Source organism: Ranitomeya imitator, chromosome 1 (assembly GCF_032444005.1).
Source record: "Ranitomeya imitator isolate aRanImi1 chromosome 1, aRanImi1.pri, whole genome shotgun sequence".
NCBI lineage: Eukaryota > Metazoa > Chordata > Amphibia > Anura > Dendrobatidae > Ranitomeya > Ranitomeya imitator.
Window position 1 is genome coordinate 726,196,375 of NC_091282.1, and position 144,179 is coordinate 726,340,553.

Consider the following 144,179-nt stretch of genomic DNA (forward strand, 5'->3'; position numbering starts at 1 on the left):
AATTACCTGCAGTTGCCACTAGAGGGAGCACACTGCATACAGATTTCATTAGCTCCCATTGCATGCTATACTACGACATGCAGTGAGCTCCAGCAGGGGGCGACATGCAACCTGGAGGGTGCACTCCCCCTACACAGATCATATGAAATGGAGCAGTATGTACTTTTAAACCTTAAAGTATTTTTTTTTTAAATGTCCTATAATAAGTGATGTCTGCTCAAAGTCACCCCAGCCATCACCTTCAAGATGACAATTTGTCCATAGAATCTAATGTTAAACATAATATATTTAATATGACAAATGGAAAACCAAAACAATGTACATTTGGTAAAAGTGCAGTAACAAAATAACTTACATGACTGTCAGAGAATGATTAGCTAACATTTTGGAACAATGCATGAAGAAAAAAAGAGGAAAAAAATACTTGAAATAATAATTGTCTATGGTAGGAGAAATCCTGTCTAAGCATAGGGGGCTGCTTCCACATTATTCACTGCAGTAATAAAGTCTCGACTCATACCGTTTCCAGCCCACACGTGGTCCGTGGCTCCCACCTGCCCATGCTGATATTAGATGGGAGCACTCAAGCTGATAGAAGAAGCTGTGAGACCCCCGACACGGGTCCTATAGTCAGATCACCCTGACGTCCGCTGAGGAAGTTGTCGCAGGTAGTGCTTCCGCTTCTACAAACTCTGCCCCGTCACACAAACTTCTTCCGTGTTGCTGTGAACCGTTCCATGTACTTGGGGGAGAAAACATTTTTTTTTTTAGAAAATCACAAGTTATCCCCATACAATTAGAGCCTGGATGCATGACAAACGGTTATTATTTGTCTCTGAAACTCTGGCATCCTATGCGGCCCCCTGCATCGCCCCAGATGATTGACAGATGTCTGCCCCATTGTATACATATAGGAGAGACCTGTCAATCAACTAGCCGGCACTAGACTTAATCAAATCTATTTCTATGATCCCCAGATGTATCTTCAAACAATATTTTATCTTAAATGCAGGAGCAATTGAGCAGCCAGACTTGGAGTTACGCTGCCCTCCGTTTTGAAAGTGAGAAAAAGCAGCCATACTTGTAACACCATGTCCTGACAAGCAAGATGCAGCAGGTCCCCCAAAATAAAGGTGGGGGGGGGGGGCGTAGCACAGGTGCAAAATACTGAAAATGACTCACTAGCCCACCAAACATCCATGGGGCGGCTGCTAACACAAACGCCTCCCAGCCATCCCTCAGCCCCTCTGGGCGCCGCCTCCACCTCCTTCATTAACGGCCCAGGCGTCTGTGCTGTAAGTTCCCATCATGTGATGGGAGTCGAAGGGCAGCGCAAACTGGGCATGCCCGAAAAAAAAAAAACAGCGCAGGCGTTGGGGACGTTAATGAAGTAAGTGGAGGCAGCGCCTGGCGCACGGAGGCCCTGAATGATGGCTGGGAGGCGTTTGTGTCAGGGGGGAAAGACCTGCCCCCGTGGCGATTTCGAGGGACAAATTTCAAAAGCGATTATTGCAGCAGTGCCAGGAACAAGAACTAAAAAAGAGCTACCATGTCAGAATGCATTACTGCAGCACAAGATGGCTCGAACGCCTGAGGTTCCCTTTAACATCTGTCATTGTTTATTGGGGACACTGCAAGCATATAGGGGCAGAAAGGGGAACATGATAATTATATTCAAGCCAGAATAGGAAGACATTATAATACTAAAAGGGACCAGCAATAATGAAGCAATCCAAAAAAAGTATCGTGGAAAAGAATGTGGGACATGATCATTATATTGGGGCCAAAACTACATTAAAAGTATACATGGACCGAAATGGGAGACATTAGAAGTATAAGGGGGCCAGAATTCTGATGTACGTATCTGTGCAACATGCTGATGGGAGCAGGGGGCCCATAGTTACACTCCTGGAGATAACAAACACAGCTCTGGCAACTGACAGCAGTAATTAGGAGAACTGCTCTGGAAACTGCTGATGTTGGGGGTCAAGGGCTGGTGCAGAGCTAATAGCAGATCAGAAGCTGAGAGGGAAGTGCGCAGATAACTGCTGTATGGAAATCTACATCAAGGTCACTGACCTTATCGTAACCATCCAAGTCTCGGAGATTTTTTATTTCAAATAGGTTCCCATCTACAGCCAATAGGGAGATCTGCGAGTCGCTGAGGATGCTCTGGGGCAACATGCTAAGCTCCAGACAGTTCTCTTCAAGTCGAAGAACCTTAAGACGTGGGCACCGAGAGACCTGCACAGAGATCTGTGAGATCTGAGATGAAAAAAAAACCTCAGTTTACTGCAGTGAATAAACATTGTATAATTGCAAATACAAAGCTCTCCTGACAAAGCATTTGTGAAACGCACGTTGGGCGAGCATGCACTTCTCTATATCTGTATTCATTATCTGTGACTTATGTGTGAAATATATTCATTAATAATACTGAATAGACACTTATTTGTACTATTTATAATTTTGTATATACAGTTGTGCGGAAAAGTTTACATACCCCGGCAGAATTTTTGCTTTCTTGGCCTTTTTTCTGAGAATATGAATGATAACACCAAAACTTTTTCTCCACTCATTATTAGTGGTTGGGTGAAGCCATTTATTGTCAAACTACTACCGTTTTCTCTTTTTAAATCATAATGACAACACAAAACATCCAAATGACCCTGATCAAAAGTTCACATACCCTGGTGATTTTGGCTTGATAACATGCACAGAAGTTGACACAAATGGGTTTGAATGGATACTAAAGGTAACATCCTCACCTGCGACCTGTTTGCTTGTAATCAGTGTGTGTGCATAAAAGCTGAGTGAGTTTCTGGGATCCAGACGGACTCTTGCATCTTTCATCCAGCCACTGACGTTTCTGGATTGTGAGTCATGGGGAAAGTAAAGAATTTTCAACGGATCTACGGGAGAAGGTAGTTGAACCGTATAAAACAGGAAAGGGATACAAAAAGATATCCAAGGAATTGATAATGCCAGTTGGCAGCGTTCAAACTGTGATTAACAAATGGAAAATTAGGCTCTGTAAAAACAAAACCACGGTCAGGTAGACCAACAAAAATGTCCACAACTGCCAGGAAAATTGTTCGGGATACAAAGAAAAATCCACAAATACCATCAGCTGAAATACAGGACTATCTGAAAACTAGATGTGTGGCTGTTTCAAGATGCACAATAAGGAGGCACTTGAAGAAAAATGGGCTGCATGGGTAAGTCAACACAAAAAAGTCATTACTGCACAATTGCCACCAAGTATGTTGCCTACAATATGCAAAACAGCACAGAGACAAGCCTCAAAACTTCTATAACAAGGTAATTTAGATTGAGGAGCCAGAACCATAAACATTTGTAAAGAGGTCAACAAGGCCTGATGAAAGGAACACCATTCCTACTGTAAAGCACGGACGTGGTTCGCTGATGTTTTGGGGATGTGTGAGCTACAAAGGCACATTGTCAGTAAATACTGGAGGTAAGTTTGCACCCATCAGCCAGGAAGCTGCGCATGAGACATGCTTGGATGTTCCAACATGACAACGATCCAAAACACAAGGCAAAGTCGACCTGTCACTGGCTACAGCAGAACAAAGTGAAGGTTCTGGAGTGGCCATCTCAGTCTCCTGACCTCAGTATCATTTTTGAGCCACTCTGGGGAGATCTCAAGCGTTCAGTTCATGCTAGACAGCCCAGGAATTTACAGGTGGGCAGCTTTACCATCTGAGAAAATAGCCTCATCCAAAATTACCACAAAAGACTTCAAGCTGTAATTGACGTTAGAGGGGGCAATACACGATTTTATGAAATGGGGTATCTGCACTTTAGATCAGAGTCATTTGGGTTGTCATTACGATTTAAATAGGGAAAACACAGTAGTTTAACAATAAATGGCTTCACCCAACCACTAACCATGAGTGGAGAAAAAGTTTTGGTGTTATCATTCATATTCTCTGAAAAAGGCCAAGAAAGCAAAAATTCTGCTGGGGTATGTAAACTTTTGAGCACAACTGTACATACCTCATGTGTATTTTTACTACTATTTTTGTATAAGATATATTTGATGAGCCATGATTTTTTTAACTACTGGGATCCTCATGTTCACTCACCCACCAGTTTTATTCTTCTGTCTGTACTGTTAGAACTTTCTAGTACTTACCATATTAAGGCCATGTTCACACGATCCTTTTTTTCATGCGGAATTGCCGCGATTTTCCCGCTGCGAGTCCGCAGCTGTTTTCCATGCAGGGTACATTACATTGTACCCTATGGAAAACAGGAACTGCTGTGCCCACAATGCGGCAAATAAAAAAAAAAACCGCGCTGAATAGCTGCGGGAAAAAAGAAGTACCATGTCACTTCTTTTTTCGGAGCCGCAGCGGTTCTGCACCCATTGACCTCCATTGTGAGGTCAAACCCGCAGTAAAACCCGCAGATGAAAAAAATATCTGCGGGTTTTACTGCGGTTTGTGGTGCCGAACCGCTGTAGCAGGAAGTGCGGGGAAGCGGGCGGAAGTGCGTGGGCGGAGTGTGGCTGCCCCCCCCCGTGCTCCGATCCCGCCCCCCCGTGCTCCGATGCACCCCCCCCCCCCGTGCCCTAATCTCCCCCCCTTATACTTACCCGGCGTCCCGGTGTCCGTCCGGCCGTCTTCTCCCTGGGCGCAGCCATCTTGCAAAATGGCGGGCGCATGCGCAGTGCGCCCGCCAAATCTGCCAGCCGGCAGATTCGTTCCGAAGTGCATTTTGATCACTGAGATATAACCTATCTCAGTGATCAAAATAAAAAAAAAATAGTAAATGACACCTGTGTCACCCCCATAGGTAGGGACAATAAAAAAAAAATTAAGAATTTTTTTTTTTTTCCACTACTAAGGTTAGAATAGGGTTAGGGGTAGGGTTAGGGTTAGGGTTAGGGGTAGGGTATTTTCAGCCATTTTAACTGCATAGAAAACTGCATAAAAAAAAAGGATAAAAAAAAAGGATCAAAAAACACATCAAAAAAGGACCTGCGTTTTCTGCCAAGAGCTGCAGTTTTTTTAAAAAACAGTCCTGAAAAAAAAAAAGGATGGAAATCAGGAACGTGTGAACATACCCTAATTGTTTTGTCCTGGCACAACATATTTTTCTCTTCGGTTCTTTCTACAAAGCTCAGAAGGAAGCAAATCCGTCGACCTTCAATAATCCTGTTTTACATTAAAGTGCAGCAGAGGCTACAGCTAATAATGGGAGGAATACCAGGGGCACTACTGCATGAAGAATGCTACACTACATGTACAGATATGCCCACCCACACGCTTCTGGGAATTTTATGGCTGTCAATTTCTCATAATGCAAATTTAAAAAGCAGTTAATTATATTTTTTTATTTTTAAATAATTTTGTGAAACATTGAAAGCTGTGAAAATTGCAAATCACTTTATTAGGGGATTTTCATTTCACTCTTGTAAAAAAAACAACGCACGAAAGTAGGTTCCAAACTCTTGCATTGCCCCAATCTATTTCCCGGTCTTCAGCTGCACTGATATCAGAACACACTCATTTGTAGTACAGATGATGGCAGTGAAAGGGTCAGCATCAATACCTTCCTCTGATTTGTGCAATCTCCCGCAGCAGCTTACCCCCAGAGTTAGTGACACAGGTGCTGAGCGGAGTATTTTCACTACCATCCTCTGTACTCCAAATGAGTAAGTCCTGATATCAAGACAAAGAAATAAATAGGGGAAAAGCAGGAGTGGAAGCAAAATAGGGAATTTGTCTTAATTCCTACAAAAAAAATACAAGTGACTTCCAAACCCATGCTTTTATATAGTCTATTTACCTTCATATCAGAATGTACTCATTTGGAGTAAAGATGATGGCAGTGAATAGATCAGCACCTGTGTCTCACTATCCAGATAAGCTGCTGCAAGAGATTTCACTGATAAGCACAACACACAGAGGAGGAAATGGGCAGACCGATCACTGCCATTATCTGTACGCCACATGACTACAGGCAAATACACTGAGGACAAGCAAAGCATTAGAAGAAACTTACATGATTTTTTTTTACCTTGTTTCAGGTTTTGCCCCCCGTCTCCATAAAGACAAGACAAGCACTTATGCACTGGTTCTCCTACTTGACACTAATCGGAGAATTCACCTTTTGGTTTATTGGTGTCGTCTTACCTGGTTCTGGTTTAGGTTTATCTCGATGGCCTGCACCCCTGAGACTTCATCTGGAATGGCCTGAATTTTATTTTTTGACAGATCCACTACATCCAGGTGCCGCAGGCCACAGAGCTGGGAGGGTATTGCACGTAGCTGGTTACCAGAAAGGTTTAGTGTCTTCAAGGCGGAAAGCTGCCCAAAGTCTGCGGGGAGGCGAGGAATATGGTTGGCGGTGAGGTGCAGGGTCTCCAGCTTTTTTAATTTGCACAACTCATCAGGAAGTCCGGCTAGGGAGAAAAGTAACATAAGATAAGGTAGAGTCTGCCCCCTAGTGCTCATATTTCTGTGAAAGTATTAAAGCGGATCTGCGGCTTACCCGCAGTTTTGGTGCGGATTCCACCTGCGGGTTTACACCTCTGGATTCCTATTGAGGAGCAGATGTAAACCGCTGCGGAATAAGCAGAAAGGATTGACATGCTGTGGAAAAAACACCACTGCTTTTCCGCGCGGTTTTTTCCGCAGCATTTGCACTGCGGATTTTGTTTTCCATACGTTTACATGGTACTGTCCAACACATGGAAAAGTGCTGCAGATCTGCAGGGTCCAATCCGCTACGGATCCGCAGCAAAATCCGCAACGTGTGTACATGGCCTAAAAGCAAGCAAGCAAGCCACTGGATGAGAACACATCTTAAGGGGGTGAATACTTTTGCAAAGCATTGTAAAATACTTTCCCAAATGTCCACAGTTCTCAGAGATAATATTCTTACTCAATCTGTTGTGGTTCAGGGACAAACTCTTCAAAACTCCAAATTTGCCTATTGATGGAGGCAGAACTTCTATCTTGTTGCTGGACAGATTGATGGTTCGTAGGTTAGCGGATAATCTCTGCAGCTCCTCCGGAAACTTTGGGTGCAAAAAAATACATAAAAAAATATATATATGTAAAAAAAAAAAACCAAAGACAACAAACTGTATATACCAGAGCATAGCAGCTCTCACCTCCGCCAACGCCTTATCCGTCAGCTGGAACACGCCAGTCTTCTGAGCTGTTTCCAGGTGGGCCTTCAACGCACTGTTACCCATGGTCGTGATCGGAAGCTCCTTCACTGTGGGCTGATGAAAGGTTCCTTGCTGTCCTGCCGCTTACTGAAATATATACAGTCATGACGTCTCACAAATTATACGCATAAATGCGTTCCACAAGGTCAACAGAAAATAAAACATCCAGCAAAATTAATGTTATTTATTTATTTATTTTACAGAAAAATTACTGGGAGAATTGCTTTTTTATTCCCCTTTCCCCCCATAAAGCAGTAAATTAATCGCCCAAAATGGTGCCAATAAAAAATACAACTAAAATAAGAAACAAGTCGTCATACACCAACAGAATAAAAAAAATGAACAAATAAGTGAATTCTTTGAACGTATTATGTATTTATTCTGTAGTGCTTGCTGTAGTGTACATTATGTGCACTATTAGTCCATATATTTTTTTTTTGTATGTACAGTAGTCTGGACTAAACTTAGCCATATACAGAAGCCGGGAACCCCGGGATCTGGAAACCTGGCTGTACACACCACCTGAGGTTTTGCCCTCCATGTGGACAGGGGGTGTCTGTGTCAAAAAACTGTACCAAGCTGACTATGTGTCCCCAGAGGGTGCGGAACGTAACATTGGTGATAGTGGGGAGACCACAATACGTGATCTCTCAGACATAATAGTAACATCAAGCTGGTGGCGAGTTTGTCACATAACATAGAATACAGACTGCTGTGCATAAATCACAAAGGATACACAGAAATTGCTTTACACACATTGCTGATTTATAAAAACACATAGGATACAGAGTGCTGTAAATAAATCACAAAGGATACACCGAGACTGCTGTAAATAAATCACAAAGCATAAAAGGATACACCGAGACTGCAGTATAGATATCATAGGATACACTGAGACTGCTGTTTATAAATCACAAAGGATACATAACACTGATGTACATATATCACATATGATAGACTGCTGTATATACACACACACACACACACACATCGGATACACAGACTGCTATATATAAATTACAAATGATACACCGAGACTGCTGTATATACACAATATAGGATACACAGGCTGCTGTACACACATTGCATAAGATACACTGAGACTGCTGTATATACATAACATGGAATATACAGACTGCTGTCTATAAATCACAAACAATACCCCGAGACTGCTGAATATACATCACATAGGATACACCGACCCTGATGTATAGACATCATAGGATACACTGAGACTGCTGTAGATGTATCACATGTATATACATCACATCTATACAGCAGTCTGTGTATTCTATCACATAGGATACTCAGACTGCTGTATATAAATCACAAAGGATACACAGACTGCTGTGCATACATCACATAGGATACAGAGTGCTGTCTATAAATCAAAAAGGATACACCGAGACTGCTATCCACACATTGCATAAGGTACACAGATTGCAGATTTTTTAAATGACATAGGATACAGAGAGACTGCTGTATATAAATCACAAACAATAGACCGAGAATGCAGTATACAGGGTGGTCCAAAAGTAGGTGGACAGAAAATAATAACATTTATTTTGATTTATTATTATTATTATTATATTAATATTTACTAGATGGTGGCCCGATTCTAACGCATCGGGTATTCTAGAATATGCATGTCCACGTAGTATATTGCCCAGTCACGTATTGCCCAGCCACATAGTATATAGCACAGCCCATGTAGTACGGTATATTGCCCAGCCACGTAGCATATTGCCCAGTCACGTAGTATATTGGCCAACCACGTAGTACGGTATATTGCCCAGTCACGTAGTCTATTGCCCAGTCACGTGGTCTATTGGCCAGCACAGAGCCACGTAGTATAGAGATTTAAAAAAAAATAAATAAACATATACTCACCTATAGCCCGTTGAAGTCCTGCTATACTTACCATCCGCCGCCTTTCCCGCTCCTCGCCACGATCCAGGGAACGCTCCATTGCAAGCGGCAGCTTTCGGTGCCAGGGCTGGTGTGAGCAGGAGCTGTGATGACGTCGCGGTCACATGACCGTCACGGCAGGTCCTTGTCGCACACCAGCCCTGGGACGGTACCTCACCGGAAGCTGCCGCTTGCAATGGAGCGGTCCCGGGAGCGTGGCGAGGAGCAAGAAAGGCGGCGGAGGGCGAGTATAGCAGGTTTTTTGTTTTTTATTATTATTTTGAACATGACATTTTTATTATTGATGCTGCATAGGCAGCATCAATAGTAAATACAGTAGTTGGGGACACACAGGGTTAATAGCAGCGGTAACGGAGTCCGTTACACCGCGGGCCATTACCGCTGCCATTAACCCTGTGTGAGCGGTGAGTGTGTCAAGGTAAAAATATATGTCTTTATACACTTTTGTACTTTTATATATTCTTATGCTGTGAAACAATAAGTTTTTCCCCTTCGCTTGCTAATGCATATGTAATTGTATTTAACATGGCTGCCAGTATTCACCTTTGCCCTACTTTTTGTTCTTGCCAAGAATCTACTTTCGTTTCTGAAGCTAAAGTATCGTTTCTGGAGAAATGGAAACTTAAAGTGACGTGGAGGAAGGAGGATTCATCAGATGACGTCAGACCAACCAGAAGGACTGAATACTAGATACATTGCTTAAACCCCGCCCTCTGCACACCTTCCCCCAATAGGTCATATAGTGTTGTGTATCAGGAAATAAAGTTCAGTTGTTGCTGTGACGTTACACACGAGCATGCAATGAGTTTGAACCAGCATTGTGTCTGACTCATTCTTATCCGGTACCAACATGCTTTTAATTTTATTTGGAATGACTGCTGGATGAAGGGTATTGTCGTGACAACCCCGACAAGTGGAGGGGATTACGGAGTGGGCGCCGGGCAGTGAGTGCAGGGGAGTAGGGGAGGGACTAATCGGACTGTGGCCATCGCTGATTGGTCGCGGCAGCCATGACAGGCAGCTGCCGAGACCAATCAGCGAATGAATAACCGTGACAGAAGGACAGACAGACAGACGGAAGTACCCCTTAGACAATTATGTATATAGATTTTGAAGTTTTATTCTGTTAAACCAGAGAGTTATGTGACAAAATAGATAATAAATAACATTTCCCACATGTCTACTTTACATCAGCACAATTTTGAAAACAAATTTTTTTTTGTTAGGAAGTTATACGGGTTAAAAGTTGACCAGTGATTTCTCATTTTTACAACAAAATTTACAAAACCATTTTTTTTTAGGGACCACCTCACATTTGAAGTCAGTTTGAGGGGTCTGTATGGCTGAAAATCCCCCAAACTGACACCATTCTAAAAACTGCACCCCTCAAGGTGCTCAAAACCATATTCAAGAAGTTTATTAACCCTTCAGGTGTTTCACAGAAGCAACATAGAAGGAAAACAGCATTACTTACCGGTAATACTCTTATAGAGCCAAGACAGCACCCACTTGAGAGGGGATCCGCCCCTAGGAACAGGAAACCCTATGGAGAGATAAAAGGGGCGGCCCCCCTTGCTCCCACAGTTGCGTTACAGAGAATGAGAGGAACCGCCCACCAGTATTAGTAGGCAATCATTATTTATCTTTAGTTAACTTAAGTATGGCTAACTACAAGAACCATTCACCCTTATCAGTGCTCTTATGGAAAAATAACTATTTGGGAGGGAAGTGAAGGGGTGCTGTCATGGCTCTATAAAAGAGTATTACCAGTAAGTAATCCGGTGTTTTCTCTTCGCCACGACAGCACCCACTTGAGAGACTTACAGAGATAGTCATTTGGGAGTGATCACCGTGTTAAGAACTGATCTACCGAAAGAGAAGTCAGATGAGGAAGATAAGTCCAATCTACAGTGACCATAAAAGGTAGGAGAAGACCAAGTTGCGGCCTTACATATCAGTTCTATTGGAACCTCCGCTCTCTCAGCCCAGGATGAAGCCATCGCCCGGGTAGAGTGTGCTTTTACAGTTTCAGGCAGGTTCTCTCCTTTTGATGAATAGGCCAGGCAAATTGCGTACTGAATCCACCGGGATAACGTGTTCTTCGTGACACCAGAACCTTTCTTATGGCCCTGGAAGGAAACAAAGAGAGCCCTGCTCTTCCTCCAGGGACTACTTCTGTCTAGGTAAGCTATTCTAGCCCTTCTTACATCTAGTGTATGGTAGCTTTCTTCTTCCTGATTTGTGGGGTTACTATAGAAGGAAGGAAGAAAGATTTCTTGGGGTCTGTGGAATTTGGTCCCTACTTTAGGTAAGTAAGGGTCTGTTTTTAAGACAATTCTATCCTGGAATATTGACAGAAAGGGAGGGTCTACCGATAATGCCTGAATGTCACTTACTCTTCTAGCTGATACTAAAGCAACAAGAGGAGCTGTGTTAAGGGAAACGTATTTTATGTGGGCCGAGTGTAGTGGCTCGAATGGGTCCCCTGTTAGGGCCTCTAGAACTAGATTAAGATCCCACGGTGGTATATAGGGGATTTGGATTGGTTCTGCCCTTTGGCATGCTGAAATAAATCGTGCTACCCATCTGTCTCCGGCAATATTGTGACTATATAGGGCTCCTAGAGCAGAAACCTGTACCTTCAACGTACTGACTGATAAGCATAAGTCATGCCCTCTCTGGAGAAATTCTAAAATAGCGGAAATGGGAATTTCTTTTGACAGAGCTGCTGGGTAGAAGGTAAGAATTTTTTTCCATACTCTTACATATATAGTTATTGTAGATCTCTTTCTAATTAAGTAGAAGGGTAGCAATCAATTTTTCTGAAAAGCCTCTTAATTTTAATAGCTGCCTTTCAAATTCTAGGCTGTCAACCGTAGGCCCTTCACATGAGGGTGGTTAAAGGGACCCTGGGAGAGACGGTCCTGAGCCTCTGGAAGGATCCATGGATCCGAGACTAACATGGCTCAGAGGCAGGAAAACCATGGCCTCTTGGGCCAGAATGGTGCTATTAGAATTATGTTTGCTCTGTCCTCCCCTATCTTCCTGATTACGGTCGGAAGGAGTATTAATGGAGGAAATGCATATGCTTACCGGAATGTCCACGGAACTTGGAGAGCATCGAGGATATTGGGGTTGTCTGACAGGAACAATGAAGCGAACTTTTTGACTTGTCTGTTGTTTCTTGTTGCAAAAAGGTCTATTTCGGGAGTGCCCCATTTCTTGGTTATCATTGTGAAAATACGACGACTGAGTACCCACTCTTCTTGATGGAGAGAGTGACGGCTGAGGAAATCTGCCTTTGAATTGTCCACTCCTCTGACATGCAGCACTGATAAAGATAGAAGATACATCTCGGCAATAGATATGATGTTGTCTGTTATAGACATGAGAGCTCCTGATCTCATTCCTCCTTGATGATTTATGTATGCGACTGATGTCATGTTGTCTGATAGTATTCTTGTGTGAGTTCCGTGTAACTGCGGAAAGAATTTACATATGGCATAATAGACTGCTTTTAGTTCCCTTTCATTAGATGAATAGTTTGATTCACTAATAGACCATTGCCCTTGAACTATCTGGTCTTCGAGATGTGCTCTACAACCAGTAGGACTGGCATCAGTAAAAATTGTTTTTGTAGGTTTAACTACCCAAGGGACCCAAGGTGATCCGGCTCTATCCACCAGGACAGGGACTCGATTACATTTAATGGAAGGTATATACGGACACCTAAATGGCCTTGTAACTTCCCCTCTTCCTGTAATATTGTATACTGCAACCGTCTGGTATGGAGTTGAGCCCATGAGACCGCCGGAATGCATGATGTAAAGGAACCTAGAAGGGACATACCCTCTCTAAGGGAGATTACAGGGTTATTAATTACTGATTGTACTTTATTTTTTATTGCTAATTGTTTGGATTCTGGAAGGAAACACCTTTGACTTTCAGAGTCTAGGATAAGACCCAAGAATGTTTGACGGGTTGTTGGAGACAATCTGGATTTTTCCCAGTTAATCAGCCATCCCATTTCCTGTAGGGATGAAATCGTATTAACCCCTTCATGACCCAGCCTATTTTGACCTTAATGACCTGGCCGTTTTTTGCAATTCTGACCAGTGTCCCTTTATGAGGTAATAACTCAGGAACGCTTCAACGGATCCTAGCGGTTCTGAGATTGTTTTTTCGTGACATATTGGGCTTCATGTTAGTGGTAAATTTAGGTCAATAAATTCTGCGTTTATTTGTGATAAAAACGGAAATTTGGCGAAAATTTTGAAAATTTCGCAATTTTCACATTTTGAATTTTTATTCTGTTAAACCAGAGAGTTATGTGACACAAAATAGTTAATAAATAACATTTCCCACATGTATACTTTACACCAGCACAATTTTGGAAACAACATTTTTTTTTGCTAGGAAGTTATAAGAGTTAAAATTTGACCAGCGATTTCTCATTTTTACAACGAAATTTACAAAACCATTTTTTTTAGGGACCACCTCACATTTGAAGTCAGTTTGAGGGGTCTATATGGATGAAAATACCCAAAAGTGACACCATTCTAAAAAATGCACCCCTCAAGGTGCTCAAAACCACATTCAAGAAGTTTTTTAACCCTTCAGGTGCTTCACAGCAGCAGAAGCAACATGGAAGGAAAAAATGAACATTTAACTTTTTAGTCACAAAAATTATCTTTTAGCAACATTTTTTTTATTTTCCCAATGGTACAAGGAGAAACTGAACCACGAAAGTTGTTGTCCAATTTGTCCTGAGTACGCTGATACCTCATATGTGGGGGTAAACCAATGTTTGGGCGCACGGCAGGGCTTGGAAGGGAAGGAGCGCCATTTGACTTTTTGAATGAAAAATTGGCTCCACTCTTTAGCGGACACCATGTCACGTTTGGAGAGCCCCCGTGTGCCTAAAAATTGGAGCTCCCCCACACGTGACCCCATTTTGGAAACTAGACGCCCCAAGGAACTTATCTAGATGCATAGTGAGAACTTTGAACCCCCGGGGGCTTCACAAATTGATCCGTAAAAATGAAAAAGTACTTTTTTTTCACAAAAAAATTCTTTTAGCCTCAATTTTTTTCATTTTCACATGGGCAACAGGATAAAATGGATCCTAAAATTTGTTGGGCAATTTCTCATGAGTACACCGATACCTCACATGTGGAGGTAAACCACTGTTTGGGCACATGGTAAGGTTCGGAAGGGAAGGAGCGCCATTTGACTCTTTGAATGAAAAATTATCTCCATCGTTAGCGGACACCATGTCGTGTTTGGAGAGCCCCCGTGTGCCTAAACATTGGAGCTCCCCCACAAATGACCCCATTTTGGAAACTAGACCCCCCAAGGAACTTATCTAGATGCATATTGAGCACTTTAAACCCTCAGGTGCTTCACAAATTGATCTGTAAAAATGAAAAAGTACTTTTTTTTTTCACAAAAAAATTCTTTTCGCCTCAGTTTTTCATTTTCACATGGGCAATAGGATAAAATGAATCCTAAAATTTGTTGGGCAATTTCTCCCGAGTACGCCGATACCTCATATGTGGGGGTAAACCACTGTTTGGGCACACGGCAGGGCTCGGAAGGGAAGGCGCGCCATTTGACTTTTTGAATGGAAAATTAGCTCCAATTGTTAGCGGACACCATGTCGCGTTTAGAGAGCCCCTGTGTGCCTATGCATTGGAGCTCCCCCACAAGTGACCCCATTTTGGAAACTAGACCCCCCAAGGAACTTATCTAGATGCATATTGAGCACTTTAAACCCCCAGGTGCTTCACAGAAGTTTATAATGCAGAGCCATGAAAATAAAAAATAATTTTTCTTTCCTCAAAAATGATTTTTAGCCTGGAATTTCCTATTTTGCCAAGGGTAATAGGAGAAATTGGACCGCAAATGTTGTTGTCCAGTTTGTCCTGAGTACGCTGATACCCCATATGTGGGGGTAAACCACTGTTTGGGCGCACGGCAGGGCTCGGAAGGGAAGGCACGCCAATTGGCTTTTTAAATGGAAAATTAGCTCCAATCATTAGCGGACACCATGTCACGTTTGGAGAGCCCCTGTGTGCCTAAACATTGGAGATCCCCCACATATGACCCCATTTTGGAAACTAGACCCCCAAAGGAACTAATCTAGATGTGTGGTGAGGACTTTGAACTTCCAAGTGCTTCACAGAAGTTTATAACGCAGAGCCATGAAAATAAAATAAAAATTTTATTTTCTCTAAAATGATCTTTTAGCCTGCAATTTATTATTTTCCCAAGGGTAACAGGAGAAATTTGACCCCAAAAGTTGTTGTACAGTTTCTCCTGAGTACGCTGATACCCCATATGTGGGGGTAAACCACAGTTTGGGCACATGTCGGGGCTCGGAAGTCAAGTAGTGACATTTTGAAATGCAGACTTTGATGGAATGCTCTGCGGGCGTTACGTTGCGTTTGCAGAGCCCCTGATGTGGCTAAACAGTAGAAACCCCCCACAAGTGACCCCATTTTAGAAACTAGACCCCGAAAGGAACTTATCTAGATGTGAGGTGAGCACTTTGAACCCCCAAGTGCTTCACAGAAGTTTATAACACAGAGCAGTGAAAATAATAAATACGTTTTCTTTCCTCAAAAATAATTTTTTAGCCCAGAATTTTTTATTTTCCCAAGGGTTACAGGAGAAATTGGACCCCAAAAGTTGTTGTCCAGTTTCTCCTGAGTACGCTGATACCCCATATGTGGGGGTAAACCACTGTTTGGGCACACGTCGGGGCTCAGAAGGGAAGTAGTGACTTTTGAAATGCAGACTTTGATGGAATGGTCTGCGGGCGTCACGTTGCGTTTGCAGAGCCCCTGGTGTGCCTAAACAGTAGAAACCCCCCACAAGTGACCCCATTTTGGAAACTAGACCCCCCAAGGAACTTATCTAGATATGTGGTGAGCACTTTGAACCCCCAAGTGCTTCACAGACGTTTACAACGCAGAGCCGTGAAAATAAAAAATCATTTTTCTTTCCTCAAAAATGATGTTTTAGCAAGCAATTTTTTATTTTCTCAAGGGTAACAGGAGAAATTGGACCCCAGTAATTGTTGCCCAGTTTGTCCTGAGTACGCTGATACCCCATATGTGGGGGTAAACCACTGTTTGGGCACATGTCGGGGCTCGGAAGTCAAGTAGTGACGTTTTGAAATGCAGACTTTGATGGAATGGTCTGCGGGCGTCACGTTGCGTTTGCAGAGCCCCTGGTGTGCCTAAACAGTAGAAACCCCCCACAAGTGACCCCATTTTGGAAACTAGACCCCCCAAGGAACTTATCTAGATATGTGGTGAGCACTTTGAACCCCCAAGTGCTTCACAGACGTTTACAACGCAGAGCCGTGAAAATAAAAAATCATTTTACTTTCCTCAAAAATGATGTTTTAGCAAGCAATTTTTTATTTTCTCAAGGGTAACAGGAGAAATTGGACCCCAGTAATTGTTGCCCAGTTTGTCCTGAGTACACTGATACCCCATATGTGGGGGTAAACCACTGTTTGGGCACACGTCGGGGCTCGGAAGGGAAGGAGCACCATTTGACTTTTTGAATAAAAGATTGGCTGGAATCAATGGTGGCGCCATGTTGCGTTTGGAGACCCCCTGATGTGCCTAAACAGTGGAAACCCCTCAATTCTTACGCCAACACACCCCTAACCCTTATCCCAACTGTAGCCGTAACCCTAACCACAACCCTAACCGCAACACACCCCTAACCACAACCCTAACCCCAACACACCCCTAACCCTAACCACAACCCTAACCGCAACACACCCCTAACCACAACCCTAACCCCAACACACCCCTAACCCTAACCACAACCCTAATTCCAACCCAACCCTAACCCTAAGGCTATGTACCCACGTTGCGGATTCGTGTGAGATTTTTCCGCACCATTTTTGAAAAATCCGCGGGTAAAAGGCACTGCGTTTTACCTGCGGATTTCACCTGCGGATTCCTATTGAGGAATAGGTGTAAAACGCTGCGGAATCCGCACAAAGAATTGACATGCTGCGGAAAATACAACGCAGCGTTTCCGTGCGGTATTTTCCGCACCATGGGCACAGCGGATTTGGTTTTCCATAGGTTTACATGGTACTGTAAACCTGATGGAACACTGCTGCGGATCCGCAGCGGCCAATCCGCTGCGGATCCGCAGCCAAATCCGCACCGTGTGCACATAGCCTAATTCTAAAGGTATGTGCACACGCTTTGGAAAACGCTGCGGATCCGCAGCAGTTTCCCATGAGTTTACATTTCAATGTAAACCTATGGGAAACAAAAATCGCTGTACACATGCTGCGGAAAAACTGCACGGAAACGCAGCGGTTTACATTCCGCAGCATGTCACTTCTTTCTGCGGATTCCACAGCGGTTTTACAACTGCTCCAATAGAAAATCGCAGTTGTAAAACCGCAGTGAAATGCGCAGAAAAACCGCGGTAAATCTGCCATAAATCCGCAGCGGTTTAGCACTGCGGATTTATCAAATCCGCTGCAGAAAAATCCGCAGAGGACCAGAATACGTGTGCACATACCGAAACCCTAACCCTAACCCTACCCCTACCCCTACCCCTAACCCTACCCCTAACCCTACCCCTACCCCTAACCCTACCCCTAACCCTACCCCTAACCCTAACCCTAACCCTACCCCTAACCCTACCCCTAACCCTAACCCTAGTTCTAACTCCAACCTTAGTGAAAAAAAAAAAAAATTCTTTATTTTATTATTGTCCCTATCTATGGGGGACAAATGGGGGGGGTCATTTACTGTTTTTTTATTTTGACCACTGTGATAGATTATATCACAGTGATCAAAATTCACATTGGAACGAATCTGCCGGCCGGCAGATTCGGCGGGCGCACTGCGCATGCGCCCGCCATTTTGGAACATGGCGGCGCTCGGGGAAGAAGACTGACGGACCCCGCCAGGATCGGTAAGTATAAGGGGGGGAGATCAGGGCACAGGGGGGGGAGATCAGGGCACGGGGGGGCGTCGGAGCACGGGGGGGGAGGGATCGGAGCATGGGGGAGAGTGATCGGTGTGCGGGCGGGTGGATCGGTGTGCAGGGGGGGGGGATCGGTGTGCAGGGGGGGTGGTTCGGAGCACGGGGGGGGATCGGAGTGCGGGGGGGTTTGATTGGAGCACGGGGGGGTGTGATTGGAGCACGGGGGAGCGGACAGGAGGACGGGGGAGCGGAGCACAGGACGGAGGGGAGCGGGCCACAGATCGGGGGGCTGGGGGGGCGATCGGAGGGGTGGGGTGGGGGCACATTAGTATTTCCAGCCATGGCCGATGATATTGCAGCATCGGCCATGGCTGGATTGTAATATTTCACCATTTTTTTAGGTGAAATATTACAAATCGCTCTGATTGGCAGTTTCACTTTCAACAGCCAATCAGAGTGATCGTAGCCACGAGGGGGTGAAGCCAACCCCCCTGGGCTAAACTACCACTCCCCCTGTCCCTGCAGATCGGGTGAAATGGGAGTTAACCCTTTCACCCGATCTGCAGGGACGCGATCTTTCTGTGACACAGCATATGCGTCACAGGTCGGATTGGCACCGACTTTCATGACGCATACGCTGTGTCACAGGTCGGGAAGGGGTTAAATAGACGTTGTTGACATTGTGAAGGGGAATTTCCCACCACTAGAAGCCAGGTCATCTAAGTATGGAACTATGAGGGTACCTTTTAATCTTAAGTATGACATTACTTCTGACATTTGGTAAAGACTCTAGGAGCTATTGACAGTCCAAACGGCATTGCTGTATATTGAAAATGACGTATTTGCCCCTTCATCATGATTGCCACACGCAGATACTGCTGATGTTCGATATAAATTGGTAGATGGTAATACGCATCTTTTAAGTCGAGGACTGCCATGAAGCACCCAGGGAAACAGAAGTTTTACAGTGGATTTGATAGACTCCATGTTGAAGGTTTGGTTTTCTAAAAAGATAATCAATTTTTTAAGATTTATTATAGTTCTATATGATCCATCTGGTTTTGGAATAAAAAATAAAAGGGAATAAAATCCCCTTTCCCTCTGATGAAGCGGGACTTCCACTAATACATTTTTGGATAGGAGATTTATTATTTCCTGCTCCAAAACTTGTTGTTGAGATTGAGACTTTAAAGAAGTCAACAGGAATGAGTCCGGAGGGACTCGGGCAAATTTTAACTTTAGGCCTGAAGTTATGAGACCAATTGCCCAAGAGCTGGAGGTTACTACACGCCATTGTGTGGAGAAAAAAGACAATCTACCACCTACTGGTAGATCTGTCCTAACGTGGTTTGTCTTCCATTTTAAATGGGCGTTTTCCGAAAAAGAACCTTTTTGTTTGGTACCTTTATTGGCCCAGCGGTCCTGGTTTCTAAAATCCGTTCTCTTATTAAAAACGGGCTTCAGGAATACTCTCCTATAAAATGGAAAATAATTATTAGGGAACCCCTTTTTCCTTTCACCCGCTTTGGTCAGGATTTCAACTAGTTTTGTACCAAACAGGTACTCACCCTGGCATGGAAGGCCACATAACTTTGATTATGTTTGGGCGTCTCCTTTCCAACCCTTTAGCCAAAGGGCCCGACGTGCCGCGTTGGTTAAGCCTGCTGATTTGGCTGCTAATCGGATAGAGTCCGCAGATGAATCCGCCAAAAATGCCGTAGCACCTCTGATTAGGGGTAAAGTAGAGATCAATTTATCTCTGGAGAGGCCGCCTTTTAGACATTCCTCTAGGTCATTAAGCCAGACTAACATGGACCTTGCCGTACATGTAGCTGATATAGCCGGTTTAAATGCCTCTGTACATGATTCCTATGCCCTTTTTAACAGAGAGTCGGCTTTGCGATCCAGTGGGTCTTGTAAGGAACCAGAATCCCCTACTGGAAGTAAGGATTTTCTGGACGTTGATGCTACTGCCGCATCTACCTTCGGGGTTTTAGCCCAAGTAGATATGTCCTCATCCTTAAAGGGATAACGCTTCTTTGATGATGAGGGCAACCCTTTTGCCCTTGGCTCTCCCATTCTTTATTAACTAAATTTTTGCTGTTATTACTGGAAAGGTAGGTCTTTTCCTTTCTGACAATCCTGCGAACATTATATCCTGTGGTGTTTTGGGGTCTGTGGTGTCCTTAATACCCATGGTGTCACATACAGATTTAACAAGATTATCAATGCTGTCTGTTGGAAAGCACGTGTCTTGTTCACCTACCGAGGAAATATATTCCTGGGAAATATCCGTATCTTCATTATCAGTAGAACAGTCTGATTTTGGTGAATTATACTTCCTGCTTTTACTTTCAGGAATACTTTCTGAACTACGTAAGGCTCGCAATTCGTCCCTGATCATTTGTCTGATGTCATTTGATCTTACTGAGGATTCCTCACGTAAGGTGTTTTCAATACAAATATAACACATTCTCTTTGTATGATTATCCGGGAGGGGCTGGGTACATAAGGCACACTGTTTGTGCTTTGATTTTTCGGATCTTTATGCCTAGGGTGCATAGAAAAAAAGAGGGAGCAACAATCAGCTTAATAGGGTGGAATAGACACTCACCCCAGTGAAGCTGTCGATCAAGGTACCGGCTGGAGTGGAGGAGATGGAGGCACAGGCTGAGAGGAGGATCGGTCAGATCTTTTCTCTTTAGCGCTTTTTGTGGAGGATCTGCTCTGCTTGGATCGTCCGCTGCTTGTGCTGCTGGAGGTACGTTGGCTATGTCTTCTAACGAAGGCACCGCTGAGTCCTGAGGAGATGCCATGCCTGGACCCCAGGGGATGAGAGCCGGCATCCTTTAACACTGGGGGGCCGCCATCTTCTTCCTGTTGTAACCGGAAGGCTTCATCACTTCTGGGTCGCGGCCATCTTGCGTGTACTGGCGTCTGGCGTCATCTCTCCCCTTCACTCACCCCGGAAGCTTTTGCGTCACTTCCGGGGGAGTAAATACTGGGCTCCACACTCGCGCATACCGCCGAGAGTGGCGTCGCTCTTACCCAGGTGCATTTTTTTGCCTGCCGTAGGCCCGCTGATGCGTCCTCTTCCTCCGTGAGCCAGGCGACTCCCCGATCCTGGCCTCACGGTGCCTGCCAGCAGAGGGGAGAGCTGAAGACAGGACCCCCGATGCTGCTTCCAGCACTGGAACCCGTGCCGTCCTCTAAGATAAACCGCACAAGCGGCGTCCAGGCCAGGTATCCTCTTCTCCACGGGTTCCCTTAGGAACAGGAAACCAACTGTGGGAGCAAGGGGGACCGCCCCTTTTATGTCTCCATAGGGTTTCCTGTTCCTAGGGGCAGATCCCCTCTCTCAAGTGGGTGCTGTCGTGGCGAAAAGAAAAAATGAACATTTTTTTAGACACAAAAATTATCTTTTAGCAACAATTTTTTTTATTTTCCCCAAGGGTAAAAGGAGAAAGCGGACCACAAAAGTTGTTGTCCAGTTTGTCCTGTGTACGCTGATACCCCATATGTGGGGGTAAACCACTGTTTGGGCACACGTCGGGGCTCGGAAGGGAAGTAGTGACGTTTTGGAATGCAGACTTTGATGGAATGGTCTGCGGGTGTCACGTTGCGTTTGCAAAGCCCCTGATGTGCCTAAACAGTAGAAACCCCCCACAAGTGACCCCATTTTGGAAACTAGACCCCCCCTAGGAACTTATCTAGAGTGTTGTGAGAACGTTGAACTGCAAAAACCATGTTTAATAAATCTCCCCCTTCATAACCTTATTACACATACTGCCCACCTACTTTTGGACCACCCTGTATACATTATATAGAATTCAAAGACTTTTGTATATAAATCAGAAAGGATACACAGACTGCGGTTTATAAACCACAAAGGTTACACAGACTGCTGTATGTAAATCACAAATAATTCAAGGCTGCTACATATAAAGTGAGTACACCCCTCTCATTTTTGTAAATATATTATATCATTTCGCTGAAGATGTGACACTTTGATACAACGTAAAAGTAGTCAGTGTGCAACTTCTGTAACAGTGTAAATTTGTTGTGCCCTCTAAATAACTCACACAGCCATTAAAGGGAATCTGTCAGCAGATTTTGCCGCTATAAGATGCGGCCACCGCCTTTCAGGGCTTATCCACCATTCTTTAATGCTGTAGATAATCCCCTGGTCCGACCTGCAAGTGAAGAAAAATAAGTTATATTATACTCACCCGGGAGGGCAGTCCTGTGCAGTATGGTCCGATGTGTATCGCAGGTACGGGTGCGGCGCCTCCCATCTTCTTGCGATGCCGCCCTCCTGCTTCTTCATGGCTCCCCAGCATCGTGCTCATGCGCAGGTGTACTTATCTGAGCTGTTGAGTGCAGAACAAAGTCCTGCAGTGCGCAGGAGCTGGGCCTCTCTGACCTTTCCCAGCGCCTGCGCATTGCAGGTCTCTCCTCTACCCTCAACAGGGAGGGCAGAGGAGAGTACAGTTCATTGAGGGAACCATGAATGCCAACATGCACTGTGATAAACTGAAGCAGAGCCATGATCCGTTCGCCAGGAAAACAGGGCCGCAGGGCAGTATTCCAACATGTTAATGACACTAAGCACACCTCCAAGACCACCACTGCTTTGCTAACGAAACTGAGGGTAAAAGTGCTGGACTGGCCAGCTGTCTCCATGCCTAAACCCTATTGAGCATCTGTGGGGCATCCTCAAATGAAAGGTTGGGGAGCGCAAAGTCTCCACCAGCTCAGTGATGTCGTCATGGAGAAGTGGAATAAGATTCTAGTGGCCACTTGTGAAGCTCTGGTGACCTCCATGGCAAATAGATATAAAGCAGTGCTGGAAAATAATGGTGGCCACACAAAATATTCACACTTTGAGTACAATTTGGCCATATTCACTTAGGGTGCACTTATTTTTGTTGCCAGCAATTTAGACATTAATGGCTGTGTGTTGAGTAATTTAGAGAGAAATTTGCACTGTTATACAAGCTACACACTGACTATTTTACATTGTATCAAAGTGTCAGATCTCCAGTGTTGTCCCATGGAAAGATATAAAATATTTACAAAAACGTGAGGGGTGTACTCAATTTTGCGAGATACCGTACATCACATATGAAACAGACTGCGGTGCATAAGTCACAAAGGATACACAAACTGTATATACATTACACAGACCTTTGTACATACATCACATAGGAGACACTGAGACTGCTGTATATACATCGCATGGGAAACACTGAGTTTAACCTGAACATGCATTGTGGTCTGTAAATACACTTGTGCCAACTCGGTCTGTGTGTCATTGGCACTACTGCTGGATCTGCCCTCGCTCATGTGCAGCTTGGACAGCAGATTACACTCAGCCTGCCTAAGAAGCTTTTGCACATGAGAGTCTTCATTTCACATTGGACATCTGCACCTTAGTTTAGGACATAACGTTACAGGCAGAAGAGAATATTGTTCCCAACATTAGATGGATTTATATCTACTCTACTTTCAACCTTTAAGGCCGTGATCACACACAGCGAGATACGGCCGAGTCTCGCAGGTTAAAACCAAGCTCTGGCGCCGGCACTCCGGAGCGGAGCGTGTGGCCGCACACCAATACATGGAGCTGCACGCTCCGCTCTGAAGTCCCGATGCCAGAGCTTGGTTTTAACCTGCGAGACTTGGTTATATCTCGCTGTAGTGTGACGCCGGCCTAAAACTATGAAAACGTGATATAAGAAATTATAAATTGGTTCTCCAGCATTATATTAATGTACATAACTCCGGGGGAGCGAGGGGGGGAGCATTCACACAAGAACGCAGCACACATCACAGCTTCAAGTCTCCTATGGAGACTATTGAAAAGCATGTTTAAAAAAAAAAAAAGTTTTTAAAAATCTACTTTATAATTGTCTAAGGGTCACTTCCGTCTTTCTGTCTGTCACGGAAATCCCAAGTCGCTGATTGGTCGCGGAAAAACAGCCACGACCAATCAGCGACGGGCACAGTCCGGCAGAAAAATTGCTGCTCCTTCCTCCCCGCAGTCAGTGCCCGCTCCATACTCCCCTCCAGTCAGCACTCACACAGGGTTAATGGCTGCGTTTCACCGCGTTATGCCGCGGTGTAGCGCACTCCGATAAAGCTGCTATTAACCCTGTGTGACCAACTTTTTAGTATTGATGGTGCCTATGCAGCATCAATAGTAAAAAGATCTAATGTTAAAAATAATTTTAAAAAATCATTATATACTCACTTTCCGGATCCAGCCCAGGCCTTTCCCGCTTCTCGCGACGCTCCGGTGACCGGTAAATGAATTGCGGTCTCGCGAGACCACTACGTCGTCATCATCTCGCGAGACCGCAATGTACCGCGCGACCAATCAGTGACATTGCCACGGGATTTAAATCCCGCTTCGCTGATTGCTCTCGCCCAGCCGGCGCTACGAATCAGCGACATTGGCGCGGGATTTGAATCCCGCTTCACTGATTGGTAGCGCCGAGCTCACATCAAAGTCGCGACATGTCCGCTGTTTTGTACAGCTGACATGTGCGCGCAATAGTGGCGGGTGAAATCGCAATTCACCCGCTGTTATTAGCCTGTTAAATGCCGCTGTCAAACACTGACAGCGGCATTTAACCGATGCTTCCGGCCGCGCGGCCGGAAATGAGTGCATTGCCGACCCCCGTCACATGATCGGGGGTCGGCGATGCATCAGGATGGTAACCATAGAGGTCCTTGAGACCTCTATGGTTACTGATCCCCGGTAGCTGTGAGCGCCCCCCTGTGGTCAGCGCTCATAGCAAGCCTGCATTTCAGCTACATAGCAGCGATCTGATGATCGCTGCTTTGTAGCAGAGCCGATCAGGCTATGCCAGCTTCTAGCCTCCCATGGAGGCTATTGAAGCATGGCAACAGTTAAAAGAAAAAGTTTTTAAAAATATGAAAAAAATAAAAAAAATATAAAATTTTAAATCACCCCCCTTTCGCCCCATCCAAAATAAAACAATGGAAAAAAAAATTAAGCCTACACATATTTGGTATCGCCGCGTTCAGAATCGCCCGATCTATCAACAAAAAAAGCATTAACCTGATCGCTAAACGGCGTAGCGCGAAAAAAATTCGAAACACCAGAATTACTTTTTTTGGTCGCCGCGACATTGAATTAAAATGCAATAACAGGCAATCAAAAGAATGTATCTGCACAATCATGGTATCATTAAAAACGTCAGCTCGGCACGCAAAAAATAAACTCTCACCCGACCTCGGATCACGAAAAATGGAGACGCTATGGGTATCAGAAAACGGCGCGCTTTTTTTTATTTATTTATTTTTTTTAGCAAAGTTTTGAATTTTTTTTCACCACTTAGATAAAAAATAACCTAGTCATGTTAGGTGTCTATGAACTCGTAATGACCTGGAGAATCATAATGGCAGGTCAGTTTTAACATTTAGTGAACCTAGCAAAAAAGCCAATAAAAAAAACTAGGGTGGGATTGCGCTTTTTTTGCAATTTCACCGCACTTTTTTTCCGTTTTCTAGTGCAAGATAAAACCAATGGTGTCATTCAAAAGTGCAACTCGTGCCGCAAAAAATAAGCCCTCACATGACCATATTGATGAAAAAATAAAGTTATGGCTCTGGGAATGAGGGGAGCGAAAAACGAAAACACAAAAACAAAAAAGGGCCGCGGCGGGAAGGGGTTAAAAACGTCAGCTCGAACCGCAGAAGAATAAGTCCTCACCCAACCCGAGATCCCGAAAAATGGAGATGCTACAGGGAAACGGAATATTGCACCATTATTATTTTTAATTTTTTTTTTCTTTACAAACCTTGAAATTTTTTTCACCATTTAGATAAAAAAGAACCTAGACATATTTGGTGTCTATGAACTCGTAATGAGCTGGAGAATCATAATGGCAGGTCAGTTTCAGCAATTAATGAACGTGGTATAAATGTTTTTTTTTTTTTTTAATTAAAGACAAATTGTGGAATTGCACTTTTTTTTGCAATTTTACCGCACTAGGAATTTGCTTCCCGTTGTCCAGTACATGACATGGTAAAACCAATGGTGTCTTTCAAAAGTTCAACTTCTCCCGCAAAACATAAGCCCTCACACGGCCATATTGACGGAAAAATAATAACGCTATGGTTATTGCCCTGGGAAGAAGGGGAGCAAAAAACAAAAATGGAAAATGGCCCGAAATGACGGGGTTAAACGACAAAAATTGCAAAAATGGACACAGAGCAAACACTGGGAAAATGGATCCAAAACACTGATGAAGATACTATGTACTTTTTTTCTTCACATGCATGTCCGATGAGACATGTACTGACTGACAACCAGCAGCAGAAAGGCCAGTCCGCTGACAGCAAGCAGAGGTGGTGACCATGGTGAGCAGCGAGTGTGCACGGTCACTACAGGACAGCTGCCTCACATGGAACTACAACTCCCAGCAACTCACATCCCATGACAACGACAACAAGCTGCTGGAGGCAGGTCTCCTCACCAGAAAGTTACACATACAAGTGCAGGACTATACACTACAGGAAAAAAAAGCGCTCACCCTGCACCGCAGACGGGACTAAACATGGACGGATACCGTCTCCTGCTCCACAATCCCGGACACGGCTCTTCCGGAAACCGAGACTCCGCCTTAGCAATCAGCGCGGTGTGCCACACACAAGATGGCGTCCGGCGTATGTGCCAGCCGCAATATGGCACCTCTACGGGTCACCTAATGGGTCAGACCAGAGCGCGGATTCTGATTGGTTGGCCTCATGTTTAGCGCTAGTTTCTTTTGCTTTGGAGTTTGTCGTTAGTTCGTACTGCAATGGCGACTAATCCCTGGGATCCGGTGCAGCCGTCGGCAGCGGCGTTACTGATAGAGCGGTGTCTGCGGGCCGGAGTCCTGTCCCAGGTACGGAACATCAGGAGTCCAGGACACATACGAGGCTGAGGGTGGTTTCTTATTCGGCAGTTTTTTTTTATAGGTTTAACACCAAATAATAATCATCACAATAATAACATACACTGCATGAGGTGCCCTGGTGTGAATACACTTAAAAACGGCTACAAATCAGTGTAGTTAAATCAGTGGCCCAAAGGCATTTAACCCTTTCATTCACCCCTTCATGACCCCGCCTATTTTGACCTTAAAGACCTTGCCGTTTTTTGCAATTCTGACCAGTGTCCCTTTATGAGGTAATAACTCAGGAACGCTTCAATGGATCCTAGCGGTTCTGAGATTGTTTTTTTTTCGTGACATATTGGGCTTCGTGTTAGTGGTAAATTTAGGTCAATAATTTTTGCATTTATTTGTGAAAAAATCGGAAATTTGGCGAAAATTTTGAAAATTTCGCAATTTTCTAATTTTTTATTTTGTTCAACCAGAGTGTTATGTTTGGGTAAACCACTGTTTGGGCACACGTCGGGGCTCGGAAGGGAGGGAGCACCATTTGACTTTTTGAACTCAAGATTGGCTGGAATCAATGGTGGCGCCATGTTGTGTTTGGAGACCCCTGATGTGCCTAAACAGTGGAAACCCCTCAATTCTAACTCCAACACTAACCCCTAACCATAACTCTAGCCACAAGCCTAACCCTAACCCCAATACACCCCAACCCTAATTCCAACCCTAACCCTAGTTCTAACCCTAACCCTAGTGGAAAAATAAAAGTAAATATTTTCTTTATTTTATTATTGTCCCTACCCATGGGGGTGATAAAGGGGGGGGGATTATTTTTTTTTATTTTGATCTCTGTGATAGAACCTATTACAGCAATCAAAATGTACCTGGAACGAATCTGCCGTCCGGCCGTCATTTTGGAAGATGGCAGTGCCCATGGAGCAGATGGACGGACACCAGGAGGGACACAGGAGGTCGGTAAGTATGGGGGGGGGGGATCGGACAGCGGGCGGGGGGAGATCAGACTGCGGGGGGAGCGGACAGGAGGACGGAGGGGAGCGGAGGACTGCAAATGACAGGACGGAAGGGAGGAGATCGGTGGCGGTGGGGGGGGGGCAGATCGCGATTTCCAGCCATGGCTCATGCTATTGCCGCATCGGCTATAGCTGGATTGTAATATTTCACCAATTTTCAATTTTCATTGGTGAAATATTAATATCGCTCTGAGTGAAAATGAAACGTCACTTTCAACAGCCAATCAGCGACGTAGCCACGGGGGGACGACGATGCGTCAAAGGTGGGGAAGGGGCTAATGCCCTTCGGTGCCCACTTTTGTGCCAGTTTTATAGTTTTTGTAGCCGTTTTTAAGTGTATCCACATTAGGGCACCTCACTGCAGTGTATGTTATTATTGTGATGCTTAGTTTTTGTTGTTAAACCTTTAAAAAACAGAAAAGAAAAAATTGCTGAATAAGAAACTGACAAATTAGAATCCACCTTCAGCCTGGTAGGATCCACTATCTGTACAAAGCTGCACAATGCGATTGTGGTCACGTGACCCAATAAGTGTCCTGCCGGGAATGGAATGTCCGTGGGACTCCAGCGAGATTCAAATTTCAGAACGCTCCATTGTTTTCTTACTAAGGCCGCCGTCACACATGCGAGTTTTACGGACGTAAGAGCGCAGAATCTACGTCCGTAAAACTCGCAAAAAATACGGCACAATTATTCTCTATGCCCCTGCTCCTATTTGCCGTATTTTACTGATCAGTATTATACGGCTTTCTACGGCCGTACAAAATCGCAGCATGCTGCGTTTGTCACCGTACTGCGCAAGAAATACGCCAATGAAAGTCTATGGAAGCGTGAAAAATACGGATTACACACGGACAAGCAGTGTGACTTGCGAGAAATACGCAGCGTTGTTAGAGAGAAAAGCTGGTAATTCAGTGCGGTGTACAGTAAAATCACACTGACAGCTTACAGTAGAATAGGTAGAATAAATGTGTACACATAGAATAGGTATATATATATGTCAGTGAGACACATATATGTATATATATTAATATTTATTCCAGCGCTATACAGCTTGAAAGCCGGTAATTCAATTACCGGCTTTTTCTTTCTCCTTCCTAAAACCCGACATGATTTGAGACATGGTTTACATACAGTAAACCATGTCTTCTCTCCATTTTTTTTGCAGATTCCACACTACTAATGTCAGTAGTGTGTATCTGCAAAATTTGGCCGTTCTAGCTCTTAAAATAAAGGGTTAAATGGCGGAAAAAATTGGCGTGGGCTCCCGCGCAATTTTCTCCGCCAGAGTAGTAAAGCCAGTGACTGAGGGCAGATATTAATAGCCTGGAGAGGGTCCACGGTTATTGGCCCCCCCCTGGCTAAAAATATCTGCCCCCAGCCACCCCAGAACAGGCACATCTGGAAGATACGCCTATTCTGGCACTTGGCCACTCTCTTCCCATTCCCGTGTAGCGGTGGGATATGGGGTAATGAAGGGTTAATGTCACCTTGCTATTGTAAGGTGACATTAAGCCTAATTAATAATGGAGAGGCGTCAATTATGACACCTATCCATTATTAATCCAATTGTAGTGAAGGGTTAAATAAAACACAAACACATTATTTAAAATTATTTTAATGAAATAAAAACAATGGTTGTTGGAGTATTTTATTCAACGCCCAATCCAGTCACTGAAGACCCTCGTTCTGTGAGTAAAAAAACATAATAAACCAACAATATACTTACCCTCCGCAGATCTGTAACGTCCAACGATGTAAATCCTTCTGAAGGGGTTAAAACATTTTGCAGCAAGGAGCTGTGCTAATGCAGGCTGCTCCTCGCTGCAAAACCCCAGGGAATGAGGCTAAAAATAGATCAATGATCTATATTTAGCTTCATTTGCGGTGAGGCGCCCTCTGCTGGCTGTTCATAGATCGTGGGAAATTACCTAGAAAGCCAGGGAGCTTTTTAGGTAATTTCCCACGATCTATGAACAGCCAGCAGAGGGCGCCTCACCGCAAATGAAGCTAAATATAGATCATTGATCTATTTTTAGCCTCATTCCCTGGGGTTTTGCAGCGAGGAGCAGCCTGCATTAGCACAGCTCCTTGCTGCAAAATGTTTTAACCCCTTCAGAAGGATTTACATCGTTGGACGTTACAGATCTGCGGAGGGTAAGTATATTGTTGGTTTATTATGTTTTTTTACTCACAGAACGAGGGTCTTCAGTGACTGGATTGGGCGTTGAATAAAATACTCCAACAACCATTGTTTTTATTTCATTAAAATAATTTTAAATAATGTGTTTGTGTTTTATTTAACCCTTCACTACAATTGGATTAATAATGGATAGGTGTCATAATTGACGCCTCTCCATTATTAATTAGGCTTAATGTCACCTTACAATAGCAAGGTGGCATTAACCCTTCATTACCCCATATCCCACCGCTACACGGGAATGGGAAGAGAGTGGCCAAGTGCCAGAATAGGCGTATCTTCCAGATGTGCCTGTTCTGGGGTGGCTGGGGGCAGATATTTTTAGCCAGGGGGGGGCCAATAACCGTGGACCCTCTCCAGGCTATTAATATCTGCCCTCAGTCACTGGCTTTACTACTCTGGCGGAGAAAATTGCGCGGGAGCCCACGCCAATTTTTTCCGCCATTTAACCCTTTATTTTAAGAGCTAGAACGGCCAAATTTTGCAGATACACACTACTGACATTAGTAGTGTGGAATCTGCAAAAAAAATGGAGAGAAGACATGGTTTACTGTATGTAAACCATGTCTCAAATCATGTCGGGTTTTAGGAAGGAGAAAGAAAAAGCCGGTAATTGAATTACCGGCTTTCAAGCTGTATAGCGCTGGAATAAATATTAATATATATACATATATGTGTCTACTGACATATATATATATATATATATATATATATATATATATATATATATATATATATATATATATATATATATATATATATATATATATATATATATATATTTTCTTTTCTTTTTGGGACACATGGATCACTTCTATAGCGGTATGTTGGTTTTGCTAGCCTGCGAGAAAACCACGCAGTACGGATGCCATACGGATTACATACGGAGGATGCCATGCGCAAAAAACGCTGACACACCCTGCCTACGGAGGAGCTACGGACCACTTTTTTCGGGACTTTTCAGCGTATTACGGCCGTAATATATGGACCGTATTGTTTTACGCTGTGTGTGACGCCGGCCTAACGGCCATTTTTGCTTGAATTTCCCAGCTCTGCTCAGTCTCCACTGACTTGTATGGATCCAGATGGCCTGACATTGTCAGATGCTTTAAAGGGGCGTTCACCTCTGAGAACTTCTTTTTTTTTGTCTTATTTAATTACCGCAGCTCTTATGTATATATTTATTTATTTATTTTGAAAAATCGACCATGCAGTTCCAGAGATCCAGGGCTTTTTATTTGGTACAATTGTTTTTAAAGGAGCGTGGCTACAAGATTATAAGTGGGGGGCTCTTTAGGCTGTTCTGGGTTATTACTCGGTGAGTCACACCCTCTTCATAAAGACCACAAAAATGAACGCTACTTATATAGCCCCTATATCTTTCGGGCTGTATGGCGGATTAAAATAAATAAATGTCATACTCCGGGAGTGAGGATCACATAAGGGCAAACACTGCGTACTTTTGACCTCATGAGGTTTAAATACATGTATTTTGGGCTAAAAAATCATTTCACAATTCAGTTTCAATTTAAAACTCTACCTAGAAAAAGACAGATTTAAAAAAGTTAGAAATTCTCCAATTGGACTGTCGCCATGAGCTCACTGATGGTTTCTCAGTTAACTCATTTTGCTGCCAGCAAAAGGCAGTGCAACAAAACGCATACAGAAAACTGGAAAAATTTGAATGAGACCCAATTATTAAAATGATTTTTACCCTTTCATTTAGGGAAGAAAAAAATTGCCCCCAAAGGTGGAAAACCCCTTTACGTGACTCACTGATTACTTGGTATCTGACGGCAGGCACCCACCAATCATGAAATCACGGCTGTGCAACTCGGGAAAAGTGTTCTTCTATCCTCAGCCTGGCCAGCATGTCTGTATACAGTTTATGCAGCTGTGTAGGAAATGTAGATCATTTTAAAAATGCAGAATGTGTTTTGTTAAACTTACAATAGGGTCATTTGGTGGACAGACATTTCTGGTCTCCGCTGTCTGACATAAGCCCCATAACTTCGGCAGTAACTGAAAACTATGCACACTTAGCCTAAGCTTGGTTGATATTTTTCTCTTTATTCTCCCAGCAAGGTATGTATGTGGCCTTTAGCACCGTACAGCGCGCCGCTTTACCTGTCAGTCCCATAGACACTGAATGGAGCCCTAGTGCGCATTCATAACCAACACAGTATTCAATTGACTCTAGGACAGTAGCACAAGACCCCCATCAAGTGATCAACGGGGATCCCAGCTACCATGTTTTTTTCTTGTGGGCCAACCTCTTTAAAAAATATATGTATTCCTTGGACTCGGTAAGCCAAACCACCGACTCCTCAATTTCCTTACTTCCAACTCTGCAGCACTGGTCTCTACTGAGCATGTACATAAAGTGCAGCACAGATTAATCTCATCTATGACTCCACAGCACTGGTCACTACTAAGCATGTACATAACGTACAGCACAGATTCATCTCATCTACGACCCCACAGCACTGGTCTCTACTGAGCATGTACATAAAGAGCAGCACAGATTCATCTCATCTATGATCCCACAGCACTGGTCACTACTGAGCATGTACATAAAGTACAGCACAGATTCATCTCATCTACAACTCTACAGCACTGGTCACTACTGAGCATGTACATAAAGTGCAGCACAGATTCATCTCATCTACGACCCCACAGCACTGGCCACTACTGAGCATGTACATAAAGTACAGCACAGATTCATCTCATCTACAACTCTACAGCACTGGTCACTACTGAGCATGTACATAAAGTGCAGCACAGATTCATCTCATCTACGACCCCACAGCACTGGTCACTACTGAGCATGTACATAAAGTGCAGCACAGATTCATCTCATCTACAACTCTACAGCACTGGTCACTACTGAGCATGTACATAAAGTGCAGCACAGATTCATCTCATCTACGACCCCACAGCACTGGTCTCTACTGAGCATGTACATAAAGTACAGCACAGATTCATCTCATCTATGACTCCACAGCACTGGTCACTACTGAGCATGTACATAAAGTACAGCACAGATTCATCTCATCTATGACTCCACAGCATTGGTCACTACTGAGCATGTACATAAAGTACAGCACAGATTCATCTCATCTATGACTCCACAGCACTGGCCACTACTGAGCATGTACATAATGTGCAGCACAGATTCATCTCATATATGACTCCACAGCACTGGTCACTACTGAGCATGTACATAAAGTACAGCACAGATTCATCTCATCTACGACTCCACAGCACTGGTCTCTACTGAGCATGTGCATAAAGTACAGCACAGATTCATCTCATCTATGACTCCACAGCATTGGTCACTACTGAGCATGTACATAAAGTACAGCACAGATTCATCTCATCTATGACTCCACAGCACTGGCCACTACTGAGCATGTACATAATGTGCAGCACAGATTCATCTCATATATGACTCCACAGCACTGGTCACTACTGAGCATGTACATAAAGTACAGCACAGATTCATCTCATCTATGACTCCACAGCACTGGCCACTACTGAGCATGTACATAATGTGCAGCACAGATTCATCTCATCTATGACTCCACAGCACTGGTCACTACTGAGCATGTACATAAAGTACAGCACAGATTCATCTCATCTATGACTCCACAGCACTGGTCACTACTGAGCATGTACATAAAGTACAGCACAGATTCATCTCATCTACGACTCCACAGCACTGGTCTCTACTGAGCATGTACATAAAGTACAGCACAGATTCATCTCATCTATGACCCCACAGCACTGGCCACTACTGAGCATGTAACATAGTAACATAGTAACATAGTTAGTAAGGCCGAAAAAAGACATTTGTCCATCCAGTTCAGCCTATATTCCATCATAATAAATACCCAGATCTACGTCCTTCTACAGAACCTAATAATTGTATGATACAATATTGTTCTGCTCCAGGAAGACATCCAGGCCTCTCTTGAACCCCTCGACTGAGTTCGCCATCACCACCCCCTCAGGCAAGCAATTCCAGATTCTCACTGCCCTAACAGTAAAGAATCCTCTTCTATGTTGGTGGAAAAACCTTCTCTCCTCCAGACGCAAAGAATGCCCCCTTGTGCCCGTCACCTTCCTTGGTATAAACAGATCCTCAGCGAGATATTTGTATTGTCCCCTTATATACTTATACATGGTTATTAGATCGCCCCTCAGTCGTCTTTTTTCTAGACTAAATAATCCTAATTTCGCTAATCTATCTGGGTATTGTAGTTCTCCCATCCCCTTTATTAATTTTGTTGCCCTCCTTTGTACTCTCTCTAGTTCCATTATATCCTTCCTGAGCACCGGTGCCCAAAACTGGACACAGTACTCCATGTGCGGTCTAACTAGGGATTTGTACAGAGGCAGTATAATGCTCTCATCATGTGTATCCAGACCTCTTTTAATGCACCCCATGATCCTGTTTGCCTTGGCAGCTGCTGCCTGGCACTGGCTGCTCCAGGTAAGTTTATCATTAACTAGGATCCCCAAGTCCTTCTCCCTGTCAGATTTACCCAGTGGTTTCCCGTTCAGTGTGTAATGGTGATATTGATTCCCTCTTCCCATGTGTATAACCTTACATTTATCATTGTTAAACCTCATCTGCCACCTTTCAGCCCAAGTTTCCAACTTATCCAGATCCATCTGTAGCAGAATACTATCTTCTCTTGTATTAACTGCTTTACATAGTTTTGTATCATCTGCAAATATCGATATTTTACTGTGTAAACCTTCTACCAGATCATTAATGAATATGTTGAAGAGAACAGGTCCCAATACTGACCCCTGCGGTACCCCACTGGTCACAGCGACCCAGTTAGAGACTATACCATTTATAACCACCCTCTGCTTTCTATCACTAAGCCAGTTACTAACCCATTTACACACATTTTCCCCCAGACCAAGCATTCTCATTTTGTGTACCAACCTCTTGTGCGGCACGGTATCAAACGCTTTGGAAAAATCGAGATATACCACGTCCAATGACTCACCGTGGTCCAGTCTATAGCTTACCTCTTCATAAAAACTGATTAGATTGGTTTGACAGGAGCGATTTCTCATAAACCCATGCTGATATGGAGTTAAACAGTTATTCTCATTGAGATAATCCAGAATAACATCCCTCAGAAACCCTTCAAATATTTTACCAACAATAGAGGTTAGACTTACTGGCCTATAATTTCCAGGTTCACTTTTAGAGCCCTTTTTGAATATTGGCACCACATTTGCTATGCGCCAGTCCTGCGGAACAGACCCTGTTGCTATAGAGTCACTAAAAATAAGAAATAATGGTTTATCTATTACATTACTTAGTTCTCTTAGTACTCGTGGGTGTATGCCATCCGGACCCGGAGATTTATCTATTTTAATCTTATTTAGCCGGTTTCGCACCTCTTCTTGGGTTAGATTGGTGACCCTTAATATAGGGTTTTCATTGTTTCTTGGGATTTCACCTAGCATTTCATTTTCCACCGTGAATACCGTGGAGAAGAAGGTGTTTAATATGTTAGCTTTTTCCTCGTCATCTACAACCATTCTTTCCTCACTATTTTTTAAGGGGCCTACATTTTCAGTTTTTATTCTTTTACTATTGATATAGTTGAAGAACAGTTTGGGATTAGTTTTACTCTCCTTAGCAATGTGCTTCTCTGTTTCCTTTTTGGCAGCTTTAATTAGTTTTTTAGATAAAGTATTTTTCTCCCTATAGTTTTTTAGAGCTTCAATGGTGCCATCCTGCTTTAGTAGTGCAAATGCTTTCTTTTTACTGTTAATTGCCTGTCTTACTTCTTTGTTTAGCCACATTGGGTTTTTCCTATTTCTAGTCCTTTTATTCCCACAAGGTATAAACCGCTTACACTGCCTATTTAGGATGTTCTTAAACATTTCCCATTTATTATCTGTATTCTCATTTCTGAGGATATTGTCCCAGTCTACCAGATTAAGGGCATCTCTAAGCTGGTCAAACTTTGCCTTCCTAAAGTTCAATGTTTTTGTGACTCCCTGACAAGTCCCCCTAGTGAAAGACAGGTGAAACTGCACAATATTGTGGTCGCTATTTCCTAAATGCCCGACCACCTGCAGATTTGTTATTCTGTCAGGTCTATTAGATAGTATTAGGTCTAAAATTGCTGCTCCTCTGGTTGGATTCTGCACCAATTGTGAAAGATAATTTTTCTTGGTTATTAGCAGAAACCTGTTGCCTTTATGGGTTTCACAGGTTTCTGTTTCCCAGTTAATATCCGGGTAGTTAAAGTCCCCCATAACCAGGACCTCATTATGGGTTGCAGCTTCATCTATCTGCTTTAGAAGTAGACTTTCCATGCTTTCTGTTATATTTGGGGGTTTGTAACAGACCCCAATGAGAATTTTGTTACCATTTTTCCCTCCATGAATTTCAACCCATATGGACTCGACATCCTCATTTCCTTCGCTAATATCCTCCCTTAAAGTGGACTTTAGACAAGACTTTACATAGAGACAAACCCCTCCTCCTCTCCGATTTTTACGATCCTTTCTAAACAGACTGTAACCCTGTAAGTTAACTGCCCAGTCATAGCTTTCATCTAACCATGTCTCGGTTATTCCCACTATGTCAAAGTTACCTGTAGATATTTCTGCTTCTAGTTCTTCCATCTTGTTTGTCAGGCTTCTGGCGTTTGCGAGCATGCAGTTTAGAGGATTTTGTTTTGTTCCAATCTCCTCGCTGTGGATTGTTTTAGAAATGTTCTTACCTCCCTTCTGAGTATGTTTTCCTGGGTCGTCTTTGTTCGAGTCTAATGTTTTTCTTCCCGTCCCCTCTTCTTCTAGTTTAACGCCCTCCTGATGAGTGTAGCGAGTCTTCTGGCGAATGTGTGTTTCCCAGGTTTGTTGAGGTGTAGTCCGTCTCTGGCGAGGAGTCCATCATACCAGTAATTCACACCGTGGTCCAGGAATCCAAATCCTTGTTGTCTGCACCATCGTCTTAGCCAGTTGTTTGCATCAAGGATCCTGTTCCATCTCCTGGTGCCATGCCCGTCTACTGGAAGGATAGAAGAAAAAACTACCTGTGCATCGCACCTGGAAGGCAGCATACTTCTCTTGCAGTTATGTCCGGTCTGCAGATGGCTGCTTCGGTGCCTCTCAGTAGTGAGTCTCCCACCACCACCACTCTTCGTTGCTTCTTGGCTGTACTTTTTGCTGTCACTTATTGCTGTGTGCCCTTTTCTTTTTTGCTTGCTGGTATTGCTTCATTCTTAGGTGTGCCATCTTCATCCTCTACAAAGATTTGATATCGGTTCTTCAGTTGTGTGGTTGGTGATTTCTCCATGGTCTTCTTGCTTCTTTTGGTCACATGCTTCCACTCATCTGCTTTTGGAGGTTCTCTGACACTTTTTGCACCTTCTGTGACCAGTAGAGATGCTTCTGTTCTGTCTAGAAAGTCTTCATTCTCTTTGATGAGTTTCAAAGTTGCTATTCTTTCTTCCAGACCCCGCACCTTTTCTTCTAAAAGGGCCACTAGTCTACACTTCTGACAGGTGAAATTGGATTCTTCTTCTGGTCGATCTGTGAACATGTAGCACATGCTGCAGCTCACCATGTAGGTTGTCACATCTGCCATGTTGCTCCTAGATCCTGCTGACTTGCTGTGTGTTTTCCTTCTTGTGTAATCTACTCAGCCAAGCTCTCTTGCAATAATGTCCTACAGGCAAATATTCGCGCGCCTTACGGCGCGCGGTTTGGTGATGCTTTCGAAGCAGCTGGTCCCGGCTGTACCCAACGATCTTCTAGCTTAGGGAGACTTCGCTTCTCCCAGAAGGCACCTGGAATATGCAAATTAGCCTCCTGAAGCTTGAATCCCTGGTTTGGTGATGCTTTCGAAGCAGCTGGTCCCGGCTGTACCCAACGATCTTCTAGCTTAGGGAGACTTCGCTTCTCCCAGAAGGCACCTGGAATATGCAAATTAGCCTCCTGAAGCTTGAATCCCTGGTTTGGTGATGCTTTCGAAGCAGCTGGTCCCGGCTGTACCCAACGATCTTCTAGCTTAGGGAGACTTCGCTTCTCCCAGAAGGCACCTGGAATATGCAAATTAGCCTCCTGAAGCTTGAATCCCTGGTTTGGTGATGCTTTCGAAGCAGCTGGTCCCGGCTGTACCCAACGATCTTCTAGCTTAGGGAGACTTCGCTTCTCCCAGAAGGCACCTGGAATATGCAAATTAGCCTCCTGAAGCTTGAATCCCTGGTTTGGTGATGCTTTCGAAGCAGCTGGTCCCGGCTGTACCCAACGATCTTCTAGCTTAGGGAGACTTCGCTTCTCCCAGAAGGCACCTGGAATATGCAAATTAGCCTCCTGAAGCTTGAATCCCTGGTTTGGTGATGCTTTCGAAGCAGCTGGTCCCGGCTGTACCCAACGATCTTCTAGCTTAGGGAGACTTCGCTTCTCCCAGAAGGCACCTGGAATATGCAAATTAGCCTCCTGAAGCTTGAATCCCTGGTTTGGTGATGCTTTCGAAGCAGCTGGTCCCGGCTGTACCCAACGATCTTCTAGCTTAGGGAGACTTCGCTTCTCCCAGAAGGCACCTGGAATATGCAAATTAGCCTCCTGAAGCTTGAATCCCTGGTTTGGTGATGCTTTCGAAGCAGCTGGTCCCGGCTGTACCCAACGATCTTCTAGCTTAGGGAGACTTCGCTTCTCCCAGAAGGCACCTGGAATATGCAAATTAGCCTCCTGAAGCTTGAATCCCTGGTTTGGTGATGCTTTCGAAGCAGCTGGTCCCGGCTGTACCCAACGATCTTCTAGCTTAGGGAGACTTCGCTTCTCCCAGAAGGCACCTGGAATATGCAAATTAGCCTCCTGAAGCTTGAATCCCTGGTTTGGTGATGCTTTCGAAGCAGCTGGTCCCGGCTGTACCCAACGATCTTCTAGCTTAGGGAGACTTCGCTTCTCCCAGAAGGCACCTGGAATATGCAAATTAGCCTCCTGAAGCTTGAATCCCTGGTTTGGTGATGCTTTCGAAGCAGCTGGTCCCGGCTGTACCCAACGATCTTCTAGCTTAGGGAGACTTCGCTTCTCCCAGAAGGCACCTGGAATATGCAACATAATGTACATAATGTGCAGCACAGATTCATCTCATTTATGACTCCACAGCACTGGTCACTACTGAGCATGTACATAAAGTACAGCACAGATTCATCTCATCTATGACTCCACAGCACTGGCCACTACTGAGCATGTACATAATGTGCAGCACAGATTCATCTCATATATGACTCCACAGCACTGGTCACTACTGAGCATGTACATAATGTGCAGCACAGACTCATCTCATCTATGACTCCACAGCACTGGTCTCTACTGAGCATGTACATAAAGAGCAGCACAGATTCATCTCCTCTAACAGCCGAGATCATTAGGTCAGGAACAGAACAGACATTTATAGGACATTTCATAACTTTTCCAAATTCTTATCAAAACATGTACAGCACATCCACATTCAGTACTACTGAACACAATTTATTATATATTGTAGGAGTTGGTCCATTTTATACCAAGTCCACCAAAATGGACATTGACTCTGACTCCACAACTCTGCTTCGGACCTTTGATTCTTATTGTAGAGAATTGTACACTGTGCTTTCGAGTACATCAGAACTAAAGCGGGTTTGTTGGGGGATTTTAATATTGATAGTCAATTTTTGGCCATCAATATCAAATTAGCAGAGTCGACAGTCTTCTTCTGCTTTATTTTACCTAGGATGCCCTGGACCAGACCCGGAAAGAGACTCAGTGTTTTAGTCGTGTAGAAGAGCTGGAGAAGATCTCTGCACTCAAAGCTGAAGTTGACAAGGCAAGTCCTCTGCCTCTTTCCATCTCTCAGGCTTACCCAACAGGTATCAGCTGATTGCTGGAGACTCTGTGACCACGTTATATTGGGTATACACGAGCCAACTGCGACAATTAAGCGACTACCAATTGACTACATGCATACTAATGAGTTATTTAATTGCCAACCCCACTTCCATGTGCATGGAACGATTACAAATATCCTCGTCCCGTGCCCACGTACTATGATTTTTCTCTGCAGCACATGTCCTATGTACATAGGATGATGTGCTGCCGAGAACAATGATTTTTAAAGCATGCTTTAAAAATCATTTCATCCAACGAATGAGCATTTTACCTGTCCAGACTGCAAAATCATCAGAAGCGATTGTTCCTGCAACCAATTATTGGCCTGTATAGGCAGCGAGTGATCTCTCTGACAAGTCGTGATTCCCCTGTTTCTCTATATTTATTTTTGCCTTACAGAAGAGCTTGGAGTTAGAAATGCTGACTCTTGAGAAGGAGACGGCAGATATCACGCACTCATTTTTCCTCAGTAAGTTTTCTTTTTTACTTTTCCCTGGTTATAGTGTTTAATTCTTATTTCTCATTTAAGTATTAAAAAAAAAAAGTCTTTACAAAGGAAGAGGGCAAATACCGCACTGCACAATCTCTGCTGCGTGATTGATAGGGAACTGGAATTTACAGTGACTGTTGTGATCTTGGACTCTTCGCTTAAGGGGATTTTCAGGTCAAAGGATATTGTTGAGCTGTCCATAGGCTAGGTTACCAATCAGATCAGTGGGGATCTGAGGATAGGAGCTGATGTGCAGTTCTTGGCTTGCAACACATCTGACCGTTGGTGCAAGCTAATAGCAGCCTGGTGTGGGACACCACCACACACACACTGATCTGATATTGATTACCTATTGTACGGGCTGTCATGAGTATCCCATGGCCAGAAAACCCCTTTAATTGTAAATGCACTCACAAACTAAATTTGTTTATATAGCAGATGACTAATTATTACATTAAGCAGCTTTTAAATAAATCAGTAGTGCAAGCAAATAAGATATATTGCAAAGTTTATTATAGCAGAGAATTCTACTCCTTTGTCCACTTATGATCAACTTCTTCCTTTCCCCACTGAACTAATTATCCTCATTGAAAAGCGACTCATATCTATCTGGGTCAAATCTGTGTGGACTGCTAACAGGGTGATAGGCTAGGGGAGGCAGAATAAGGAGAATTAAATACTGTGAGACACAAGACCGACACATGCAGATCATGCTGCAGCTTCTAGCAAAAATAATTTCACTTCAGTGCTGGATTCTCAGTCACACAGCTCAGTCCTGCTGTAAAATGTTTTTCATGTTGCTGCTTCTGTCTGTGTGTTACAGAGAAAGAAGAAAGAATCCATTCCCATGTAATGATTATAGTTGACTTCGTAGCAACTAATCTCCATCCACTAGCTCAGAGACAACTCATAATCTAATATATAAAGCTGAATGTGTATGTGTGTGTGTGTATGTGTATGTCCGGGATTGGCATCTGCACCGTCGCAGCTACAGCCACAAAATTTTGCACAGTCACACGTCTGGACCCCGAGAGCGTCATAGGCTATGTTGTGAGGTGAAATTTTAACCCCGCGCTTTCCAATTCACCAAACAATTTTGCCCCTATCTACATAATGGGGAAAAGTGAAAGGAAAAGTGTTGGAGGCAAATTAACAGCTGCCAGATGTGAACAAGGGGGACTTAAAGAATGAGAGCGATGGCGCCAAAGAGTATATACCGTACAGTTGCTAAGGTGGGGCCCCGAACTGGGATACTCATCACACACGAGGATATGAACACACACACAAAATGCGCCACACACTACCACGTGCTTGAACACCCATTACCCTCGGCACACATTTCACCACAAATACACCAACCTCGCCACATAAAAGTCGAAACACAACAGTCGCCGCTCAAAACTCACCACGCGCAGAACTCGCCACATGCAAAAACTAGGCTCTTGCAAAACTCGCCACAAGTGCAAAACTCGCCTCATGGAAAACTCGCCACACGCAAAACTTGCACACGCGGAAAAATTGCCACATGCACAAAAGTTGCAACACATGCAAAAGTTGCCTCACACAAAACTTGAACATACTCAAAAGGCACCACATAAAACTCGCCATGCGCAAAACTCGCCATGCGCAAAACTTTCTGCACACAACGTGCTACACTAACCTGTCACATGCAACTCGACACACAAAAAGTCGCTACATGCATGTCGCCACACGCAACTCAACACACACAACTTGAGAAACGAAACTCGCCCTAAAACACACACAAGTCTGGTATTATCCTTCAAAAATAAAAATCTGATTAATAAGCAGACAAACTAGAAGAGCAACAAATGTACCATATAGGAAATACGTCAGCTGTCAGTCACATGACCTGTCTATTATGTGTATGTGTGAGTTAATATATACTGCCAGGGGGAGGGCTTCCTGTTGGCTGGGGATTTATCAGGCTGCCAATTTAGCTTACAAATACTGAGGTAAAAATACTGAGCAAATAACGTGTGAACGAGGTCTAATACAGGAGGAGATGACACACAGGTATATACTATATACAGGGGAGATGACACACAGATATATACTATATACAGGAGAGATGACACACAGGTATATACTATATAGAGGAGGAGATGACATACAGGTACATACAGGAGGAGATGACATACAGGTATATACTATACACAGGAGGAGATGACACACAGGTATATACTATATACAGGAGCAGATGACCTACAGGTATATACTATATACAGGAGGAGATGACATACAGGTATATGCTATATATAGAAGATGACATACAGGTATATACTATATACAGGAGGAGATGACATACAGGTATATATATATATATATATATATATATAGAAGATGACATACAGGTATATACTATATACAGGGGAGATGACACAGCAGGTATATACTATATACAGGGGAGATGACATACAGGTATATACTATATACAGGAGATGACATACAGGTGTATACTATATATAAGGGAGATGACAAACATGTATATACTGAGGTGAAAATGAGAGGTATGAGGTGAAAATGAAAAGGTGTGAGTGCAAAATGAGAGGAGTGAGGGAAAATAGTGGAGTGATCGGAAAATGACAGATGTGAGGTCGAAATGACAAGTGTTAGGGGGGAATGAGAGGTGTGAGGGAGAAAATGAGAGATATGAGGGGGAAAATGAAAGATGTGATTGGGAAAATGAGAGGCGTGATGGGAAAATAAGAGAAGTGAGGTGCTATAACTAACCACAGATATTTACTATGCCCAGGCAACGCCGGGCTCTTCAGCTAGTTGGAGATAAAGTGCTTAGAGGATAAAACTTTTTAAAAAAAAATGCAGGATACAAGTCATATAAAGGCTAGAAAGTGTTATTTCTCATGCTTATGTACACCCACAGTACAGATTAATCTGAAAAATTACATTAACTTACTTTAATAGAGCTCTTAAACTTGATGAGGCTGGTGGAGTCACTTTGAAAACCCTGTATTAGAATGTCTGTATAGTCCTGATATTAAGGTGAGCCCAGCTAAAGAAAGTGAGAACTCATTAGTCCCAGTGTATTGAGTTTTACCCTGTCCAGCCTCACTGACAGCTGCAGCTTGTACTGAGCAGTGTGAGATTTTGGTAGCAGGGATGAGGGACACTGAGGAGCTGTCAGTTGGACTAGATGGGTAAAGATTCAGCAGCAGGGAGGAGGGACACTGAGAAATTGTCACCCAGCCTAGGGGGACACAGATTGAGTTAAAACTTTTCAAACTGATTATATAGAAATTGTGACATAGATTTTTTTTTATACAGTAAGTACATCAGGTCAGGCAAGATCATTTTAATAAAAATGTTTACAGTTTGTATTATGAGACCTGGTGAATGATGTCATGGAACTGGAAGTGTGTATATGATGTGTGCATTGTCTGCACTTTCCAGCTGTAGATCACTTCATATCTTTGACAATTTCAGATCAGAAATGTGATGCCCTGCAGACAATAAACAGCCACTTGGAGGCGGTAATGAGGGAGAAAAGCAGCCTGAGGCAGAGGCTGGCAAAACCATTGTGCCAAGAGCATTTACCTATAGAGGCCTCTTATCACCAGTAAGTACTTTGTACCAAAAGCCCCCAGACTCGGGTGAAATTCGACTGCACCTACCTCTACTGGTGGGATTGACCCCCCCCCCCATCTGATTCTCCTCCAATAGATGATCTTGTGACCGATGTCTGAGATTCCATTGAATAGAGGAAACCCCTGTACTTCTTCCCCTCTGAGTATATGAATCCTAGACTTGGTGGCTGGTTCTCAGCAGATCCCCTGTTGTAATTACCTATAAACGGCAGGAGGTTCCTACTTCAGTGGAAGTTGAAGTGTCAGCTCATTCTCACTTCACCAGTTATAATTAATCCCATATGTTCAATGTGGGGGTGATATGTCCCCTCTGCGTAGATGTCTCCATGGATTGTACAGTTTTTCTCTATGACAATCAGTGTTTATGGTGGAGTCAATAGAGAGCGCTGACAGCTATCTAAGGTGTATGGACAGCCTAAAATATTTACTCTCCAGTACAAACTGTCACCAGGGCTGTCCCCATGTGCTCCTACATGTGAGAAGTCTTATGACTTGCGTTAAGGTTGTAACATGGGTCACGGGATTTGCCTGCAGTTGACTGTGCTACCAAAGTCAGCATTGTTTGTTTGTTTTTTTTGTTTTTTTTTTACTTAAAGGGAACCTGTCACCCCGTTTTTTCAGATTGAGCTATAAATACTGTTAAATAGGGCCTGCGCTGTGTGTTACTATATTGTATGTAGTGTACCCCGATTCCCCACCTATGCTGAGAAATAACTTACCAAAGTCGCCATTTTCGCCTGTCAATCAGGCTGGTCAGGTCGGGAGGGCGTGTTCACAGCGCTGGTTCTTCCTCAGCTTTACGTTGGTGGCGTAGTGGTGAACAAGCAGCGCGCGATCTGCGCTGTCATCCCTTTCGTCGGTGGGGGCGGCCATCTTCCTGGGGCCGCGCGTGCGCAGATCGAGTGCTCTGCTGCACGGGGCTTCAGGAAAATGGCCGCGGGAACTCGGCTTTGGGAAAATGGCCGCCGCGATCTCTAATGCGCACGCGCGGCATCCCGCGGCCATTTTCCTGAAGCCCCGTGCAGCAGAGCACTCGATCTGCGCACGCGCGGCCCCAGGAAGATGGCCGCCCCCACCGACGAAAGGGATGACAGCGCAGATCGCGCGCTGCTTGTTCACCACTACGCCACCAACGTAAAGCTGGGGAAGAACCAGCGATGTCACCACGCCCTCCCGACCTGACCAGCCTGATTGACAGGCGAAAACGGCGACTTTGGTAAGTTATTTCTCAGCATAGGTGGGGAATCGGGGTACACTACATACACTATAGGAACACACAGCGCAGGCCCTATTTAACAGTATTTATAGCTCAATCTCAAAAAACGGGGTGACAGGTTCCCTTTAAGTGCTTGTATTTGTGGCTAAAAATCATTGGGTTAAATTAAAAATGTCACCCCATTTTCCGTCTGTAAGCTGTGTTGCACAGTTTGTTACTGGCTGCGGAATAATAATAATATTAATTTTATTTATATAGCGCCAACATATTCCGCAGCGCTTTACAAATTATAGAGGGGATTTGTACAGACAATAGACATTACAGCATAACAGAAATCACAGTTCAAAATAGATACCAATAGGAGTGAGGGCCCTGCTCGCAAGCTTACAAACTATGAGGAAAAAGGGGAGACACGAGAGGTGGATGGTAACAATTGCTTTAGTTAGTAGAATATATATATTTGCCCTAAGTACATGCATTTCATAAAAACAAAAATTGTCCTTTGAGTTGGACAACCCCTTTCAACATCACCGTCTGTCTCCCTCCTGTGGTCCAGAATGGCAAAATAAAAACTGTCGGTAATGCAAGGTTTTCATCACACTGTTACAAAGGTTTTGTCCCTCGGACAATTTTGAGTGTTCCTGATAGATTTTTTTCATGCTGATTTCAGAAATGACTTCAGATTTTTCCTATCACGTAAGGTTTTTGAGAAATTATAAGAAACATAATATTCTGTTATAATTCTAAAAACTCAATTATGAATTTTTTTCTGAAACAGTATATTCCGAATCTTCCACTGAAATAACATAAATCGCTGATCTACACATATATGCAAGCACTTATGCAAATTCCGGGCAGGCGCAGTGAGTCATTCGGCTGACTGTGTACGGTGTAACCTGTGGTCGGCGCTCATAGCAAGCCTGTAATTCTGCTGCATACAGGTGATCTGAGCATCGCGCAGAGGCGATCACGCTATGGCAGTTTCTAGCCTCCCATGGAGGCTATTGAAGCATGCCAAAAGTAAAAAAAAAAAAAAAAGCGTTTAAAAATATATATATAAAAAAAAACGTAAGTTCAAATCACCCCCTTTCGCCCAAATAAAAATAAAACACTAAAAAAAAATCAAACCTACACATATTTGGTATTGCCATGTTCAGAATCACCCGATCTATCAATACAAAAAAAGAATTAACCTGATCGCTAAACGGCGTAGCGATAAAAAAAAAAAATCAAACTGCCAGAATAAAATTTTTTTGGTTCCCGCGACATTGCATTAAAATGCAATAACGAGCAATCAAAAGAACGTATCTGCACAAATGTGGTATCATTAAAAACGTCAGCTCGGCACACAAAAAAGCCCTCACCCAACCCGAGGTCACGAAAAAAATGGAGACGCTATGGGTATCGGAAAATTGCGTAATTGTTTTTATTTTTTTTAGCAAACTTTGGAATTTTTTTTTCACCACTTGGATAAAAAAGAACCTAGACATGTTTGGTGTCTATGAACTCTTAATGACCTGCAGAATCATAATGGCAGGTCAGTTTTAGCATTTGGTGAACAGAGAAAAAAAGCCAAACAAAAAACCAGTGTGGGATTGCACTTTTTTTGCAGTTTCACCGCACTTGGAATTTTTTTCCCGTTTTCCGAGTACAGGACCTGGTAAAACCAATGGTGTTGTTCAAAAATACAACTCGTCCCGCAAAAAACAAGCCTTCACATGGCCATAATGACGGAAAAATAAAAAAAGTGGCTCTGGGAAGGAGGGGAGTGAAAAATCGAAAACCGCTCCGGTCATGAAGGGGTTAAAAACCTTACGTGATACAGACTTTTGGAGCACGTATTCGTGTTCAGCATATCAAAATCTATAAGATGCAATAACATTTTCTCAGGGAACAAGAAGTTCCCTGAAATTTGTTGCGTGGTGTTATGTATGAGTATGTATTGATTAAACCATACACATATAGCACTTAAAGGGCATCTGTCAGCAGGTTTTTTTTGTGTGTGTTTTTTTTTTGTTTTTTTGCTATTTAATGTGAGAAATGAATAATATAAAGGCACAAAGCCTGGTTCCATAGTGTTATATCATCAGGAGATTATTACTGCAGGACTAGGTGTCATGTGTTAGGCAGTCCAGCTAATCTGTGTAACCCCGCCCCCACCACTGATTGGCAGCTTACTGACAGTGTACACTGGAAGCTGCCAATCAGGGGTGTGGGCGGGGTTATACACAGCTCCGCATTCTAACCGCTGCTACATCTGCAGCAGAGAAAGCAGGGATTGTATTAAAACTGCACAAAGCAGCCCAGTAAGTGACACATCGCTGGAATCAGTGTCTCAGCCCCTACATCATGCTGCTCTCAGATTACATAGCAAAAACCCATTGACAGATTCTCTTTAAAGTGCTAACCCATGTATCTACATGTTATTGTAAAGTCGCACTTATGGAAATCCTTCCAGACCCTTATGAGACCACTGTATGGACATCTATGTTCAGTTTTCATATCCCTTCTTTCCTTCTGCACAGATTTGTCTCTGAACTGTTACCACTCGCTATTAAATTCATTGAAAAGCTGGAAGTCTACATCCAAACCATCCGCACCATTCCCCAGATACCAGAATGTGTCAAAAATATGGTGAGAACAGGTTCATGTTGTTATCTGCGGATATATAATATTTATTACAGCGATTCCCTACCTGACTGATGGGCGCCCCCCAACCAGCTAGAGGTGGGGTCCAAGTGCAGTGCCTGGTTATTTCCATCACCACCATCAACTTGATTGACCCCTGCTGCATTCAGGGCACCTTTCGAATGATCAGTGGGATCCCCAACTATCAGACATTTCTCACCTCCTTTTTATAAATGTTGTGAAAAAATGTTTCTGCTTTTTTTTTTTTATGAAATCACATTCTGCTGAGAAAATCCGCATTGGAAACGTACCAGAAATACTGCAGAAATCCAACGCATGTCATTGCCGCTGCATCATTAGTATTGTCTCCTCTGCCAGCAGGGTTTTGCTATGTAACATAGTAACATAGTTAGTAAGGCCGAAAAAAGACATTTGTCCATCCAGTTCAGCCTATATTCCATCATAATAAATCCCCAGATCTACGTCCTTCTACAGAACCTAATTGTATGATACAATATTGTTCTGCTCCAGGAAGACATCCAGGCCTCTCTTGAACCCCTCGACTGAGTTCGCCATCACCACCTCCTCAGGCAAGCAATTCCAGATTCTCACTGCCCTAACAGTAAAGAATCCTCTTCTATGTTGGTGGAAAAACCTTCTCTCCTCCAGACGCAAAGAATGCCCCCTTGTGCCCGTCACCTTCCTTGGTATAAACAGATCCTCAGCGAGATATTTGTATTGTCCCCTTATATACTTATACATGGTTATTAGATCGCCCCTCAGTCGTCTTTTTTCTAGACTAAATAATCCTAATTTCGCTAATCTATCTGGGTATTGTAGGTCTCCCATCCCCTTTATTAATTTTGTTGCCCTCCTTTGTACTCTCTCTCGTTCCATTATATCCTTCCTGAGCACCGGTGACCAAAACTGGACACAGTACTCCATGTGCGGTCTAACTAGGGATTTGTACAGAGGCAGTATAATGCTCTCATCATGTGTATCCAGACCTCTTTTAATGCACCCCATGATCCTGTTTGCCTTGGCAGCTGCTGCCTGGCACTGGCTGCTCCAGGTAAGTTTATCATTAACTAGGATCCCCAAGTCCTTCTCCCTGTCAGATTTACCCAGTGGTTTCCCATTCAGTGTGTAATGGTGATATTGATTCCCTCTTCCCATGTGTATAACCTTACATTTATCATTGTTAAACCTCATCTGCCACCTTTCAGCCCAAGTTTCCAACTTATCCAGATCCATCTGTAGCAGAATACTATCTTCTCTTGTATTAACTGCTTTACATAGTTTTGTATCATCTGCAAATATCGATATTTTACTGTGTAAACCTTCTACCAGATCATTAATGAATATGTTGAAGAGAACAGGTCCCAATACTGACCCCGCGGTACCCCACTGGTCACAGCGACCCAGTTAGAGACTATACCATTTATAACCACCCTCTGCTTTCTATCACTAAGCCAGTTACTAACCCATTTACACACATTTTCCCCCAGACCAAGCATTCTCATTTTGCGTACCAACCTCTTGTGCGGCACGGTATCAAACGCTTTGGAAAAATCGAGATATACCACGTCCAATGACTCACCGTGGTCCAGTCTATAGCTTACCTCTTCATAAAAACTGATTAGATTGGTTTGACAGGAGCGATTTCTCATAAACCCATGCTGATATGGAGTTAAAGAGTTATTCTCATTGAGATAATCCAGAATAACATCCTTCAGAAACCCTTCAAATATTTTACCAACAATAGAGGTTAGACTTACTGGCCTATAATTTCCAGGTTCACTTTTAGAGCCCTTTTTGAATATTGGCACCACATTTGCTATGCGCCAATCCTGCGGAACAGACCCTGTCGCTATAGAGTCCCTAAAAATAAGAAATAATGGTTTATCTATTACATTACTTAGTTCTCTTAGTACTCGTGGGTGTATGCCATCCGGACCCGGAGATTTATCTATTTTAATCTTATTTAGCCGGTTTCGCACCTCTTCTTGGGTTAGATTGGTGACCCTTAATATAGGGTTTTCATTGTTTCTTGGGATTTCACCTAGCATTTCATTTTCCACCGTGAATACCGTGGAGAAGAAGGTGTTTAATATGTTAGCTTTTTCCTCGTCATCTATAATCGGAGAGCATCTGTAATCGGAGAGCAGAATGATGTAGGGGCAGAGACCTCGATTCCATACAATCAGTGTTTTATAAGCAGCAGATTATCACTACATGACTAGGTGTCTCATGCCTCCTGGTCAAACCCTGCCCCATCACTAATTGGATACAGAAAGCTGCCAATCAGTAGTGTGGGCGGGGTTATACAAAGCTCAGCATTCGAGCTCTGCTAGATCTGCATCAGAGAAAACAGTGATTGTATCACAACTGCTCTCACCCAATAAGCTAAGTAACACATCACCGGAATCAGGCTCTCTTCCCCTGCATCATAATGCTGTCAGATTACGTAGGGAAATCCTGCTGACGGATTCCATTTAACACACTGTTCTCTTTTCTTTTTCTTTTTTTTTTCAGGATAATGCCTTGATCAGAATGGAGGCTTTCGAGGCCGATCTGGAGGAGGTGACTAAACGGATATTGACGTGGCGGGAGAAACAAATGAAACTGCTGCAGGGGGACACTGAAGAAAGTTCCGGAAGTATCAAAGAATCTACGTCTTACTTAACTATTGATAACTTACGCCGCTAGTCATCAAGCAGTTCGTAATTAATGTCAGACTGCTCCGGTAAAGAGGACCCTTAATATTGTACCATTTTTACTACTCTATCCCTCTATCCTGCACCCTCACCCAGGGGAGGCAAAGATTTTAATTCAATAGTTGCATTTTGTTATACTAGTTTCCCCCTGTATTGGCTACAGTGAGGTGGACGGAAATCTGTATTCACATCTATGGGGTCATAGTAAAAACTGCTTTACAGAAAAGTCTTCTGGCTCCTCTGAACGACACGGAGCTACGGCCCGATTCTCGGCGTGAGGAATGTCACGGCCGACAATTGATTTATCACTTTGTTAAAATAAATGACTGTTTTTCATATTTTGGATATATTTTTGAGATTTTGCTTATAAGTTGATGTCTTAGAACCAGAAAACTTAGTAACTTCTTATCATATTCCCAACTATAAATAAATTAATAAATTCTGTATTTTATCATCTGGAGCTCCACATTATAGAATATGTAATATAATAAGCGTACTGAGATGCACCAGCGATACTGATGAATAATGACACTGCGGCAGGGTGAGAAAATACAAAGGAGGGGAAAAAAGTATGAAATTATGTATCCCTCCTGCGTAGTTGTCTAATATGGCAGAAAACTGGCATACATCACCGAATGACACCGTAAACTACTAACCGTAGCGTCTCTCTAAAGTCTGCAAGTTCTGTCTGACCGCGTAAGTCTCAGTAAAGCTGGATTTGCTAAGGAGTCTGTATACATCTGTCTGCAGTGAACTCCCCCTAGTGTTGGCTGCAGGCAGAATGTTATCATTTGTCTTTGCTCTGATGGTATGAATAATTGTGCAGTTAATCTAATTAATCTCATTATTCCTGATTTATCAACTCCATTCTGCTTAACCATTTGATCTGCACTCTGCCTACCCAAGTCATCGGCATCTTCAGTGCGCTCTATACGCACTCTCCTGACAGCCGTGATGTAAGTCTTATAAGGGACCACTGTACGATTGGAGAAGATATGCTACTGTTATGGAAATTTGGTTAGGATAAATCTATCCCTGTGTGTGCTGCGGCCGTTCCCAAATTAGACTGAGTATTTGAGCGTTCAAGAATGACACTGTACACTGAGGTGACAGAATAACGTTCCATCAAATACTGATGGTTTATTGTACATACATGATTTTATAATTGCATATAGAAAGGGGTGGTTAGTTAATTACCATATTCAAGCTCCTTTGTTCTGCACTAACTCTGCTTTAACTGTGGCAGGCACAAGATTAGTGGCCAATCGGCCATGCGTGGATGACGTAGGACGCATCAAGTTGATGGACTGCAGTAATAGAGCAGTTAAAGGTGGTGTCTTCAGTTTATATTGGGAAAACCTGATGACCGGTTCCTTTTCCGTGTGGTCAGGAGACCTGCGTCTGGTCCGTGCATCATGTTGGATTATAAGCTGAAGTGTGACACTGGCCTTTTCACAGCCATGTGCTATTAGGGGATTTGTCCAATTGCTGTATATGTACCTGAAAAAGGTTTGTCCACATTATCCCATAAAAGTCTCTGTTCTTGCTTCTCGTGCTTCCACACAGGAATATTGGGCAGCATTTGTTCCAGCGCTATTTGCTCCGATGCTAGATCTTGTTCCATCCTCAGCACTTTAGGAAACAACGCTTCCTTCTGACACAGCTTTGATAACTGCGAAACCATAAAATATAATGGACATTGATACAAAAGTAAGATTTGGGACTGGCAGGACTTGTCATCTAGAATATTAAAGGATAAGAGTGGCGCTCTTTCTAAAAGTAAAAGTGTTCTAGAAGTTTTACGACAGTCCTGGCTAGCTCTGTCAGGTGGACGGAGCGTGGTCCAGCCTGCCAGACAGATTCAGTACAATTTACTCCACTAACGTTCACACTGCCGTGGACTGGCTGCCACAGAGTGCCTAAGTGACCTGGGTACAATGAACATGTTTCATTCAACTCCAGTGTCCAGCCCTGGGGCACCCGCACAATCATTACAAGGTGTGATCATTACTTCTCCTGATTTCTGTGTCTTTTTTTTAATTTTTGAAATATCTCAAACATAAAGAATCAAGTCTTAAAGGACTCTGTCACCAGGTTTTTGCTATGTAATCTGACATCAGTATGATGTAAGGATAGAGACCCTGATTCCAACGATGTGTCACTTATGGGGCTGTTTGTTCAGTACAATCAATGTTTTATCAGGGGGAGATTATCATGACATGACTACCTGTCTCGTTTTTCCTGGTCCAACCATGCCCACACCACTGATTGGCAGCTTTCTACCAATCAGGAGTGTGGGCGGGGTTATACACTGCTGAAACATTCCTGAGATCTGCAGCAAACAAAACTGTGATTCTATCATAACTGCTGTCCCAGTAAAATAAATGACACATTGCTGGAATCATGGTCTCTGCCCCATCATCATGCTGCTGTCAGATTACATAACAAAAACCTGCTGGAATATTCCCTTTAATTAGTTTTGGCACACTACACTATGCACAATAGACTTTGATTATTCTAGCATGAGCTGACAGATTCCAGGATGTTACCTTGTACCGATGTTCTAGGGTTATACATTAGGGGTACTAAAACAGCAGAATAGGAAGAGGGATCCAATATCATTCTCGGCTCCTCACTCTCAGATTAGATGTCACATGGAGGAGTGAGGCCAGACACTTGGTTCCTCCATTGTATATACACCCAGCTAATGATAAATGTGAATGCAGATTTAATATCCCTCACCTGACGCTTGACTTGTGACATCATCTCCTGATTGCCATTATGTGCCATATTCAATGCCGTCAATGTCTGTCTCACCTCCCTAAATGGCAGAAAAGGAGTTAAAAGGCCCAGATATTATTGTTGGGTTTCTTTGCTTTTTTTTAAAGAAATCCTTAAATCTCACCTACGGGTGAGCTTGTCGCACTCCAGTAATACTCTGTCTTGAAGGGCGTGGTGAACTTCACTGTCACACAAATGTAAGGTTGCGATGCAGCGATAGGCCTCAATCCGCACCCCAGGATCTTTAGCCCGTACGGCCCACAACATAAGTGCTGTCACACGTGGAGTAATGTGCCCAATTTTACCTAAAGCTAGAAAGCATATAATACATTCGTTGACATATCCCGAACTCCAACATCATATATGTGCATGACACTGAACATCCAACCCTGCACTTCACTTTACACTTGATATACACTATATGGACAGAAGTAAGTGCCCCCTCCCCCACATTACAGCAGAACCGCGACATGGACTATATACCGGGGTGAGCGCCTCACTGACCTCTGATGGCATGTGCCTGGACTTTCCAGACTGGATCATTCTGAACGAGTTGATAGAGGCAATTCATGACCTAGGAAAAGGCAATGCAATATATTAATAATGAAAAAGTGACACTAGTGATTGTTTGATCATCCAAAACGGGAAATATTACTGCTTAGAAAACTATTCAATAATCTCCAAATCTAAATCTCTACCATTTTTGCTTCCCTACACTATAGATATGTAGCATATAGTGTGATTATGTTTTTATGTGCTTTGTTATCCATCTAGGATCATATATTGCACTCCTTCTACATTGGGATGACCGCACCAAGAAGGAAAAGTCGTGGAATTATGGAAATCACAGAATGGATAGACAAGTTACTGATCTGCAAAACTACATTTTCAAAACATCTCACTTTATTCAGTATGAGTGCCTCGTGCATAAATGTCCGCACTTACAGACTCATGTAGAAATCCCCGCACTTACAGCATCCTGTAGACCACCATGTGTAGAAATCCCCACACTTACAGCATCCTGTAGAACGCGACGTGTAGAAATCCCCACACAGCATCCTGTAGGACGCCACGTGTAGAAATCCCCACACTTACAATATCCTGTAGAACGCATATGTAGAAATCCCCACACTTACAACATCCTGTAGAACACACATGTAGAAATCCCTGCACTTACAGCTTCCTGTCGAATGCCACTTGTAGAAATTCACGCACTTACAGCCTCCTGTAGAACACCACGTGTAGAAATTCCCACACTTACATCCTGCAGAACACACGTGTAGAAATCCCTGCACTTACAGCCTCCTGTAGAACGCCAAGTGTAGAAATCCCTGCATTTACAGCCTCCTGTAGAACACCACGTGTAGAAATCCCCACACTTACAGCCTCCTGTAGAACACCACGTGTAGAAATCCCCACACTTACAGCATCCTGTAGAATGCTCTTGTAGAAATCCCCGCACTTACAGCCTCCTGTAGAACACCACTTGTAGAAATCCCTACATTTACATCCTGTAGAACGCACGTGTAGAAATCCCCGCACTTACAACATCCCGTAGAACGCACGTGTAGAAATAATAGAATTAGTCTTACCGGTAATTCTGTTTCTAGGAACCTTCCACGATAGTCACCTTGGAGGTTGTCTCCCCGCCCTTGTGGGGGACAGGAAGCACAAAGAGGTTAAATAACCCTCCCCTTCCTGCTATCTCCAGTGTTTTTTCTGGCCATACTAGTGTGAATAGTTACCACCAAAGTGCAGGAATCATCCACTGAATAGCAGATAGGGAGGGAAATTAGTGCTGTCGTGGAAGGTTCCTAGAAACCAAATTACCGGTAAGACATTCTCTTTTCTCTAGTCACCTTCCACGACAGTCACCTTGGAGTTATACCAACAATAATTTCTTTAGGGAGGGACTACGGTTTGTAGAACGCGTCTGCCGAATGTCAGATCCCTGTCGAAATTTAGTCTGGATTGTCTGATGAAAGTATGTACAGAAGACCAGGTGGCTGCTCTGCATATCTGCTCAGATGAGGCGTTCCCTCTTGCTGCCCATGATGTGGAGACTGACCGGGTAGAATGGGCTTTCAGCGAGATCGGCAGAGGGAGATCTTTTGCCGAGTATGCAAGGCAGATGGCCTGCTTAATCCAGTTTGCGATTACTTTGACTTTGACCGGATCTTCTGCAGAGTCTTTGACAGCATCGGAATTGGTGGGAAGGCGTAAGCCAGGTTGAAGGTCCATGGATGAACAAAAGCATCTGTCCCCAGAGCCCCACACATGGGGCTGAGGGAGAAATATGTTTTTGATTAATTGGTTCAGGGGTTTTAAGTTTATGATCACTCTGCATTTCCCAGAGGGTTTTCTTATGAGGAATAGATGAGAATAATGACCTCTGCCTAAGTCCTGCTGAGGTACATGAGAGATCACTTTTTCTCGCAAGAGATCCTGAATTTGATGGAGAAGAGAGTCCTGGAGGTCTGGGGACTGTTCCGGGGTAATTCTCAGGGAGGGTTGGGGGGGGGCTTTTGAATTCCAATTTCAGTCCGAATTGTATGGTGTGGAGGTTCCACTGGTTCGTGGATATGGACTGCCATCGGGCGAGAAACTGCGAGAGTCGACCCCCCACTGGAGAGTCACTGTTTATCAGGGGTCTGTTGCTGTTGAGGCACGAGGATATTCCTGCCTCTCCCCCCTTCGGGTAGCTCCATCGACCCGTTTTACCTTTTCCCCTGAAGTCCTTCCGGGAGGACTGGTCGCGAGGGGGACAAAAAAAATGCTTCCTAGCAATTTTTTGCTCGGGAAGCGATTTTTTTTTTTTTCCTTTTCAAGGATATCATCCAAGACTGGCCCGAAGACATGGTGTCTCTGGAAGGGGATGGCGCAGAGTTTGGTTTTAGAGGTGATGTCACTTCCCCAAGACTTCAGCCAAAGGGCTCTCCTGGCTGAGTTAGATTGGACTAGGGACCGAGCAGCCACACGGACGGATTCCCCTGAGGCATCGGCTAAGAACCCTGTTGCCTTTTGAAGAAGGGGTAGGGAGTCCAGGATTTCCTCTCTTGAAGTACCCTGGGAGAGATGTTCCTCTAATTTGCGAAGCCAGAGGACCATGGCCCTAGCGACACAGGTAGACGCAATATTTGCTTTAAGCAAATTTTTAGAGGATTCCCAGGACTTCTTTAGGTGGCTTTCTATTTTGTGATCCATTGGATATTTTAATTGAGAGGAATCCTCAAATGGGAGAGACTTTTTTAGTAACTTTAGAGACCTGGACGTCCACCCTGGGGACCTCTCAAATAGAATTGTCACCTTCTTGGCGAAAACGGTTCTTAAAATTTGAAGGTACACGAAGGCCCTTCTCTGGGGAAGCCCACTCCTGAAAAATAAGGTTCTGGACATTTTCATGAATTAGGAAACCCTTTTTTGCTTTTGGATTTCAGACCCCCAAACATTTCATCCTGAATGGAATGTTTTTTCTCTACTTCCTCAATCCCCATGGTGCTTCTTACTATAGAAACAAGCTCATCCATATCCTCAGAAGAAAAATAATATTTTTTCCCGTCAGGTTTAGGGGTGGATGTAGAGCCCTCATTTTCCCAATTATTGTCTGACTCTGAGGTATGAACCTCACCCGAGTCAGAATCAGATTCAATCGGTGCCAGTTTCCTCTTTTTAGGGGGGGAGGATGCCACACCTGGGGCAGGGAAAAGGCTGCCATGGAGGTTTGTACCTCCTGTTTAATCAGATTTTTATGCAGAAGGTAGCTGGGAGCCACAAACACCACACTTGCGGCTGGGTTTGTTCTTTGGGGCAGACCTTGTCTCCCTAAAAGAGAGAGAGGTATACTAAATTCCAAACAGTGATGGGACCAGCCCAGCTACTCAAGGTAGGAGGATGAACGCTGGGATTCCTGACCAGGATATGAAGGTTTAGAGGTCCAGCATTAATCATGTGCTCCTCCTCCCCATAGTCCGTAGGGAGGCCCATGACGACCTTATAGTGCAGGCGATATAGCCCCACATGGAATGCAGAAGATGGCGTGCGTTCCAGCATGGAGCCCAAGGCCACAAACCGGAAATGCGCCGCTGACGTCACATCTGGCGCACGCTAACCCGGAACTCCACTACATGCTGGGAGGAGGATGCTGGGGAGCTCCGAGAGGACCCGGCAGCACATCACTGCCCTGCTTTACCTCCGGTGGAGGGGCGGGAGAAAGGGGGTCCCGAGTCCATAGCAGATGGAGACAGGAGCAGCCGCATGGAGAAAGAGAAGTAGCACTGCCCGACCTCAGCTGCCCAGCTGGTAAGAACTTTTCCAGGTGCTCCGTTCACTGGCCACAGCAGCACCTGAAGGAAACTCTTCATGCCCCACTGGGGGACAGGAAAAACACTGGAGATAGCAGGAAGGGGAGGGTTATTTAACCTCTGTGTTTCCTGTTCCCCACTAGGGCGGGGAGACAATCTCCAAGGTGACTGTCGTGGAAGGTCACTAGAGAACCCTGCACTTACAGCCTCCTGTATATATCAGATAGGGAGGGAAATTAGTGCTGTCGTGGAAGGTTCCTAGAAACCAAATTACTGGTAAGACTAATTCTCTTTTCTCTAGTCACCTTCCATGACAGTCACCTTGGAGTTATACCAACAATAATTTCTTTAGGGAGGGACTACGGCTTGTAGAACGCGTCTGCCGAATGTCAGATCCCTGTCGAAATTTAGTCTGGATTGTCTGATGAAAGTATGTACAGAAGACCAGGTGGCGGCTCTGCATATCTGCTCAGATGAGGCGTTCCCTCTTGCTGCCCATGATGTGGAGACTGACCGGGTAGAATGGGCTTTCAGCGAGATCGGCAGAGGGAGATCTTTTGCCGAGTATGCAAGGCAGATGGCCTGCTTAATCCAGTTTGCGATTACTTTGACCGGATCTTCTGCAGAGTCTTTGACAGCATCGGAATTGGTGGGAAGGCGTAAGCCAGGTTGAAGGTCCATGGATGAACAAAAGCATCTGTCCCCAGAGCCCCACACATGGGGCTGAGGGAGAAATATGTTTTTGATTAATTGGTTCAGGGGTTTTAAGTTTATGATCACTCTGCATTTCCCAGAGGGTTTTCTTATGAGGAATAGATGAGAATAATGACCTCTGCCTAAGTCCTGCTGAGGTACATGAGAGATCACTTTTTCTCGCAAGAGATCCTGAATTTGATGGAGAAGAGAGTCCTGGAGGTCTGGGGACTGTTCTGGGGTAATTCTCAGGGAGGGTGGGGGGGGGCTTTTGAATTCCAATTTCAGTCCGAATTGTATGGTGTGGAGGTTCCACTGGTTCGTGGATATGGACTGCCATCGGGCGAGAAACTGCGAGAGTCGACCCCCCACCGGAGAGTCACTGTTTATCAGGGGCCTGTTGCTGTTGAGGCACGAGGATATTCCTGCCTCTCCCCCCTTCGGGTAGCTCCATCGACCCGTTTTACCTTTTCCCCTGAAGTCCTTCTAGGAGGACTGGTCACGAGGGGGACGGAAAAAATGCTTCCTAGCAATTTTTTGTTCGGGAAGCGATTTTTTTTTTTTCCCCTATCAGATGCCTTTTCAAGGTTATCATCCAAGACTGGCCCGAAGACATGGTGTCTCTGAAAGGGGATGGCGCAGAGTTTGCACTTACCCTGCACTTACAGCCTCCTGTAGAACGCACGTGTAGAAATCCCTGCACTTATAGCCTCCTGTAAAACGCCACGTGTAGAAATCCCCGCACTTACAGCCTTCTGTAGAACATCACGTGTAGAAATCTACGCACTTACAGCCTTCTCTAGAACGCCAGGTGTAGAAATCACTGCACTTACAGCCTCTTGTAGAACGCTATATGTAGAAATTGCTGCACTTACAGGATCATTTAAAAATTGCCGCACTTACAGCCTCTTGTAGAACGCTACATGTAGAAATTGCTGCACTTACAGGATCCTTTAAAAATCCCCGCACTTACAGCCTCCTGTAGAACACCACGTGTAGAAATCCCCACACTTCCTGTAGAACGCGCGTGTAGAAGTCCCTGCACTTACAGCCTCCTGTAAAACGCCACATGTAGAAATCTCCTCACTTACAGCCTTCTGTAGAACGCCAGGTGTAGAATTCTCCGCACTAACAGCCTCCTGTACAATGCCATGTGTAGAAATCGCTGCACTTACAGCCTCTTGTAGAACGCCACGGGTAGAAATCGCCGCACTTACAGCCTCTTGTAGAATGCCACGGGTAGAAATCGCTGCACTTACAGCCTCTTGTAGAACGCTATATGTAGAAATTGCTGCACTTACAGGATCCTTTAAAAATTGCCACACTTACAGCTTCTTGTACAATGCCACGTGTAATAATCTCCGCACTTACAGCCTTCTGTAGAACACCATGTGTAGAAATCTCTGCACTTACAGTCTGTTGTAGAACGCCACGTGTAGAAATCACTGCATTTACAGCCTCCTATAAAACGCCACGTGTAGAAATCACCGCACTTACAGCCTCTTGTAGAACGCTATATGTAGAAATTGCTGCACTTACAGGATCCTTTAAAAATTGCCACACTTCTTGTACAATGCCACGTGTAATAATCTCCGCACTTACAGCCTTCTGTAGAACACCACGTGTAGAAATCTCTGCACTTACAGTCTGTTGTAGAACGCCACGTGTAGAAATCGCTGCATTTACAGCCTCCTGTAAAACGCCACGTGTAGAAATCGCCGCACTTACAGCCTCTTGTAGAACGCTGTATGTAGAAATTGCTCCACTTACGGGATCCTTTAAAAATCGCCGCACTTACAGCCTCTTGTAGAATGTCACGTGTAGAAATCTCCGCACTAACAGCCTCTTGTAGAACGCTATATGTAGAAATTGCTACACTTACAGGATCCTTTAAAAATCGCCGTACTTACAGCTTCTTGTACAATGCCATGTGTAGAAATCGCCGCACTTACAGCCTCCTGTAGAATGCCATGTGTAGAAATCGCCGCACTTACAGCCTCTTGTAGAACACTATATGTAGAAATTGCTGCACTTACAGGATCCTTTAAAAATCGCCGTACTTACAGCTTCTTGTACAATGCCATGTGTAGAAATCTCCGCACTTACAGCCTCCTGTAGAACACCAGGTGTAGAAATCTCTGCACTTACATCCTTCTGTAGAACGACACGTGTAGAAATCTCCGCACTAACAGCCTCCTGTAGAACGCTGTATGTAGAAATTGCTGCACTTAAAGGGATACTGTCACCTGAATTTGGAGGGAACAATCTTCAGCCATGGAGGCGGGGTTTTGGGGTTTTTGATTCACCCTTTCCTTACCCGCTGGCTGCATGCTGGCTGCAATATTGGATTGAAGTTCATTCTCTGTCCTCCATAGTACATGCCTGCGCAAGGCAAGATTGCCTTGTGCAGGCATGTACTACGGAGGACAGAGAATGAATGTCAGTGTTATGTGCAGTATTATCTATCTGGTATCATACAATAAATAATGTCAGTGTTATATGCGGTATTATCTATCTGGTTTCATACAGTATATAGTGTCAGTGTTATGTGCGGTATTATCTATTTAGTATACAGTATATAGTGTCAGTGTTATGTGCGGTATTATCTATCTGGTTTCATACAGTATATAGTGTCAGTGTTATGTGCGGTATTATCTATTTAGTATACAGTATATAGTGTCAGTGTTATGTGCGGTATTATCTATCTGGTATCATAAAGTATATAGTGTCATTGATCTATACAGATCTATGCAGAATTATCTATCTGGTATCATAATGTCAGTTTTATGCGCAGTATTTTCTATTACTAATCCGGAACTATTTTCATCCTATACTACCATACTCACCATCTCATGTTTAATCTGGAGTAATCCCGCCGTCTGACAGGCCTGTCTGCGAACAGCTAAAAAGTCATTTTCAAAGCTCTGCAAGAATCCGGGGAGCAGCTGAGCCGTCATTATTTGTAGGACCCCGATGAGCGATAAAGCCTCCACGTTTGATTTCCAGCTATCACTCTCCAAATGCTTTCTGGAAATAATCCTCATATTATTACAATTAGCTCTAATGATACAATTCATGTTACAACGGCTAACATCATTTACTAAGGTATGATGTGCTGAGCTATGAACAGCCATGAAGCTGAGACATCGAAGTGTTCTTCTATGTCACAACCAGACAATGTCTGGCCAGGTTACGTTTCTACTCATTGTGTGCTCAAATAATACAATATCTCATTATAAGGCCAACGGATATGCCAGGGAAGGGTCCGGGATTATACATTACAGTGACATTTAGGTAGTTGCTAGTGGTCATAACCATGGATGCCTAAGCTACTGCAATGCCCTGTACATTGGGTAAGTGACATAGCGAATCAGAAGAACTATACTACATGACTAATTGTAGGTATTTGCTAATAGTATTATTATTACACTTACTACATATTATGATACGATCTTGGAGATGGGAATACCCCTTTAACTGTCCCATAGGCCCCAATTCACTAGAAGGGGGCATAATGAGTGTATTTTTGGCCTCTGTCTGGTTGGTATGTGTCGTTTAGTGAACTGTATAGGAATATGCAGAAGACTGACACTGCCAAAAACATGTATATACTGTTGTGAATTCTGTGGCTGAATTCACTCCTGTGGTCACAAGTGGTACTGCAGCTTCTGAGCTTCCTTCCTCAGGTGTTCTGGTGAGCTCATTAGCTGCTTCGTTACTTAACTCCACCTGATGCTGCTATCCTTGCTCCTAGTCAATGTTCCAGTGTTGGATCTGAGCTTCTCCTGATTGTTCCTGTGACCTGTTGCTCTGTATAGCTAAGTGCTTTTTTGCTATTTTGTTGCCTTTTTTCTGTCCAGCTTGTCTTTTGTTTTGCTGGAAGCTCTGAGACGCAAAGGGTGTACCGCCGTGCCGTTAGTCCGGCACGGTGGTTTTTTTTTTTTGCCCCTTTGCGTGGGTTTTGCTTTAGGGTTTTTTGTAGACTGCAAAGTTCGCTTTACTGTCCTCGCTCTGTCTAAGAATATCGGGCCCCACTTTGCTGAATCTATTTCGACCTCCTATGGGCAAACTTTCTCTGTGCCAAGTTGGAGAAGTGTGTGTTTGAGCAGGAGTCCTTGCTTTCCTGGGCTATATCATCTCCACTCGGGGATTGGCCATGGATCCTGCTAAGCTACAGGCTGTGATGGACTGGCAGGAACCCCATTCTCTTAAAGCGGTGCAGTGCTTTATGGGGATCAATAATTATTATCGCCAGTTCATTCCACACTTCTCAACTTTGGTAGCTCCCTTGGTTGCCCTCACCAAGAAGGGAGCAATTCCCAAATTGTGGTCGCAGGAGGTCTAACACTCCCTGTCCCCAATGGAATAATTCCTCTCCACTGGTGTGAAGGTCTTAGAGAAAAAGAAGCAAGAATGCTTCCGACACTGAGCATCCTTCTGAAAGAGGACTGCTCCAGCACCGACGGAAGAAGCATCCACCTCCATGATAAATGGTTTATCAACATCGGGGCAATGTAAAATGGGAGCGCTAGCAAAGTGTGACTTAATAGAGAGAAAGGACTTGGAGACCTCCTGCGACCACAATTTGGGAATTGCTCCCTTCTTGGTGAGGGCAACCAAGGGAGCTACCAAAGTTGAGAAGTGTGGAATGAACTGGCGATAATAATTATTGATCCCCATAAAGCACTGCACCGCTTTAAGAGAATGGGGTTCCTGCCAGTCCATCACAGCCTGTAGCTTAGCAGGATCCATGGCCAATCCCCGAGTGGAGATGATATAGCCCAGGAAAGCAAGGACTCCTGCTCAAACACACACTTCTCCAACTTGGCACAGAGAAAGTTTGCCCATAGGAGGTCGAAATAGATTCAGCAAAGTGGGGCCCGATATTCTTAGACAGAGCGAGGACAGTAAAGCGAACTTTGCAGTCTACAAAAAACCCTAAAGCAAAACCCACGCAAAGGGGAAAAAAAAAAAACCCACCGTGCCGGACTAACGGCACGGCGGTACACCCTTTGCGTCTCAGAGCTTCCAGCAAAACAAAAGACAAGCTGGACAGAAAAAAGGCAACAAAATAGCAAAAAAGCACTTAGCTATACAGAGCAACAGGTCACAGGAACAATCAGGAGAAGCTCAGATCCAACACTGGAACATTGACAAGGAGCAAGGATAGCAGCATCAGGCGGAGTTAAGTAACGAAGCAGTTAACGAGCTCACCAGAACACCTGAGGAAGGAAGCTCAGAAGCTGCAGTACCACTTGTGACCACAGGAGTGAATTCAGCCACAGAATTCACAACAATATACTCTTTTTTAAAATAATTTTGTCCAACATGGAAAGTTATGAAACTTCATTAAGGCATTTGTCTTCGGTCCTGTAAAAATAAAATGTCTGTAAGTGCCTTCCAAACCTTTGCTGCTTTCCCTGCTTATTTCTCTACCTCCAGCTGCATCGGTATCAGAACCCACTCATTTGGAGTACAGATGATGGCAGTGAAATATTCAGCGTTTGTCTCCTCCTCTGAGTTTAGTGCTTTTCAAAACAATCTCCTGCAGCAGTTTATCCCCTGACTTAGTGAGACAGGGTGCTGACCTTGTCACTGCCATCATCTGTACTCCAAATTAGTACAAAACCGATATTAATGCAGCTGGAGCCAGGCAAACAGACTGGGGAAAAACCGAGGTTTGGAAATGGCGTATGTGAAATATATTTACAGAAATTAAGACAACTCCTCTACTAAACTGATTTGCACATTTGCATAACTTTCCATGCTGGACAAAATGATTAAAAAATGGAGAATAAAAAGTTGAGTTACTCTTTTGTAGAATGTAAGCTTGCGAGCAGGGACCTTACTCCTAATGTCACTGTTTAAATTGTCTTAACTTGTATTGAATTTATTGTTTGTACATGTCCCCGCTTAATTGTAAAGTGCTGCGGAATATGTTGGCACTATATAAATAAAAATTATTATTATTATTATTTAACACCATGTCCCTATGGCGGGCAGATGGAAGGGCATCCATCAGGATTGTGGCCACTGTCTGCCATATACCTCATAAATATATATCCACAATGCGATGTTCCCACCTGATCTGGTGGTGGACTTCCTTGCCCTGATCTAGTTTGCCCAGTGCCTTGGCAGCGGCTCCCCGGACCCCAGGACTCCAGTCATTCCACATCAGATGACTTAATTTGTTTTTTACTTCCTGTAAAAACAGAAGGAAACCTTGTTACTCACTGACAATTACTGAGTCAGTAAATGTTTGTTCTGATAGTATTGTAAAAGAGTTCACTTCTGAAACTCCGTAGAATGAAGCATGCGTACAATGCCCTAATGACCTTATAGAATAATTACCTCCTCCAGAAAAATAAACTACCAGTACTATACTGAGACCCGGACTAATATTGTGTAATGTTACCGCTAACTCTACAGATGTCGAGTATTGGGAACCAGTATTCCTAAGGACACTGATTTCTCGCTTGTTCGTTGGGTGAAACAAGTTTTAATAAGCTTCTTTAACAATTGTCATTCTCGGCAGCACATTGTGCTGTGTAAACAAGAAATGTGCTGCCGAGAGCAATGTCAGCCTGTGCACAGTGAACGATCTGTGCACATGGGAAGCGCAGTCGGACGTTCTAAACAGGCTATTATACGACCGCCAATCGGCAAATATGTTGTTTATTGAGGGCACATTGAATAATTAATAATTATTATTAATCATCTGAGACGTCCAGTTGAAGTGCAACCACAGCTCCCGTATCACATGCAACAAACTGCACACAATATGTCGCCATGCATCCCTGGCGTAAGAAGCAGTTTTCTACCATCACTTCCGGACACAGGAAGGCTGCCCCGCTAGATCAGGCACACCCCGTAATCCGGTCAGGAGGCTTACCTGGCCAATGTTTCCATGCAGGACACACAGCGCTTTGCAGGACATAAGTCTTTCTCCCCAGTCACCACTGTTTAGCGCTTCTCCCAGCACGGCGTGGATCAGGTGCTAATGGAAGCGAAGAATTACAACATGGAAATACGATAAGTCCCCAACATAAAGTTTATACATAACATACATATTACAGAGGTGATACACAAAATTGAGCTGGAAATGGGAAAAAACAAGAGTAATGGGCACAAGGCAAAGTGTTCCGCACCTAGCTTGATTGGCAGATCTCTTCGTATATTCAAAAAGGGGGAGACTTGTCAGCCAGGCTAGAACTTAGGCTAGACAATCCAAAAAGGCGCCAACTGTGTAGACTAAGATTAGATTAGCGTGCAAAACCGCACGCCAAATCATTATAGAATGACTATAACAGATGACGTGTAATTCTTTATTCTGTGGCGGTACTACACGGGAATTGAAAGTAAATAGATAGTAAAAAAATATAGTTCAAAAAAGGGAATTATTTAAATAAAGCTCTTAAAGGGGCTGTCCAGCCTTAGGCTACAAGTGACTGTATGTGAAAGCAGACTTGAGAATCCTCACATCGCGTGCACTGCACACTGTCAGGATTCTCCTATACCGGGAGCTCATGACCGTAATTATGTAATTTGCGTACCTGCAGTCACATGCAGACTAGACGTGTCCGGCTTCGCTTAATGCAAGTGTGAGACCGGACACGTCTACTGGGAATGTGGCCAGAAGTATGCAAATCGCACACTTGCAGTTTCTTGATCACCCGCTGCTCCTGGGATCGGAGAATCCTGACAGTGCGCAGTGCACGTGATCTGTGGGTTCACAAGTCTGCAGTCACATAAAGTACAGACTTGTACCCTAAGGCCAGAAAACCCCTTTAATACTGTGCTGTTGTTACTTACTGTGTGGTTACTAAGCTCGCGCAGCATATAAAGCGCCTGCTCTTCTTTTTCTTTGTTGGTTGCTGCAAACATCTGCTCCAGGACCCGTTTTATCACCAGATAACCGTAATTGCCATCCAAAGCGAGACACTGAGCCGCGGCCCAGCTATCCGCATCTGTCCCTGCACACAGGAATATTACAGAATGGAGTATCTGCTGTACTCAAAGCAGGGAACTAATGAATATGCAGTGCCCCAGAGACCTGGTCATTGCAGTATGACACTCTGCCACTAAGGGGAGTGATGGTACGTCTGATGGCACTGAAGGAATTCTCCTGACCAGGTATCACCAGCACACATTACACTTCACACTCCGGCCACTAGGGGGAGCAAAAGGCTTTATTTATTGGGCCCCTCCTCACACTGGTAAAACTAGGGGTTGGATAGAAAGTTAGTCAGAAGCTGACTGGGTTGGATTCAGGCAACATCCCGTGGCAGGGGGTGTTGCAGGGAAAAGACACAGGGGGGTCCCTGTCAGGCGTGGGAACCTGGCAGGTGCCTAGCGAACAGAGCAGAACGTAACGGAACCGCGCCTGCACTACCTTGCGGCGGTATCCTAAGAAAGAGACACGAAGGGAAGGATATTGTGGAACAGTGTAAACGAGATCAAGCACAAAGGAGTACCAGTAGGAGTTGTGCCGTGAGACCGAGGCAACATCCTACTGAGGCGCGTAGCCGGTGGCCGGAACACCGCGGGAGTAACTGACTCTAGGCCTTACTTCGAACTCCGCAGGACAGTTAATTATAGGTTGGCTGTCTACCTTACATTTCCTAAGAAGACATAGGGGGCAACAGTGGGAGAGGGGCGTCACTAGGGTCCCGGAAGACCTCCAGGCCTTCCCGTCATACGGGTGCGTCCTAGCCATAACATATCTGGGGGACGAGAAACTAGCAACATCTGGAACTAAAGAGAGAGAGAGCTGTAGAGAACGACAAACGAGAACAGCAGTTGTGAGGACTATTCCGAATGCTCAGCAGGGTAGGACTACAACACACAGGCGCTAGTGGTAGGCAACGATTTCCATCTGCGAAGGAAACTCTGGAAGTGCCGGCCGGTCTCTGATAGCCCTGCTAAACGTGCTCTGGATTGAGGATCCTGAAGTCTGCAGTAAAGAGGTAAAGAGACTGCAACCCTGTGTCCTCGTTATTGACTGCACCTCACACCATCACCATCTACCTTACTGGGAAGCCCTGGGGACATACTTCACCTGTGGGAAGGTATACCATCCAGCTGCCATTCCATCACCCCAGCGGACCCCACAGCAGCGTCGGTCACCCTGACCGAACACCACAGGTGGCGTCATGAACCCCTGACAGACTGCACCACCTTTATTGGACGCCCCTTAGCGGGGTCGCAGACCAGGTCTAGCCACCGTGACAGCCTCAGAACCGAACCAGAGAGGCCCGGTACCGAGAACTCGTGGCCCTGTGTCTGGGGGCGATCCAACTACATTAGCGCAATGTATGAACATGCAGACTACTGCTGATCAATGCATTAAAGAGAACAGCACCATGGTTGCTGCAGAATGGTTGTTATTCCCATAGAGAGCGTAGCAGTGCCCAGAAACCACCACCAGGGGCAGCGCAGAATTAATACAGTTACACTGCATTAATAAAGGGATTATACAGCGTTTATGTACTCCTTCAAGAGAACCAAAATGTATAATACCACTTTCCAGAGACTTCAGCATGATCTTCCTTGCCTCCTCGCTTACTTCCCGGATAAAATACTGACACAGGGCGGCTGCCATCCTTACAAGGTCATCCTCCTCTCCCAACGCACTGGAGACTAGACTTAGTATTTCTGCAGGAAATGCTAAAAAAAAAGCCAATTTACAGGTTAGTAAGTAAAATGTAAGAGTTATGACATCTGAGTGCAGTCCGATTTCCACAGACTGACAGAATGGAGAAGACTCCATAAAACAAGGATAATCCAATGCAGAACTAAAATCTGAGGAGGCGTAGATGATTGTGACCCTTCATCACTCACCAATCTGTTGGGGGGCAGCGACAGCCGAAGAAGCGATGGTTACGAGAGCCGAGATTTTATGGCTGCTGTGCACATTACTAAGATCACTTATCAGCTGCTCCAGGGTGACATCTTTCCAACTTGCACCTATAATCAACAAAAATAGAAGTGGAGCCAAGTTTTACAATTCTTGATACAATTCTTCACCTAACGAGTACAGATTTCTGCAAATATTGAACTGCAAGTCTATTTAGATTATTATTTGTCTTTTTTTTAATTGTATTATTCCTCACTTTGAGCACACCATCCGAGGCACCTTGCACTTCCGTGGATGAGCTTTTGTAGCATGTATTTTAAAGGGGATGTCTAGAATTAGAAATGGTGTTTTTTTTTTTTTTTTTCAGAAACAGCACCACATATGCCCAAAGGCTGTTTCTGGTATTGCAGCTCCACACTATTTGGACAGATGTTGCCTAAGTGAGATAATACCATTAAAGAAGCCATCAGCAATTCTACTTCTAAGAAGTAAGGATAGCTTTCCGTTTAAGCCATGAAGACTTAGACTTCAAGGCTCAAAAATAAGTTCTTGCAGGAATAACAGGAAGTTTTAGACAATCCATAAACTTTGTACACAAAAAGTAAAGTTAGTAGTGCAATTACAGTGTGCTAATATAAATTATTACGGTATATACTGTGTGTATACTCAAAAAACACCTATATGTATCCTACATACAGACCATGAAGGGAATAGCAGCTACAAACACCAAAGAAAACATCCTTCACACAGGGCCAATAAAATCCATATATATTTTATTAACAATGGTTAAAAATAATAAACGGTAACAGGTATAAAACCACAGCACAGGCAATACAGTGGGATGCCCAAGGCAACAACTCCAAATATGGTAGTAAAAATTATGCCATAATACAAAACGATGCATATAATTGAGCCAAGTGACCATGTACAAACATGCAAAAAAATGGATAAAAAGTAAATACAAGTGTATAAAGTAATAAATAATAATTACCTAAGGAGTTCTCCTGGGGACCCACCACACCCGACGCCCGTTTCGCAATGAAATGCTTCGTCCAGGGATGACGAAGCATTTCGTCACCCCTGGACGAAGCATTTGGAAGCCTTGGGCATCCCACCGTTTTGCCTGTGCTGTGGTTTTATACCTTTTACCGTTTACTATTTTTAACCATTGTTAATAAAGTATATATGGATTTTATTGGCCCTGTGTGAAGGATGTTTTCTTTGGTGTTTGTGTGTATACTCACTCAACAACCAGGCACCTCTCCACTCAGTCACAATATTGTGCAGAGCCCGCTTCTTAGTTAATGGCCCAGGCTCGGTTTCCTTACTCCCACTGTTACTGCGAATATGCACTTTTGCTGATGTCTCAGATTTCTTAGGACTTCTCTCACTCTTATCCCCGACCACTGTTGGAAGGGCTGCCCAACGTTCTGCTCCTTTCTTAAGTCTCAAAGACCGGTCAATATCTAATAAGAAAATATAGTTAATGTCCAACAGATACAAAAATTGCAATAACATAAATCAATATAAAAAAATGCATCTATCATAATCTAATGACATGAACAGTTTTGTTTTGCAAACATCAAAACTAAGAAGCCCCAATGTCATGGAGAATATTAGTTTAGTTTTCTTTTGTTTACAGGAATATTTGATTGCAATATTTTAAGTGAATTTGATTGCAATGTTTTAAGGTAAGGGAGAACATGAGAAGAGTCTGCTGTAAAGATGGCTATTACATTTTAGTGTCACAAAAACTTAAAAACTGCAGAAGCGGTGAAACGCGCGTCGAGGTCAGGATACAGAACTCACATCCTCTCTATAATAGCCACAAGTAATGGATCTTAGGATCTTTTGTTAGAATTCATACCTTGATCCACCGTGCTATTCTAGCGTGAGTAATAGGTCACTACACACACATATTTTCTCATATACTACTATTACTATGAGACCACAATCTCATTGATGAACATTTATATCAGTGTCATTATTATACATATGTACTTGCTATTATTATGACTTATGGCTTTGTCATCTTTTATCACTACTTATGCTGACATTCATGTTCACATTGCTATTTGAGCATTGACTATATAGGATGTAATTGTCTGTTTTCTTATATCTTCTGTCACTGTATAAATGTTCCATGTATGACAGAGAGTGTACTACTCCTGTCTTTTTTATTGTATTCTGTATATTTTTTTTATTAAGACTAATAAAATTTGCATATTTTATTATATTTGATCATGCTGCTCCTTCTGTGACGCTATAGGTATAGGATATGTAGAAAATGTTTGATAGAAGCGAGCTCTTGATATGCAACTATCTTTAGAGAACCTTTTTGTAGGCACAGCTCTCTCCATTCACTTTTAGAGAAGCTGAGAAAATTCCAGCGCACGCTTACAATGTTCTCACTCTCTATGAGTAATTGGAGCTAGCTAATTTCCATTTTCAAGATCGGTGCTGGTACTGAAGATGGGCATGCCATAAGTGTCCAAGATAAAATACCCCATTATGACCCTGGTTGATCAAGTAAGTAAATGTAGTCCATGGAGTCCATGGGAAAGCCAACGTTCAGTTGAATGCCTTGGCCAAAATAAAAGTGGCTTGTTCGGCCCAATCTATTTACAAGCCCCTGGAGCACAATGCTACAGTTGATCCTTGCTCCACCAAGAATGCCCAAAGGAGGCTCCCAGTTTCACGTCCTGAGAACACTCTTTGCTAATGACCTGCGGTCTATTAAACTCGCTGCATGTCAAACATGATTGTGATGGATCCCCCATGTCTAAAATCTGCCCAGGCACTGATGTCGGCCATAACTCATTTCTCTGGCAGACTCCTCTGAGAATTACTCGGTTTTAACACACTGACCTGACTGTCCATCAGAAGACATCCATTGTTTATAAGATCTGGGCACCGATGGCCGAACGTGTTTCTCATATCTGGTGTTGCTATCCATGACAATGCAGTTTTTTTGCTTTGATTCTCTCTGGTGAATAATTTTACTCACCCCTATAATGCAGAAAAAAAATGTTAATTTCTGAAAACGTTATCAGTTTCGTAAAGATCTTTAGTAGTGATGAGCGAATATACTCGTTACTCGAGATTTGACGAGCACGCTCGGGTGACCTCCGAGTATTTTTTAGTGCTCGGAGATTTAGTTTCCATCACCTCAGCTGAATGATTTACATCTGTTAGCCAGCATAAGTACATGTGGGGGTTGCCTGGTTGCTAGGGAATCCCCACATGTAATCAAGCAGGCTAGTAGCTGTAAATCATCCAGCTGTGGCAAAGAAAACTAAATCTCCGAGCACTAAAAAATACTCAGAGTAATGAGTATATTCGCTCATCACTAATCTTTAGCCAACTAACATGATGCAAGTTGGAAATCAGCACAACTTGGACCAGCAATGAACCCAAGTCACCAAATGCACCAATATTCATCGCCTTCATGGCAGCTATTATCCAGGCATCACGACTCCAAGGATTTGCTTTGGACTACCCCATAATACCTTCTGACTAACCTATATCAAGGATGGGGAAACGCATGGAGGTCGCAGTGATTTGGCACGTTATTCTGTGGTATCTCCTTGTGGCCCTTTTGGTGTGTATGTCTATACACATGTGTGGTTCATGCATCACATCTACCTTTAATTAGGTATGACCTTTTTTTCTATAGTCACTGTGTCCATATTTAAGGATATTTTATGGATATTCATGATTTTTGCTCTCCCAAATTCATCCAGATTAAGGGTGACTTTTGGTGAGTACAGGGCTCCTTAGGGTCTTCTAGGTTTAGAAGACGGTGAGCGGTGGGTCAAATCTTAAGTGCTTTATTTAGGGTGCCAGCCTCTGCGGGTGGCTCTGTAACGGTGCACGTTTGCCCTGCACACTGAGGGCACCAGTGGCAGACAGTATATGGTCCATCTATGGTGGCCACTTTTTGGGAACAGTAAGGGGATACATTAAAATAAATTACAGGATGTGGGAACATCTGTGAAATCTCACTCATGCATGTGACTGGTTCCGTCAAGGGTTCTGGCCAAATCTCAATTTTTGAGATTCCATACAGAAGCGCATAACGGAGTCTTAAAAGTGGTTTAACTGTATTGTGAACATAGCCTAAAAATTGCCAAAGCTGGATTTCCAATATCACACAACCTCTTTTTCTCCTAAGGTGACACCAGTACGGCTTAACTGAAACCCAGTACCTGAGTAAAGCTCGCTCTCAAAATCATTTTCTGTGGCATAGACATATTTTCCAACCTTGGGATTCATCAGATCCTGAAGTCTCAAGGGTGGTGCCAATTCAAAATGCTTAATGGATAAAGTTTCTGCTGTCTTGTTTTTGCCACCAACGTCCTGCACTTGTTTTTGAGGTGGTAAATAACCTGGAATCCTGTAGGAGAAGGTCATCGTTAGAGATTGTAAATGTGGAATAAAGAACATGACAATGTTTACCAGCTTACTTGTAAAAGACTGGAAGAAGCGTCCCTGGTTTACGATCTTCTATAAATTCCATACGATCCTCTACTTTATAGTTTTTCAGTTCTTTACAGGTCGTTACATTTTCTTCAGACATGTGATGACCATTGATAATCTCAGTGGAGGTACTCCATCCAGAGTATTTGGAGAGCCTTTCCTTGGCATCTCTCCGTTCATTGTGTTCAGGTTTCCTCCACTGATTATTTCCAAAGTTGATGCAGCTTTTTGCTTTTAGTTTTTTTGAGGGAACAAACGTTTCAACATAACTTACACGCTGGTGTTCTGCCTGTAACTTGTGTTGATTTGGTCGTGGCCTTAAGATGGTTCTCATTCCTTTTTGTGAAATTACATTCGAGGCATCGTACACATCCTTCGTATCCCAATCTTGGTAAGAGAGGCTGGCCAGACCTCGATCCTTTATCACCTCTTTAGAAAAAAGAAGGTCGCTAGCTACATTCTGAATGTAATTTTCGTGACATTTTAAGGAATGTTGATTCGATGGGTGGAAATCAGTGACAGGAGATGACAGAGAGGGTGGAAATCCATTCATTGATATCTTGAGTTTTCCAATCTTTTGATATGGTTCTTCAGAGAATATGTTCTGTTCACAATAAAGTGTAGGTCGCTCCATCACAAGGATTATATAGCTTTTATATAAAAAAAATTGATAAGAAAAAAAATAATGTTTGAGCTACTGGTTCATGTAGTCTGCAATAGATTTTTTTCCATTAAACAAAGATGGAATACAACGGTGCATTTTTATTTCTTATTTTTGTGATATTTGATTGTGGTTTTATTTCTCTTACACAACCCTTTTAATTAAGATTGTCGGTACCTGTTATTGAAGCTCAATTTCATTAACTTGCATTGAATTTAAGCTGCGGCACCAGACACAACTCATGGTCAAGAGTGGCACAGTTTTTAAAAATGAAAAGCATAACTTTCTAATTTCATAAAAAGGTAAATTTAACTTAAAAAATATTTGAAGTGGTAAAAAAGAAGAAAAAAAACAAACTATGAGTATGTAAACAGCTCTGCTCAAAATTCGAGGAACAGCTGATTGCTTCTGTCCCTTCAATTTAGCGATCAGAGGGGGACCCCAACGAAAGGTTAAATCATGGGGGAAGAAGTGATCAGCAGATCCTTGGAGATGTGTACATGAGCATAGATTACTTCACATCCTTCATCTCATTGTTAATAAGTTGTGGTATGATACTATAACATTTTTTTTCTCCAAAGTTTAATTTCCCTTTAAATGTTTTCTTGTTATTAAAGGGATTGTCCACTACTTAAACAAGCACTTCTCAATCCTCAATGTTTTGTCCCTAGTAAAATAATTACACTTATACTCACTGATGCTGGCGTCGTTCCAGCAATGTGGTCACTGTCACTCCCAGGGTTTGCGTGACATTGTCACGTCACGCAATCCCTGTGGCTGCTTCACTCTCCCATCCTTTGGCTAAATCATATACATCCCAAGGAAAAGAGAACTCACTTCTTCCAGATGAATGTGATATGTCCGAAGGCGGCTGTCAATTAGCTACAGGGATCGCGTGACGTAACAATGTCACATGAGCCCCAGGAGAGATGGAACGGGGTAAGTATAGGTGTTATTATTTTACGGGGAGCAAACTTAAGGATTTAGAAGTGGTTGTCGGAGTAGTGAACAACCCCTTTAATTGTCTATCTTTCATAGCCATCCCAAGTGTACAGAGTGAAAAAAATGACCTCAGCTATACTAACCCTCAGCGCACGTGACCACTGCTACAATCACTAGGCTCAGCGGTTTCTTGCAGTTTTCATTAGCAAAACCACTGAGCCCAGAGATTGGCTGCAGTGCTTACGTGCACTATAGTTGTGACCTCACTGCTGCAGCCTGTCAACAATGATCAGGGGCAGCGGTAAAGAGGCTGCACAGGACCTGAGGATGATGAGTAAAGCTGAGTTTTCTACTTAATAAATACTGAAAAAGTCCTTGAAGCTAAAGCACCTTCGCAGTATAAAAACCCACCAGACAAGAAACAAACCATATCTCAGCACCCAGCCTAGTGGGTATTGAATGACACATTGGAGTTATATGTAGATATTTTGAATGTATTTAGCCTCTAACATTTATTTGTACAAATACCTTACACCCTGTATTAAAGTCTGGAAATTGCAAAGAAAATAATGTAGATCAAATATTAAATATATTTACCAGAAAAGTAGAACAGAACTAATCTCCAAAGATGAGATTGCGATCACTCAGCTCCTGCAAATTGGCAGCTAGGTCAGTGTTGTGCACAGCAGTGCTAAGCAACGTGTCCAAGAATGTCATTGTGCTGCTGATCCTGCACTTTACATGCTTTTTTATTTGTGCCGTCGTTAAATACTAAAGTGTTAATATAATGCAAAATAGAATGTAGCAACTTTAAGCAGAAGTTGCTTTATATGAATGTAAATATATACAGTACAGACCAAAAGTTTGGACACACCTTCTCATTTAAAGATTTTTCTGTATTGTCATGACTATGAAAATTGTACATTCACACTGAAGGCATCAAAACTATGAATTAACACATGTGGAATTATATACTTAACAAAAAAGTGTGAAACAACTGAAAATATGTCTTATATTATAGGTTCTTTAAAGTAGCCACCTTTTGCTTTGATAACTGCTTTGCACAGTCTTGGCATTCTCTTGATGAGCTTCAGGAGGTAGTCACCGGGTGTTACGGCCACCGCTGCTCGTCCGCGTCGCGCCGCTTCTGGCCGCCGGCGCGCTGCCCCTGCTTGCGCTGGCCGCACTTCATTCGGGTCCCGGCACGTCATTCCTCCTGCGGTGCCGGCTCCTTCCGCCGCTGCTCGTCCCCGCCGCATTACTTCCGGGGGACGGCGCGCTCGTCGTCTGCTGGCCCCGCCTCCTCCTCGTCCTGATGGGGATGTTCGGTGTCTGCGCCGGCGCGCGGGGGTCTCTGGAGGGCGCCTACGCCCATGTCTGGCTTCTCCTACTTCCGGGATCCGGCACTCCAACCAATCCCGGTAAGACCCTCACTATTTCAGGCCACCTCCCCTGCTAGGAGGTGCCTGAGTGTCAATTGCTTTTTGCTTTGTCTCTGGCCTCTTCTGCTCTTGTGCTCGTACCTTCCGGTACTTCTTGTGTTCCTTCCGCCTGTGTGTCTTTACGTTTTCCCGTCATCCCTTCCGTTTTTGTCTTTGCAGCTTCGCCTTCGTCTCCTGCTTCCCTCCAGTTCAGCTTGTCTGCCAGTCTTCGTGTCTTCCATTGTGCTCCAGCTTCCCTGCCTCCGTGTATCCCGCTCCTGTGTTCCGTTCAGTGTCTTCCTTTATTATTTCTTCCTGAGCCGTCCCTTCTGGTATCTGCTACCGTGGTAGGGTCTTCTTCGGGTCTGCCCCAGCCAGTCCCTGTATAGGGGTTGGTTAACACCTGGTCCGCTCGCCCGGAGGTAGTACCTTGCCACGGTCCAGAGGGTCCACTCTCGCTTTCGTCTCAGATAGCGTAACAGAACACTCAGGCCATGGACCCCGCAGGTGCCGCGTTTTCCGCCCAAAAGGAATTGGGACATTTGCGCGACAATCAACAGCGCATCATGTCGTTTTTGAAAAATATGGAGTCCCGTTTGACCTCATTACAGGCCGCCGACCCAGTTAGTGCTTCACATCTAGCGAGCCTTCAGCAAGAGCTCTCCCAGCAGCGTGATACGCAGGCACGCATGCTGACTTATATGGCCTCCATTGACGACCGTTTATTCAACCTGCAGTCTGTCCCTACGCCCCCTATTCAGGTAGTGTCACAGGACCCAAACTCTTCCTCCTTATCTCACCCGCCGCCTCGTCTCGGCAAACCTCCCAAGTATTGCGGTGATCCCAAACTTTGTAGGGGGTTCCTAAACCAGTGCCGTCTCCACTTTGAACTTCTTCCCCAGCAATACCCGACTGATCGGGCCAAAGTGGCTTTTATTTTTTCCCATTTAGAGGGAGAGGCCTTAGCCTGGATTAATCCCCTCTGGGAGCGGGACGACCCCGTAGTCTCTCAGTTAGCTTTTTTCCTGGAGACCTTTCGCAAAGTTTTCGATGAGCCCAGGCGATTAGCTTCCACTACGGAGTCTCTTTTTAGTCTCCAGCAAGGCTCTCTAACGGTAGGCCAATATGCTATTCGCTTCCGCACTTTAGCCTCTGAGCTGGGGTGGAACAACGAGGCTTTAGTCGGGGCTTTTTGGCGTGGTCTGTCCAGTCGGATAAAAGATAAATTGGCTGGACGAGATACTCCCACCTCTTTGGAGGACCTCATAGCCCTCGCTACGCGCATCGATCTACGCTTCCAAGAGAGAACCCGTGAAACCGCCAAAGAGAGGAAGCCTGTTCGCTCCCTACCACCAGTCCGTAGGCCGGGGAGTCCGCGCCCTGTGACGTCCTCTGCTGCCTCTGGACCTGAGCCCATGCAAGTAGATCGTGTCAAGATGGCAGAGCAGCGTCTTCGGGAGAGACGTTCCCAAGGGCTCTGCTTTTATTGTGGTAGCGCTGCTCACTTGTTGCGATCCTACCCTGATTGTCCGGAAAACTCCTCCGCCTAGGACAGGTAAGAGAGGCCTCCCTAGGTGTTTCTGATTCCTCTCTACCCCTGTTTTTCTCTGTCTTACTTGTTCTTAATCTTAAACGATTTTCCGAAGTTGCGTATGTGGATTCGGGTGCGGCGGGCAACTTTATCAGTCTTGAGGCAGTTCGGAGACTTCGCATACCAGTTATCTCTTTGGATACCCCTCGTCTGATTGCTTCCATGGATGGGAGACCCTTGCAAGACGCCATCACCCTAATTACGGAGGAGGTCGAACTACAGATCGGGGCCCTACATCGGGAGAAGATCACCTTTTTCGTCTTGCCTCACCTTGCCCATGCTTTGTTACTTGGGTTGCCGTGGCTTCGAACTCATGAACCTACTCTGGACTGGCATTCGGGTGATGTGCTCCGTTGGGGATCTACTTGTCAAAAGCGATGCCTATTGTCCGTTAGTCCTGTAGTTCTTCCTCAGACAGTTTCCATTCCCTCCGGATTGCCCTCTCCTTATTGGACTTTTGCTGATGTTTTTGATAAAAAAGAGGCTGAGACTCTTCCGCCACATCGTTCCTATGATTGCCCGATCGAACTTCTTCCCGGTTCCATCCCACCTAGAGGAAGAATTTACCCACTTTCTTCAACTGAGACCGGAGCGATGTCTGAATACATTCAAGAGAACTTGACTAAAGGATTCATTCGTAAGTCTTCTTCCCCTGCAGGTGCGGGATTCTTCTTTGTCAAGAAAAAGGATGGTTCGCTTCGACCCTGCATCGACTACAGAGGCTTGAACAACATTACAGTCAAGAACAAGTACCCTCTACCCCTCATTCCAGAGCTCTTTGATCGACTTAGAGGGGCCCGAATTTTTACTAAGTTAGATCTCCGGGGAGCGTACAACCTTGTTCGTATTCGTGCCGGCGATGAATGGAAGACCGCTTTTAATACCCGAGACGGCCATTATGAATACCTGGTCATGCCGTTCGGCCTCTGCAACGCTCCAGCAGTCTTCCAGGAGTTCGTTAACGATATTTTCCGTGACCTTCTCTACTCTTGTGTAGTGGTGTATTTGGATGACATCCTGTTTTTTTCTGTGGATCTGCCATCCCACAGAAGAAGTGTTCGTTTGGTCCTGCAACGATTGAGAGAGAATCGTCTTTATGCTAAGTATGAGAAGTGTCTCTTCGAACAGACCTCGCTGCCCTTTCTTGGTTACATAATCTCGGATTCCGGTCTCAAGATGGACCCTGAGAAAGTGAATGCCATTCTCAATTGGCCATGTCCCTATGGAATAAAGGCTATCCAACGGTTCCTGGGATTCGCTAATTACTACAGGCAGTTCATATCCCATTTCTCGTCTGTGATTCAGCCGCTTTCTGCTCTCACCCACAAGGGTTCCAACCCGAAGATTTGGACCCCGGAGGCCGAGAATGCCTTTGTTCTTCTGAAGCAGTCTTTTTCGTACGCTCCAGTATTGCACCATCCTGAGGTTAACAAGCCATTCGTTCTTGAGGTGGATGCTTCCTCCACGGGAGCTGGAGCGGTGCTCTCTCAAAAATCCTCTACGGGTCGACTGGTTCCTTGCGGATTCTTCTCTAAAACATTTTCTGCCTCTGAACGTAATTATACCATCGGAGACCGTGAACTTTTGGCCATCAAGTTGGCTCTGGAGGAGTGGAGACATCTTCTAGAGGGAGCAGTTCATCCTTTCGTTATTCTCTCTGACCACAAGAATTTGGCCTATCTTCTAACTGCACAGAGACTAAATCCACGACAAGCTCGATGGTCTTTGTTCTTTGCTCGCTTCGACTTTGAGCTTCGCTTCCGGCCAGGTGACAAAAATATCAAGGCCGACGCACTTTCCAGACTTTCACAGCCTGAGGAGGTCGATGAAGAACCAGCTTATATTCTGGATCCTTGCAAAGTCATCACGGTGGCTCCTGTAAGCATGATCCATCCTCCACCGGGTAATACCTTTGTGGCCGAGGGGGACAGAGAGAAGGTGCTTCACTGGGGACATTCCTCGAAGTTAGCAGGCCATGCTGGCATAAAGAAGACCCACCTTCTCATTACCCGCTACTACTGGTGGCCAGCGTTACGTCAAGATATCGAGGAGTTTATTGCCTCTTGTTCTTCTTGCGCTAAGAATAAAGTGCCTAGGCGATCTCCTCACGGAGGACTGCTTCCTCTCCCCGTCCCGTCTAGTCCGTGGCAGCATATAGCCATGGACTTCATCACCGATCTACCGAATTCCTCAGGTTGTACAGTCATCCTTACAGTGGTGGATCGGTTTTCCAAGATGGCTCATTTTGTTCCTCTGTCTTGTCTACCTTCGGCTCCAGAGTTGGTGAAGATCTTTGTTTCAGAAATCTTCAAACTTCACGGTTTTCCTCAAAACATCGTGTCTGACAGACGTGTACAATTTACATCTCATTTTTGGAGGGCTTTATGCAAACTCTTAAAAGTGACTTTAGACTTTTCTTCGGCCTACCATCCTCAGACTAATGGACAAGCAGAACGAACAAATCAAATTGTGGCTGCCTACCTTCATCACTTTTCTAACGTCCACCAGAATGATTGGGTCAGTCTTCTGCCTTGGGCTGAGTTCGCATATAATAATCACTCCCATGAATCCTCTGCAAAGTCTCCTTTTTTCATTGTGTTTGGTCAACATCCGAATATGCCTCTCCCAGTTTCCTCAGTGTCTGCAGTACCAGCTGCTGATGCAGTAATTTCGGACTTTTCTTCTATATGGAGAGAGGTTAAAGAAGCACTTGAGATGGCATCTCTGAGGATGAAAAGACATGCGGACAAAAGACGTTTAGATTCTTCTCCGTTTTCTCCCGGTGACAAGGTCTGGCTTTCTTCACGGTACATTAGACTTAAGATTCCTTCTTGTAAACTTGGTCCTCGCTACATCGGTCCTTTTGAGATTCTGAGTCGAGTCAACGATGTCGCCTACAAGCTGAAGCTGCCCGCCTCGCTCCGTATTCCCAATACCTTTCACGTATCTTTGCTCAAACCTGTTATTTTTAACCGCTTTCATCCATCTTCCTGTATCTCTCCTGAGCCTGCTCGTGCTGATAACGTTTTTGAGGTGAGGGATATTTTGGCTATGAAGAGGGTTCGAGGAAAAAAATTCTTTTTGGTGGATTGGATGGGTTTCGGTCCCGAGGAGAGATCTTGGGAGCCGCTGGAGAATATTAATGCACCTCGTCTTCTAAACAAATTTCTATCTAGTTTTGGGAGAGGGGATCCTAAAGAGGGGGGTACTGTTACGGCCACCGCTGCTCGTCCGCGTCGCGCCGCTTCTGGCCGCCGGCGCGCTGCCCCTGCTTGCGCTGGCCGCACTTCATTCGGGTCCCGGCACGTCATTCCTCCTGCGGTGCTGGCTCCTTCCGCCGCTGCTCGTCCCCGCCGCATTACTTCCGGGGGACGGCGCGCTCGTCGTCTGCTGGCCCCGCCTCCTCCTCGTCCTGATGGGGATGTTCGGTGTCTGCGCCGGCGCGCGGGGGTCTCTGGAGGGCGCCTACGCCCCTGTCTGGCTTCTCCTACTTCCGGGATCCGGCACTCTAACCAATCCCGGTAAGACCCTCACTATTTCAGGCCACCTCCCCTGCTAGGAGGTGCCTGAGTGTCAATTGCTTTTTGCTTTGTCTCTGGCCTCTTCTGCTCTTGTGCTCGTACCTTCCGGTACTTCTTGTGTTCCTTCCGCCTGTGTGTCTTTACGTTTTCCCGTCATCCCTTCCGTTTTTGTCTTTGCAGCTTCGCCTTCGTCTCCTGCTTCCCTCCAGTTCAGCTTGTCTGCCAGTCTTCGTGTCTTCCATTGTGCTCCAGCTTCCCTGCCTCCGTGTATCCCGCTCCTGTGTTCCGTTCAGTGTCTTCCTTTATTATTTCTTCCTGAGCCGTCCCTTCTGGTATCTGCTACCGTGGTAGGGTCTTCTTCGGGTCTGCCCCAGCCAGTCCCTGTATAGGGGTTGGTTAACACCTGGTCCGCTCGCCCGGAGGTAGTACCTTGCCACGGTCCAGAGGGTCCACTCTCGCTTTCGTCTCAGATAGCGTAACACCGGGAATGGCTTTCACTTCACAGGTGTGCCCTGTCAGGTTTAATAAGTGGGATTTATTGCCTTATAAATGGGGTTGGGACCATCAGTTGTGTTGAGCAGAAGTCTGGTGGATACACAGCTGATAGTCCTACTGAATAGACTGTTAGAATTTGTATTATGGGAAGAAAAAAGCAGCTAAGTAAAGAAAAACGAGTGGCCATCATTACTTTAATAAATGAAGGTCAGTCAGTCCACAAAGTTGAGAAAACTTTGAAAGTGTCCCCAAGTGCAGTGGCAAAAATCATCAAGCGCTACAAAGAAACTGGTTCACATGAGGACCGCCGCAGGAAAGGAAGACCAAGAGTCACCTCTGCTTCTGAGGATAAGTTTATCCGAGTCACCAGCCTCAGAAATTGCAGGTTAACCGCAGCTCAGATTAGAGACCAGGTCAATTCCACACAGAGTTCTAGCAGCAGACACATCTCTACAACAACTGATAAGAGGAGACTTTGTGCAGCAGGCCTTCATGGTAAAATAGCTGCTAGGAAACCACTGCTAAGGACAGGCAACAAGCAGAAGAGACTTGTTTGTGCTAAAGAACACAAGGAATGGGGCGCACCAATCAGTGAAGCCAGGGTCGGCTCTAGGTTTTACACATACCACGATTCGTGATGCACAGATAGAGCAGAAAAAAATATAGCACAGCCACGTAGCATATAACACAGCCTATGTAGTATATAACACAGCCCACGTAGCATATAGCACAGCCACGTAATAAATAACACAGCACACATAGCATATAGCACAGCCACGTAGCATATAACACAGCCCACGTAGCATATAACAGCCCACGTAGTATATAGCACAGCCACGTAGCATATAGCACAGCCACGTAGTATATAACACAGCCACGTAGTATATTGCACAGCCACGTAGTATGTTGCACAGCCCAAGTAGCATATAGCACAGCCTACGCAGTATATAGCACAGCCCACGTAGTATATAACACAGCCGACGTAGTATATAGCGCAGCCCACATAGTATATAGCACAGTCCACGCAGTATATAACACAGCCCACGTAGTATATAAGACAGCCATGTAGTATATAGCAGTGTGGGTACCATATCCCTGTTAAAAAAAGAATTAAAATAGTTATATACTCACCTTCCGGCAGCCCCCGGATCCAGCCCAGGCGTTTAGCGATGCTCCCACCAGGTCCGTTCCCAGTGATGCTTTTTTAGGTCATCTGGGGTCATTACCGCAAAGCATTACTGGGACCGGAGCATCGCAAGGAGTGAGAAAAGCTGCCGGAGATGTCGGAAGGTGAGAATATCACGATTTATTTTTTAATTATTATTTTTAACGTTATATCTTTTTACTATTGATGCTGCAAAGGCAGCACCAATAGTAAAAAGTAAAACGGTGTTTAAATCCCGCCCCAATATCGCTGATTGGTCGCGGCCAGCTGGGCGCGACCAATCAGCGACGCGGCATTTCCGTTACAGACAAACAGATGGAAGTGGACCTTAGACAATTATATACCGTATATAGATTTCACACAGCGCTAGATAACATAAATGCCGGTAATTCAATTATCGGCTTTTGCTAAATCATTACCGAACCCGACAGGATATGAGACATGGTTTACATACAGTAAGCCATTGCATATCCGTTAGATTTTTATATATCCCTTCCTAACAATGTTAGTAGTGTGTGTGTGTACAATTTTGGAGCTCTAGGTGTTAAATTAAAGGATTAATTCACGGAAAAAAAATTGGCGTGGGCTCCCGTGCAATGTTCTTCGCCAGAGAGGGAAAGCCAGTGACTGAGGGCAGATATTAATAGCCTAGAGAGGGACCATGGTTATTGCCCCCCCGGCTAAAAACATCTGCCCCAGCCACCCAAGAAAAGGCGCAGATGCGCCTATTCCTGCACTTATATGAGTTCGCACTAGTCACCGAAGCTCCGTTCCCTGCATTTCATTCATTCCCCAGTCTTTTACAGACGGGAGCGGCTGCATTAGCACCACTCCGGGTTGTAAATGTATTTAACCCCTTGAGATGGATTACTGCGTTGGACTTGACTGTACGGCGGACAGGTATGGGATATTGTTGCTTTTTTATTTTGGAATTTTTTACAGAACAGGGTCTTCAGTTGGATTGAGCATACAATAAAGATAATAAAACCTGTGTGTTTATTTATTTCATTAAAATACTTTATTCTTAATGTGTGGTTTTTAACCCTTTCAGACTAGTGGATTAATAATGGATAGGTGTCTTATTGACAACTCTCCATTATTAACCAGGCTTAATGTCACCTTACAATAGCAAGGTGACATTAACCCCTTATTACCCCATATGCCAATGCCACAGAGCAGTGGGAAGAGAGAGGCATTGTGCCAGATGCGCATTTCCTGCTGTGGCTGGGGGCGGATGTTTTTAGCCAGGGGGCCAATAACCATGGTCCCTCTCTAGGCTATTAATATCTGCCCTCAGTCACTGGCTTTCCCTCTCTTGCGGAGAAAATTGCACGGGAGCCCACGCCAGTTTTTTTCTGTGAATTTATCCTTTAGTTTAACCCCTACACCTCCCAAATTTTGCACACACACTACTAACATTATTACTGAGGAATATATAAAAAATCTAATGAATATACAAAGGTTTACTGTATGTAAACCATGTCTCATATCCTGTTCGGTTCGGTAAGGATTTAGCAAAAGCAGACAATTGAATTATCGGCTTTTATGCTATCTAACTCTGTATGAAATATATATATATATATATATATATATATGTATATATATATATATATATATATATATATATCCCACTGACATCTACTATATAATTGTCTAAGGGTCACTTCCGTCTGTCTGTCATGGAAATCCCAAGTCACAGATTGGTCGCGGTCAAACGGCCACGACCAATCAGCGACGGGCACAGTGCGGCCGCGAAATGGCCGCTCCCTACTCCCCTGCCATCAGTGCCCGCTCCATACTCCTCTCCTGTCAGCGCTCACACAGGCAGCGTTAAAAGACCGCGTTATGCCGCGGCGTAACGCACTCCGTTAACGCTGCTATTAACCCTGTGTGACCAACTTCTTACTATCTTCTTACTATTTTTTATTTTAATTCTTTTTTTAACAGGGATATGGTGCCCACATTGCTATTTACTACGTGGGCTGTGTTAGATACTGCGTGGGCTGTTTTATATACTACATCTCTGTGCTATGTACTATGTGGGCTGTGCTATATACTGCGTGGCTGTGGTATATATTACATGGCTGGGCAATATACTACATCGCTGTGCTCTGTACTACGTGGTCTGGGTTATACACTGCATGGGCAGTGTTATATACTACGTCTCTGTGTTATATACTACGTTGCTGTGCTATATACTGCTTTGCTGTGCAATATATTGCGTAGCTGTGCAATATACTACGTGGCTGTGGAATATATTACGTGGCTGGGCAATATACTATGTGTCTGTGCTATATACTACGTGGCTGGGCAATATACTATGTGTCTGTGCTGCATACTACGTGTCTAGACAATATACTACGTGGCTGGGCAATATACTACGTGGCTGGGCAATATACTACGTGCCTGGGCAATATACTACGTGTCTGTGCTATTAACTATGTGGGCTGTGCTATATACTACATGGCTGGGCAATATATTACGTGGCTGTGCTATATACTACGTGGCTGTGTTATATACTACATGGGCTGTGTTATATACTACGTGGGCTGTGTTATATACTACATGGGCTGTGTTATATAGTACGTGGGCTGTGTTATACGCTACTTGGCTGTGCAAAATTTCTCTGCTGTTTCTGTGCATCATGAATCATGGTACGGTATGTCTTAAAGAGGGGGGCCCACTGAGACTCTTTCGCCCGGGGCCTTTAAAAACATGGAGCCGGCCCTGGCTTCACTGATTGGTCACGCCCGGAATGTGGAATGTGTTGAGAACAATAAAACCTAAAAATTATCAACATAAATTACAACTAATTTCCCACGGAGATCTGGAGTTGGAATGATGCTCAAAATCAAAGTGAAAAATGAAGTTGCAGGCTGATCCAATTTCAGTGGAAATGCTTCAAGACAAGGAAATGAGGCTCAGTAGTGTGTTTGGCCTCCACATGCCTGTGTGATCTCACTACAGCGCCTGGGCATGCTCCTGATGAGGCGGCGGATGGTCTCCTAGGGATCTCCTCCCAGACCTGGACTAAAGCATCCGCCAACTCCTGGACAGTCTGTGGTGCAAAGTGAAGTTGGTGGATGGTGTGAGACATGATGTCCCAGATGTGTTCAGTTGGATTCAGGTATGGGGAACGGGCGGGCTGGTCCATAGCTTCAATGCCTTCATCTTGCCCGAACTGCTGACACACTCCAGCTACATGAGGCCTGGCATTGTCCTGCATTAGGAGGAACCCAGGGCCAACCGCACCAGCATATCCAGCATATGGTCTCACTAATGGCAGTCAGGCTACCTCTGGCGAGCACATGGAGGGCTGTGCGATCCCATAAAGAAATGCCTCCCCACACCATTACTGACGAACTGCCAAACCGGTCATGCTGAAGGATGTTGCAGGCAGCAGATCGCTCTTCACGGCATCTCCAGACTCTGTCACGTCTGTCACATGTGCTCAGTGTGAACCTGCTTTCATCTGTGAAGAGCACAGGGTGCCAGTGGTGAATTTGCCAATCCTGGTGTTCTGTGGCAAATGTCAAGCTTCCTGCACGGTGTTGGGCTCTGAGCACAACCCCCATCTGTGGACATCGGGCACTCAGACCATCCTTATGGAGTCGGTTTCTAACCGTTTGTGCAGACACATGCACATTTGTGGCCTGCTGGAGGTCATTTTGCAGGGCTCTGGCAGTGCTCCTCCTGTTCCTTCTTGCACAAAGGCTGATTAGTGGTCCTGCTGCTGAGTTGTTGTCCTCCTACGGCCCCCTCCATGTCTCCTGATGTACTGGCCTGTCTCCTGGTAGCACCTCCAGCCTCTGGACGCTATGCTGACATACACAGCAAACCTTCTTGCCACAGCTCACATTGATGTGCCATCCTGGAGGAGCTGCACTACCTGAGCCACTTGTGTGGGTTGTAGAGTCCGTCTCATGCTACCACGAGTGTGAAAGCACCACTGTCACAGATCCCAGGGAGGATACCTTTATCATCCCCGCCACTCACACTAATATGCCATGAACCGGGGTTGTTTGGTTGCCCAGTTCTTTTCTGAAGGGGATTTATCTATATACCGCTTCCCAGTTCCGGTTTGGAACTTGCAGCTCTCTGGCGCCCCCCTTACCCTCAGGTCAGACAGGGTACGGCACCTAGGATAATTAGTCTAAATATCCAATACTTTTTGGCACAAAATGTTAAGTCTCCTGAAAAACAGATATATTATCCAATCAAAAAAGCTTGGAGAACTCTTCTTAAAATCAATAAATCTTTATTAAACACAATAATTAATAAAACATATAAATTAAAGGGTAGCACATGATTGGACAATACGTGGTACACTCAAGTACGAAGTGGCAGTAATATTAAACAATTCTTTCTAAAAAAAAAATACGATTGTTCTCAGACAAAAGCTGTTCTCATTATTTGGGATTATGGAATTATCATAATAATCTCATTATCAAAAAAAAAGACTGCAGTCAAAAATCTCCATAAATACTTTATACAAAGTCAAGGAAGAAAATGCATAGGATAGTTGTATATATTATTTTATTGGTATACTGAACTCTAGCTTGAGTATAAGCTGAGATTTTCAGCCCATTTTTTAGGCTGAAAGTTCCCCTCTTCGCTTATACTCGAGTCATTGTCCCAGGGGGTCGGAGGGGGAGCGGCGGCTGTCACATACTCACCAGCTCCTGGCGCAGTCCCTGCATCTCCGATAGTTCCTGGGCGCCTGGAGACCATCTGTCAGTGAGAAGCAGGGACCGCGCCGGGAGCAGGTGAGTATAACGGGGGAGGTGTGCATTGCGCGATATTCACCTGTCCTCGTTCTACCGCTGCATGCCGCTCCGTCTTCCGTGTCCTCCAGCTGTAACATTTAGGTCAGAGGGCACGATGACGTGTTTAGTGTGCGCCCTCTGCCTGAACAGTCAGAGAGCTGGAAGACAGAGCCGTGCGCAGCAGTTAAACGGGGACAGGTGAATATCGCAAGTGCCGGGGGCCTGAGCGACAAGAGGTGAGTATGCAATTTTTTTTTATCTCAGCATATGGGGCATAATCTATGGATAATCTTATGGGGCCATCAACCTTGATGCCACATTGTATGGGGCATAATCTGTGGAGCATCTAATGGGGCCATCAACCTTTATACAATATTCTATGGGGCATAATCTATGAAGCATTTATGGGGCCATCAACATTTATACAGCATTGTATGGGGCATAATCTACGGAGCATTTTATGGGGCCATCAACCTTTATGCCGCATTGTATGGGGCATAATCTATGGAGCATCTTATGGGGCCATCAACCTTTATGCCGCATTATATGGGGCATAATCTATGGAGCATCTTATGGGGCCATCAACCTTTATACAGCATTGTATGGGGCATAATCTATGGAGCATCTTAAGGGTCCATCAACCTTTATGCCGTATTGTATGGGGCATTATCTATGGAGCATCTCATGGGGCCATCAACCTTTATACAGCATTATATGGGGCATAATCTATGGAGCATTTTATGGGGCCATCAACCTTTTTACAGCATTGTATGGGGCATAATCTATGGAGCATCTTATGGGGCCATAATCAACCTTTATACAGCATTGTATGGGGCATTATCTATGGAGCATCTTATGGGGCCATCAACCTTTATACAGCATTGCATGGGGCATAATCTATGGAGCATCTTAAGGGTCCATCAACCTTTATGCCGTATTGTATGGGGCATTATCTATGGAGCATCTTATGGGGCCATCAACTATTATGCCGCATTGTATGGGGCATAATCTATGGAGCATCTTATGGGGCCATCAACCTTTATACAGCATTATATGGGGCATAATCTATGGAGCATTTTATGGGGCCATCAACCTTTTTACAGCATTGTATGGGGCATAATCTATGGAGCATTTTATGGGGCCATCAACCATTGTGCGGGATTATATGTGGCATAATCTATGGAGCATTTTATGGGGCCATCAACCTTTATGCCATATTATATGGGCATAATCTATGGAGCATCTTATGGGGCCATAATCAACCTTTATACAGCATTGTATGGGGCATAATCTATGGAGCATCTTATGGGGCCATCAACCATTGTGCAGGATTGTATGGGGCATAATCTAAATCTATGGAGCATCTAATGGGGCCATCAACCTTTATGCCGCATTATATGGGGCATAATCTATGGAGCATCCTATGGGGTCATCAACCTTTATACAGCATTGTATGGGGCATAATCTATGGAGCATCTGATGGGGCCATCAACCTTTATACAGCGTTGTATGGGGCATAATTTATGGAGCATCTTATGGGGCCATCAACCATTGTGCAGGATTGTATGGGGCATAATCTAAATCTATGGAGCATCTAATGGGGCCATCAACCTTTATGCCGCATTATATGGGGCATAATCTATGGAGCATGTTATGGGGCCATCAACCTTTATGACGCATTGTATGGGGCATAATCTATGGAGCATCTTATGGGGCCATCAACCTTTATACAGCATTGTATGGGGCATACCGTATTTTTCGGACTATAAGACGCACCGGACCATAAGATGCACCCCACATTTGAGGTGAAAATTGCAGAAAAAAAGATTTTTTATAAGATGGGGGTCCGTCTTATTGTCCGAATTTACAGTATCTTACCTGAGGGCTGGCGGTGGCAGAGCAGGGTCACAGGAGGCAAGGTGTCGGCAGAGGTGGGGTGATGCTGGGATGAGGAGGTGCTGGGATGAGAAGGTGCTGGGATCAGGAGGTGCTGGGATCAGGAGGTGCTGGGATGAGAAGGTGCTGGGATCAGGAGGGGCTGGGATCAGGAGGTGCTGGGATCAGGAGGTGCTGGGATCAGGAGGTGCTGGGATGAGGAGGTGCTGGGATCAGGAGGTGCTGGGATCAGGAGGTGCTGGGATGAGGAGGTGCTGGGATCAGGAGGTGCTGGGATCAGGAGGTGCTGGGAACAGGAGGTGCAGTGAGAGGTATGGCGTGAGAGGGGTCCCAGGCTTACCGTGCAGGCAATGCAGGCTTACCGTGGCGGCAGAGGTCCGGTGGCAGAGGTGCGGTGGCAGAGGTGCAGCGGCAGAGGAGGCGCAGTAAGCGGGGTCCCTTTCCCCGGTACGGTGATGCAGCAGCCCGGTATGCAGCAGAGCCGGGTGAATCCTGTTGTTATCGGTGGGCACGGCCATCTTCCTGAGGCCGCGCGTGCGCAGATGGAGTGCTCTGCTTCCCGGGGCTTCAGGAAAATGGCCGCCGCGATTTCCATCTGCGCACGCGCGGCCTCCCGCAGCCATTTTCCTGAAGCCCCGGGAAGCAGAGCGATTCATCTGCGCACGCGCGGCCTCAGGAAAATGGCCGCGCCCACCGATAACAACAGGATTCATCCGGCTCTGCTGCATACCGGGCTGCTGCATCACCTCACCGGAGAAAGGGACCCCGCTTACTGCGCCTCCTCTGCCCCCACACCTCTGCCGCCGCACCTCTGCCGCTGCACCTCTGCCACCGGACCTCTGCCACCACGGTAAGCCTGCATTGCGACTATTAGACGCACCCCCCATTTTTTTGGGGGGGAAAAGTGCGTCTTGTAGTCCGAAAAATACGGTAATCTATGGAGCATTTTATGAGGCCATCAACCTTTATACAGCATTGTATGGGGCATAATATATGGAGCTTCTTATGAGGCCATCAACCTTTCTACAGCATTGTATGGGGCATAATCTATGGAGCATCTTATGGGGCCATCAACCTTTATACAGCATTGTATGGGTCATAATCTATGGAGCGTCTTAAGGGTCCATCAACCTTTATGCCGTATTGTATGGGGCATTATCTATGGAGCATCTTATGGGGCCATCAACTTTTATGCCGCATTGTATGGGGCATAATCTATGGAGCATCTTATGGGACCATCAACCTTTATACAGCATTATATGGGGCATAATCTATGGAGCATTTTATGGGGCCATCAACCTTTTTACAGCATTGTATGGGGCATAATCTATGGAGCATTTTATGGGGCCATCAACCATTGTGCGGGATTGTATGTGGCATAACCTATGGAGCATTTTGTGGGGCCATCAACCTTTATGCCGCATTATATGGGCATAATCTATGGAGCATCTTATGGGGCCATAATCAACCTTTATACAGCATTGTATGGGGCATAATCTATGGAGCATCTTATGGGGCCATCTGTTATGATCAGGTGACCTTGGAGCAGCATGAATACTTTCACTGGAGTAGGTGGTAACTATACTGACCGCAAACCCTGATCTTATCACAGCAACTAGAAGTAGCCGTGGGGTGTGCCTAACAAAACCTAGACACCTCGACACAGCCGGAGAACTAAATATCCCTAAAGATGGAAATAGGAATACTATCTTGCCTCAGAGCAGAACCCCAAAGGATAGGCAGCCCCCCAGAAATAATGACTGTGAGTAGTAGAGGAAAAGACAAACTCAGGCAGAAAACAGGATTTAGCAAAGGAGGCCACTTCTAGCTAAATAGGAAAGGATAGGACAGGACACTAAGCGGTCAGCATTAAAATCCTTCCAAAATAGCCACAGCAGAAAATACAAAAATAAACTCCACCACCTAACTAAAGGTGTGGAGCGTATATCTGCAACTCCAGAGAATCCAACCAGACTGAGAAAACACTGACACAGTCTAAGCTGGACAAATAGAAAAACAAACGAACAGCACTGAAAATAAGCACACTGCATGTGTGCCACAGGAAAAGAAACAGACACTTATCTTTGCTGAATTGGCAGCCAAGCAGGAGAGGCCAAGAGAGATCCAACACTTCCCAAGAAACATTGACAACTGGAAAGGAGTAAAGAGTCCAACAAACCTTAATACCCCAGTCAGAAATGCAATCAGCAGATACACCTGTGCAAGACTGCAGCCCAGGGACAACTGTATTACCATTTACAACCACCGGAGTGAGCCCAAAAGCAGACTTCACAACAGTACCCCCCCTTGAGGAGGGGTCACCAAACCCTCACCAGAGCCCCCAGGCCGATCAGGATGAGCCAGATGAAAGGTACGAACCAAATCAGCGGCAGGGACATCAGAGGCAAAAACCCAAGAATTGTCCTCCTGGCCATAACCCTTCCATTTGACAAGGTACTGAAGCTTCCGCTTCGACAAACGGGAATCCAAAATCTTCTCAACAACATATTCCAACTCCCCATCAACCAACACAGGAGCCGGAGGATCAACAGAGGGAACAACGGGCTCCACATACAGTGGGGCAAAAAAGTATTTAGTCAGTCAGCAATAGTGCAAGTTCCACCACTTAAAAAGATGAGAGGCGTTTGTAATTTACATCATAGGTAGACCTCAACTATGGGAGACAAACTGAGAAAAAAAAATCCAGAAAATCACATTGTCTGTTTTTTTAACATTTTATTTGCATATTATGGTGGAAAGTAAGTATTTGGTCAGAAACAAAATTTCATCTCAATACTTTGTAATATATCCTTTGTTGGCAATGACAGAGGTCAAACGTTTTCTGTAAGTCTTCACAAGGTTGCCACACACTGTTGTTGGTATGTTGGCCCATTCCTCCATGCAGATCTCCTCTAGAGCAGTGATGTTTTTGGCTTTTCCCTCCAAAGGTTTTCTATAGGGTTGAGATCTGGAGACTGGCTAGGCCACTCCAGGACCTTGAAATGCTTCTTACGAAGCCACTCCTTCATTGCCCTGGTGGTGTGCTTTGGATCATTGTCATGTTGAAAGACCCAGCCACGTTTCATCTTCAATGCCCTTGCTGATGGAAGGAGGTTTGCACTCAAAATCTCACGATACATGGCCCCATTCATTCTTTCATGTACCCGGATCAGTCGTCCTAGCCCCTTTGCAGAGAAACAGCCCTAAAGCATGATGTTTCCACCACCATGCTTTACAGTAGGTATGGTGTTTGATGGATGCAACTCAGTATTCTTTTTCCTCCAAACACGACAAGTTGTGTTTCTACCAAACAGTTGCAGGATCTGAGTCCATGGTGGCGTAGTGTGTTACTTATGGTAGGCCTTGTTACATTGGTCCCAGCTCTCTGCAGTTCATTCACTAGGTCCCCCCGCGTGGTTCTGGGATTTTTGCTCACCGTTCTTGTGATCATTCTGACCCCACGGGGTGGGATTTTGCGTGGAGCCCCAGATTGAGGGAGATTATCAGTGGTCTTGTATGTCTTCCATTTTCTAATTATTGCTCCCACTGTTGATTTCTTCACTCCAAGCTGGTTGGCTATTGCAGATTCAGTCTTCCCAGCCTGGTGCAGGTGCTACAATTTTGTTTCTGGTGTCCTTTGACAGCTCTTTGGTCTTCACCATAGTGGAGTTTGGAGTCAGACTGTTTGAGGGTGTGCACAGGTGTCTTTTTATACTGATAACAAGTTTAAACAGGTGCCATTACTACAGGAGGAAAGAGAAGACTCTTAACCCCTTCCCGACCTTTGACGCCACGTAGGCGTCATGAAAGTCGGTGCCAATCCAACCCATGACGCCTATGTGGCGTCATGGAAAGATCGCGTCCCTGCAGATCGGGTGAAAGGGTTAACTCCCATTTCACCCGATCTGCAGGGACAGGGGGAGTGGTAGTTTAGCCCAGGGGGGGTGGCTTCACCCCCCCCGTGGCTACGATCGCTCTGATTGGCTGTTGAAAGTGAAACTGCCAATCAGAGCGATTTGTAATATTTCACCTATTATAACTGGTGTAATATTACAATCCAGCCATGGCCGATGCTGCAATATCATCGGCCATGGCTGGAAACACTAATGTGCCCCCACCCCACCACACCGATCGCCCCCCCAAGCCACCGATCTGTCCGGTACACTGCTCCGGCTCCCCTCCGTCCTCTGCCCCGCTCCCCCCGTGCTCTTGTCCGCTCACCCCCGTGCTCCAATCACCCCCCCGTGCTCCAATCACCCCCCTGCACTCCGATCCACCCCCCCGTGCTCCGTTCCACCCCCGTGCTCCGTTCCACCCCCCCGTGCACCGTTCCACCCCCCATGCTCCGTTCCACCCCCCCGTGCTCCGATCCACCCCCCCATGCTCCGATTCCCCCCCGTGCTCCCCCCCACCCCATCATACTTAACGATCCTGCCGGGGTCCGTCCGTCTTCTCCCTGGGCGCCGCCATCTTCCAAAATGCGCCCGCCGAATCTGCCGGCCGGCAGATTCGTTCCAAAGTGCATTTTGATCACTGAGATATAACCTATCTCATTGATCAAAATAAAAAAAATAGTAAATGACCCCCCCCCCCCTTTGTCACCCCCATAGGTAGGGACAATAAAAAAATAAAGAATTTTTTGTTTTCCACTAATGTTAGAATAGGGTTAGGGGTAGGGTTAGGGTTAGGGGTAGGGTTAGGGTTAGGGCTAGGGTTATGTTATGATAAGGTAATTCAGTACCACAATGGACATAGGAGTCAGAGCACATACAGTGACCTGACAATAACCCAAAAACATAGAACGAGCTCTGAGACGTGGAAACTCTGCTGACCGCAATCCCTAATCCTCTCCAACACAACTAGAGGCAGCCGTGGATTGCGCCTAACGCTCCCTATGCAACTCGGCACAGCCTGAGAAACTAGCTAGCCTGAAGATAGAAAATAAGCCTACCTTGCCTCAGAGAAATACCCCAAAGGAAAAGGCAGCCCCCACATATAATGACTGTGAGTTAAGATGAAAAGACAAACGTAGAGATGAAATAGATTTAGCAAAGTGAGGCCCGACTTTCTGAACAGAGCGAGGATAGGAAAGGTAACTTTGCGGTCAACACAAAACCCTACAAACAACCACGCAAAGGGGGCAAAAAGACCCTCCGTACCGAACTAATGGCACGGAGGTACACCCTCTGCGTCCCAGAGCTTCCAGCAAGCACGAGAAAACAAATAAGCAAGCTGGACAGAAAAAAACAGCAAACAAAAAGCAAAAGCGGAACTTAGCTATGCAGAGCAGCAGGCCACAGGAACGCTCCAGGAGGAAACAGGTCCAATACTAGAACATTGACTGGAAGCCAGGATCAAAGAACTAGGTGGAGTTAAATAGAGCAGCACCTAACGACTTCACCACATCACCTGAGGAAGGAAACTCAGAAGCCGCAGTACCACTTTCCTCCACCAACGGAAGCTCACAGAGAAAATCAGCCGAAGTACCACTTGTGACCACAGGAGGGAGCTCTGCCACAGAATTCACAACAGGGTTAGGACTAGGGGTAGGGTTAGGGGTAGGGTTAGGGTTAGGGCTAGGGCTAGGGGTAGGGTTAGGGGTAGGGTTAGGGTTAGGGGTAGGGTTAGGGTTAGGGCTAGGGGTAGGGTTAGGGGTAGGGTTAGGGTTTCGGTATGTGCACACGTATTCTGGTCCTCTGCGGATTTTTCCGCTGCGGATTTGATAAATCCGCAGTGCTAAACCGCTGCGGATTTATGGCGGATTTACCGCGTTTTTTCTGCGCATTTCACTGCGGTTTTACAACTGCGATTTTCTATTGGAGCAGTTGTAAAACCGCCGCGGAATCCGCAGAAAGAAGTGACATGCTGCGGAATGTAAACCGCTGCGTTTCCGTGCAGTTTTTCTGCAGCATGTGTACAGCGATTTTTGTTTCCCATAGGTTTACATTGAACTGTAAACTCATGGGAAACTGCTGCGGATCCGCAGCGTTTTCCGCAGCGTGTGCACATACCTTTAGAATTAGGCTATGTGCACACGGTGCGGATTGGCCGCTGCGGATTCGCAGCAGTGTTCCATCAGGTTTACAGTACCATGTAAACCTATGGAAAACTAAATCCGCTGTGCCCATGGTGTGGAAAATACCGCGCGGAAACGCTGCGTTGTATTTTCCGCAGCATGTCAATTCTTTGTGCGGATTCCGCAGCGTTTTACACCTGTTCCTCAATAGGAATCCGCAGGTGAAATCCGCACAAAAAACACTGGAAATCCGCGGAAAATCCGCAGGTAAAACGCAGTGCCTTTTACCCGCGGATTTTTCAAAAATGATGCTGAAAAATCTCACACGAATCCGCAACGTGGGCACATAGCCTTAGGGTTAGGGTTGGAATTAGGGTTGTGGTTAGGGTTAGGGATGTGTTGGGGTTAGGGTTGTGGTTAGGGGTGTGTTGGGGTTAAGGTTGGAATTAGGGTTGTGGCTACAGTTGGGATAAGGGTTAGGGGTGTGTTGGAGGTAGAATTGAGGGGTTACCACTGTTTAGGCACATCAGGGGTCTCCAAACGCAACATGGCGCCACCATTGATTCCAGCCAATCTTGTATTCAAAAAGTCAAATGGTGCTCACTCAATTCCGAGCCCCGACGTGTGCCCAAACAGTGGCTTACCCCCACATATGGGGTACCAGCATACTCAGGACAAACTGCGCAACAATTACTGGGGTCCAATTTCTGCTGTTACCCTTGTGAAAATAAAAAAATGCTTGCTAAAACATCATTTTTGAGGAAAGAAAAATGATTTTTTATTTTCACGGCTCTGCGTTGTAAACGTCTGTGAAGCACTTGGGGGTTCAAAGTGCTCACCACATATCTAGATAAGTTCCTTGGGGGGTCTAGTTTCTAAAATGGGGTCACTTTTGGGGGGGGCTTCTACTGTTTAGGCAAACCAGGGGCTCTGCAAACGCAACATGACGCCCGCAGACCATTCCATCAAAGTCTGCATTTCAAAACGTCACTACTTCAATTCCGAGCCCCGGCATGTGCCCAAACAGTAGTTTACCCCCACATATGGGGTATCACCGTACTCAGGAGAAACTGGACAACAAATATTGGGGTCAAATTTCTCCTGTTACCCTTGGGCAAATTAAAAAATTCTGGGCTAAATAATTATTTTTGAGGAAAGAAAACGTATTTATTATTTTCACGGCTCTGCATTATAAACTTCTGTGAAGCACTTGGGGGTTCAAAGTGCTCACCACACATCTAGATAAGTTCCTTTCGGGGTCTAGTTTCCAAAATGGGGTCACTTGTGGGGGGTTTCTACTGTTTAGCCACATCAGGGGCTCTGCAAACGCAACGTGACGCCCGCAGACCATTCCATCAAAGTCTGCATTTCAAAACGTCACTACTTCAATTCCGAGCCCCGGCATGTGCCCAAACAGTAGTTTACCCCCACATATGGGGTATCACCGTACTCAGGAGAAACTGGACAACAAATATTGGGGCCAAATTTCTCCTGTTACCCTTGGGAAAATTAAAAAATTCTGGGCTAAATAATTATTTTTGAGGAAAGAAAATGTATTTATTATTTTCACGGCTCTGCATTATAAACTTCTGTGAAGCACTTGGGGGCTCAAAGTGGTCACCACACATCTAGATAAGTTCCGTTGGGGGTCTAGTTTCCAAAATGGGGTCATTTGTGGGGATCTCCAATGTTTAGGCACACAGGGGCTCTCCAAACGTGACATGGTGTCCGCTAATGATTTGAGCTAACTTTCCATTTAAAAAGCCAAATGGCGTGCCTTCCCTTCTGAGTCCTGCTGTGCGCCCAAACAGTGGTTTACCCCCACATATGGGGTATCAGCGTACTCAGGACAAACTGGACAACAACATTTGGGGTCCAATTTCTCCTATTACCCTTGGCAAAATAGGAAATTCCAGGCTAAAAAATCATTTTTGAGGAAAGAAAAATTATTTTTTATTTTCATGGCTCTGCGTTATAAACTTCTGTGAAGCACGTGGGGGTTTAACCCCTTAGTGACAGAGCCAATTTGGTACTTAATGACCAGGCCATTTTTTGCAATTCTGACCACTCTCACTTTATGAGGTTATAACTCTGGAACGCTTCAACGGATCCCGCTGATTCTGAGATTGTTTTTTTTGTGACATATTGTACTTCATGTTAGTGGTAACGTTTCTTCGATATTACTTACGATTATTTATGAAAAAAGCGGAAATATGGCGAAAATTTTTAAAATTTTGAAATTTTCAAACTTTGTATTTTTATGCCCTTAAATCAGAGAGGTATGTCATGAAAAATAGTTAATAAATAACATTTCCCACATGTCTACTTTACATCAGCACGATTTTGGAAACAAAATTTTTTTTTGTTAGGGAGTTATAAGGGTTAAAAGTTGACCAGCAATTTCTCATTTTTACAACACCATTTTTTTTTAGGGACCACATCACATTTGAAGTCATTTTGAGGGGTCTATATGATAGAAAATAATGAAGTGTGACACCATTCTAAAAACTACACCACTCAAGGTTCTCAAAACCACATTCAAGAAGTTTATTAACCCTTTACGTGCTTCACAGGAACTGAAACAATGTGGAAGGAAAAAATGAACATTTAACTTTTTTTTGCAAACATCTTAATTCAGAACAATTTTTTTTATTTTCACAAGTGTAAAAACAGAAATGTAACCATAAATTTTGTTTTGCAATTTCTCCTGAATACGCCAATACCCCATATGTGGGGGTAAACCACTGTTTGGGCGCACGGCAGAGCTCAGAAGGGAAGGAGCGCCATTTTGGAATGCAGACTTAGATAGAATGGTCTGTGGGCGTTATGTTGCGTTTGCAGAGCCCCTGATGTACCTAAACAGTAGTAACCCCCCACAAGTGACCCCGTTTTGGAAACTAGACCCCCCAAGGAACTTATATAGATGTGTGGTGAGAACTTTAAATGCCCAAGTGCTTCACAGAAGTTTATAATGCAGAGTCATAAAAAAAAATATATATATTTTTCCACAAAAAAGATTTTGTAGCCCCCAAGTTTTTATTTTCACAAGGGTAACAAGAGAAATTGGACCCCAGAAGTTGTTGTCCAATTTATCCCGAGTACGCTGATGCCCCATATGTGGGGGTAACCCACTGTTTTGGGCGCACGGCAGAGCTCAGAAAGGAGGGAGCACCATTTGACTTTTTGAGCGCAAAATTGGCTGTCGTGTTTGGAGACCCGCTGATGTACCTAAACAGTGGAAACCCCCCAATTCTAGCTCCAACCCTAACCTCAACACACCCCTAACCCTAATCCCAACCTGATCCATAATCCTAATCACTAACCCTAACCATAATCACAACCCTTACCCCAAAACAACCCTAATGTCAACCCTAACCATAACCCTAATCAAAACCCTAAATCCAACACACCCCTAATCCTAATCTCAACCCTAACCTCAAACCTAACCCTAATCCCAATACACCCCTAATCACAACCCTAACCTTAACCCTAATCCCAAACCTAACCCTAATCCCAAGCGTAACCCTAATGCCAACCCTAACCCTAATACCAACTCTAATCCAAACCCTAACCCTAATCCCAAATCTAACCCTAACTTTAGCCCCAACCCTAGCCCTAACTTTAGCCCCAACCCTAACCCTAGCCCTAAGGCTACTTTCACACTTGCGTCGTTTGGCATTCCGTCGCAATCCGTCGTTTTGGACAAGAAATGGATCCTGCAAATGTGCCCGCAGGATGCGTTTTTTGCCCATAGACTTACATTGCCGATGGATCGTGACGGATGGCCACACGTCGCGTCCGTCGTGCACTGGATCAGTTGTGTTTTGGCGGACTGTCGGCACAAAAAAAGTTCAATGAAACGTTTTTTTGTACGTCGCATCCGCCATTTCTGACCACGCATGCGTGGCCGTAACTCCGCCTCCTCCTCCCCAGGACATAGATTGGGCAGCGGATGCGTTGAAAAACTACAGCTGCTGCCCACGTTGTGCACAATTTTCACAACGTGCGTCGGTATGTTGGGCCGACGCATTGCGACGGCCCCGTACCGACGTAAGTGTGAAAAAAGCCTAACCCTAAATTTAGCCCCAACCCTAACCCTAAATTTAGCCCCAACCCTAACCCTAAATTTAGCCCCAACCCTAGCCCTAACCCTAGCCCTAACCCTAACCCTAGCCCTAACCCTATCCCTAACCCTACCCCTATCCCTAACCCTAGCCCTAACAATACCCCTACCCCTACCCCTAACCCTACCCCTAACCCTACCCCTAACCCTACCCCTACCCCTAACCCTACCCCTAACCCTACCCCTAACCCTAACCCTACCCCTAACCCTTGCCCTAACCCTACCCCTACCCCTAACCCTAACCCTACCCCTAACCCTAATTTTAGCCCCAACTGCTGTTCTCCTGCCGGCCGGTAAAGACAGATGGCGGGCGCACTGCGCATGCGCCCGCCATTCTCTTCTGCCGGCGGCCAGGAGGAGCAGCAAGAGGATCCAGGGACACAGGTGAGTATTGTAGGGTCCCTGAATCCCCCTATTTCTCTGTCCTCTGATGTGCGATCACATCAGAGGACAGAGAATTACACTTTACTTTTTTTTTTTTTGCGGTCGCCGGTAAACAGTTAATTACCGGCGATCGCAAAACAGGGGTCGCTAAAACCGACCCTGATCATGCTCTTTGGGGTCTCGGCTACCCCCGGCAGCCGAGACCCCAAAGATTCTCGCAGGGCCGGCCGGCGGGCGCACCGCGCATGCGCCCGCCATTTTGAAGATGGCGGCGCCCACCGGAAGACACGAGGAGCACCGGGGGAGCTAGGTGAGTATTGGGGGGCCACCTGGGACCCCATTTCTCTGTCCTCCGATGTGCGATTACATCGGAGGGCAGAGAAATTAAAAAGAGATCGCGTTTTTTTTTTTTGCGATCGCCGGTAAACGGTTAATTACCGGCGATCGCAAATGCGGGGTGGGTTAAAAAACCCCCGAATCATGTTCTCTGAGGTCTCGGCTACCCCCGGCAGCCGAGAACCCAGAGAAAATCGGCCTCTGGGGGGCGCTATTCACTTTTTCCACAGCGCCGTTAATTAACGGCGCTGTGGTTTAAGTACCCTTAGCGGCCGCCGTTAAAAGGCGTATCGGCGGTCGCTAAGGGGTTAAAGTACTCAATATGCATCTAAATAAGTTCCTTTGGGGGTCTAGTTTCCAAAATTGGGTCACTTGTGGGGGAGCTCCAATGTTTAGGCACACAGGGGCTCTCCAAACGCGACATGGTGTCCGCTAACAATTGAAGCTAATTTTCCATTCAAAAAGTCAAATGGCGCGCCTTCCCTTCCGAGCCCTGCTGTGTGCCCAAACAGTGGTTTACCCCCACATATGAGGTATCGGCGTACTCGGGAGAAATTGCCCAACATATTTTATGATCCATTTTATCCTATTGCCCATGTGAAAATGAAAAAATTGAGGCGAAAATAATTTTTTGGTGAAAAAAAAGTACTTTTTTATTTTTACAGATCAATTTGTGAAGCACCTGAGGGTTTAAAGTGCTCACTAGGCATCTAGATAAGTTCCTTGGGGGGTCTAGTTTCCAAAATGGGGTCACTTGTGGGGGAGCGCCAAAGTTTAGACACACAGGAGCTCTCCAAACGCGACATGGTATCCGCTAAGGATGGAGATAATTTTTCATTCAAAAAGTCAAATGGCGCTCCTTCCCTTCCGAGCTTTACCATGTGCCCAAACAGTGGTTTACCCCCACATGTGAGGTATTGGTGTACTCAGGAGAAATTGCCCAACAAATTTTAGGATCCATTTTATCCTGTTGCCCATGTGAAAATGAAAAAATTGAGGCTAAAAGATTTTTTTTTCATTTTTACGGATCAATTTGTGAAGCACCTGGGGGTTCAAAGTGCTTACTATGCATCTAGATAAGTTCCTTGGGGCGTCTAGTTTCCAAAATGGGGTCACTTGTGGGGGAGCTCCAATTTTTAGGCACGCGGTGGCTCTCCAAACGTGACATGGTGTCCGCTAAAGAGTGGAGCCAATTTTTCAGTCAAAAAGTCAAATGGCGCTCCTTCCCTTCCAAGCCCTACTGTGCGCCCAAACAGTGGTTTACCCCCACATATGAGGTATCAGCGTACTCAGGACAAATTGGACAACAACTTTCACGGTTCAGTTTCTCCTTTTACCATTGGGAAAATAAAAAAACTGTTGCTAAAAGATAATTTTTGTGACTAAAAAGTTAAATGTTCATTTTTTCCTTTCATGTTGCTTCTGCTGCTGTGAAGCACCTGAAGGGTTAATAAACTTCTTGAATGTGGTTTTGAGTACCTTGAGGGGTGCATTTTTTAGAATGGTGTCACTTTTGGGTATTTTCAGCCATATAGACCCCTCAAACTGACTTCAAATGTGAGGTGGTCCCTAAAAAAAATGGTTTTATAAATTTCGTTGTAAAAATGAGAAATCGCTGGTCAAATTTTAACCCTTATAACTTCCTAGCAAAAAAAAATGTTGTTTCCAAAATTGTGCTGATGTAAAGTATACATGTGGGAAATGTTATTTATTAACTATTTTGTGTCACATAACTCTCTGGTTTAACAGAATAAAAATTCAAAATGTGAAAATTGCGAAATTTTCAAAATTTTCGCCAAATTTCCGTTTTTATCACAAATAAACGCAGAATTTATTGACCTAAATTTACCACTAACATGAAGCCCAATATGTCACGAAAAAACAATCTCAGAACTGCTAGGATCCGTTGAAGCGTTCCTGAGTTATTACCTCATAAAGGGACACTGGTCAGAATTGCAAAAAACGGCAAGGTCTTTAAGGTCAAAATAGGCTGGGTCATGAAGGGGTTAAAGAAGAAGTTACAGGTCTGTGAGAGCCAGAAATCTTGATTGTTTGTTTCTGACCAAATACTTATTTTCCACCATAATATGCAAATAAAATGTTAAAAAAACAGACAATGTGATTTTCTGGATTTTTTTTTCTCAGTCTGTCTCCCATAGCTGAGGTCTACCTATGATGTAAATTACAGACGCCTCTCATCTTTTTAAGTGGTGGAACTTGCACTATTGCTGACTGACTAAATACTTTTTTGCCCCACTGTATTTCCGCAATAAAGATCTATGGAAGACATTATGGATAGCAAAGGAGGCCGGAAGCGGCAGTCGAAAAGACACCGGATTAATAATCTCAGAAATCTTATAAGGACCAATAAACCGAGGCTTAAACTTAGGAGAAGAAACCTTCATAGGAACATGACGGGAAGACAACCAAACCAGATCCCCAACCCGAAGCCGGGAACCAACACACCGACGACGGTTAGCAAAACATTGAGCCTCCTCCTGAGACAATACCAAATTGTCCACCACATGAGCCCAAATCTGCTGCAACCTGTCAACCATAGAATCCACACCAGGACAGTCCGAAGGCTGAACCTGCCCAGAAGAAAAACGAGGATGAAAACCAAAATTACAAAAGAAAGGCGAAACCAAAATAGCCGAACTAGCCCGATTATTAAGGGCAAACTCGGCCAATGGCAAAAAAGCCACCCAATCATCCTGATCAGCAGACACAAAGCATCTCAAATAAGTCTCCAAAGGCTGATTAGTTCACTCGGTCTGGCCATTTGTCTGAGGATGAAATGCAGAAGAAAAAGACAAATCAATGCCCAGCTTAGCACAAAAGGCCCGCCAAAACCTGGAAACAAACTGGGAACCTCTGTCGGACACAATATTCTCCGGAATACCATGCAAACGGACCACATGCTGAAAAAACAACGGAACCAAATCCGAAGAGGAAGGTAATTTAGACAAAGGCACCAAATGAACCATCTTAGAGAATCGGTCACAAACAACCCAGATAGCCGACATCCTCTGGGAAACAGGAAGATCGGAAATAAAATCCATAGAAATATGCGTCCAGGGCCTCTCAGGGACCGGCAATGGCAAAAGCAACCCACTAGCACGGGAGCAACAAGGCTTGGCCCGCGCATAAATTCCACAGGACTGCACAAAAGAACGCACATCACGCGACAAAGAAGGCCACCAAAATGACCTACCAACCAAGTCTCTGGTACCAAAAATGCCAGGATGACCAGCGAACACAGAACAGTGAACCTCAAAAATCACTCTACTAGTCCATCTGTCAGGAACAAACAGCTTCCCCACAGGACAGCGGTCAGGTTTGTCAGCCTGAAATTCCTGAAGAACCCGTCGTAAATCAGGGGAAATGGCGGAAAGGACCACCCCTTCTTTCAGAATACCGACCGGTTCCAAGACCTCAGGAGAATCAGGCAAAAAACTCCTAGAGAGGGCATCAGCCTTAATATTCTTAGAACCCGGAAGGTACGAGACCACGAAATCAAAACAGGAAAAAAACAAAGACCATCGAGCCTGTCTAGGATTCAGCAGTTTGGCAGACTCGAGGTAAATCAAATTCTTATGATCGGTCAAGACCACAATACGGTGCTTAGCTCCCTCAAGCCAATGTCGCCACTCCTCAAACGCCCACTTCATAGGCAACAACTCTCGATTGCCGACATCATAATTGCGTTCAGCAGGCGAAAACTTACGGGAAAAGAAGGCACACGGTTTCATTAAGGAACCAACAGGATCCCTCTGAGACAAAACGGACCCTGCCCCAATCTTAGAAGCGTCAACCTCAACCTGAAACGGAAGAGAAACATCTGGTTGGCGCAACACCGGAGCAGAAGTAAATCGACGTTTAAGTTCCTGAAAGGCAGAGACAGCCGCAGAGGACCAATTCGCCACATCAGCGCCTTTCTTCGTCAAATTGGTCAAGGGTTTAACCACGCTGGAAAAATTAGCAATGAAACGGCGATAAAAATTAGCAAAACCCAAAAATTTCTGAAGGCTCTTCATGGATGTGGGCTGAATCCAATCATGAATGCCCTGAACCTTAACCGGATCCATCTCTATAGACGAGGGAGAAAAAATAAAGCCCAAAAAAGAAACCTTCTGCACCCCAAAAAGACACTTAGACCCTTTCACAAACAAGGCATTGTCACGAAGGATCTGAAATACCATCCTGACCTGTTGCACATGAGACTCCCAATCATCGGAAAAAAATCAAAATATCGTCCAAATATACAATCAAGAATTTATCAAGGTAATTCCGGAAGATATCATGCATGAAGGACTGAAAAACAGATGGAGCATTAGAGAGTCCGAATGGCATCACAAGGTATTCAAAATGGCCTTCGGGCGTCTTAAGCGCAGTTTTCCATTCATCACCCTGCTTAATACGAACAAGATTATATGCCCCCCGAAGGTCAATCTTAGTAAACCAACTAGCTCCCTTAATCCTAGCAAACAAATAGGAAAGCAAAGGTAAAAGGTATTGAAACTTGACCGTGATCTTAATCAAGAGGCAATAATCAATACAGGGTCTTAAGGAACCATTTTTTTTGGCAACAAAAAAGAACCCCGCTCCCAACGGTGAAGAAGATGGTCGAATATGCCCTTTCTCCAAAGACTCCTTAATATAGCTCCGCATGGCGGTATGTTCAGGTACAGACAGGTTGAAAAGTCGACCCTTAGGAAACTTATAGCCTGGAATCAAGTCAATAGCACAATCGCAGTCCCTGTGCGGTGGAAGGAAACTGGACTTGGGCTCATCGAATACATCCTGAAAATTGGACAGAAACTCTGGAATTTCATAAGAGGAAGAAGAGGCATTTGACATCAAAGGAACCTCATTATGAACCCCCTGAGAACCCCAACTAGTCACAGACATGGACTTCCAATCCAAAACAAGATTATGTACCTGCAACCACGGAAAACCCAGCACGATAGCATCATGCAAATTATGCAACACCAGAAATCGACAATCTTCCTGATGGGCTGGCGCCATGCGCATGGTCACCTGTGTCCAGGACTGGGGTTTATTTTTAGCCAAGGGTGTAGCATCAATGCCCCTTAAAGGAATAGGATTCTGCAAAGGCTGCAAGGGAAAACCACAACGCTTGGCAAACTCAAAATCCATTAAGTTCAAGGCGGCGCCTGAATTCACAAACGCCATGACAGAAAATGATGACAATGAGCAGATCAGGGACACAGATAACAAAAATTTAGGTTGTATAGTACTGATGGTAATTGAACTGGCGATCCTCTTTGTCCGCTTAGGGCAGACAGCAATGACATGAGAAGCGTCGCCACAATAATAACACAACCTATTCTGACGTCTGAAACCTTGTCGTTCCGTTCTAGACAGAATCCCATCACACTGCATGGGCCCAGGAATTTGCTCTGAGGATAACGCCACAGCGCGCACAGTTCTGCGCTCCCACAAGCGCCGGTCAATCTGAATGGCCAGATACATAGAATCACTCAGACCGGAGAGCGTGGGAAACCCCACCATAACATCTTTAACGGATTCAAAAAGACCCTTTCTGAAAATTGCCGCCAAAGCATCATCATTCCATTTAGTCAACACAGACCATTTTCTGAATTTCTGACAATACAATTCAGCCGCCTCTTGACCCTGAGACAGGGCCAACAAGGTCTTCACAGCTTGATCCACAGAATTAGGTTCATCACCAACAAACAAATCAGGAGTAGGAATCTTTGGTTCTAAAACAGGAGTCTGAACAATGTAATCAGTAATACCCTGTACTCCAGCAGCAAGCTGGTCTACACGAGAAGCTAATTCCTGAACATTCATGCTAGCACAAGGCTCTTCAGCCACCCAGAGATTAAGAGGGAGGAGTAGACAAAGTAGACTGAAGAAAAAAAAATGGCTCAAGACCTTTCTTCCCTTCTTCTGAGATGCATTTAACTCATTATGGGCCAGTTGTACTGTTATGATCAGGTGACCTTGGAGCAGCATGAATACTTTCACTGGAGTAGGCGATAACTATACTGACAGCAAACCCTGATCTTATGACCGCAACTAGAAGTAGCCGTGGGGTGTGCCTAACAAAACCTAGACACCTCGACACAGCCGGAGAACTAAATATCCCTAAAGATGGAAATAGGAATACTATCTTGCCTCAGAGCAGAACCCCAAAGGATAGGCAGCCCCCCAGAAATAATGACTGTGAGTAGTAGAGGAAAAGACAAACTCAGGCAGAAAACAGGATTTAGCAAAGGAGGCCACTTCTAGCTAAATAGGAAAGGATAGGACAGGACACTAAGCGGTCAGCATTAAAATCCTTCCAAAATATCCACAGCAGAAAATACAAAAATAAACTCCACCACCTAACTAAAGGTGTGGAGCGTATATCTGCAACTCCAGAGAATCCAACCAGACTGAGAAAACACTGACACAGTCTAAGCTGGACAAATAGAAAAACAAACGAACAGCACTGAAAATAAGCCCACTGCATGTGTGCCACAGGAAAAGAAACAGACACTTATCTTTGCTGAATTGGCAGCCAAGCAGGAGAGGCCAGGAGAGATCCAACACTTCCCAAGAAACATTGACAACTGGCCAGGAGTAAAGAGTCCAGCAAACCTAAATACCCCAGTCAGAAATGCAATCAGCAAATACACCTGTGCAAGACTGCAGCCCAGGGACAACTGCATTACCATTTACAACCACCGGAGGGAGCCCAAAAGCAGAATTCACAACAGCCATCAACCTTTATACAGCATTGTATGTGGCATAATCTATGGAGCATCTTATGGGGCCATCAACCATTGTGCAGGACTGTATGGGGCAAAATCTAAATCTATGGAGCATCTAATGGGGCCATCAACCTATATGCCGCATTATATGGGGCATAATCTATGGAGCATCTTATGGGGTCATCAACCTTTATACAGCATTGTATGGGGCATAATCTATGGAGCATCTGATGGGGCCATCGACCTTTATACAGCATTGTATGGGGCATAATCTATGGAGCATCTTATGGGGCCATCAACCATTGTGCAGGATTGTATGGGGCATAATCTAAATCTATGGAGCATCTAATGGGGCCATCAACCTTTATGCCGCATTATATGGGGCATAATCTATGGAGCATGTTATGGGGCCATCAACCTTTATGCCGCATTGTATGGGGCATAATCTATGGAGCATCTTATGGGGCCATCAATCATTGTGCAGGATTGTATGGGGCATAATCTATGGAGCATTTTATGGGGCCATCAACCTTTATGCCGCATTATATGGGGCATAATCTATGGAGCATCTTATGGGGCCATCAACCTTTATACAGCATTGTATTGGGCATAATCTATGGAGCATTTTATGAGGCCATCAACCTTTATACAGCAATGTATGGGGCATAATCTATGGAGCATCTTATGGGGCCATCAACCTTTATACAGCATTGTATGGGGCATAATCTATGGAGCATCTTATGGGGCCATCAACCTTTATACAGCATTGTATGGGGCATAATCTATGGAGCATCTTATGAGGCCATCAACCTTTATACAGCATTGTATGGGGCATAATCTATGGAGCATCTTATGGGGCCATCAACCTTTATACAGCATTGTATGGGGCATAATCTATGGAGCATCTTATGAGGCCATCAACCTTTATACAGCATTGTATGGAGCATAATCTATGGAGCATCTTATAGGGCCATCAACCTTTGTACAGCATTGTATGGGGCATAATCTATGGAGCATCTTATGGGGCCATAATAAACCTTTGTACAGCATTGTATGGGGCAAATGTTTCTATCGAGCATCTTATGGGGCCATTATTAACCTTTGTGTAGCATTATATGGGGCATATTTTAATATGGAGCATCTTATGGGGCGTATTTTGTATGTAGCATCTTATGGGGCCCATCATGAACTGTATGGAGCATTATATGGGGCTCCTGATTCAATATGGATATTCAAAAACATTTAACCTACTGATGTCTCAATTAATTTTACTTTTATTTGTATCTATTTTTATTTTTGAAATTTACCGGTAGCTGCTGCATTTCCCACTCTAGGCTTATACTCGAGTCATTAAAGAAGTTGTCCACTACTATAACTTTTTTTTTCATCAATCTTGCTATTATGTGCCACTGAAAACATCTACTGTGTTTATTTTAGCAATATTACCTTTTATCATGCTGTAGCAGCACATCCTCAGTGCTGGATCCAGCTCTCATGGGGTTAATCGACAACTTCCTTTCTCCTGACTTATTGTGCTCTAATGCTACAAGTTCCATGATGCATTGCACTGGCCTCTAAGCCCCTAGCACACCCACTCCAAAACACACCCAAACCCCTCCCTCCTCTATCTTCAAAAAAGATTTGTGATGTCATTTCTGTCCAACCTCCTCTTTTACATTTATCCAACCCACACTCCATTACAGATAGATAGATAGATAGATAGATAGATAGATAGATAGATAGATATATATGGGATGGATCGTTAGATACATACAGAGATCTATCTATCTAGCTATCTATCTATCGATATCTATTTCCATAGATATGTCCATATCCATGTTTCTTAACCCCTTCACCCCTGTAGATTTTTTCGTTTTCGTTTTTCGCTCCCCTTCTTTCTAGGGCCATAATTTTTCCGTCAATATGGCCATGTGGGGGTTTATTTTTTGCGGGACAAGTTGTACTTTTGAACTATACCATTGGTTTTACCATGTCGTGTAACAGAAAACGGGAAATTGCAAAAAAAGTGCAATCCCACACTTGTTTTTTGCTTGGCTTTTTTGCTAGGTTCACTAAATGCTAAAACTGACCTGCCATTATGGTTCTCCAGGTCATTACGAGTTCATAGACATCAAACATGTCTAGGCTATTTTTTATGTAAGTGGTGAAAAAAATTCTAAACTTTCCTTGAAAAAAAAAGAAAATAATTGCGCAGCAGCATCTCCATTTTTCGTGATCTGGGGTTGGGTGAGGGCTAATTTTTTGCGCACTGAGCTGACATTTTTAATGATACCACTTTTGTGCAGATACGTTCTTTTGATCGCCCGTTATTGCATTTTAATGCAATGTCTCGGCGACCAAAAAAACATAATTTTGGCTTTTGATTTTTTTTCTCGCTACGCCGTTTCGAGATCATGTTAATTATTTTTTTTAATTGATAAACAGCTGACATGTTGCGACTTTGAAGTGGGCTCACCGCCAGAGGCTACCTCAAAGCGGTGGATAATGCCAGCTGATGTACTATTCCGTCAGCTGGCAGAAAGGGGTTAATGAACAATATGTTTCAGTTAAAAATAAAGGGAAAAAAAATGGCGTGGGGGAAAGCTGACGGCTGGGGGCCAATATTTGTAGCCTGAGAAGGGGGTAATACCCATGGCCCCCTCCCAAGCAATGAATATCAGCCCGCAGCTGTCAGCGTAGCCTTTACTGGCTAGTAAAATAGGGGGACCCACCAAAAAAATGACGTTGGGTCCCCCTATATTTTATAGCCAGAAAGGCTACGCAGACAGCTGCGGGCTGATATTCATAGCCTAGAGAGGGGCCATGGATATTAGCCCCCCCAGCGCAAATATCAGCCCACAGCCGCCCCAGAAATGGCGCATCTGTAAGATGCGCCAATTCCGGCACTTAGCCTCTCTCTTCCCACTCCCCTGTAGCGGTGGGATAAGGGGTAATAAGGGGTTAATGTCACCTTGCTATTGTAAGGTGATATTAAGCAGGGTTAATAATGGAGAGGCGTCAATAAGACGCCTATCCATTATTAATCCTAGAGCAGTGAAGAGTTAAAAAAAAAGACACAGCCAGAAAAAAAGTATTTAAATATTCTTAATTTCACCATACCTACCATACTCGATCGCCTGCAAAAAATTAAAAATAATAAACCAACCGTATACTATTATCATTATTATTATTTATTTATTTATATAGCACCATTAATTCCATGGTGCTGTACATGAGAAAGGGGTTACATACAGAGTTATAGATATCGTTTACAGTAAACAAATTTACAGTGACAGACTGGTACAGAGGGGAGAGGACCCTGTCCTTGCGGATTTACATTCTATGGGATAGTGGGGAAGAGACAGAAGGTAGGGGCGAGGCGGCGGCTCTGGCGATGGCGAGGCGGCAGAATGGTTATTGCAGGCTGTAGGCTTTCTTGAAGAGATGGGTTTTCAGTTTCCGTCTGATGGAGCCGAGGGTGGTGGATAGTCGGACGTGTTGAGATATGGAATTCCAGAGGATGGGGGATATTCGGGAGAAATCTTGGAGGCGGTTGTGTGAGGAACGGATAAGTGTGGAAGAGAGTAGGAGGTCTCGGGAGGATCGGAGATTACGTGAGGGAAGATAGTGGGAGATTAGTTCAGAGATATAGGGAGGGGACAGGTTGTGGATGACTTTGTAGATCAGTGTTAGTAGTTTGAACTGGATTTGTAGGAGAATTGGGAGTCAGTGGAGGGATTTGAAGAGGGGAGAAGCAGGGGAGTAGCGAGGAGAAAGGTGGATTAGTCGGGCAGCAGAGTTGAGGACAGACTGGAGTGGTGCAAGAGAGTTAGCGGGGAGGCCACAGAGGAGGGTGTTGCAGTAGTTGTGGCGGGAGATGATGAGGGCATGCTCAAGAGTTTTGGTAGATTGTGGGCTGAGGAAGGAACAGATTCTGGCAATATTTTTGAGTTGGAGGCGACAGGAGGTGGCAAGAGTTTGGACGTGTGGTTTGAAGAACAGGGCACAGTCGAGAGTTCAATCGAGGCAGCGGATTTCAGGTGCGGGAGAGAGCGTGATGCCGTTTACCATAATAGATAGGTCAGGTAGGGGGGATACGTGAGATGGGGAAAGATGATGAGTTCGGTTTTGTCTACATTGAGTTTTAGGAAGCGACAGGTGAAGAAGGAGGATATGGCTGACAGACACTCTGGGATTCTGGTCAGCAGAGAGGTGACATCTGGGCCAGAGAGGTAGATCTGAGTGTCGTCCGCATACAGGTGGTACTGGAAGCCGTGGGATTTTATGAGTTGTCCTAGGCCAAGAGTATAGGTGGAAAAAAGTAGGGGCCCTAGGACACAGCCTTGAGGGACTCCAACAGAGAGAGGGCGGGATGAGGAGGTGGTGTGGGAGTGGGAAACGCTGTGAGTAAGTCATTAGTAATTTTTGTCAGGGCAGTTTCGGTGGAGTGGTGGGGGGCGGAAGCCAGATTGGAGGTTGTCAAGGACATGCTGCTCAAGGAGTTTTGAAGCAAACGGGAGCAGTGATATGGGGCGATAGCTGGGCATAGCAGTTGGGTCAAGGTTAGCTTTTTTGAGGATGGGTGTGATGGTGGCATGTTTGTAGGCAGAGGGGAAGGTGACAGAAGATAGCGATAGGTTGAAGAGATGGGTTAGGGATGGAATGAGCATGTTAGTGGGGTTGGGGACCAGGTGGGAGGGGATGGGGTCAAGTGCACAGGTGGTGAGGTGCGATTTGGAAAAGAGGCGAGTAAGCTCTCCTTCAGTGATGTTGGAGAGGGAGGTTATTGGGGAAGGGCAGAGGTCTGGTATATGGAGTGGTTGGAGTCGTGGAACAGTTAGAGTTTCCCTTGTTTGGTCAATCTTGTTTTTGAAGTAGGTGGTAAAGTCCTCGGAAGAGATGAGGGGAGTTGGAGGTGGCAGTGGTGGGCGGAGGAGGGAGTTAAATGTGCTGAATAGTTGTTTTGGGTTGTAGGATAGTGAAGATACAAGGTTAGTGAAATAGGTCTGTTTAGCGGAGGTGAGGGCTAATTTGAAGTCAAATGTAGCTTGTTTGAAAGCAGTGAGGTCGTCTGGCCGGCGTGTTTTCTTCCAACGCCGCTCCGCAACCCTGGATGCTTGTCGAAGTTTTTTTGTGAGATTGTTATGCCAAGGTTGCCTATTGGTTCTTCGCACTGTGCCATGCATGAGAGGGGCGACTGAGTCTATGGCTGATGTGAGGGTGGAGTTATAGAAAGCGGTGGCGCTGTCCGTGTCGTGGAGTGAAGATATGGAGGACAGGGGTAGAAGAGAGTCTGAGAGTCTGTGAATGTCTAGATGTGCAAGGTTTCTGCGAGGATGTGGTAATTGCTGGACATGGGGGCAGGGGAGGAGGACAAGGATGAGAAGGTAAGTAGATGGTGGTCAGATAGGTGGAAGGAAGAAGGTCCACCGTAGTCCAATTAATAACGAGTGTCCCACAACGATCTCCCCTATAGAACAGTGACATCGGGTGATGTCACTGCTCTATAGGCCTTCAGTGACACACTGACAGGAGGCAATGGCTCCTGCAGTGTATCACTGAAGAGGTTACCTCAGTTCAGGATCTCACTTTATGGCAAAGCTGTGTGGGAATTTTCCCACACAGCAGTGCCACAAGTGAGAGTAGGGACTGTTTCTCACAGGGGCGGAGGAATACAGTGCGGAAGGATACCTTCCATCATTGTATTCCTGGAGCCCCTGGAGAGCGGTCATATCAGCTGATGCTGCTGTTCTCCACGGGAGATCGTCATGGGACACTCATTTTAATTGGATATCTGCGGATCAGGGAGTATATTGTTTGTTTATTATTTTAATATTTTTTACAGGTGACAATGGCTTCGTGGATCAAGCTGACAAAAGGCCCCTTCACATTAAGCGACGCTGCAGCGATACCGACAACGATCCGGATCGCTGCAGCGTCGCTGTTTGGTCGCTGGAGAGCTGTCACACAGACCGCTCTCCAGCGACCAACGATGCCGGTAACCAGGGTAAACATCGGGTAACTAAGCGCAGGGCCGCGCTTAGTAACCCGATGTTTACCCTGGTTACCATGCTAAAAGTAAAAAAAAACAAACACTACATACTTACCTACAGCCGTGTGTCCTCCAGCGCTGCGCTCTGCTTCTCTGCTCTCCTCCTGTACTGTCTGGGAGCCGGAAAGCAGAGCGGTGACGTCACCGCTCTGCTTTCCGGCTCACAGCCAGTACAGGAGGAGTGCAGAGCACAGCGCTGGAGGACAGACAGCGGTAGGTAAGTATCTAGTGTTTGTTTTATTTACTTTTAGGATGGTAACCAGGGTAAACATCGGGTTACTAAGCGCGGCCCTGCGCTTAGTTACCCGATGTTTACCCTGGTTACCAGTGAAGACATCGCTGGATCGGTGTCACACACGCCGATCCAGCGATGTCAGCAGGAGTCCAGCGACGAAATAAAGTTCTGGACTTTATTCAGCGACCAACGATCTCCCAGCAGGGGCCTGATCGTTGGTCGCTGTCACACATAACGATTTCATTAACGATATCGTTGCTACGTCACAAATAGCAACGATATCGTTAACGATATCGTTATGTGTGAAGGTACCTTAAGTGATGGTGAGTATGTACTCTATGTTGTATGTACTGTACTGTATGTCTATATGTATTTACTGTATGTCTATATGTATATTGTATGTACTGTATGTATGTGTTGTATGTTGCATGGTGTATGTTGCATGTCGTATGTCGCATGACGCATGTGACATGTTGCATGTCGTATGTCGCATGCCACATGTCACATGTTGCATGTTGTATGTTGCATGTGACATGTTGCATGTCGTATGTCGCATACCGCATATTGCGTATCGCACGTCGCATGTTGCACGTTGCATGACGCATGTGACATGTTGCATGTCGTATGTCCATGTTGCAGTCGCATGTTGTATGCCGCATGTCACATGTTGCATATCGCATGCCTCATGTTGTATGTCGCATGACGCATGTGACATGTTGCATGTCGCATGTAGCATGTATGTTGCATGTCATATGTGACATGTTGCATGTCGTATGTTGCATGTCGCACATCGCATATTGCATGGTGTATGTTGTATGTTGCATGGTGTATGCTGCATGGTGTATGCTATATGTCTGTATGTATGTTGTATGTCTTTATGTATGTTGTATGTCTGTATATGTGTATGTGTTTTACTTTTTTTTTTACATTCAACATAGTAGCCGGATGATGGGACTACTACTGTCCCATCATTGGATAATGTGTCACTCACTGTCACTGTAGCAGGCATAGCCCGATGGGACTTGCAGTCCCGTCGGACGATGCCTGCACACAGACACACTGTTAGGGCTGGCTGAACGCACCAAGTAAATATAGAGATGTTATTTGGTGCGTTCGCAGCCCGGGGTCCACCGTGCAGGAAAAGAACCTGCTGCTGGCAAACGGCGGCATAATATCGCGGTAGAAGCGAACTCTGTTGCTTCACAGAGTCGCTATAAAGAAAGGACTGTGTCCTGTTAAACTCCACAGGAATACACAGTAATTGCTGAGCAGATAGCAGCTTCTGGTCACGCAGTCCAGGAGGCAAACATACAATCTCCTCACCGGAGGAGCCGGTATTCTAGTGGCTAATTTCAGCCGGGGCCCTGAAACCAAACACACAATCTCCTCACCGGAGGTGCCGGTATTCTAGTGGCTTATTTCAGCCGGGTCCCTGAATACACACAAGTGTGACCACACTGGCGCAAAACTCATGACATACATTGATACTAGCGCATGGCCGTGCGGCCATGCAAACCTTTTATAGCTGCAGCACGTACAGGACCTTCCTAGAAGGACCAATGAGAGGCTGCCACAGAGCCTGAGGAACTTCAGGACCTTCCTGGAGAACCAATGGGTCATGCTGCAGTATCTAAGCATGTGACTCTCGATCTCCAATGAGAGATCTTACCCTGGGCATGCTCAGAAGGGGAAAACCAGGACTTAGTCCCAAAAGCGTCTGCTCGCCGCTGCCCAACACTGGCTTCAATGGCAGAAGCTGGAAAAGCAGCAGTAACCCTTTGCACAGAGTCAGACTGAGCGAGACGCTGGGACCGACGTCTCCACTGAGCAGGCTCCACTGTGGCAGGAGAAGAATGGGAGACCGCAGCGGAGATGGCCCGAGATTCCCCCTGTGCAGAGGCGGGAACTGGACCCGTAACACCAACCCCCTTCCTAGGGCCCCCCCCCCCTGGACCTCGCCACTCGAAGGCAGCAATGAGCTGCGGAGCCCGAATGTGCTCAGCAGGCTCCCAGGACCTGTCATCAGGACCATAACCCTTCCAATCCACCAAATAAAATTTTTTGCCACATACCACCTTGCACCTCAAAATAGCGTTCACCTCGTAATCATCCGTAGAACCCGATGTCCCAGCAGATGACTTGGAAAACCGGGACATGTATACGGGTTTCAAGAGGGACACATGAAAGGTGTCGGTGACACCCAGGCATGGCAAAAGGGCTAAACGATAGACCACAGGGTTAACCTGTTCGAGGACCTTGAAAGGACCCAAGTAGCGAGGTGCAAACTTAGTGGACTCAACTCGCAGCCTAATGTTACGGGCGGAGAGCCACACCAAGTCGCCAGGAGCAAAAGTCGGAGCGGGGCACTGATGTGCATCGCCGGAGGACCTCATTCTCTCCTTGGAGGTCCAAATGGCATCCTGAGTGCGGTCCCAAATATCCCGTGCTTCCACATCCCAGTCTGCCACCCTGGAGTCAGCGGAAGACACGGGCATAGGTACAAGTTCCCGCGGATGCTGACCATAGTTATGGAGGAATGGGGTTTGTCCAGTGGAGTCGGCTACGGCGTTGTTCAGTGCAAACTCCGCCCACGATAGCAAGGATGCCCAGTCATCCTGCCTGGCTGAGACAAAATGTCGCAGATATGTGACCAAGGTCTTGTTGGCCCTCTCTACCAACCCATTCGTCTCAGGATGATATGCGGAAGAGAGATTTAACTCAATGCTGAGAAGACAACAAAGCTCTCTCCAGAACCGAGACGCAAACTGGGGACCCCGGTCACTGACAATTTTTGTCCGGCATACCGTGTAGGCGGAAGACATGTTTCATGAACAACGCTGCCAAGGCCCGTGCAGAAGGTAACCGTGGAAGCGGCACCAAATGCACCATTTTAGAAAAATGATCGGTGATAACCCAAATGATGGTACAGCCACGAGACTTGGGCAAACCCACCAAAAAGTCCATCCCGACCATCTCCCAGGGCCTGTCTGCCACCAGCAAGGGATAGAGTAACCCAGCTGGCCGTTGTTGAGGAGACTTATTTTTGGCGCAGGAGACACACGCCTGAATATAATCTCTGACATCACGGACCATATGTGGCCACCAGTACGTCCTCGCCAGCAGCTCAGATGTCCTCTTTGTCCAAAAGTGTCCACCCACCCTGGACGAATGAGCCCAAGAGAGAACCTCCGGTCGCAAATTAATGGGTACAAAAGTCTTGCCTGGAAGCACAGACTCTAGCGAAACCGGAGCTACGGTTCTCAGGCTCTCAGAAGGGACAATAAGCCGAGGCTCCTCTTCCTCCTCCTCAGAAGACACAACAGAGCGAGAGAGGGCGTCAGCACGAATGTTCTTCTCCCCAGCGAGATAATGGAGGGTGAAGTGGAACCGAGAGAAGAACAAGGACCATCTGGCCTGGCGAGAATTTAGCCGCTGGGCTGTTTGCAAATATAACAAATTTTTGTGGTCCGTGAAGACTTGAAAGGGAAAGCGAGCCCCCTCCAAAAGATGTCTCCACTCCGAGAAAGCCAACTTCATTGCTAACAACTCCTTGTCCCCGATAGAATAATTCCTCTCCGCTGGTGTGAAGGTCTTGGAGAAGAAGAAGCAAGGATGCTTCCGACCTTGAGCATCCTTTTGGAAGAGGACTGCTCCTGCACCAACGGATGAGGCATCCTGTTATGACCTGGTGGTTAGGAGCACCCGGAATGACCTGATAGTTAAAACTCACACAGGACAAGCTCTGGGATGTGGGAGCTCCGCTGACCGCAACCCCCAATCCCATCACACACACCAGAAACAGCCGCGGAACGCCCCCGACTCCCCCCAGACGCCTCCCCACAGCCCAAGAGCCATCCAGCCCCAGAGACAGAAAATAAAGCCCACCCTGCCTCAGAGAAACTCCCCAAAGGAAAAGGCAGCCCCCCACACACACCGACCGCGAGAAAAGATGAAAGTCACAAACGCAGAAATGAAACAGGCTTCAGCAAAGGGAGGCCAGACTTACCAAACAGACAGAAGATAGGAAAGGTATCTTTGCGGTCAGCACAAAAAACTACAAAAGACCACGCAGAGTGTGCAAAAAGACCTCCGCACCGACTAATGGTGCGGAGATGCCACTCTGCATCCCAGAGCTTCCAGCTAGCAAGACAAAATCATGATATCCAGCTGGACAAGGAAACAATGAACGAATTAGATACTATCAGGAACTTAGCTTCTGCTGGAGTAGACAGGTCACCAGAAAGATCCAAGAGCGAACTGAACCAATGCAGAAACATTGACAGCTGGCATGGAGTAACGATCTAAGTGGAGTTAAATAGAGCAGCCAACCAAAGGATAAACCACGTCACCTGTGTAAGGAACCTCAGAAGCAGCAGCTCCACTCACAGCCACCAGAGGGAGTCCATGGACAGAACTCACCAAAGTACCATTCACGACCACAGGAGGGAGTTCGACAACAGAATTCACAACAGTACCCCCCCCTTGAGGAGGGGTCACCGAACCCTCACCAGAGCCCCCAGGCCGATCAGGATGAGCCAAATGAAAGGCACAAACTAGATTGGCAGCATGAACATCAGAGGCAAAAACCCAGGAATTATCTTCCTGACCATAACCTTTCCACTTGACCAGGTACTGGAGTTTCCGTCTCGAAACACGAGAATCCAAAATCTTCTCCACCACATACTCCAACTCCCCCTCGACCAACACCGGGGCAGGAGGATCAACGGAGGGAACCATAGGCATCACGTATCTCCGCAACAACGACCTATGGAACACATTATGGATGGTAAAAGAAGCTGGAAGGTCCAAACGAAATGACACAGGATTAAGAACTTCAGAAATCTTATATGGCCCAATGAAACGAGGCTTAAACTTAGGAGAGGAAACCTTCATAGGAACATGACGAGATGACAACCAAACCAAATCCCCAACACGACCACATCATGCAGATTATGCAACACCAAAAAGCGAATATCCTCCTGATGTGCAGGAGCCATGCACATGGTCAATTGAGTCCAGTACTGAGGCTTATTCTTGGCCAAATTAAGTAAATAAGGCAGCACACTGCAGCGCTAGAACATACAAACTTGAAAAACGAAATTTGAACTGCATTACTGCATTAGAAATATGAAAAATGAGAGCGTTTAGCGCATAAAAATGGCCAATTTTATGTGTACCTGGTAGCCCCTTTACGGCATCTCTCTTATACCAGGTCCTACACTTGCCTTACCTCGCTGAGAATAAACATCTCCATCTGAATGGGTACATGTGAAACCTCTTCCTAGACTAAAATTCTCTCTTTCTATGGAGGGGTATTGGACCTGCTGTAATTAAAACACCTGTGGCTAGGAGGCGAGTGCACGATCAAAAGGCTAGAGAATACATTTCAAAAACCTGACCGGCACATCCAAACATAGACTCAGTGTGAACAGGTGCTGAACCTAGAGTCGCCAACTCGTATATAGTTAAGTAAATAAGGCAGCACACTGCAGCGCTAGAACATACAAACTTGAAAAACAAAATTTGAACTGCATTACTGCACTAGAAATATGAAAAATGAGAGCGTTTAGCGCATAAAAATGGCCAATTTTATGTGTACCTGGTAGCCCCTTTACGGCATCTCTCTTATACCAGGTCCTACACTTGCCTTACCTCGCTGAGAATAAACGTCTCCATCTGAATGGTTACATGTGAAACCTCTTCCTAGACTAAAATTCTCTCTTTCTATGGAGGGGTATTGGACCTGCTGTAATTAAAACACCTGTGGCTAGGAGGCGGAGTGCACGATCAGAAGGCTAGAGAATACATTTCAAAAACCTGACCGGCACATCCAAACATAGACTCAGTGTGAACAGGTGCTGAACCTAGAGTCGCCAACTCGTATATAGTTAAGTAAATAAGGCAGCACACTGCAGCGCTAGAACATACAAACTTAAAAAACAAAATTTGAACTGCGTTACTGCACTAGAAATATGAAAAATGAGAGCGTTTAGCGCATAAAAATGGCCAATTTTATGTGTACCTGGTAGCCCCTTTACGGCATCTCTCTTATACCAGGTCCTACACTTGCCTTACCTCGCTGAGAATAAACGTCTCCATCTGAATGGGTACATGTGAAACCTCTTCCTAGACTAAAATTCTCTCTTTTTATAGAGGGGTATTGGACCTGCTGTAATTAAAACACCTGTGGCTAGGAGGCGGAGTGCACGATCAGAAGGCTAGAGAATACATTTCAAAAACCTGACCGGCACATCCAAACATAGACTCAGTGTGAACAGGTGCTGAACCTAGAGTCGCCAACTCGTATATAGTTAAGTAAATAAGGCAGCACACTGCAGCGCTAGAACATACAAACTTGAAAAACAAAATTTGAACTGCATTACTGCACTAGAAATATGAAAAATGAGAGCGTTTAGCGCATAAAAATGGCCAATTTTATGTGTACCTGGTAGCCCCTTTACGTCATCTCTCTTATACCAGGTCCTACACTTGCCTTACCTCGCTGAGAATAAACGTCTCCATCTGAATGGGTACATGTGAAACCTCTTCCTAGACTAAAATTCTCTCTTTCTATGGAGGGGTATTGGACCTGCTGTAATTAAAACACCTGTGGCTAGAAGGCGGAGTGCACGATCAGAAGGCTAGAGAATACATTTCAAAAACCTGACCGCCACATCCAAACATAGACTCAGTGTGAACAGGTGCTGAACCTAGAGTCGCCAACTCGTATATAGTTAAGTAAATAAGGCAGCACACTGCAGCGCTAGAACATACAAACTTGAAAAACAAAATTTGAACTGCATTACTGCACTAGAAATATGAAAAATGAGAGCGTTTAGCGCATAAAAATGGCCAGTTTTATGTGTACCTGTTAGCCCCTTTACGGCATCTCTCTTATACCAGGTCCTACACTTGCCTTACCTCGCTGAGAATAAACGTCTCCATCTGAATGGGTACATGTGAAACCTCTTCCTAGACTAAAATTCTCTCTTTCTATGGAGGGGTATTGGACCTGCTGTAATTAAAACACCTGTGGCTAGGAGGCGGAGTGCACAATCAGAAGGCTAGAGAATACATTTCAAAAACCTGACCGGCACATCCAAACATAGATGTTTCTATGTTTGGATGTGCCGGTCAGGTTTTTGAAATGTATTCTTGGCCAAAGGCGTAGCATCAATTCCTCTCAATGGAATAGGATACTGCAAGGGCTGCAAGAAAAAACCAAAGCGCCTGGCAAACTCCAAGTCCATCAAATTCAGGGCAGTGCCTGAATCCACAAATGCCATAACAGAATAGGACGACAGAGAGCAAATCAGAGTAACGGACAAAAGAAATTTAGACTGTACCGTACCAATGGTGGCAGACCTAGCAAACCGCTTAGTGCGCTTAGGACAATCGGAGATAGCATGAGTGGAATCACCACAGTAAAAACACAGCCCATTCCGACGTCTGTGTTCTTGCCGTTCAGCTCTGGTCAAAGTCCTATCACACTGCATAGGCTCAGGCCTATTCTCAGAGAATACCGCCAAATGGTGCACAGCTTTGCGCTCACGCAAGCGCCGATCGATCTGAATGGCCAAGGACATAGACTCATTCAGACCAGCAGGCGTGGGAAATCCCACCATGACATGCTTAAGGGCTTCAGAAAGACCCTTTCTGAAAATTGCCGCCAGGGCACATTCATTCCACTGAGTAAGCACAGACCACTTTCTAAACTTCTGACAGTACACCTCCGCTTCATCCTGACCCTGACACAAAGCCAGCAAGATTTTCTCTGCCTGATCCACTGAATTAGGTTCATCATAAAGCAATCCAAGCGCCAGAAAAAACGCATCAACATCATGCAATGCAGGATCTCCTGGCGTAAGGGAAAATGCCCAGTCTTGAGGGTCATCACGCAACAAAGAAATAATGATTTTTACTTGTTGAGCGGGGTCACCAGAAGAGCGGGGTTTCAAAGCTAGAAACAGTTTACAATTATTTTTGAAATTCAGAAACTTAGATCTATCCCCAGAAAATAAATCAGGAATAGGAATTCTAGGCTCTAACATCGGATTCTGAACCACAAAATCTTGAATGTTTTGTACCCTTGCAGTGAGATGATCCACACAAGAGGACAGACCTTGAATGTCCATATCTACACCTGTGTCCTGAACCACCCAAAGGTTTAGGGGAAAAGAAAGACAAAACACAGTGCAAAGAAAAAAAAATGGTCTCAGAACTTCTCTTATCCCTCTATTGAGATGCATTAATACTTTGGGCCAGCTGTACTGTTATGACCTGGTGGTTAAGAGCACCCGGAATGACCTGATAGTTAAAACTCACACAGGACAAGCTCTGGGATGTGGGAGCTCCGCTGACCGCAACCCCCAATCCCATCACACACACCAGAAACAGCCGCGGAACGCCCCCGACTCCCCCCAGACGCCTCCCCACAGCCCAAGAGCCATCCAGCCCCAGAGACAGAAAATAAAGCCCACCCTGCATCAGAGAAACTCCCCAAAGGAAAAGGCAGCCCCCCACACACACCGACCACAAGAAAAGATGAAAGTCACAAACGCAGAAATGAAACAGGCTTCAGCAAAGGGAGGCCAGACTTACCAAACAGACAGAAGATAGGAAAGGTATCTTTGCGGTCAGCACAAAAAACTACAAAAGACCACGCAGAGTGTGCAAAAAGACCTCCGCAACGACTAATGGTGCGGAGATGCCACTCTGCATCCTAGAGCTTCCAGCTAGCAAGACTTAACGAATTAGATACTATCAGGAACTTAGCTTCTGCTGGAGTAGACAGGTCACCAGAAAGATCCAAGAGCGAACTGAACCAATGCAGAAACATTGACAGCTGGCATGGAGTAACGATCTAAGTGGAGTTAAATAGAGCAGCCAACCAAAGGATAAACCACGTCACCTGTGTAATGAACCTGAGAAGCAGCAGCTCCACTCACAGCCACCAGAGGGAGTCCATGGACAGAACTCACCAAAGTACCATTCACGACCACAGGAGGGAGTTCGACAACAGAATTCACAACAGCATCCACCTCCATTATAAACGGCTTATCAAAATCAGGACGATGAAGGATGGGAGCGCTAGCAAAATGAGACTTAATAGAAGAGAAGGCCCTGAAGACCTCTTCAGACCACAATTTCGGATTTGCTCCCTTCTTGGTGAGGGCTACCAAGGGAGCTACCAAAGTTGAGAAGTGGGGAATGAACTGGCGGTAATAATTAATGAACCCCATAAAGCGCTGCACCGCTATAAGAGAATGGGGTTCTTGCCAGTCCATCACAGCCTGTAGTTTGGCAGGATCCATAGCCAATCCCTGGACGGAGATGATAAAGCCCAGGAAAGGTAAAGACTCCTGCTCAAACATGCACTTCTCCAACTTTGCATAGAGGGAGGGAATTTGCCCGTAAGAGGTCGAAGACTCTGCCAACATCTCTCCGGTGGGAGTCAATATCTGGAGAGATATTGTGCCGCCGTTTGCCACATGCAACATACGACATGCAACATACACCATGCAGCATACACCATGCAACATATAACATACACCATGCAACATGCATCGTGCGACATGCAACATACGACATGCAACAAATCATCAATATACCTTGACCACATTAACACATTCTCTATCTTTCCAACCGGTTTGGTTAAAAAAATGTATCTCTCCCACAGCCCCAGGGATAAATTTGCATATGAGGGTGCAAAGGCCGCCCCCATATGTGTTAATGTGGTCAAGGTATATTGATGATTTGTTGGAAACATTTGTTTGGTGATAGAGGCTTTGTTGAAACAAAGACCTTTAAGAAAGACGCAGCTGTAAATTCTTTGCTACATGCAACTTCAGCTCACCCTAGACCTACAAAGGAGAATATACCTGTAGGACAATTTTTAAGAGTCAGGAGAAATTGTTCTGACTTTGAGTTTTTTTCCTAACAGGTGAAAGAATTGTCATTTAGGTTCCAAAAGAGGGGTTATAATAGAAGAACGATTGAGAAAGGATTCCAAAGAGCAAGAGGTAAGATTCATTTCAGCATATAATGACCACCGGAGGGAAATCAAAGAGGCCTTGAACAAATATTGGCCCATTTTAACTAACGATTCGGTGTTGAGTAAATGTTTTCTAAAAAGTCCCTCAATTACATACAGAAGAGCTGAAAATTTAAAAGACATACTGGTGAGGAGTCAGTATAAGGGCACCAATGTATACAATGTTTATGGATCCAAAGGCCCCAAATCGTAATGTTTTTTTTTTCCCATGTGGCCAATGTATAGCATGTCCCAACATGGAGAGATCATTTTCATTCAATTCTAGCAGTGGGGATAAAAACTTCAAAATAACTCAGCATATAACATGCGAGACCGAAGGCGTAATTTATTACGCAATTTGTCCATGTAAATTGATCTATATTGGGTTACCGTCCAGGAAATTAAAGGTTCGTGTGAGTGAACACGTTCTAGATATTGGAAAGGCCTCTGAGATTTCAGTTCAGATTTGTCTCAACTTAAACCCATCCCCAAACATGTTAAATTGGCACATAACTGTCATGCAAGACTTCAAGACTTTTGAAGGTTCGAGGGATAGACAGGATCCATCTGAATAATCGGGGAGGAGATTTGAAGAAGAGATTGGCTCAACTTGAGTCACGCTGGACCTGGTGGGTAGATTCTGTGCCCCCAAAAGGTTTAAATAAAGTGTCGAGCTTTGCACCATTTTTATGATTTGATTATTAGTTTATATGTTATTTATTTTTTTTAATTTAGATTTTAATGTTTCTAGGTCCATTTATCCCCCTATCTCCTTTCATCCTCCACTTTTATTCTGATGTTCGTTTGAAGAAGATAACCCCACTTTCTAATAAAAGATTTTATAGCAAAGAAAAGGTTCAGAAATTATTTCTCGTACATATTTCAATATACGAGATTTGTTGCTTGAAGAAGCATTGGTATCAGATCTGTAATATGTAACCATATTTTGTGGGTTTGTGCAAGTATTCATTCTGGTTTTATGGGTAATAATTCGATTTTAGGGACTTGCTCGCAAGAACTTATTCCAGCACCTGAGATTTCTTGTGTTGTAGAGTCGGCACATGTGACCGTGTTCCTTAGTAATATATTTTTGGATATTCACAGATTTGTTTTTTTTTTGTGGCATATACACAAATTAGGAAGCTTGTTTTTTCTGGTTATTTTTTATTTTTTTGCAAAGAGAATGATTATCACTAAATATTTCATCACATTTTTTGATTGAATAGTTTGGATTATCACTTGATATAATTATATTTTTATAAATGATTTTTCTGAGCATATGTGATGATGAGGAATAATTTTTATACATAATAGTTTGTAATAACACTGTGACACTTGTATTTATATATGGTGCATCACTGTTCATAACACATATTTTTATACTTCTGTAATAATTCACTTGATTTTTTTTAGATAGGATTATTGTTGTGAATTCTGTTGTCGGGCTCCCTCCTGTGGTCATGAATGGTACTTCGGCTGGTTCTATCCATGGACTTCCTCTGGTGGCTGTGGGTGTTTCTGAGTTTCCTTCCACAAGTGACGAGGTTAATTCATTAGCTGGCTGCTCTATTTAACTCCACTTAGATCTTTGCTCCATGCCACCTGTCAATGTTCCAGTATTGGTCTAGTTCTCTCCTGGATCGTTCTTGTGACCTGTCTTCCCAGCAGAAGCTAAGTTCCTGCTTGTTTTTCTTTGGTTTGCTATTTTTCTGTCCAGCTTGCTATTTTTATTGTTGTCTTGCTTGCTGGAAGCTCTGGGACGTAGAGGGAGCGCCTCCGCACCGTGAGTCGGTGCGGAGGGTCTTTTTGCACCCTCTGCATGGTCTTTTTGTAGGTTTTTGTGCTGACCACAAAGCAACCTTTCCTATCCTCAGTCTGTTCAGTAAGTTGGGCCTCGCTTTGCTAAATCTATTTCATCTCTGTGTTTGTATTTTCATCTTTACTCACAGTCATTATATGTGGGGGGCTGCCTTTTTCTTTGGGGAATTTCTCTGAGGCAAGGTAGGCTTTATTTTTCTATCTTCAGGGCTAGCTAGTTCCTTAGGCTGTGCCGAGTTGCATAGGGAGCGTTAAGAGCAATCCACGGCTATTTCTAGTGTGTGTGATAGGATTAGGGATTGCGGTCAGCAGAGTTCCCACGTCCCAGAGCTCGTCCTTTATTATCAGTAACTATCAGGTCATTCCGTGTGCTCTTAACCACCAGGTCCATTATTGTCCTGACCACCAGGTCATAACAGATTATATAGTCATTAGATTTGATACTCACTTACCACATAATTATGTTGCTTTTTAATAATATGTATCTTTAAAAAATATTTTTAGATAAAACAAAAAAGAGATTGTTAATTTAAGATCTGCCATGTCACTGGTTTAGGTGTGTGTTTATAAAGCTATTTTCTATAGAAATGTTGGGTTTGAGATAATATTGAGGAGGATGTAGTATATAGATCAACCACCAGGGTGCGATATAGAGCGCTTCCTTGCATGCATTGGCTTCTTCTTCACTCTAATGACGCGTTACTATGACAACGTTACCCCCCCCCTGCTCTGACGTGAGGAGTGGTGACTTGTGGGAGGCGTGATGTCAGACGCTGATACTAATGATGAAGACGGCGATTCTCATGGGGGCAGCGCCGCACAGGTACCACACCAGGGGACAATTACAGCGATATGTGACCTGTAATTGTAGTCATGGCACACCCCTTCAGAAGAAGCAAGAACGCGAAACGCGCGTTAGGGGGTTCTCACACGTGGTCCTCCAGTTTGAATTTGTGATATGTCGCTCTAGAGCAGCGATCCCCAACCTTTTTGACCTAGAGAACCACATTCAGCACTGAGAGAGGGTCACGAGCAACATCCTGCTCCTGTCTCCCTCAATGTAGTGTCAACCAAAGCCCCCATTACGGGTATAATGATAACCGAAGCTTTTCCACAGAAATCACTCCAAAGCAGTATACTAACTGTGGGAATATAGCTCATCAGGGATCTCTGCTTTGGCCCAAGCAGGTGGCTATGGAGTCACAACGAACAATAGCAGGCTAGCGAGTTCCGCACAGGTTGTGTCAGGTGTATTTATTGTACACATTTGCCGTACAATGTTACACGTGCCAAACATGAAATAAAATGTCTAAGGCCGTCTGGCCACTAACTAACACAAGATACTAACTGCAAAATAAACCTACACAACAAGAAAGAAGTTTGTGCAACCTTACTGTGTCAGCTCCCAGACCAGCAGATGAGCGACTGAGATCCCAGCAGTTCCTTGATTATATCAGCTGAAGCAAAAGCTGGATCGTATGTGTGGAAGGGAAGCACCAGAGCTTTCAGGCTGATCACTAAAGGAACCAGGACCGGATTACAGAGAAATAAACAGCTTCACAATCAATACCGTGATACATATGAAATGAAACGGGGAGAAACATATCTGTTTTCTAGTACTTCTCCCCTTGGCACCTCACATACCCCCTTCCTTTGTTCGAGCCTGTAGGGTCGGACACGATGAGTCACTAAGCAGTGTGTTCTGGATAACGCATCTGCATTCCCGTGCGCTGCGCCTGCCCTGTGCTCAACGGAAAAGTTAAAAGGTTGTAATGCCAAGAACCAGCGTGTCACCCTCGCATTGCCCTCTTTTGCGCGGGACATCCATGTTAGGGGTGAATGGTCCGTTACTAGCCTAAATTGGCGACCTAGTAAATAATAGCGTAAGGTGAATAGGGCCCATTTCACAGCCAGGGCTTCGCGCTCAACCACGCTATAATTCTTTTCTGCCCTGGTAAGCTTCCTACTCAGATAGCTTACTGGGTGTTCCTCGCCATTCACTTCCTGTGACAACACTGCACCGAGGCCGACACCAGAGGCGTCCGTTTGGACAATAAACTCCCGTTTAAAGTCAGGGGCAACCAACACTGGTTGGTCACAGAGGACCGTTTTCAAATACTGAAAGGCCTTCTCTGCTTCTGCGTTCCACTTTATTGTGATAGATTTTGAGCCCTTGGTAAGCTCAGTGAGAGGGGCCGCGATGGTGGCAAAATTTTTTATGAAGCGCCTATAATAGCCAACGATCCCTAAAAAGGCTCCGACCTGTTTTTTGTTGACCGGTCGTGGCCAATTCTCAATAGCGTCCACTTTATTGGTCTGTGGCTTTACGACTCCTCGCCCTATGCTATATCCCAGATAGCGAGCCTCTTCCAATCCCAAGGTACATTTCTTAGGATTGGCAGTTAACCCAGCAGTTTTTATCGAGTCTAAGACGGCTTGTACTTTTGACAAATGTGTGTCCCAGTCATCACTAAAGACAATGATATCGTCCAAGTATGCGGACGCATACCGGACGTGGGGTTTAAGGACAATATCTATTAGACGTTGGAAGGTGGCTGCAGCACCATGCAACCCAAATGGCATATCACGGTACTGGAATAGTCCCTGGGGCGTTACAAAGGCCGTTTTCTCTTTGGCTGAATCCGTGAGGGGAATCTGCCAATAACCTTTTGTTAAGTCGATAGTAGATATGTACCTGGCCGAACCCAGTCTCTCTATAAGTTCATCAACTCTCGGCATCGGGTAGGCATCGAATTTTGATACCTCATTTAATTTCCGAAAATCATTACAAAACCTAATAGTCCCATCGGGTTTGGGCACTAGCACGATTGGGCTAGCCCAATCACTCCGGGACTCTTCAATGACTCCAAGTTCTAACATTTTCTCGACTTCCTGGGCAATGGCTTGTCTTCGAGCCTCCGGAATTCGATATGGTTTTAGTCGTACACGGACCTGTGGATCAGTAACAATGTCGTGTTTAATTAAGTGAGTACGACCAGGAAGCTCTGAAAAAACCTCTGCGTTTTTCTGTATAAATTCCTTAGTCTCTCGTTTTTGACTTTCGGATAGTGTCTCTGCAATACCCACCTCTGGCAATGCTACCTGGGGGTCATTTACCACAGATGGGGGTGCCCTACGAGGTCCATCATTAAGGGTGGCTTTTGTCATTAGACTCTCCCTATCCCGCCAGGCCTTAAGCAAGTTTATGTGGTAGATTTGTTCGGTTTTCCTCTTGTCTGGTTGATATATCTTATAATTCACTTCACCTATTCTCTCCAACACCTCGTATGGGCCCTGCCACTTCGCAAGAAATTTATTTTCTACAGTGGGTACCAATACTAACACCCTGTCTCCGGGTTGAAAGACTCGTGTTTTAGCCGCTCGGTTATATACCGTGCTTTGGGCCTGTTGCGCACGTTCTAAACATTCTTTAACTATTGGCATGACCGCCTCAATTCTATCTTGCATAAGCATTACGTGTTCAATTACACTGCGATAAGGAGTCACCTCTTGTTCCCAAGTCTCTTTAGCAATATCTAACAGGCCTCTAGGACATCGCCCGTAAACTAACTCAAAAGGCGAAAAGCCTGTGGAGGATTGGGGTACTTCCCGTATAGCGAACAGGAGATATGGTAGGAGAGCATCCCAATCCCTCCCGTCCTTATCTACCACCCTTTTCAACATTCCCTTCAGGGTTTTATTAAATCGCTCCACCAACCCGTCAGTCTGAGGGTGATATACTGAAGTACGCAAGTGGGAGATTTTTAGTAGCTTACACAAGTCCTTAAGTATTCGAGACATAAAGGGGGTTCCCTGATCTGTTAGTATTTCTTTCGGAATGCCGGTGCGAGAAAACATATTAACAAGCTCCTTTGAAATTGCTTTCGCATTGGCATTCCGCAGAGGCACTGCTTCAGGGTAACGAGTGGCATAATCTAGTACTACCAAAATGTACTGATGTCCCCTGGCAGATTTAACTAATGGACCTACTATATCCATTGCTATCCTCTCGAAGGGCACCTCTATTATTGGTAAGGGCACAAGGGGGCTTCTAAAATGTGACATAGGTGTGGTCAATTGACACGTAGGACAGGACTGACAATACCGGGTCACGTCCCCCCCTAGACCCGGCCAAAAGAAACGCTGCAGAATACGGTGTTTTGTTTTTTCTCCGGCCAGGTGTCCCCCCAAGGGATGTTTATGTGCCAGTTCCAAAACTACCTGGCAAAAGGACTTGGGCACCACTAGTTGCTCTACCGCCACCCCCCGCACTTTGTCTATATGATACAGCATACCCTGTTGCACAGCTAGGTGTGGGAACTCATTTTGAGCCCCTGGGTACAATGGTCTTCCCTCAGAGACCTTTACATTTTCCCATGCCCTTGTCAGAGTAGGGTCCTGGTGTTGAGCGGTCCCGAACTTACCACGGGCCACCTCAAGACCTGGCATTTCTATAGCCTCCTCTAGTTCACTTGCGTCGCCTGCATATACAGCCAGAGGTGAGTCTACAGATTCTGGAGTTACCTCTGAGATGGACTCCCCCCCCCTCTTGCTGCAATAGCTCAGGGGTTAGTCCCACGGCATCCTCCTCAACTAGAGTGCTCATGCCATTTTTAAGGTTCCACAAGTCCCAAAATAAGGGAAAGTCTCTCCCCAATATTACATCATGTCCCATAGACTTTAGGACTGCCGCTTGATGTCTTTTGGTTCCTACTGGCGTGGCAAGGGTGACCCAGGCAGTGGGGTAGTTTTTTATATCGCCATGGATGCAACTAATGCCCAGGGTTGAGTTCGTTAGGGCTCTAGGGTCCACCAAACTGGCATGTACCAGAGTTACTTGACTGCCGGAATCCAAGACGGCATTCACACTATGGCCGTCGACCTCGAGGCAACACACGTGTCGTTCATTTCCTGTGAGGACCTCTGCAACACAGACTGACTGTACATATAACGAAAGGCGTCTCATAGCGTTACAGTCCATTGGCTCTGTAGTCATTGGGCAGTTAGCTGCTACATGGCCAAGCCCGCGACATCGCCAACATTGTATAGGTCCTTGCTTCCTCGCCGGAGACGCCTGATAGGGTCTGCTGAATTGCTGTGAGACTGTACCCCCTCCATAGTTCTTTGTGGGTCTGCTACCCTTTATTGCAACCTTCTCTTCTTTTGAAGATGAAGTAGGTCTCGCAGTATTTTCTGGTGATTTCTTGGGAGCCCAGCGAGGTGATAACGTCCCTTGGAGTAGGCTTTCGGAAGCATTGTAGCGTTCGACCATATTCACCAACTGGTCGGCTGTACATGGGTCACCTTGTCCAACCCACCTCTGTAACTTAGGGGGCAAGGACCGCAGGTACTTGTCTAGAACAACACGTTCCACCATCTCTGCAGATGTCAAAATCTCTGGTTGCAGCCATTTTTTTACTAGATGGATAAGATCATGCATTTGTGAGCGGGCTGGCTGATCTTCCACAAAAGTCCATAAATGTACCCTCTGTGCTCGTACATATGTGTTTACTCCCAGCCTTGCCAGGATTTCGCTTTTTAATTTGGTATAGTCCATAGCATCCACTCCACTTAAATCGTAATAGGCCTTTTGTGGATCTCCACTCAGAAATGGCGCAACCACTTCAGCCCACGTGTCCACCGGTAAATGCTCACGTTCTGCAATACGTTCAAATACGGTGAGATACGCTTCTACATCATCGTCAGCAGTCATTTTAAGCAGGGTTTTTTTGTACGGCTTTCCGTGCACCAGCAACACTTTGTGCATGATCCCTCTCATCTCGGGGCTGCCGAATCAAAGCCTGCTTTATTGCATTCAACTGCTCTTGCTGAATCTGGTTTTGCTGGTCCAGGGCTTGCTGGAAGTAAGTATTGGTCTGCTGTTGTTGCACATTTGCCTGCAATAACTGTTTCACTAGTTCCTCCATATTACTAGACTCTTGGCTCTTCAAAAGCACATGAGCTTTCAGCCAGGACATACACAGAGCACTTTATCTGCAGTCACAGTCCAACAGCCACTATGCCCGCATTCTCAAAACCATTTGTGGGAATATAGCTCATCAGGGATCTCTGCTTTGGCCCAAGCAGGTGGCTATGGAGTCACAACAAACAATAGCAGGCTAGCGAGTTCCACACAGGTATGTGTCAGGTGTATTTATTGTACACATTTGCCGTACAATCTTACACGTGCCAAACATGAAATAAAATGTCTAAGGCCGTCTGGCCACTAACTAACACAAGATACTAACTGCAAAATAAACCTACACAACAAGAAAGAAGTTTGTGCAACCTTACTGTGTCAGCTCCCAGACCAGCAGATGAGCGACTGAGATCCCAGCAGTTCCTTGATTATATCAGCTGAAGCAAAAGCTGGATCGTATGTGTGGAAGGGAAGCACCAGAGCTTTCAGGCTGATCACTAAAGGAACCAGGACCGGATTACAGAGAAATAAACAGCTTCACAATCAATACCGTGATACATATGAAATGAAACGGGGAGAAACATATCTGTTTTCTAGTACTTCTCCCCTTGGCACCTCACATAACATCCAGGGGTTCCTACAATGCCCCAATTCAGTATTCTCCCATCAAGGACTCCCAACACACTGTCGCATCCAGCTTCAAGACCCTCCTCTAACAGGTAATATCATCCTCCATATCTAAAACATCTCTAAACCCCTAAGACCAGTATATGAGAAACCAGATCTGCTCTTCTGTGCAGGGCTACTCAAAAATTCACCATTTTCAGATGTGCTCTTCATACCTGTTTGCTAGACCTGGACCTAATGCACCAAGCTGGCAGTAGCGAGCCACAATTCATGGGACCGCAAGCCACATGTGGCTCCCGAGCTACAGGTTGGGGACCCCTGCTCTAGAGAGTTATATGTATACTAGATGGTGGCCCCATTCTAACGTATCGGGTATTCTAGAATATGTAGATAGTATATTGTTGTGAATTCCGCTCTTGGGCTCCCTCCGGTGGTTGTAAGTGGCACTTTTGTGAGTTCTGCTCTTGGGCTCCCTCTTGTGGTTTCTAGTGGTATGGCTGCTCCTTGGAGTGTGCTGTCATCAGCTGCCTCCACTTATCATCTCTTCTGCTCGGCTATTTAGGCCTGGCTCTTTCTTCAGCCAGTGCCGCTTGTAAATGGTTCCTGGTTGGATTCACATCTCTTTGGAGTTCCCGGTTATCCTGACCAGTTCAGCAAAGCTAAGTTTTTGCTTGCTCTTTTCTGTCCATAGATTGTGGACTTATCCATTCTGTGCTTTCTATGTTTGTCCAGCTTATCAGTGTGAATTTATTCTGTCTTGCTGGAAGCTCTGGGAGGCAGATTTGCCCTCCACACCTTTAGTCAGGTGTTGAGATTTTTTGTAAACTCTGCGTGGATTTTTGTAGTGTTTTATACTGACCGCACAGTATTCCATCCTGTCCTATCTAGTTAGCTAGACTGGCCTCCTGTGCTCATCCTGGTTTCATTCTGTGTATGTCTTTTCCCTCTCCACTCACAGTCATTATTTGTGGGGGGCTAATCTATCCTTTGGGGATTTTCTCTGAGGCAAGATAGCTTTCCTGCTTCTTTCTTTAGGGGAAGTTAGCTCTTAGGCTGTGACGAGATGCCTAGGGAGAGTTAGGAGCATTCCACGGCTACTTCTAGTGTTGTGTTGAGCTTAGGGACTGCGGTCAGTACAGTTACCACTTCCTTCAGAGCTCGTTCCATGTTGCTCCTAGACCACCGTATCATAACAGTACAAGTGGCCAAAAATGAATTAAATGCATCTCAAAAGAAGGAAAAGAAAGTTCTGAACCATTTTTTTTTCTGTGCTCTGGTTTGTCTTTTTTTTCCTCTTGATATCTGGGTGGTTCAGGATATATGCTTTGGCATGGATGTTCAGAGTTTGTTTTCTCATGTGGATCAACTTGCTGCAAGAGTACAGAGTATCCAGGACTATGTTGTCCAGACTCCGGCTTTAGAGCCTAGAATTCCTACTCCTGATTTGTTTTTTGGGGACAGATCCAAGTTTTTGAACTTTAAAAATAACTGCAAATTGTTTTTTGCTTTGAAACCCCGTTCTTCTGGTGATCCCATTCAGCAAGTAAAAATCATCATATCCTTGCTGCGTGGTGACCCTCAAGACTGGGCTTTTTCTCTTGAAACAGGGGATCCGGCATTATTGAATGTAGATGCATTTTTTCAAGCGCTCGGATTATTGTATGACGAACTTAATTCTGTGGATCATGCAGAAAAAACCCTGTTGGCCTTGTGTCAAGGTCTAGAAGCGGCAGAGTTATACTGCCAGAAATTTAGAAATGGTCTGTGCTCACTAAATGGAATGAAGAGGCTCTGGCTGCTATTTTCAGAAAAGGTCTTTCTGAAACCCTTAAAGATGTTATGGTGGGCTTTCCTACGCCTGCCGGTTTGAGCGAATCTATGTCTCTAGCCATTCAGATTGATCGGCGTCTGCGCGAGCGCAAAGCTGTGCACCATATGGCAGTATCTTCTGAGCAAAGTCCTGAACCTATGCAATGTGATAGGATTTTGACTAGAATAGAACGGCAGGAATTCAGACGTCAGAATAGGCTGTGTTTTTACTGTGGTGATTCGGCTCATGTTATCTCTGATTGCCCTAAGCGTACTAAGAGAGTCGCTAGGTCTGTTACCATTAGTACTATACAGCCTAAATTTCTCTTATCTGTGACCCTGATTTGCTCATTGTCGTCCTTTTCTGTCATGGCATTTGTGGATTCAGGCGCTGCCCTGAACTTAATGGACTTAGAATTCGCCAGGCGCTGTGGTTTTTCCTTGCAGCCTTTGCAGAGCCCTATTCCTTTGAGGGGTATTGATGCTACACCATTGGCCAAGGATAAACCTCAGTACTGGACACAGATGACTATGTACATGGCTCCTGCACATGAGGAAGATTGCCGTTTTCTGGTGTTGCATAACCTACATGATGTTGTTGTACTGGGATTTCCATGGTTACAGGAACATAATCCGATGCTGGATTGGAAAACTATGACGGTGACTAGTTGGGGTTATCGAGGAGTACATAGTGACGTTCCTTTGATGTCAATTTCCTCTTCCCCCTCTTCTGAGGTCCCTGAGTTTTTGTCGGATTTCCAGGATGTATTTGATGAGCCCAAGTCCAGTTCCCTTCCTCCGCACAGGGACTGTGATTGTGCTATTAACTTGATTCCTGGTTGCAAGTTCCCTAAGGGCCGACTTTTCAATCTGTCTGTGCCAGAGCATGCCGCCATGCGGAGTTATGTTAAGGAGTCTTTGGAGAAGGGGCATATTCGGCCCTCTTCGTCACCATTGGGAGTGGGTTTCTTTTTTGTTGCTAAGAAGGATGGCTCCTTGAGACCCTGTATTGATTATCGTCTTCTTAATAAGATCACGGTCAAATTCCAATACCCCTTGCCTTTGCTTACTGATTTGTTTGCTCAGATTAAGGGGGCTAGTTGGTTTACTAAGATTGACCTCCGAGTGGCATATAATCTTGTTCGTATTAAAAAGGGTGACGAATGGAAAACTGCATTTAATACGCCCGAAGGCCATTTTGAATACCTTGTGATGCCATTTGGGCTCTCTAATGCTCCATCTGTGTTCCAATCTTTCATGCATGATATTTTCCGCAATTATCTTGATAAATTCATGGTCGTATATTTGGATGATATTTTGATTTTTTCCGATGATTGGGAGTCTCATGTGAAGCAGGTCAGGATGGTGTTCCAGATCCTTCGTGATAATGCTTTATTTGTGAAGGGGTCTAAGTGCCTATTCGGAGTTCAGAAGGTCTCTTTTTTGGGTTTTATTTTTTCTCCCTCGTCTATAGAAATGGATCCTGTTAAGGTCCGAGCTATTCATGACTGGATCCAACCCACATCTGTGAAGGGTCTTCAAAAATTTTTGGGCTTTGCTAATTTCTATCGCCGTTTCATTGCCAACTTTTCCAGTGTGGTTAAGCCCCTTACTGATTTGACGAAGAAAGGCGCTGATGTGACGAATTGGTCCTCTGAGGCTGTTGAGGCCTTTCAGGAGCTTAAACGCCGATTTACTTCTGCCCCTGTGTTGCGTCAGCCGGATGTTTCTCTTCCTTTTCAGGTTGAGGTCGACGCTTCTGAGATTGGGGCAGGGGCCGTTTTGTCTCAGAGGGAGTCTGATGGTTCTTTGATGAAACCGTGTGCTTTTTTTTCCAGAAAGTTTTCGCCCGTGGAACGCAATTATGATGTCGGCAATCGGGAGTTGTTGGCTATGAAGTGGGCGTTTGAGGAGTGGCGACATTGGCTTGAGGGAGCTAAGCATCGCGTGGTGGTCTTGACTGATCATAAGAACTTGACTTATCTCGAGACTGCCAAGCCGTTAAATCCTAGACAGGCTCGTTGGTCGCTGTTTTTTGCCCGTTTTGATTATGTGGTCTCGTATCTTCCGGGATCTAAGAATGTTAAGGCTGATGCCATCTCTAGGAGTTTTTCGCCTGATTCTCCTGGAGTCCTTGAGCCGGTTGGCATTCTTAAGGAGGGGGTGATTCTTTCTGCTATCTCCCCTGATTTGCGGCGGGTGCTTCAGGAATTTCAGGCTGATAGGCCTGACTGCTGTCCAGTGGGGAAGCTGTTTGTTCCTGATAGATGGACAAGTAAGGTAATTTCTGAGGTTCATTGTTCAGTGTTGGCTGGTCATCCTGGGATTTTTGGTACCAGAGATTTGGTTGCTAGGTCCTTTTGGTGGCCTTCCTTGTCGCGAGATGTGCGTGCTTTTGTGTATTCCTGTGGGACTTGCGCCCGGGCCAAGCCTTGCTGTTCCCGCGCTGGTGGGTTGCTTTTGCCTTTGCCGGTCCCTGAGAGGCCCTGGACGCATATTTCCATGGATTTTATTTTGGATCTTCCTGTTTCCCAGAAGTTTCCCAGTCTGTTATCTGGGTTGTTTGTGACCGGTTCTCTAAAATTGTCCATCTGGTACCTTTGCCTAAGTTGCCTTCCTCCTCAGATCTGGTTCCATTATTTTTTCAGCATGTGGTTCGTTTGCATGGCATTCCGGAGAATATTGTGTCTGACAGAGGTTCTCAGTTTGTCTCTAGATTTTGGCGGGCCTTTTGTGCTAGGATGGGCATTGATTTGTCTTTTTCGTCGGCGTTTCATCCTCAGACTAATGGCCAAACTGAGCGAACTAATCAGACCTTGGAGACCTATTCGAGATGCTTTGTGTCTGCTGATCAGGATGATTGGGTGTCTTTCTTGCCGTTGGCCGAGTTTGCCCTTAATAATCGGGCTAGTTCGGCTACTTTGGTTTCACCTTTCTTTTGTAATTTTGGTTTTCATCCTCGTTTTTCTTCTGGGCAGGTTGAGCCTTCTGATTGTCCTGGTGTTGATTCTGTGGTGGACAGGCTGCAGCAGATTTGGACTCATGTGGTGGACAATTTGACGTTGTCTCAGGAAAGGGCTCAACGTTTTGCTAACCGCCGTCGATGTGTTGGTCCCCGGCTTCGTGTGGGGGATTTGGTTTGGTTGTCTTCTCGTCATGTTCCTATGAAGGTTTCTTCTCCTAAGTTTAAGCCTCGGTTTATTGGTCGTTATAAAATTTCTGAAATTATTAATCCGGTGTCTTTTCGTTTGGCTCTTCCAGCCTCTTTTGCCATTCATAATGTTTTCCATAGATCTTTGTTGCAGAGATATGTGGTGCCCGTTGTTCCCTCGGTTGACCCTCCTGCCCCGGTGTTGGTTGAGGGAGAGCTGGAATATGAGGTTGAGAAGATTTTGGATTCTCGTTTTTCGAGGCGGAGGCTTCAGTATCTTGTCAAGTGGAAGGGTTATGGCCAGGAGGATAATTCTTGGGTTGTTGCCTCCGATGTCCATGCCACCGATTTGGTTCGTGCTTTTCACTTGGCTCGTCCTGATCGGCCTGGGGGCTCTGGTGAGGGTTCGGTGACCCCTCCTCAAGGGGGGGGTACTGTTGTGAATTCCGCTCTTGGGTGGTTGTAAGTGGCACTTTTGTGAGTTCTGCTCTTGGGCTCCCTCTTGTGGTTTCTAGTGGTATGGCTGCTCCTTGGAGTGAGCTGTCATCAGCTGCCTCCACTTATCGTCTCTTCTGCTCGGCTATTTAGGCCTGGCTCTTTCTTCAGCCAGTGCCACTTGTAAATGGTTCCTGGTTGGATTCACATCTCTTTGGAGTTCCCGGTTATCCTGACCAGTTCAGCAAAGCTAAGTTTTTGCTTGCTCTTTTCTGTCCATAGATTGTGGACTTATCCATTCTGTGCTTTCTATGTTTGTCCAGCTTATCAGTGTGAATTTATTCTGTCTTGCTGGAAGCTCTGGGAGGCAGATTTGCCCTCCACACCTTTAGTCAGGTGTGGAGATTTTTTGTAAACTCTGCGTGGATTTTTGTAGTGTTTTATACTGACCGCACAGTATTCCATCCTGTCCTATCTATTTAGCTAGACTGGCCTCCTGTGCTCATCCTGGTTTCATTCTGTGTATGTCTTTTCCCTCTCCACTCACAGTCATTATTTGTGGGGGGCTAATCTATCCTTTGGGGATTTTCTCTGAGGCAAGATAGCTTTCCTGCTTCTTTCTTTAGGGGTAGTTAGCTCTTAGGCTGAGACGAGATGCCTAGGGAGAGTTAGGAGCATTCCACGGCTACTTCTAGTGTTGTGTTGAGCTTAGGGACTGCGGTCAGTACAGTTACCACTTCCTTCAGAGCTCGTTCCATGTTGCTCCTAGACCACCGTATCATAACCGTATATACCACAGGCTACGTACTATATTGCACAGTGACGTAGTATATAACACAACCGACGTAGTATATAACAGAGCTACGTAGCATGTAACACAGCGTACGTAGTATATAGCAGAGCTACGTAGTATATAACACAGCCACGTCGTATCTACTATATAATTGTCTAAGGGTCACTTCCGTCTGTCCTTCTTTCTTTCTGTCACGGTTATTCATTCGCTGATTGGTCTCGCTAGCTGCCTGTCATGGCTGCCGCGACCAATCAGCGACGGGCACAGTCCGGAAGAAATTGGCCGCTCCTTACTCCCCGTAGTCAGTGCCTGTCGCCCACATACTCCCCTCCGGTCACCGCTAACACACGGTTAATGCCGGCGGTAACGGACTGCGTTATGCCGCGGGTAACGCACTCTGTTACCGCCACTATTAACCCTGTGTGTCCCCAACTTTTTACTATTGACGCTGCCTATGCGGCATCAATAGTAAAAAATGTAATGTTAAAAATAATAAAAAATAAAAAAAACCTGCTATACTCACCTTCCGTAGTCCCTCGCGCTGGCCGCCATCTTCCGTTACAGGTTCCGGTGGCAAAGATGGTATGAGAGAAGGACCTACCATGACGTCTTGGTCATGTGACTGCGACCTCATCACAGGCCCAGCATGCCAGTGCGAGAAGGACCTGCCATGACGTCACGGTCATGTGACCGCGACGTCATCACAGGCCCTGGGCGCCTGCGCTAGAAAGACCTGCCATGACGTCACGGTCATGTGACAGCGACGTCATCACAGGTCCTGCGCTCATACCAACCCTGGGACCGGAAGCTGCCGTGGACTACAACGGGCCCTCGGAAAGGTGAGTATATGTTTATTTTTTATTTTTTAACCTGTGACAAACCTGGCTTGGCAATATACTACGTAGCTGGGCAATATACTATGTGACTGGCCAATATACTACGTGGCTCTGTGCTGTATACTACTTCGCTGTGCAATATACTACGTCACTGGGCAATATACTACGTAACTGGGCAATATACTACGTGACTGGCCAATATACTACGGGGCTCTGTGCTGTATACTACGTCACTGGGCAAGATACTACGTAACTGGGCAATATACTACGTGGCTCTGTGCTGTATACTAAGTCACTGGGCAAGATACTACGTAACTGGGCAATATACTACGTGGCTCTGTGCTGTATACTACGTCACTGGGCAATATACTACGTCACTGGGCAATATACTATGTGGCTGCGCAATATACTACTTCACTAGGCAATATACTACGTAACTGGGCAATATACTACGTGGCTGGGCAATATAGTATGTCGCTGAGCAATATACTACTTCACTAGGCAATATACTACGTAACTGGGCAATATACTACGTGGCTGCGCAATATACTACGTCACTAGGCAATATACTACGTAACTGGTCAATATACTATGTCACTGGGCAATATACTACGTGGTTGGGCAATATACTACGTGGTTGGGCAATATACTACGTCACTGGGCAATATACTATGTCGCTGAGCAATATACTACTTCACTAGGCAATATACTACGTAACTGGGCAATATACTACGTGGGTGCGCAATATACTACGTCACTAGGTAATATACTACGTAATTAGTCAATATACTACGTGGTTGGGCAATATACGTGCCTGGGCAATATACTACGTGGTTGGGCAATATACTACATCACTGGGCAATATACTACGTCACTGGGCAATATACTACGTAGCTGGGCAATATACTACGTGTCTGGGAAATATACTACATGTCTGGGCAATATACTACGTGGCTGGACAATATACTACGTGACTGTGCAATATACTACGTGGCTGGGCAATATACTACGTGGGCTGTGCAATATACTACGTGGACATGCATATTCTAGAATACCCAATGCGTTAGAATCGGGCCACCATCTAGTATAACATAGCCACATAGTGTATATACAGCTAGATAGTGTATTGCACAGGAACGTAGTATATTGGTCAGCCATGTAGTATATAGCAGAGCCACGTAGTATATTGTAGAGCCACATAGTATATTACACAGCCACGTAGTATATTGCATAGCCCACGTAGTATATAACACAGTCAAGTAGTGTATTCCACAGCTACGTAGTGTATAACAGAGCCCACGCAGTATGTAACACAGCCCACGTAGTATATAGCAATGTGGGCACTATATGCGTGGTTAAAAAAGACTTAAAATAAAAAATAAACATATACTCACCTTCCGAAGGCCCCTTGAAGTCCTGGCGCCTGTGTGCAGTGCACGCGGCAGCTTCCGGTCCCAGGGTTGGTATGAGCGCAGGACCTGTGATGATGTCGCGGTCACATGACCGTGACGTCATGGCAGGTCCTTCTCGCATAGCATCCTTGGCACCGGAACCTGCCGCTTGCACTGCCGAGGACAGCGTGCGACGTCGGAAGATGAGAATAACCCTTTTTTTTAATTATTATTTGTAACATTAGGTCTTTTTACTTTTGATGCTGCATACGCATCATCAATAGTAAAAAGTTGGTCACACAGGGTCAATAGCTGCGTTAACGAAGTGTGTTACACCGCGGCATAACACGATCCGTTAACGCTGCCATTAACCCTGTGTAAGGGCTGACTGGAGGGGAGTATGGAGCGGGCACTGACTGCGGGAGGAAGGAGCGGCCATTTTGCTGCCGGACTGTGCTCGTCACTGATTGGTTGTGGCAATGGTCGTGGGCGTTTTGCCACGACCAATCAGCAACTTGGATTTCCATGACAGACAGAAGCTGCGACCAATGAATATCCGTGACAGACAGACAGAAGTGACCCTTAGACAAATGTATAGTAGATTTGTCATGGGGTTTTCCTTGCACCAATGTATTATTGCAGTGCACTTAGCACTTTAGAAAATTATTTGTTTATGTATTCATGCTGCTACTATGATACAGCTTTATAAAGAGATATACATAACTAGTGATTGGTGCTTGGTATACTGTGCAAAATACATATAAGGAACTATAGGGAAGACTGCAGTGGGATATAACGTATATGCTCGAGTATAAGCTGACCCGAGTATAAGCCGAGACCCCTAAATTTGCCACAAAAAAACTGGGAAAACTTAATGACTCGAGTATAAGCCTAGGGTGGAAAATGCAGCAGCTACCGGTAAATTTCAAAAATAAAAATAGATACCAATAAAAGTAAAATTAATTGAGACATCAGTAGGTTAAGTGTTTTTGAATATCCATATTGAATCAGGAGCCCCATATAATGCTCGATACAGTTCATGATGGGCCCCATATGATGCTCCATACAAAATATGCCCCATGAGATGCTCCATATTAAAATATGCCCCATATAATGCTGCACAAAAGTTAATAATGGCCCCATAAGATGCTCCATAGAAACATTTGCCCCATACAATGCTGTATAACGGTTTATTATGGCCCCATAAGATGCTCCATAGATTATGCCCCATACAATGCTGTATAAAGGTTGATGGCCCCATAAGATGCTCCATAGATTATGCCCCATATGCTGCGATAAAAAAAAAAAAATCACATACTCACCTCTCGTGACTCAGGCCCCCGGCACTTGCGATATTCACCTGTCCCCGTTCCACCGCGCGCGCCACTCCGTCTTCCAGCTCTCTGACTATTCAGGCAGAGGGGGTACACTAAACACGTCATCGCGCCCTCTGACCTAAATGTCACAGCCGGAGGATGCGGAAGACGGAGCGGCACGCAGCGGTGGAACGGGCACAGGTGAATATCGCGCAATGCTCACCTCCCCCGTTATACTCACCTACTCCCGGCATGGTCCCTGGTTCTCACTGACAGATGGTCTCCGGGCGCCCGGAGACTATCGGAGATGCAGGGACCGCACCAGGAGCTGGTGAGTATGTGACAGCCGCCGCTCCCCCTCCGACCCCCTGGGACAATGACTCGAGTATAAGCCAAGAGGGGCACTTTCAGCCTAAAAAAATGGGCTGAAAATCTCAGGTTATACTCGAGTATATACGGTATGTATTAAATCTTCAATAAGATGTAACATAGTAACATAGTAACATAGTAACATAGTTAGTAAGGCCGAAAAAAGACATTTGTCCATCCAGTTCAGCCTATATTCCATCATAATAAATCCCCAGATCTACGTCCTTCTACAGAACCTAATAATTGTATGATACAATATTGTTCTGCTCCAGGAAGACATCCAGGCCTCTCTTGAACCCCTCGACTGAGTTCGCCATCACCACCTCCTCAGGCAAGCAATTCCAGATTCTCACTGCCCTAACAGTAAAGAATCCTCTTCTATGTTGGTGGAAAAACCTTCTCTCCTCCAGACGCAAAGAATGCCCCCTTGTGCCCGTCACCTTCCTTGGTATAAACAGATCCTCAGCGAGATATTTGTATTGTCCCCTTATATACTTATACATGGTTATTAGATCGCCCCTCAGTCGTCTTTTTTCTAGACTAAATAATCCTAATTTCGCTAATCTATCTGGGTATTGTAGTTCTCCCATCCCCTTTATTAATTTTGTTGCCCTCCTTTGTACTCTCTCTAGTTCCATTATATCCTTCCTGAGCACCGGTGCCCAAAACTGGACACAGTACTCCATGTGCGGTCTAACTAGGGATTTGTAATGCTCTCATCATGTGTATCCAGACCTCTTTTAATGCACCCCATGATCAGGGCCGTATTTAGAGTTTCTGCTGCCCTAGGCACTTTTAGTGCTGCCTCCCCCTTTGGTGAGTATGACACTATCGGCAGTGACTTTGGCAAAAATCGCTGATGTGAAAGTCGCCTTTTGCAGCAGATCCGACAGTTTTTCCGCATCTGCCGCGTAATGGATCACTTAGGGCAACACTGCGTTCGGCCTCATTCATTCCCTATGGGACTTACAGACATGTGCGGCTCTTGCGGTTTTGCCGCCATCCGGCAAATGCGGTACTTGCAGCAATGAGAAAAAACACTACTAGCAGTGTTTTATGTATCATCGTAAGTGCAAAACCGCAATTGCCGCACATGTTCGCAAGTAGCCATCACTACCTGTCCCGGCACCTTGCTAGCTCATCCCTATCCAACCCTCCCTGACCTATAACTACACTATAAAGCTTCAGAAAAGCAATTTATTAACTGCCATATTCCTATGATAATGAGGGCTCTAGGCTACGGCGTAGACTGGGACGGGCAGTGTCCGGGTCTCCATCCTCTCTGTGCACACCCTCAGTCCCTGCCTCACTGCCTGTGCACAGACCACCCTCCACCGCACCCGGTAATCACCGCTCGCAGTAGCATACCAGCAGAGGTGTATCTAGGGTTTCTGGCACCCGGGGAAAGAATTCATTTTGGTGCCCCCCCTCCGCCAAGGACATATGTGATTTGCACACTCAGTCATGTGCCCACGAGCTCCTCTCCCTAATGCTCTCAATGTTCAGTGAAAAACTAAGAGAAGCAGAAGAGAAGCTCGATGTCGCAGGACCATAAGAGTATGTGTCCACGTTCAGGATTGCATCAGGATTTGGTCATGATTTTTCATCAGTATTTGTAGCCAAAACCAGGAGTGGAACAATTAGAGGAAAACTATAATAGAACCATATGCTCCACTTCTGTATTTATCACCCACTCCTGGTTTTGGCTACAAATACTGATGTAAAATACTGACCAAATCCTGATGCAATCCTGAACGTGGACACACACCCTAAGTCTGAAAAATCGCATATGAGTGACGTGTCCATGTGACGACTACTGGAACTTGCAGAGCTGAATCCTGACATCGCAGCTTCTGAATTCTCACAACGCATGCACTGCACTTTTAGGATTCTCCCTTGCCGGTGGACAGTCATGTCAGCACAAGTATGTGATTTGTAGACTTCTGACCACATTCTGACTAGATGTGCCCGGCCTCGCTCAGTTCATTTTCATTGACGGAGGTCACGCATGTCTAGTCAGCACGTGATCGCATTAATGTAAATCCCCAGCATGAGAGAATCCTGACAGCGTGCAGTGTGCACTGTGAGAATTCAGAAGTCTGCAGTCACAAAGAATGACTGCAGACTCATCACAAGCCTGGACATCCCCTTTAAAAGGGACTCTGTCACCTGAATTTGGAGGGAACAATTTTCAGCCATAGGGGTGGGGTTTTCGGGTGTTTGATTCACCCTTTCCTTACCCGCTGGCTGCATGCTGGCTGCAATATTGGATTGAAGCTCATTCTCTGTCCTCCATAGTACACGCCTGCGCAAGGCAAGATTGCAGATTGTGCAGGTACAGTATGTACTACGGAGGACAGAGAATGAGCTTCAATCCAATATT

General features: G+C 45.0%; 3 protein-coding genes across 7 annotated transcripts; 1 reads left to right on the top strand and 2 right to left on the bottom strand.

The window, feature by feature from the left end:
• Positions 1–268: 268 nt before the first annotated feature.
• On the bottom strand, positions 269–44,497 carry LRRC57 (leucine rich repeat containing 57). Of its 5 annotated transcripts, XM_069732576.1 has the most exons (8): positions 11,088–12,615; positions 10,904–11,002; positions 10,611–10,707; positions 7,148–7,294; positions 6,916–7,051; positions 6,165–6,433; positions 2,080–2,265; positions 269–742 (listed from the first exon to the last, which is right to left on the bottom strand). In XM_069732576.1, the coding sequence occupies exons 4-8, from the start codon at positions 7,229–7,231 to the stop codon at positions 701–703; spliced, it is 717 nt and encodes a 238-aa protein (XP_069588677.1). In that variant the 5' UTR covers positions 7,232–7,294; positions 10,611–10,707; positions 10,904–11,002; positions 11,088–12,615; the 3' UTR covers positions 269–700. The 5 variants fall into 5 exon arrangements, with proteins under 5 accessions (XP_069588677.1, XP_069588668.1, XP_069588653.1 ...); XM_069732567.1 differs by having other exon boundaries at positions 10,611–11,002; XM_069732552.1 differs by lacking the exons at positions 10,611–10,707; positions 10,904–11,002; positions 11,088–12,615 and adding an exon at positions 26,674–26,781.
• HAUS2 (HAUS augmin like complex subunit 2) lies at positions 26,871–51,179 on the top strand. The gene is made up of 6 exons (XM_069732596.1): positions 26,871–27,027; positions 40,013–40,105; positions 40,567–40,636; positions 44,120–44,252; positions 48,022–48,130; positions 50,660–51,179. Exons 1-6 carry the CDS (start codon positions 26,941–26,943, stop codon positions 50,831–50,833), a joined length of 666 nt encoding a protein of 221 aa, XP_069588697.1. The 5' UTR covers positions 26,871–26,940; the 3' UTR covers positions 50,834–51,179.
• A 770-nt stretch (positions 51,180–51,949) lies between these two features.
• Positions 51,950–75,236, bottom strand: HEATR4 (HEAT repeat containing 4). The gene is made up of 15 exons (XM_069732609.1): positions 75,152–75,236; positions 72,939–73,601; positions 72,681–72,868; positions 71,341–71,481; positions 69,717–69,938; positions 68,457–68,582; positions 68,136–68,282; positions 66,429–66,589; positions 65,509–65,613; positions 64,700–64,818; positions 61,463–61,643; positions 54,127–54,196; positions 53,747–53,933; positions 53,584–53,662; positions 51,950–52,513 (listed from the first exon to the last, which is right to left on the bottom strand). Exons 2-15 carry the CDS (start codon positions 73,583–73,585, stop codon positions 52,310–52,312), a joined length of 2,577 nt encoding a protein of 858 aa, XP_069588710.1. The 5' UTR covers positions 73,586–73,601; positions 75,152–75,236; the 3' UTR covers positions 51,950–52,309.
• Positions 75,237–144,179: the final 68,943 nt, after the last annotated feature.

Coding starts and splice junctions, on each gene's coding strand:
- LRRC57 (XM_069732552.1), bottom strand. CDS start 7,231: ATGGGTAACAGTGCGTTGAAGGCCCACCTGGAAACAGCTCAGAAGACT. Junction 6,434..6,915: donor CCTGAACCACAACAGATTGA/GTAAGAATATTA, acceptor TTTTCTCCCTAG/CCGGACTTCCTGATGAGTTG. Junction 743..2,079: donor ACTTGGATGGTTACGATAAG/GTCAGTGACCTT, acceptor TTCTCCCCCAAG/TACATGGAACGGTTCACAGC.
- HAUS2 (XM_069732596.1), top strand. CDS start 26,941: ATGGCGACTAATCCCTGGGATCCGGTGCAGCCGTCGGCAGCGGCGTTA. Junction 27,028..40,012: donor GGGCCGGAGTCCTGTCCCAG/GTACGGAACATC, acceptor TATTTTACCTAG/GATGCCCTGGACCAGACCCG. Junction 40,106..40,566: donor TCAAAGCTGAAGTTGACAAG/GCAAGTCCTCTG, acceptor TTTGCCTTACAG/AAGAGCTTGGAGTTAGAAAT.
- HEATR4 (XM_069732609.1), bottom strand. CDS start 73,585: ATGGAGCGACCTACACTTTATTGTGAACAGAACATATTCTCTGAAGAA. Junction 72,869..72,938: donor CTTCTTCCAGTCTTTTACAA/GTAAGCTGGTAA, acceptor CTTCTCCTACAG/GATTCCAGGTTATTTACCAC. Junction 65,614..66,428: donor GCGAGCTTAGTAACCACACA/GTAAGTAACAAC, acceptor CGCTTCCATTAG/CACCTGATCCACGCCGTGCT.